Source organism: Xenopus tropicalis, chromosome 4, assembly GCF_000004195.4.
Source record: "Xenopus tropicalis strain Nigerian chromosome 4, UCB_Xtro_10.0, whole genome shotgun sequence".
In the NCBI taxonomy this organism is placed as follows: Eukaryota; Metazoa; Chordata; class Amphibia; order Anura; family Pipidae; genus Xenopus; species Xenopus tropicalis.
Window position 1 is genome coordinate 60614634 of NC_030680.2, and position 144179 is coordinate 60758812.

The 144179-nt window shown below is 37.4% G+C and overlaps 1 long non-coding RNA gene across 2 annotated transcripts; it reads right to left on the bottom strand.

Moving 5' to 3' along the window:
* Window positions 1–37821: 37821 nt before the first annotated feature.
* LOC105947250 lies at window positions 37822–84602 on the bottom strand. Of its 2 annotated transcripts, none has more exons than XR_001170680.3 (3): window positions 42498–43224; window positions 40408–40560; window positions 37822–38344 (listed from the first exon to the last, which is right to left on the bottom strand). It is a non-coding gene; the product is annotated as an uncharacterized LOC105947250 (long non-coding RNA). The 2 variants fall into 2 exon arrangements; XR_004222365.1 differs by lacking the exon at window positions 42498–43224 and adding an exon at window positions 84358–84602 and having other exon boundaries at window positions 38100–38344.
* Between the last annotated feature and the right edge of the window lie 59577 nt (window positions 84603–144179).

A 144179-nucleotide genomic window follows, 5' to 3' on the forward strand; every position in this document is an offset into this window, starting at 1 on the left:
CAAGGGCAAAAATTTCTCTGAAAAATACGTTGTTGACACAGCGTTGCGTTTTGTGCTGTAAAGGGCAGAAATCACACTACATTTCTAAACTTGTGTAATAAACTGCTTTTACAAGGACTATTGGGTTACAGCAGATGAGATCAGCAGGACAGCTGCCCACAGCAGCTACATACAGAGCAGTAGAAAGTAGATTACTAGTCAGCAAAGCTACCTAAACTCTCCCTCAAATCCCTGCACAGCTCTCTCCCTATGCTAACTCAACAAGCACACACAGGCAGAATGTAAAATGACTGCTGGGCTTCGGTTTATATATGGAAGGGAGTGGTTCGGGGGTGGTCCAGGAGGGAGAGCTGCCTGATTGGCTGCCATGTATCTGCTGGCTCTGGGGTGAGAGGTCAAAATTTGGCTCCAGCTAAGGCGAACCCAAAATTGCGAACATCGATAAAAGTTCGCGAACTTGCGAACACCCGATTTTCATGTGAATTAGTTCGCCGGCGAACAGTTCGCTACATCTCTATTTACTAAACCCACTATTTGTAAAAGAACCCTAATGTGTCTTTAGTAACAACCTACCACAAAAATCACCTGAAGGATTATTACTGGAAGGAGTAACTTCTTAATATTTATATAATATACATAATTCTTTTAGAAACATATAAGCATGGTTTGATATCTGCAAAAATATTACAACTTTATTATAGGTGTTGATACTTGTGTTACCATTTCTTATGTATTGAATATACACATTATCTGCACCGCGCCATTGTCTTTATATATTTTCAACAGACAATTATTGACTGAATTCAGGGACTTCCTAACATGACAATGCTGAACAGTGTTTAATATAAAAAGGTTAACAAGATCAGGGCTAATAATATTTTTTTACCCAGTAGTTTGTGATTTAGCAGATTAATTTATTCTTCCTTTGGTGAATAGGAAAAAAAGAGACAAAAGATTCTAGTGGCTTTTCTGTGAAATTTCAGGCCCTGTTGCAAGTGCCTTGACAGAGAAAATAATGCAAAGAAACTGAACGTAGCTTCAAATTTTCTAAGCTATAATAAAGTATAATTTGTACTGAAGGCATGTTTAACCATTCGGTCTGCAGGGAAAGACAAAGGAATCACACAAAGCAGCAGAAGACAATACTAAAGAAAACATTTGCTCTGTGTTTTTTTTATATATAACATCCAGGGCCCTGTATTACATTTACAAGAATAATTAGATATTACATATTCAGAAGTCTGTGACCTTCTCTGTTCTGTTCCGTCTAATCAGGAACACTGTTCTTTGCCTTTCAGACTCAGGAAGTAGCACATGTGTAGCTCATCCATAGCTTTCATTTACAGCACTGTCCCTCACTTCATAAGCAAATATATGATGAATCATTTTATTCTTCTAAACCGAACATTTGATCACATTTCACTTCCTTTTCTTGTACTCTTCGCAATGAAATGCACAGAAATGTAACTTAATGGCACTTAACAAAGCAATAATGTAAAGATTTTTAATCAGTCACCTATTTTAACATGAAAACACAAAAGTGAGTGAGTTTTCCTTGACTTCATAGAGTGCGGCACAAGGGATTTCTAAGTACCTAATAAAGGTCTGTTATAGCTTGTGTACATAATTAAATCTAAATCTGAGCTTTCAGAAGGAGCCAGCACTACACAACTGCTTTCAGATTGTTTCTCCTACTCCCACGTAAGTGGAGGAGTCCAACGCCGGACTTTAATTTCTTACAATTGAGTGCTATTCTGATATCTACTGGGAGCTGATGTCTTGCTACTTTCCCATTGTTCTGCTGATCCGCTGCTGGGATGGGGGTGATATCGCTCCAACTTGCAGCTCAGCAGTAAAGTGCAACTGAAGTTTATCAGAATACAGGTCACATGGCTGTGGCACCCTGGGAAATGAAGCCTATGGTTAGCCCCATGTGAAATTTCAAAATGAAATATTAAAAAATCTGTTTGCACTTTTAAAAAACAGATTTCAATGCAGGATTCTGCTGGAAAAGCTCTATTAACTGATCCATTTTGACAGTATTCCTTTTATTCACAGGACTAAGAATTACCATGAAACTATAAAACTTGTATTGGATCTGGCCTTTTTAGTTTAGTTTGGCATTATTTTTTTAAGGTAAAATATATCTATGATAAAACCTCTTGCATTAAATTGGCTCACACCCAGAATAGAAATGTATACATACTATATATTAGGGATGCACCAAATCCACTATTTGGCCGAACCCCAAATCCTTCATGAAAGATTTGGCAGAATACTTAACCGAATCCAAATCCAATTATTCCAAAAAAAGAACCACGCACGCAGCAAAAAATTTTTAACTGCCACGTATATGAGAAAAGTCACATGATTTCAACGATTCGGATTCGAGTCCTAATTTGCACATGCAAACTATGGCACAGAAGGCATAAACATAAACAAAAATCTTCAGCACACCACTTACATACATGTTCTCAAAGGGTGCTTAACTTCCACAGCCGCTCCCAAGCCTTTTTTCAGAAGGCATAAAGCAGAACCACAAGTTCAAAGAACATGATTTTAAGGGTTCGGATTAGAGATGTAGCGAACTGTTCACCGGAGAACTAATTCGCACGAAAATCGGGTGTTCGCAAGTTCGCAAGTTCGCGAACTTTTAGCGAAGTTCGCAATTTTGGGTTCGCCTTAGCTGGAGCCAAATTTTGACCTCTCACCCCAGAGCCAGCAGATACATGGCAGCCAATCAGGCAGCTCTCCCTCCTGGACCACCCCCGGACCACTCCCTTCCATATATAAACCGAAGCCCAGCAGCCATTTTACATTCTGCCTGTGTGTGCTTGATGAGTTAGTATAGGGAGAGAGCTGTGCAGGGGTTTGAGGGGCAGTTTAGGTAGCTTTGCTGACTAGTAATCTACTTTCTACTGCTCTGTATGTAGCTGCTGTGGGCAGCTGTCCTGCTGATCTCATCTGCTGTAACCCAATAGTCCTTGTAAGGACTGCTTTTATTTTCTGATTACTGTTACTCTTCTTTTCATTGTGTACTGCAGCTCCGTCTGTGTGTGTTGGAGACAGGTGTGCTGCTCATAGTAGTGCACTAAGCACCAACCACACATTCACATCATTTTTTTTTATTTGTGTTTTTTTTACTTTGCTACTGTAATTTATAGAGCCCAGTGCTATTAGTCTAGCTGTGTTGGGGACTGGTGTGCTGCTCCTAGTAGTTCACCCCCAGCACCAACCAGAGATCACTTTTATTTTTATTAATTTTTTTTTTTTTAATTTAAGTTACTGTTCTTTAACGTGTCCAGTGCTGTTTGCTGTTATTCATAGTAGTGCACCAAACACGTTACACATAGTAGTGACATTGCATTGCAATAAAATCACCTGAGCGATTCCACCAGCAAAAATATATTCCGTATCCACTACTGCGTTTTGTCTTTGCGTGTGAACCGGCTGTAACCTTTACACGACTTGATTGGCATGTAGACACCGGACGTTTTAAAGCAGTTTATTACACAAGTTTAGAAATGTAGTGTGATTTCTGCCTTTTACAGCACAAAACGCAACGCTGTGTCAACAACGTATTTTTCAGATAAATTTTTGCCCTTGATCCCCCTCCTGCATGCCACTGTCCAGGTCGTGGCACCCTTTAAACAACTTTAAAATCAGTTTTCTGGCCAGAAATGGCTTTTCTAGGTTTTAAAGTTCGCCTTCCCATTGAAGTCTATGGGGTTCGCAAAGTTCGCAAAAGTTCGCACTTTTTGGCGAAGCACATTGTTTATCTTTTATTTATTCTTTTCCCGTACTGAAAACTCCTGAGAACAGGATCATTTAATTTTTCTCATGTCTTCTTAGATGTTTTTAGTCTACAAAGCATAATGTTAAATTGGGATTCAGCGAAAATAATTTGTGTTAATCGCTTTGTGCTTATTCTCAGTATGTTCTGAATACTGACCATCATCACGAGGTCTGATTTTACAAGGTAATGGTCAGTCACTGCCTGTTTACAAGCAATAAGCACAGGTGGTTTAACAATGCCAACAGCAGTTAGTTTGCACTTCCTAAACCCAAATTATGTTTCATAGACATGATGGCTAAAACAACAATTTGCATAGCAACTGATCCTAATATCGTGCATGTATTATATAATAATTGAAAGGATATCAGAAGAAGCCAAGGCAGCAGAACATCTCACACTGTGTGAAGAGCAGCATTAAGATTGGAAGGATTGGGATAAGTGAAAGTTAATTGCATTTCCAGATGACAAACCTCTCCCATCTGAACTGAATGACTCTTTATAAAAGCTATCAGTGATAAACTGTAAATCTCACCAATGATTGCAAATAAAGGTCAGGTTTAGATTCTCTGCCTTTTAGAATTTTGCTTTTAAAATGGTCTGGCGACTCAATTCAAGCTAATACAAAAAATAACTAGCTTGCACCTCCCTACTAACACAAAGGCAGTGGAATTTTCACACAAATCATATGTATGTTTATAGTGACAAGTATGCATCAGCATTAGGGCTCTGTTTATAGGGTGTCAGAGAAATTGCATATTTATTTAGCTTTAATTGGGAATGAAAGCCCCATTCATTGCCCTCCGTAAGCGCACCTCCCTGATCCCTATTACATGTCTATTACATGGAAAACCATCTCTGTTTGTAAACCTGACATATAAATACAGAGTAGAACAACAGAGTGTAAAGGCACCGTCTTCTGTATCTTCGCATCAGTTCTCCAACACTAAGCTTTCTGGTCCAGTCACAGTTGCAGCTAGTCTGGGATTAGCTCCAATTTTGCATATGCCAGAAAACACCATCCATCAACAAAGTGACAGAAAAGGATGCAAAGATACAAAAGATGGCATCTGTGAACTCTGCTGCATCTATGGGGCACATTTACTAATCCACGAATGCTCCAAATGCATCCGAATGCGTTTTTTTTGTAATGAGCGTATTTTTTGCGACAATTTCGTACCTTGCGCGATGTTTTCTTATTTTGCATAACTTTTTTGTACTTTGCGACAAAATTTGCGTGACAAAATCGTATTCTCGCGCAGAGTACGAAAGTTTCGGATTCATTCAAGCTTCGGTATCGTGACTTTCCTTGGGCCAGGTTGGAGCTGCAGAGTGCCACTGATTCCTATGGGAGGCTTCCAAAATCATGCAGAAGGATCAAAGTCAGAAAGGTTTTCCTGCATTTTACAATCATTCAATACGAAAATTTTGTGATTTTCGGATCGACAATACAATATTTTCGTGACTAATACAATTTTTTCGTAAGCATATTCGTGATATTTGCGATCTTCAGAAATTTTCGTATCCAATCCGAATTTATCCCATTCGGGATTCCAACTAACGTTTTCATGAATGTGCCCCTATATGTCAGGTTTACAAACATGGACACTTTTCCATATAATGGACTCTATGGGGAGGGGGGCCAATGGAAGGCAAGGGATGGTTTTGTATGTTGGGGGGGGGGTTGGTCACCTTAAAAATAACAGCTGAAATAGAAATGTGCTGGAAATGAAACATTGTACTAGAAATGATAAATCAAAAGAAATAGCAAAAATTAAACAATAATGTGTTTAAGTTTCACTTGAAGCTGGGAGAAATAAAAAACCAATAAAACTTCCCCTTGAAAGTGTGTGAAATAGAAAACAATGATAGGATTAATTTCTCGTTGAAAGTGTGTAGCAAAAGGACAGAATGACAATGAATATTCACTTTTTTTAACTATTTTAGAGTTTAACTCAAACATTTCTAGTATTTGAAGCCTACCATAGGACTGAATGGTACTCTACAGATCAAACCTGACAAAAAGGTAACCTAAGCATTAATAAATCTTGAATTATATGAGTTATTTTCAACAAAATACACATTTTTGGGGAGAAATTTAGAAGTAAAAAAAATCAACCTTTTCTCAAAATTGCTTAGTAAATATGCCACTTAATGCAGAGAGGGTGTGAACACTGTCACATTCTCTGTGTTGATCTTGTGCAGGGATGGGGAGGAGTCCCCACCCCTGTGTGCTTACAGAAAGGAAGTCCTGGAGAGGAAGTGCTGGAAGAGAAGCAGACAAAAAGGAAGTCCTGGAAAGGAAGAGCTAGAATAGAAGCAGGCAGGAAAGAAGGCCTGCAGAGAAAGTGGTGGGAGAGAAGCAGACAGGAAGGAAGGCCTGCAGTGGAAGTAGGGTCACCATCTCTCCTGCTCAGGACCTCACCTGCCCAAGCGTGATTTCACAGGGATGAGCCGTGCCATCATGGGGGCGGGTCGATGATGCAGCGGTTGGCAATTGGCCATTTGCTGCATCAATGCTACAGAATCCTGCCTGGTTTTCAAAATTGGGAAAACAGGGCATTGGGAAACTGGAGAGGTGGCAACCCTATGTGGAAGTGCTGAGAGAGAAGCTGACAGGAAGGAAGGTACACAGAGGAAGTGTTGGAAGAAAAGCAGCATTGTGAGAGAAGGGTGCTGTAAGGTGCAAGATATTATTGTATGTGAAAAGTCAGAAGGGAACCACAGTGGCAGAAATGAATGCTCTGTTTTGGTTGAGGAAGAAAAGGTAGTCCTTGTCAGGGCTCCAAGGAGCAAGGCATACTCTTCTCAGTGCACAGAAAGGAGTCCTCATGAGTCTGAAGAAACTGCCACATTAGTAGGTCAGAGACCAAACTATCTGCAATATTATGTGAAATTACCCCTGGCTGGCAAGTTGTATGTATGTAAGTCATTTTAAGGTACAGTGCCCTGCAAGTAAACTATCAATTTTATATCTGTGTGTGATTGTGGATCAGAAAAGTTCCCAGTGAGGGGTTTTACAGCCCAGTCTGTCCAGGCCCTGGGTGGAGGAGCACCAAATGATAGTATACCTGCTCTCCTATATAACAGAGGCACAGAACTATATATACTATCTATAGTGCCAAAAGGAATTAAATTAACACAGGGTTAATGTAGAGTCAATGTAGCCATACCTTTTACCAATCAGCAGAAAGAGCTCTGTACTTTACCTCTGTTCTGTTCCAGGTGTAAAGTATAATATTCGTATGGCTTTTTGGAAAGTATAGTGTTTTTGCTCCTGGTGTTTTTGTTCACTTACCCTTAAAAGAATGCCCCAGACTGATATTTTATTAGCAAAAAAATAGTTCACATTTGTAAAATCCAGGCCTAAATTTGTATATTCTTTGCCAACAAAGTACCATTTTTCCTGCAAGAAGGTGGAAGTGCTAACCTCTAAGTAACTGAGCCCTTTTATCTGTTTTATATCAACTTGCATTTTACCATGACTTTTCTATACTGACAGTTTAGTCAATAACTTATCAAGCTAGTCAATAAAATGAACACCAGTCTTTAACAATTGTACAATTTATATAGCAACTCTCTGACAATAGCATACATTGATAATTCTTAATGAAGGTTTATTATGTTGTAAATTCCACTGGTATTTCAGAGTATTACACATTCAAATGATGGATAGATTGTCAGATTAGAAATCCTCCTGGGATGACTTTATCATATGGGTCTCCCTCAACGCCCCTCTGGTCATCTGCAATAAATTATATTTGCTTTTAACAATGCAGTCCTCCAGGTGATACTGACAGAACTGGTACTGCACATTCATTACATGATTGGTTTCATGGAATTTAATTCATAGACTGTATGAAAGAGAACCAAAATCATGTTATTACATTGTATGGGGGTTATGTAATAAAAGACAGAAAGTTTGCCCAGGTACAGTAATCTATAGCACCAATCAACACATGCCATTTACTACTTACCTGCTTAAAAGCAAACATCTTATTAGTTGCTATGGGTTACAGCACCTGGCCCTTAATATATATATATATGGGGGTAAAAATTCCAAAATGGTCACTGCACCTGGGCAAACTTTGTGTCTTTATTACATATAGGGGCACATTTACTTACCCACGAACGGGCCGAATGCGTCCGATTGCGTTTTTTTCGTAATGATCAGTATTTTGCGATTTTTCGGAAAATTGTCGCGACTTATTCGTTGCCATTCCGAATGTTCCGCAAAATCTGGCGATTTTTTCGTAGCATTAAAACTTGTACGAAAGATTCGGATTCATTAAAGCTTCAGTATGGTGACTTTTCTTGGGCCAGGTTGGAGCTGCAGAGTGCCATTGAGCCCTATGGGAGGCTTTCCTTGGGCCGGGTTGGAGCTGCAGAGTGCCATTGAGCCCTATGGGAGACTTTCCTTGGGCCAGGTTGGAGCTGCAGGCTGCCATTGAGTCTTATGGGAGGCTTCCAAAATCATGCTAAGTCTGAAAGTTTCGCCCGCCGCTTACGAGCGCTCAATACGAAAAAGTCGCGACAAGATACGAGCGCATTGTAATGGCTACGAAAAACTCGCGTTTTTTGCACAAATCGTATTGGTAACGAAAAAGTCGCGACAATTTCCGAAAAGTCGTAAAGGCGACGAAAAAATCTCCAAAAATACGAAAAAGACGCAAAATCTTCGTTTTCCAATCTGAATTTTTCCAATTCGGTTCGGATTCGTGGGTTAGTAAATGTGCCCCATAGAGTATAGTATTATTAGAGTGTAATAATACTAATATAAAAGGTAATTTCATTTTATTAAATGTGTAAAACACATTAAATGATATATAATCCCATGCATTTAGACATACAGTTTGATATGCGGTGAAATTTTTTTACACGCAACCAAATTTCACAGAAGTTTCACAAAACAATTCTCCAATGGCGAAATGCAGAAATTCTCTCATCACTAGTTAAGTGTCATGACCATGTCCAGCAGGGCAATTCTAATGAAAACAGATCAACCTGTTAAAGTGCAGTTGGTTTTTTCAGCCAAGCTCTTACTAAAATGGTAATAACCGTTCTAATAATCCTTGACTAAATGAAATCAAAGTTCAGTGTGGAACCTAAGATAGAACCCTTTGCACAGGAAAATGAATAGTCAGATATAAAAACAGGCAGGTCAAGGGAGGGCAGGTGGTTAAGTATCTCTGTCAAGCAACACACCAGTCTTCAAGGCAGAAAGAACATTTAATGGTAAGAGGTCAGATTACAAGACTCAGCATATCAGCAGAAGAAAAGGCCAGAGTTCAGAACAAGTGAGTCTCCATCTCAGTTAAGACGAATGGCAAATGTCAGACTGGGTGTCCTTGTGTGGCTGAAATAAGGTAGATATGATGGGCACCATCAACTCTTTACCCTTTATTGCAAAAGGTTTTACTTTGGTCAGCTACCAAAGCAACAATAGATGCCATCAAAAAAGCCAGCAAACCAAAACAGAAGAGAGAGGAAAAGTAATCACAGAAGGTAATCCATTGCAGAACTGCCATCAAAGCCTGATTCTGGTACCTATGGCTAGCTCCTTATATTACACTTGGAAAATAGGATTTAAACAATATTAAGCTAGTAATCAAATGCTTAATGACCCACTGCCAATAGGAGCCACCACCTTTGTTAGGTGTTCATTTCTCAGTCTCCCTGCCTACTGATGGGTCTCTGGTGCTTTATTCTGCTCTTGACATTACACTTGGTGGTGGTGGAGCCATCACTATCATTCCTGTCATTATTCATTATTTGAAGACAAAAAAAAAAGGAAAAACAAAGCCTTCCTACAATTCCATAGATGGGGGGGGGGGGTGATACTAACTCATAGTAGGTATAGGATCCATTACCAGAAACTCATGCTCTGAATTACAGGAATGGATCTCCTATAGAGACAATTTTAAGCAAATAATTGTTTTTTTTTTAATGATTTCCTTTTTGTCTGTAATAATAAAACAGTGCCTTGTACAAATTTTTTAGGGATTATTTAATGCTTAAATTATTATTATTATTATTATTATTATTATTTTTTAGCAGACTTACCCCTACATGTAATAAAAGGCACTAGTTTTGTCCAGTAGGAGTAACTTATAGCAACCAATTAGATGTTGGCTTTTAAACAGATGATCAGATGATTCGCTTCTGGGCGAATTTAGTGTCTTTAATAACATAATCCCCAAATCATAGAAAGATCCTTATCTGGAAACCACCAAGTCCTAAGCATTCGAGATAAAAGATCCTATACTTCTATTATAAAAGTGCTTTGACTAGTTCTGCTCAGTATGATTGGGAAAAAAATCCCCTTTCTTTACATTGATATAAAAAATTAACACCTGCTACAAGACACATCAAAACCAGTAGGTGATATTGGATATATGCCAAAAGTTTGCTTCCAATCTGTATTTATTTTGTCAGAAAAGGTACATAAAATGCAAAATCCATCTCATACGTTGAAGCATGACATCTATCTTTGTAAGAAAATGAAGGAAAAGCCTAGGGCAAAATAAGCATTGCGCTTTCTTATTTAAACTATATCCTAAAAGTAATGGCTTTCCATCGTTTCAGTTAGTCATGAGATAGAGAGAAAGAGAGAGAAAGAAAGAGGCCAATGATCACTTTTTTGACATTTTCAAATACACAAAGTAGACGGGAAAAGGTTTTGGTGCAATTTAAGCACACACAGATTGGATAACTAGCAACAAGCTTCCAAAAATGCAACAATTAAAAGTAAAAATCAAGATAGATGGGATCTTTTGCACTGAGCATCCATTTATCTTTATATGGAAAACCTAGTGACACTGCAAGATGGATTGGTATTTTAATTTGTTACTCTTGAGACGGAAGAAAGCAGGATTTAGGGCATCGGCTATGCTAAATGGTAATGAAATTGGCAAAATTGGGTGGAAGATAAAAAAAAAGTCATTTGCTGAAAGAAATTATTCTTTTACACTTTACATTTTTACATTCACTATAAATGTTTAAAAATAATAAGTTAAATATAGATAGCATATGGATGTTTATGTAGCACTTTTGTGAAAAATACAAGAATGCTAGCCTGAAGACACCTCTGTGCTGTATGTCCTGTATAAAAGCACTCCGCTTTTCTAAGGTCTCGGAAATTCTCAAGTGAATGCTAATATCATTATAATACCCAGGGGCACACAGGATAAAAAAAACAAAATAACCTGTAAAAGACAATGTATTGTTATATTTTAGAAACTGACTACTTTTACCTGCATGCTCCTGTTCATCACTCCAGCAGCACAATGGTCTTATGTTCTGAATAGCTGACCTATCACACTTAAATTCAATGAAAGTGTACAAAAGTATCATATGCTTTACTTGTTTATTAAAAGCAATGTATGGGGGTTTGGGATTTCATCCTTGCATAAAGAAAGCAATGTGCTGCATCTGAGTTGTATAGAGTTGTATAGAGCTGAAAGGAAGGAGGATTTCCTAAACCTTGGGCATGGCATGGTGGAGTCTGGGAGGTTTCTATAAGCCAGTGGTGCCACGTGGGTTTCCTAGTCCATAAAGGGGAGGAGATCAGAAGGGTTTTTATTTTGTTTAGTTTGCAATAGCATGAGGATTGTTAGTACAGCAGTCAAAGACTACATTGAAAAGTTAAGAAAAGGCTAGTACCCTATGTGTGAGTACTTTGGAAAATAAATCATTGTGTTAACTCTTCTTCCAGTGCTACAGCAAAGGCCAAAATTGGAGATTGTAAAAAAAATGTACTTGTTTTCTAATGGCCAGGGTTGGCATGAATGACTTATGTAGTTACATAGTTAATTTGGGTTGAAAATAGATAACTATCCATCAAATTAATTTCCTCCATGGGGTCCAATGAAATTACTGACCCTTATTAGAAAAGAATAAAAAAAAATAGCTGCCCCAATCTCCTTAAATATATACAACATAAAGATAGAATCTTGTCCTTCTGTGTAACAAAAAAAATCCCCTGCAATCTGGCTATAGCAGGGTTCTTAACCTTTCTCTCTCGAGACCTAAATTAAATCTGAGTCAGTTTGGTGACCCGAGAATGGGTTTAGAATAAATAATTAATCATCTTATTGAATCTCATTTAAGTTACTACTGTCTGTTTTGGGATGACATTTCATATTTAAATAGCTTGGGTTCCACGTATGGGCCCTGACCCATAGGTTAAGATCCATAGGTTAAGAATCCCTGGTATATAGTGTTTTCTTGCTTGATCCTATCTAATGTTACATAGTTAGTCAGAATAAGGAGACTGGTAGCAGGCAATGAGATACAGTATGAGATATGGGAATGTGCACAACAGCTTCCAAATTATTACCGTGCCATCTATTGCTCATTTTAGCTAATTCTCCAGTGCTAGACTATGGTAAACTCAGTTTTTTCCTTGTGGTGTGCAGTTCTCAGCTAGCAGCCCAAAGAATTCATTCTTAAGCAATCCTTGTGACTTTTGCACAAATATTCACTGCAGTTATTGAATTTTCTTATGCTAAACATGTTTCAATGGTATCAATTAGGCAACAATAAGATATTAAACTAAATGAAAGGAGAATATTGCTGCTCTTTAGTACAAAGATAATATTAGGATAAAATGGACAGCTTTAAATATAGCTAGGCAAAAAAGCAGTATTTTATTCATTTCTAATATGCTTTCTTCTGCCTTTAAGCATTTAATCTAACTGGTTCCAGATGTTTAACTGTCTTATACAGGCCAACAGGAGTGGTCACATGTGAGATGTCTATTTTACAAATAATTATTACTTGTTAAAATTTGCCTGTGGAATTCTGTTGTTAGATCTGTATATTTACCAGAACTAAAATGTACATGTTGAGTTGTCACTGAACAAACTAAGTGACTGGATAGCAGCTCATATGTAGGCCCATCCATTCAGTCTTACAGAATGCATGGAGTAGTATTCTCTCTTTGTTTGCACTCTACCATCTTGCCCCTTGCTCATTCTGTCAGTGGGGAACTGTGGGCACTGTCAGACTTCTCCAAAACCATATATGAATTCCAGAAATACACTAACAAATCTAGTAGCACTGCTCAATTTGCTCATAATTCATAATCCTTTAAATTGCATACCCAAAAAAGAGCACAACAAATATGGGGATGCCTTATAATGTATTATTGAGATAAATCCAATGTTATCAAGCCCCAGATATTGTACATACTGACATAAGTAAGCTTAGTTACTGCCTTCCATCCATTTCAGTCAGTCATTGTTATTGCTGCTTGCAGTGTTCAGCATATCCTTGCCTAAGTAATCTGCCTGCATTATGCTTGTTTTCTTGACAACGGAAAGAGAAAAACAGAGGTTTCCACACTCTAAGGCTTTGGTTAAAACACAGTTCTTTATTATAACAAAAAAGTATAATAAAGAGCTCTGTTTTAACTGAAGTATTGGAGTACGGAGACCTCCTTTTCTGTCTTTCCGATGTTGGCACACTTTGGAAGGCCCTCAAAGAAACTGCACCCTGTGGGTCTACTGGGATGCCTTTTGTACTTGATAGATCTGTCAATTTTACGATACTGCTCTGTTTTTGCACCACTCCTATTTATTTCATTCACCACATATAAAAGGCAAATTGTCTACTTGACAAACAGTTACAAATAACTCCCTGTTGACTGGTGGTTAAATTCAGCAGGAAAAATAAATACTAGCCAAGTGAAGGGGTAAGGGGCCTAAGTGAAAGCCTGTTAAACTTTACAAACATTAATCTACTTGGGTACCATTCTTGTATTCATCTGAAGACTTCAGTCCAAAAAGCAGCCACAAAGAACCTGGGATTCTGGGAAACATCACTGCCTTGTGGGGAAAATCATGACAATGTACATGTGCAAATACCCCTTTAAATGTCCTTTTTACTGAAAAGACAAGATGACCTTTCAGCTGTTTTGTATGAAAGAATGTCAGCTATGGCAAGTAATATGGCAGCTTCCACACCTATGTGCAAAGACAAACATGCTGGGCTGTTGTTTGCACAAATAAAGCAGTACCCTCATCCATAACTTCATGAGCATAAAGCAAAATCTCATAAAGTGAAATCTCACTATTACTTATAGTGATATAGTATATATAGTAATACAGTAATTCTAATAGTTTTTATAAAATTGTGTAAAAAAGTGTAATAAATGTATGAAGGAAACAGTTGCGGCAATCACCGACAACAGCAAATAAATCTTTGGACATTTTTAAATGTTTATCTTTTTATATTAAAAATCTAGACTCTTTTTTTGAGTAAGAGAGGCTGAAAACCTGTATAATGCCTCAAACTCTAGTACAGATCATTATCAGCAGTGATGCAATGGTGGATCTGAAAAGCAGTGTGTTAAAAGTGAAAACAGGAAACTTTTGTTCTCGAGACCACAGTTCTCTGAAGTGGCTATTGAAGATAATGGAATATGACATGAAGCTTGCCCCTTAACCACTCAGCCCAGTTACCCTGTGTGCAAAGCCGAAACAGATGTTCTTACTTCCCTGTACTTGGCTTGTGATGACGGTAACATAAAACAGGTCAAAAACCAGAGACACAGAATGTCAGCTTTTCACACTCTCTGCATTACCTAACAGGGATGTGCCCTAATGCTCTGGTCTTTATCTAAGTGTCTACAGAGACACATTTTTAATTTCATTTTCCTATTAATAATACATTCATTTCAATTTCTCACTTCTATTTGCACTAATACAACCCCACAACATGGTATTTGTTGAATTTGGGTCTAAACACTCTTTTTTGAGGGGGGACAGGGTTGTTTTTTTCAGTTTCAGAACCAAACGGAAAACATATTATGTATATTCTGAGGTGCTCAATATTTAAAAATCCACGATAAACCAAACAGGAGAACCAAACCAGGTCTGCTTATCACAGATGTAACAAATGTGTTTTTCTTATATTAAGCCTTGCAAAATAAGTTCTTCGAAAAACCATAGATTAGAAGAGCTCTGAAAATTGATAGCCAGTTTCGAATGTTATTTATCATTTGCAGAAGAGAAACTGGCATGCGCCTTTTGAAAGAGGATACTGCTTACTGTACCTTTAACCTTGACTCTGAACACATTCTTAATTTGGCATGCAAGCAGAGGTTAAAAAATGGATGACCTCTCGCTGAAGGTTGGGGGTGGGCTGTGACTGGATTTATTTATGAGGAGGCTGAGAAATTCTGACATAAAATGCTAGCCCCATTATTCATGTGCTACATGACAGAAGATTGGTCTTTGTAATGCATCAGCACACCAGACGCACATTTTTTTTTAAAATTGTACTGACATCTTTGTGGTCTTTGGGTCATCCTTTCTTTCCAAAATAAAAAAAAGATACCCACATAAATGATTTCAATGTACATGAGCATAGATTGCACTTCATTTTCATTAGAAGAGCATGAAAAAAAAATATTCAATAATATTAAAGGATTGCTCTCCAATGAAATGATTTCATTTTAGTTATGGGCACATTTAGTAAAGCCAAGACAACCTTTAAGGTCAGTTATTCCATAGTTTTTTAAAGCTCTGGCTTATTTCTATACCAATTGATGGCATGTCTCCTCCGCATGGAGGTAGGGTGGGTTACATACACAATACTGGGGTACCAAAAAACTGCAATTTTATAGTGTTTGGCCCCTGAAATTTGCATTTATTAAAGTTCATGTATCATGCATGCCGCCTTCAGCTAATTTTAAAGAGGTGGTGTCACTGGGTTAACATGGCAGACATGCACTGAAGTCAGCTTTAAGCTTTCACAACTAAGGTGTTTCAAACATGGGGCACTTCACCAGGAAAGACAAAAAGTTGCCTCTGAGAAACTGCACTCTCTCCACTTGTGAACACATTCCCCTGCCTCTGAGAGCAGATGGGATTGGCGCAGAGAAAGGGCTAGTGGCTCTGCTGGGTGGCAAATACCCTACAAACACTTCAGTTTAGAACTGCCATGGGATTTGGAACAGGTCTGTATATATATATATATATATATATATATAGAGCAGGGCCGCCATCAGGGGGGCACAGGGGGTACAATCGTCCCGGGCCCGGATGATTTTAACTTTAAAAGGGGGCCCGGCCATGCTAAAGTTTTCTTATTAGCTCGGGCCCCCTTTAATCAGTTCCCGGGCCCTGTCATTGGTGGTCAGCGGGTGATCCTATTGGTTGCGCCCCGTGCGTACATGCACGTCAGAACACACGGGGCGCAACCTTATAAAAGGGCCTGTCTTCTTTCGGCACTCAGAAGTGCGGAGGTGTAGTCCAGGGAGGACCTCGCTGGGGGAGTCCGAATCCGCCGCTGAAGAAGAAGACGCCGCTGCTGCTGCAGAAGAAGAAGATGCTGCCGCTGAAGAAGACGCCGCGCTGAAGAAGAAGACGCCGGAGGAGCCGTGCTGTGCTGGCTAACAATGTGGGGGGGCCCTGCTGGCTACCAATGCATTATGGGGGCACTGTTGGCTACCAATGAACTAGGGGGACACTGCTGGCTACCAATGAACTAGGGGGGCACTGCTGGCTACCAATGAACTAGGGGGGGGCACTGCTGGCTACCTATGTACTAGGGGGGACACTAGGGGCCCCGTGATTTCTGATGGCGGCCCTGATATAGAGAGAGAGAGAGAGAGACAGAGAGAGAGAAGAGGGGGGGATTGTAAGGAGGGTCATAGCACACAGTATAAATACGCTGTAAGATTTGTAATATACATTTTCATTGTCTTTGCATATAAATAGTGCTCCCCCAATACCAGTGTAAAGTAAACATACTGAAAAATATTTTCTATCTGGTTTGTTGGAGAAAACCATGTACACAAAATGGAGTCAGAAAATTCTGAATGCATTCCTCTCTGCATCTACTTGATATGTATGTAAAACTTGCCTGCAAATAGTTATTACATTTATATTGCTATTTATGCAGTCTCAGAGTATACACAAATTTATTTGATTCCTTCTCTTGTAGGGGTTTATGTAGGAGTGTTTCCCTTTTGCTGCTGAAAGTGGTACATCCCACATCATAGTGGCTGCATGGCAAAGCTTTGTAAACATGCCTTATTTCATATAAAGAATCTATAGCTATAGATGGGGTGTAAACAGTTGTAACTAAATACTGAGGGCCATTTCTCAATTAACTCAATCCTAAAAGGCCCCTATGGAGTGTAAACATGTTGCTGTGATTCATTAAAACAATTTCCATTTACTGGTGTCAAGTAGCACGACAGTCATTATCACAAAATGAAATGTTTACATAAATGTATAAGTGTCCAATAGCATCTTACTTGAAATTGATCGTAGCAATGTTTGGGCAACATAGTAATTTGGAGCAAGTTGTGAATGCAGGTTTGCAAGCGCTAATCTGCATGGGTATGAATAATTTCCCATTTTTCTCAAGTTATCGCTTACAAACCTGTATTTGCAATTTGCTCTAAATTAGTAGATTGTGTGCGGCCAATTTAATTTGTTTAAAGGCTTGTAGCTCTATAATACACAAACGCGTAAAAGTCACTGTATGAGCAGAACATCACAAGTAATTTCAGCAAAGCCTCAAAAGACCCAATTAAAGTGCATATTGTTAACACCAGTGCTATTTTAGATTTTCTCTGCGGATGCAGATAAGGCAGGTGTGCTAGGAAAAAATAGTAGAACGCAATCAACCAGAGCCTGTGCTACTTACTTGCAATGATAAAGATTTATTAACTGTTTAACTGCCTGGCAACTACCTATGCATTGATTGGGGAGTTTAGATCTTATTATTTAGCATAGATTGCCCATATAGTAATGCACTTTTACAGGATATGAGCATGTACACTAGATGAGTAGGACTGCATTAGGACTAAATTAGGTGACTTTTCAGGGCACCATGTTATTTTGCCTTGGTATTAAAAATCACATAAATAAATCTTCATATCATTTGTTTTTGGCGTGCAGCAGAAACTGATCTGGGGAATTTTTGAATTAAAATGCAGTTTTGGTGTTTTTATAAATCCCTTCAAATCGACATACAAAGTGACATGTTGGGTCCGATGGAGCTTGTTTTTTTAGTATATAGTTGTCAATAGTTTACTATGCTTGATTATTAGCATTTCACTATACCACATTGTAACATTTTATTATCCAAAGAACCGGGTAAAATAATGGTTTTTCTGCAATAGAAGACCTAATGTAATAAGTACCACAAATAGCATAGAAAGGAATCTCAAATCATGCTAACTCTTAGCAGCTCTGGCCAAGACCCCCAAATGCCAAATAAAGCAGAGAAGGTTGAGGAAGCCAGTGATTGAAGTGTTTGAAGATCCAAAAAGGGGCTACAGCAGTAACCGAGAGTTCAACCCTGGATCATTTTAGAAAGCCAACCAGCAAATACCTGTCTACATAGCAAACAAACCCAAACTCTGCCAGTTGTCTCAGTGGGCATGCAACTACAGCTAGTTTAGCTAGTTCAGTTTTTCTTTTTACCGTCAGAATGAAGACTTCTGAAAAATGCAGTTTTAAGCAATTATTAGAAATCTTTCCTGATTCCTGCAGGACAATGGCTCAGTGATTAGAACAGCTGATCTTCAGCATTGGAGGGGGAGTCAAGTTCAGACCTGGGCTCTACCTTCAATACCCTCTCTTACTCTCTTTCTCTGCCTCTGGATACTCTGTTTTCCTCCCACATACCAAAAACATACAAACAGGTTATTTGGCTCCTCGTGAAATTGTCCATAATGTGTTTTTTGAGTGTAATGGATACTTAGACTGTAAGCTCCACAGGGGCAGGGACTGATGTGTATGATGTGTATGATGTAAAGCACTGATTGACAGTGACATGTGTCAGCAATACATAAATAAAGAGTAATAATAATTTGCCATTTTGAAGCCAGGAAAGATTTACTTTTCTATGTCCTTGTGGCAAAGTGGAGATCATTTTATGTAGTTATTTGCCTTCCTTGGAAGGATAAGGAGTAAGTAAGTTAGTAAGGGAAGGCTTGATGTTGACTGACATTTTATTTTTACTACTTCAGCTACTATGTTAGAAGGTATAAAAGGTGGCAATATTTACTAGAGTAAATCCAAAAGCCCGAGATCAGCAATCCTCTATTCTCAAGAGAGAGTACATAATGGTGACTGATCAATATTTTATGGCCAGACAGGACATCTCTCCTGAAATTTGGGAACATTTTGTTTAAAACAGGGGCAATTTGGCTACACTTATGGTAGCCTTCTCAAAAACCTCACTTAAAATTCCTTTTAGACCCTGTCATTGGCTGTTGTCTTGTAACTTAATTCTTAATGGTTTTTATATATCAGACTGATGTATAAACATGAGGAAATTTGTTCCGGTGTAGTTAATAGTGGCAGCTGGTAAGCCATCAGTACTTATTTGTGTTCAGCCTAGTACACTTTGAATAATGGGTTAGAATAAAGAAAGCAAGATTGTTATGAGTTATTCCATTTGTGCTAAATATGGGGAAAAAAGCTAAAATAGAACCTTTAAAATGGAAAGGAAATGTAGTGGTGTTGGCTGTTGAACATAAAGGATGCCAATACTCACCTTGTAGGTTTTCCTTATACGTCAGTTATTTACAATAAGTGGAATTCAAGTAGCCTTAGCTATGGGGGTGATTTATCAATGTTCATTGCCATTTTTTCAATTCAAGTTTCTCCAGCTTTTTTATTTGCTTGTAATCGCACAAATTTGAGCTATTTGAGGTTTTTTTTTAATAATTTATTAGATCAAGTTTTTCATATTCAGATTTTTTGGTCGCATTTACTAACATCCATATTTAATTTTTTCACAATTTGTGTTTTTTTTTAGCTAAAACTCAATTTTTTCGTGACAAAAAAACTTGATTTTTTAGCCATTTATTAAGAGTCAAAATTGCAACAAATCCAAAAGTAAAAATACACCATCTTAAAGCTGTCACGGTCATGTAGAAGTCAATGGCAACTGTCCTTGATTCCAAATGAAAGATTTTGGTGGTATTAGATGTATTAGTGGCATTAGAGGTTTTTGGATTTTTCATACACCCCATTTGTTAAAAAAAAATAAAAAAATATGCGTTTTTCATGGGGTTTTTTTGTTCATGCCTTTTCATTTCAAATTTTTTAATAAATTACTGGTTTTAGTGGAAATACTTTTTTAGTCATGGTTTAAAAAATCTCTAAAACCACAAAAATGAAAATGGTGATAAACGGGCCTCTAAATTTCATAAAAATTGTGAAAATTGATTTAAAAATGTTAGAGGCGGGCACCTGGCAATGCGTACCCATACTGAATGGATTACATTTTTTGCCCTTTGTACCTTCATATTAAGATGAACCAGTCTTTTTTGGTGCATCGGGCAAACATGGCCAAGTTCTCCAAGCGAATAGACAACTGCTTCATGTGTCTTATAAGATAATGGATCAGTAGTAGCGATGAGCAAATTTTTTTTGCCAGGCATGGATTCACAGCGAATTTCTGAATTTCACTATTGGTGAAATGTGACAAACGTATTTCGTATATTTTTTGCCGTTTTACAAATTTTCCTATCGTTTCACGAATTTTTTCGCCAAAGTGAAACGGGACAGATTCGCTCATCACTGATCAGTAGGTACTGATCAGTAGGTACTGTAACAATCTTTTATTTTGATAAAGTCTTACGAAATATACCAGCCTACCCTAAAACCAACCTTTACTGTACTTTTTGATAAAGACACATTTCCTACACTAATACACAAACACACATAAAAATTAATGATTACCAAGTGAAATTCTTATTTCCAGCACTGCCTCTGCACGGATTATTTAGTATCCAATTCAGGTACTCAAACGCTGCAGCACATTTATTGTTCTCTTGCACGTAGGTAGCAAATTAGAACTTATCTGAATTCATGCCATAATTAGGACTTAGTGGGATGTTGAAAATGGCACATAAGAGATTAGAAGAGTTTGGATATGGTAAAATGACTTAGATCATGTTTCTATTTACAGCCACAGTAGTCCTAAAAAGGAACAAATATGCTTTGAATTTCGAGTCATTCAATAGTTTAAATAAACAATATGCCACTTAGAGGCTGTCATTAAAACTATAATGCATCATAAATATTCAGAAACAGTTGAAGAAATGAGATACATGTGTCAAACAGATGAAAGGTATATGTTACATTATGCTGTCTAATGCATGCCAATAAAGTTCACCTGACACCCACAAGTGGGAATCACATTATCGGCAGGTATGTTAGAGCAAAAATAAACATGTACAAATTGTGGAAGCGGTTACCTTTCTTGTGTTTGCTAGTCCATGGTAGCAGGACACCGACAGCTTCAAAAATAATCTTCCTGTGTTTGAAATTACAGCTCTTGGATAGAGATGCTTTCAAATCTTGCACTCTAGTGTGTTCCACCAAAGCTTTTTAAAGGTTTAAATATTTTTGGACTATGAAACTTTTTTTTTTTTATCAATAGTTTGTTACATTTACAAGCTGATAAGGAATCGGGTTGCCTTTGGGGTATCAGCTGCTCCCCCACAGAGGCAGGAATTCAGATCTCTGAAACATTTATTTCGACATCAGTATTTTGTTTATGTGTATGCAGAAACAGCGACGTACAATAGCAGCACTACTGCTCTCTTTTGTTGTCTAAACAGCTGTATTTTTTTACAGCTTTATATGTAATTTCCACTGTAGCCCCTTCATGGCCACTCTTTCAAATTTGGAGTTAAAATGGTTGAAACAATATTTGATTTGAAAAAAAAGCTTTTCAGAACTGATATAGGAAAGGGCTCATTTATGATCTCATAAAATGGACGCTATTTATTAAAGGCAATTGTATCCAAACATGCTTTTGCACTTTGGTAATTTTGTGTCATGGGCCATTGTGTCTCTCCCACCCCTTTTACTGAATCTCATGCATATATAACGTCAATATAATGAGCATTTTAATCTCTACTATAAGTAGTAGCAATAGAATAGAAATACACTTGTATCATTGCCCTTAGACCACTGTATTGGAAGAATTTAAAAATTCCGGGTTACCAGGCTAAAACTATAAATACAAATGTTTGCCATGTAAGCCCTTGAGCCCCAAAAAGGGTTACTTTATTAGAATGTAGAGTGTTATAGAATTACATTTTCTATAGAACTCCTGGGTATAGTGCATATGTAGGGCCCCACACATAACCCTGTGATAGACAACCCTGTGATAGACATTAGATATGACTATAAAGTCCTTTTGTAAACCTATCATATCAATGAAAGGCTGCAAGTGTCTTTTGAATTACAAGCTTAGACATAGGACCAAACTTAGACTGCTATTAGCTCTTTAATAAATTTAAACGTAAGTATAATGTTTAACCAACAAGTGCAATAAATTGATGTCATGGTAGGCAGAAAGGTACCTTACCAGACTGGTGAGATTCCCTAATGAATGTTATATACTGTATATATGATTCAAAATACATTTGGTTTACCAAGTACAATGAACACTCTACCTATATAAACCTACAAACTTGCCTTTATAGTACTTAAAGTAGAACCCTAAAAACAATTATGGGTAGAAATGCTGTATGTTAAATACTGAACTTACTGCACCAGCCTAAAGTTTCAAAATCTCTGAAACAGTAATGATCCAGGCCTTCAGAGTAGTGCACAGGGGGTCACCATCTTGGAATCAAGCAGAAAATTAGGTTGGCCTGTAATATAAACTGATGCTACAGGGCTGATTATTAAATTCTGATAATGATCACACTGGTTTCTGAGCTGGCATCTAATGAGAATCTGAATAATTACCAAAGCTTTATATTGTGACATGTAACTGGTACCTATGAAAGAAGCAGCCTGTAATAGACAGACTGCAAAGTAGTATAAAGGCAGGCATTTGCTCACGTCCTAATGTGAGAGACTGAGATGTTTCTTTTCACACATGTTCACCAGCTTGACCTTTTAGGGATTTAGGGCTGGGCGCAGAACCTCTCCTCCTATCAGAAGGAGTCATGTGACTGCTGGCCTCCCGTTGCAGGCCTTCAAATAAACTTGCTTAGACTAAAAATGCTCGGAAGGGAGTTGAAAAAAAATGAGTCCACTAAACAGTGTTTATTATAATATCACATGCATTTTAAAAAGAGGCCAAGTACCACTGAAGCACTTACTGTAGAATTTTTCCCTTGGAAAAGACAATAGCCTTCCACACTTGAAAGGGAATTAGAGGGAACCTGATATTGCCATCTGCTGTACTTTGATTTAATGAACAGAATACCAGAACTGAAAGAAAATATAAAGAGCTAATGGCACAATGAACATGGACTTCTAATGTACAAATAAATAAACACTTCAATGGCATGTAAATGCCCCAAGGCAGAAAGGACATCTAAGAAGGGAAAGCAGTCAGAAGGCCAACATTAAACATGTGTGGCTGGTAAAAGAGCATATTTATCATTACACCATGACAACATATAACAAAAGACTCTGTAATGTGCCAATTAGATAAACAAGAGTTTCCCCTTAAAAATGATCCCCAGTGATTGACATATAATAGGGATCCTGCTACCAGCAAAATTGTAAAAAGATCCAATAAAACGTAAGTAGAAAAGAAGAACTCCATTTGTTGTTTAACTGCCATGGATTATATACGGTAAGATGTCCAGTCAGTTATTGCTGGACACTGGATCTCAACAACTGGAGTGCCGAGTTTTATACCATAGATTGAAAAATAGTCTCTACAGTTGCTAACATGCTTTTGTCTCTCAGTAGTAATGTATTTAAGGCTTAGCGCAGCAACCTAGAATATCGTAAGTGCTAATTGCACAGGCTTACAACAATACTGGACCGATGTCCTATACGCCATAAATCAAATCACAGATTCCAAATTCTCCATTGACGAACCTGCCCCAATTTTACTCAATATATACCCAGACAAAAATGTCACAGTATCAGACCCCCTCACTCTCCACCTAATGCAATCAGCTAAAACCCTCATACCCAGAAAGTGGAAAACCACAGAAACTCCTACATTTACAGAATGGCTAAATAACACAAACGACATCAGGCAACTGGAAGAAATTACATTTATGATCCACAACAAAAGCCGGTATTATTGGAATATTTGGACACCCTGGCTAAACTACATAAAAACGTTATAAGTCTAATTCAATTCTCGGCCATTCAGATTAGCGCTCCTATAGGTTGAATACTCTTTATATGGTTAATAACACACCAGATGAAACCTAGATATGACTTGTTGAATGTTGCTACCTAAAATTGTACTATGCTATTTGTAAAAATACGACGTAACTGCAATGTTTCCCCCCCCCCTTACCCTACCCTTTCCTTTCTGTACCCCCTCCCCATATAAACAAAATGAAAAATAAAGAATTATAAAAAAAAAAAAAAAAGAATATCGTAAGTGCTTCTTCCCTGTTGTAAATCTCAGTATTCACTTAAATTCCAACCTCAACTATAGATACAACTTTTGTACATTGTACTGTATTGTGCATCCATATTATGGCATAAGAACATTTCATTTCCTTTTGTTCTGGTCACTAGGAGCACAATTTCATTAATGTCTGTTAATAAAATGTAATAAGGCAGGGTTAGCAGTTAGGCAGCTCCATATCCTTTTGGATTGTAGTAAGCTGTCATAATAATCCCAGGAGTGCATTTACCATATAGGTCACAGAGGCCCCCAGGCCTAGGGCAACAGCCTTAAGAACGAGCAATTGGAAATACTTTACATTTCAAAACATTTATTTTTGAAGTTCAAACAAACTTAATTATTGTTTAATTAACTAGCAAGAACCATGTGGTTAGAGTTAAAATAGTAGACATCTCCAAGGCTAAAATTGGTAGGTAGAATTTCAATAGCATATTTTTGAAAGGCTTGGAGGTGCCATGTTTTATAAGAGCATTTCAAGCTATAAATACAACCCTGATAATGACTAAGAAGAGACTCTCACACAAATTGGTGCACTATAATATCATTGAATCCATAAGTCAGTTTTTTCATATTTATCTACTGACACATTCTGAGGAATATTACATTCATCTTTTGTATTGTTCTAGGGCAGCAAGCAATAGATACACCCAAGAATAAACCCTGAATCGGATTTATCAAAATTCAAGTGTTTTTTTCATGATTCGAGTGCCAAAAAAATATACTCAAGAATATTTTTAAGAACCACAAATAGTTGGCAGATTCATTAAACAGAAATCTTCTATTCATTCCTATGGGACTTTTAAAAGTGTATTTATCAATGGGTGAAGTAAGTACATACCATTAAATGGTCATCTGTTTTAAAGCAAATATCTTATTTGTTGCACCTGGACCTCAATATATCTATGGGGATAAAACTATGTCTAATGTCTTAATTCAGGTATCATGGCAGTGTTTAGAATAAGAGCTGAAACTCTTTAGGGATAATGTAATACAAGCTGCAAACTTAGCTATAGTTACAGCCACTTATAGCAACCAGTCAGCAAATAACATTTCTTCATAGAAAAAAATCATACTGTTTAAATGCCCAGGTGCTCATAAATTCTCCAAATCAGGTTGACCAAACGCCCCTTTTAATTTTCCATTCATTTTGCACTGTAGTGAATGCAGATGTCTCTCTAGACTGCAAAGAAGCAGCAGATGTAGAAGGCAAGGGGCAGCAATTGCATTTATTTGCTGTGAAACAGACCAGGTGCACAAAACTGTAACAAAAAAGTTTGGTCACTATACCCTGGAAAACCATGCACATTTTATTCTATGTCGCCATTGGGGTTACACCTTTGTCATATTTGATAATTTCTTTGTTTCATGAGAAGATTATTAAGGTTAAGTGTTATGGACCTGAGGGCCAGGCAGATTTGGGCTGTAAACAAATTCTGCTAGTGCAGGTAACGGTGGGTGGCAGAAACTGACTGCACTTAGGGCTCTGGCACACGGGGGAGATTAGTCGCCCGCGACAAAACTCCCTGTTCGCGGGCGACTAATCTCCCCGAGTTGCCTACCCCTGCCATCCCGCCAGCGAACATGTAAGTCGCCGGTGGGATGGCAGACGAACAGGGAGTTTTGTCGCGGGCGACTAATCTCCCCCGTGTGCCAGAGCCCTTAAAGCATATAAAACACATTATAATATAAATCTTTTAGCATTTCTGCAGTCCCATTTTGCATCACAATAATAGCTATAAGAAAACAATATAGGATGGTGCCCCCACACTCCCTTTGGGGCCCCTGCCAGCATAGCAGGGACTATGAGTGCTGGGACCCACTGGGTTTTTTCCCTGTGTCCCCATTTGTTGAGATGCAGTAACACATTGCAACCAATCAGCAGGTAGCATTTACTAATCACCTGTCTAAAAGAAAACGTCTTATCTGTTGCAATGGGTTACTGGCCCTGGACAAACTTATTGCCTTTTATAACATATAAGGGTTTATGGAATTAAAGCTGAGAAATCAAATAATGTATTGGAACTATAGTTTGTTGAGGCATGAAAACCTCCCTTTATTCTGCTTTATCTATTGATAAATGTTTAAATTGCAGCATAGCTGGTATATTTTTTCTGTGTTGCCATGAAATGTGATCTGTTCTGCAGGTGCCATTTATTAATATAAGTAAAGCCAAAGGGGTCTTTAAAGCTTGAAACAGAGCCCAGCTTAGTTAGCCAATTGTATTTCTGATTTACAGTACAAGACAATAACAATTTGTATATCGGAGGCACTAAAGTATACTTAAACAGCAGCCCCATTCCCAGCTTTATTCAGCCTGCCTGACTTTTATGTAATCCATATGATATCCTCCTGGAAAACATTAGGCATGCCGTTGGAAGCCCAGTACCCAGCTGCTCATTAGACCTACATTAGGCCATACTTTCCAAAAGCAAAATGGCTAGTTCAGGTTGCGCTTTTTGATGTACTTGAAAGCTTGGTGAATTTATTGCAGGATAACGCAGAGTGCAGCTCTTTTTTATGAGTTGATCATTTGTCCCAAACCCCCTCAAAGGGTCTTAGGTTACACAGTGATCAAGCGTTCCCCTTTTGCTGTGGAGAGGGCAGCAATGCTGAGCGTAAGAAAGTTGAAAGCATTAATGAAAGTATGACTTATAAATTACTTCATCTTAGTCACCTTTTTCTAAAAAGGGGTGAGAGAGGCCAGAGTAAATTTATTTTTTAAGTGGTTTCTGAGATTTGATAGGGTCAGGTTTGAAACATTGCACTCTATAAATCATTTGCTGTGCGCCTGATTGATGTTACTGCATTGTAACAGTACCACATTGTTTCACCCGCAACTGTGTTTATTTGTTTGATAAAAAAAACAAAGTTTCGCCATGTAAGCACCACAAATCTGTCCTTTGCTGCTCGGCTTTCATAAATTCATTATTATATAAATTGCTTTCTACCAGCCAATGTCTCTTAAAGCCAAAGTAACACAGATATGGACTGCACAACTTTAAAGCAATAGTGTTGATTTTATGCAACCTGTTGCAGGTCGGTGCACTGAATATTAGCATTAATATATATTAACCTGACACAAACTATAATATATTAAAAAAGTTGCCAAACCTTATTTCCTGAATAGGATTCATAATTCATATACAACTTAGGTTACCAGTATTTTTGTGCTCTTAGCTGCTAAAATGTATCATTTCACTAGAAACATTTCATTTCCCTTTTCCCCTGCTCCCAGTTAACAGATAGAGACTGACACAAACACCTACTTTGCAGCCTTCAGGAGCAGTCAGCTCTCTCTAGACACTGCACCTTATACTGTATATATAGAGGGAGACACAGAGAGCAACTTCAATGACAGTAAAGCTGCCAGTACATGTACAGATATTGTCAGGAGACACAAAGTCTAGTACTATAATCTGTCTGTTTGTATGTGTAAAGCATAAGCTCTAGACTGATATTTTTAAAGCATGGATACCTGTTCTTACTGTGATTGGGCAAGTTTCATCATTTATGTTGTATCTATCTGCTAGTTGAATGATATCTCTACCTATAGGGCAGTATAGTGCAGGTATAGGACCCGTTAGTCAGAACCAAGGGTATTTCGGATAAGGGGTCTTTCCGTAATTTGGATCTCCATACCTTAAGTCTACTAAAAAATCAATTAAACATTAATTAAACCCAATAGGATTGTTTTGCATTCAATAAGGATTATTTATATCTTAGTTGGGATCAATTACAAGGTACTGTTTTATTACTACAGAGAAAAGGAAAGCAGTTTTAAAATTCTGAATTATTTGATTAAAATGGAGTCTATGGGAGACAGGCTTTCTGTAATTCAGAGCTTTCTGGATAACGGGTTTCCGGATAAGGGATCCCATACCTGTACCGTATTTCCAGAACAATAAATGGCTGTATACACCGAACATACTGATTACATACAAGTATGTGACTGATATATGTTAAAAAGGCCCTGCTCAAGAGAGCTTACATATTAAAAATAGAAGGGCTGATTCACTAAAGGTTGATAAGTTTTATTGCACGCTTTCTTGCGTTAAAATTGACGCAGAAAAAACGCACAATACGCTAAAGTATTAACGCATGTGTTAAGTCGCATATTGCGTGCATTAATTTCCTCGCTACCGCATGCGTTAATTTTAACACTAACGCATGATTCACAAACACTTAGACGCGCTAAATATCGCATTTGTCTGTGCGAAAATTAACATCTACTTGAGGCAGGTGGTAATTATAGAAAAGTACAGTAAATGAGCTTTTGGCAACACAATATGGACTTTGCAGTGTTATTTATTCAAGTCTGTGTTGGCCCTAGAGTGATGTAGCCTCCAGTTTGCAGGGAAATGGTCATTTTCAGTACAGTAATTTTCCGAAAGTAATGGCATGTATGGCTAACATGGCGTGCGTTTTTTCGCACGCGGCGATTATTTGTACGTGGTGTGTTCCATTAAATACCACACAAAAATAGTCTTCGCGACTAATGCAACTAATGCATAGTATATAATTTAATTATTACATATATAATGTATTTTATATTATGCCCTTTATCCTTCTTATTATTATTATTACATACAGCTTAATAAAGTATTTTAGTCCTTGTCCTGATCAGTAGAAATCTTCCTGGGCTTTGCCTAGCTGTTGTCATGGCTGTGCAACACATCGGGGAGTTGGGATCACAGGTAATTGGGACCAGACGTGGCCCGATTCAGCACAGCCCACGGCCCGGCACCGGTGGTTGGGGACCCCTGCTATAAATAACGCACGTTTTAACGCACTTTAGTGAATCGGCCCTAGTAAGCGGTATGAAACACAAGGCAAGAATCAGCAAGGTGAGATACGTAGTATTAAGCATTGCAGTTAGTAGCATGCAGTTTATACTGAAGCTATGTTAGGCTAGATATGAGGGTAAGCTTCTCTAAAGAAATGTGTTTAAGATAACATTTAAAGACAGAGAGTTTTGGAGAAAGCCAGATGGAATGTAGGAGGGAATTCCATAAAAGCAGTGCAGTCCTAGCAAAGACGAATGCAAGTATGTAAAGCAGGGGCAGGCCAAGCCAACTTGTCTTTACGTGGTGGGGGCAATGACCCATCACGTCGCGACCCTTGAAAAGAGGTATGGCAGAGCAGGAATGATGGCTGAGGTGCCCTAGTCTGGCAGCAGCATCAGTTATAGGCTGAGGAGGTGACAGTCTCTGGAGGGGAAGTCCAATTTACAATGAGTTACAGTCATTAATATGTGATATTGTGAGAGAGTGAATCAAAATTTTGGTGGCATCATGGGTCATAAATGAGTGAATTCTGAAAATATTCCTTAGCTGAAAGTGACATGATTTAGTTAATGATGGGATACAAGGATTGACGCAACACAGAATCAAGGATAACCCTAAGGCATTGAGAGATTCTCTTTTTTGCAAGATTTCAAGCAATTTTCATGTATCTTTAATCTGTATATACACTTAACAACTCATCTTGAAACCAATTGTCTGTACTAAAATATATGCAAGTGTATGGCCAGCTCTAGGCTTATAGTATGCTATCTTTTAAAAATGTACGTTAAACAATAAATATTATAATTATTGCATAGCAAAGTAGTGGCTTGCTTACCCTTGGCACAGTGTACAGTATGCAACTATAATGGCTGCCAATAAGCTATACAGCCTGTGGGGCTATTTATGAAGACAACTAAAGGTACTTTACTTGTTGCACTTCCAGCCCAGAGCAAAATATATCCTATAACGAGTGGCATATTACCCAGAATACATTGGCATTTCTCACTCATGTGCTACCCTAAACTACTGCACAGTGTGCCTAGCTTTGAAGATATAATCTGGTGACTCTACATGAAATAAAGATTACTTCATTTTATCCTTAGAATGGATTTTATCACACAATTTTACTCTATTATATGATTCATTGGTCATATTACCTTCTCAGTATTAAACATAAAGTAAAGAATTGGAGTGTAAAATTTACAATGGGGACATGAAATTCATAGATGATTCACAATATATTTATAATATACAGATGAGGCTTACTGTATCTCCTGTATAAGGCATGATTCATTACAGACAAATGCATCAGTTGCACTAATGAGGCCATGGTGTTAAATAGCAAAAAGGTAATACTGAGTTGTGGTTGGAAAACATTTCGCAATACAAACAAGTGAAGAAACAAAACTAAGAAAAACATCTGGGTTTCAAGGGAAAGAATTGGTGCATGAATTGTAGGATTCTAATGAGCCACATACTTTCCCCAATAACATTCATCCTTCTTTATAAAAAAAAATTCTCATTAGACATGAAGACCCTAACAAAGTCCAGGTAGCCAGTCCACCTCCCTGCTAAAGGCCATTTATCTCCCATAGCCAAGTCCAGATATTGCAAAATTGAACTCCTAACATCCTCTCTATTAGATAAACTGATAGGTAGCATTTGTTAGTCCCCAGCATTCTGGGTGATACAGGTAGCATTTGTCTGGTGCTATCTTGATATCACTGTGTGTGTGATAAGAATCTATATATTTGATATCAAAAGTCTATGCCATTAAAAACACACAAATATGTAAAAAAAAAACAACTGATGTTTACACACATGAAATACTATGCTACTGTATGTGCAATAGTTCAGAACTCTTTCTGAAACAAAAGAATAAACGTACTGTATGAGGGGTCATTTAGTTTACAAAAGGCAGCATGAAAAGTGTAAAAAAAAGTGCACAATACACAATAAATTTGAGTTAGAATTGCCACAGTACTAGAAGTTTGCCCCTTGAATACAATGCTGCTTGTGTTTAACAGTGCTGATTGCTCGAGGGGTGGGTGGGGTGAGGCATATCGGGTTTCCCCTACTCATCCCCTAACTTGCATGCCATGCATAGGTATCTGAGGGATGCCCCCCAAAGTGAAAGTTAGAGAGCAGCAGATGCTTTACTGCCTGCTAAAGGGCCACAGACAGGACTAGCCTGCACCCCCAAATGCCACAGTCTGCCTAATATAGGATTTGTTTTATCTGCTAGGTGCAAGGCAGCTAGCATGAGCATGGGTCATGGGTCATGAGAAGAAGTGCTGGCTGAATTAGCATTTAGGAATGTGTTCTAGTACCCCTTACCCTTGCACTTCTTCCCCAGTTGAAGCCATAGGAATTTACAAAGGGGTACCTGAAATCCACTGTCCCAGGCCCATGCACATTGCAATCCATCACACTTTAGAACTTTACTTGTTTTAATTCTTAATTTTTAAACAGGCCTTTTCAGCTTGTAAATGTAAAGTTCACAATTATTTTAGTTTCATTCCTGTAACTAGCAACTGATACTGACAAATAAAATTTCACTTGTTTTATATGACTGTAAATCAGCATGACCCATAGCTCCCAGCACTCCATGATAGCCACTCCATGATAGCCTTCCATGTGTAGGATGCTAAATGGTGCAGTTCTATAAGATATTTAGTGCCTCCATTTGCCCATGCCTACTCTCTAAGCAATGTCTTTTTTTAATACACTTGTAATTTCAATCAATAAACTACAGTCCATTTTAACAGAATAGCCCCGGTATTGTATGCTAATTGCATGCATGTAATTGCCAGTAAATGCACAGGGTGCCTTGGAACACTGGGTAAAATAAAAAATTCTATCTAGTCTCAAACGAAAATAGCGTAAATGAAGTGGATTTGCAAGCGGTGTTAGGAAAATAGGCACACTTGAGTCTTTAATTTTATCAGTGTAAATTATGTAGAAGAAAATCATGTTTTATGTATGCCAAAGTGCCCTGATAACATATTATAAGGAAAAACTATGCTGGGAAATTCAGAAACAGAGTTCTATCAACAGATCTGCTTGCATTCCATGTTAATATTTTATTCAGACACATTTTCTAATGCCTTCCAAAGGGCTATTCCAAAAGATGTGGCGTTACCATGCCTGATAAAATATGCAACAGACAGTTAATAAATCAGATGGTTATCTCTGACTAAGCACAAATGCTGACATAATAACAAAATAAAGAAGCAATTAAAATCTGCATTCACACAGGAAAGCAAAACTGTTTAAAAATACTGCAAATTAGGAAACTATGGCATTATGTTGCACATAATGGTAGGCGACTTTTGGCAAGTGAGCTGGTGAGATGATGATGGGAACTGTAGTTTGGCAGCAGGTAGAGTACTAAACATTGTCTCTTCCTGTCTTTAAAAGGGTGAAAAATAGAGGTGTTGCTTGTTTTGTCCTTCAGCATACATTGAAGTACATCTTCCAGCACCCAACACAGCCTGCATTTTTCTCCAGGTTGCCTTGAATATATGATTTGTGCATCTTTTTTATGTACTCCCTGTAGCAGGAGGGAGCTGCTCTCGGCATATATATATATATATATATATACAATATATATATATATATATATATACACTATATATATACGATACGTAGATTCAGCACTCCTAAGCGTAGTCCATAGACCCGGGTGCTACCAATTAAGCATTAAAAATAGAAATCTAGTGATATTGGTGCACACTGGGAATCATTTAAAACATAACTTTTATTATAATAAATACATTACGCGACAGGCCAACGTTTCGGTCTGTATCTGAGACCTTTATCAAGACCATAGTCACCTTAAAACCAATTGAAATATAAATAGTAAAAACAAGACAGACACACCCCCCAGAGACAGGGTTCCACCCAATCCTGTGACTGAAACAGGCACCAAAGAGACAGAAACCCTGTACCGAGGAGAAACCATATTAAAACACATAAGGAGGAAAATTAGGAGAGTTAACCCTCAGGTGTGGAGTGCAAGTTAAAGTGAACTGACAATATAGCATAGAACATTACGAAGAAATACAATGTAGATTTGCCACAACATGGAAACAAACTTGCATATGTATTGCTAAACACTGTAAAATAACATTATCAGAAACACATTAAACAAAAAATGTATACCACAAGCCACTTGGAGCAAACTTTAACGTTGCTTCAAAAAACACGTGTAGGAACAATACTCGTTCAGTCCAAAGGGGGGTAAATGTATTGAGCGTTTTGATCCAAAAAACTTCCCTCTGCATAAGCAATTGAGACCTATCGCCCCCCCTCCTAATGGGGGGAACATGGTCTATCGCAATAAACCTGAACGTGGGTAACCTGTGCCCTCTCTCAAGAAAGTGCTTGGCAACTGGTTTATTTGTAGTGCCATCCCTGAATGCTGTACTGATGGCTGAACGATGGCCATCCATCCGTAACCTAAGGGTCTGATCGGTTTTGCCAACATATGACATACCATCACTGTGTACTAGCAAGTTACGCAAACTCGTGCCTCTCCTGTAGCTCACCAAGGGGGACCGGGGCAATACTCGCTTAAATTCATCATCAGCCTGGAGAATATTCCAATTCTTATTAAATTCACGGCCGAAATACATAGGGAGCGTTTACATTTTTTAGATATCGAATTGTGGGTGTCCGATAATCGGATTGGCTATTCTCTGTTCCGCAAGCCTACAGATAAAAATGTGCTCCTCCACTTCAGTAGTGGTCACCCTCCATCTTTAAAGAGATCTTTACCTATTTCTCAGTTCTGTAGGGTATTGCGGAATAATTCTGATGAACAGATTGCTGAACTACAAATTAGGGAGATGTGGGCGCGTTTTGAGGCTAGGGGTTACCCAGCCGCAGTATTGTCGGCTGCGTTATCTAGTGCTCGTACCCGGAGTATTGTAACTGATAGGGCTTCTAAGCCCCATCCCAGTATTGTGTTTAGTACAGCTTTCAATGACAGATCAGACCATGTTAGGAAAGTCATAAATAAGAATTGGAATATTCTCCAGGCTGATGATGAATTTAAGCGAGTATTGCCCCGGTCCCCCTTGGTGAGCTACAGGAGAGGCACGAGTTTGCGTAACTTGCTAGTACACAGTGATCCTATTGCATGCTATCAGAAAAAAACGGGGTCCTGGTTACGGGGAGACAAAAAGGGATGTTTCAAGTGCCCTAGTTGTACATCTTGCAGATATATGACTCCGGGTGAATCCTTTCTACACCCACAGACTGGCAAACGCCTGCTTATTAGACATCACATCACTTGCACTACTACGCACGTTATTTATCTTATAACTTGTCCTTGTGGTATGTCATATGTTGGCAAAACCGATCAGACCCTTAGGTTACGGATGGATGGCCATCGTTCAGCCATCAGTACAGCATTCAGGGATGGCACTACAAATAAACCAGTTGCCAAGCAATTTCTTGAGAGAGGGCACAGGTTACCCACGTTCAGGTTTATTGCGATAGACCATGTTCCCCCCATTAGGAGGGGGGGCGATAGGTCTCAATTGCTTATGCAGAGGGAAGTTTTTTGGATCAAAACGCTCAATACATTATCCCCCTTTGGACTGAACGAGTATTGTTCCTACACGTGTTTTTTGAAGCAACGTTAAAGTATGCTCCAAGTGGCTTGTGGTATACATTTTTTGTTTAATGTGTTTCTGATAATGTTATTTTACAGTGTTTAGCAATACATATGCAAGTTTGTTTGCATGTTGTGGCAAATCTACATTGTATTTCTTCGTAATGTTCTATGCTATATTGTCAGTTCACTTTAACTTGCACTCCACACCTGAGGGTTAACTCTCCTAATTTTCCTCCTTATGTGTTTTAATATGGTTTCTCCTCGGTACAGGGTTTCTGTCTCTTTGGTGCCTGTTTCAGTCACAGGATTGGGTGGAACCCTGTCTCTGGGGGGTGTGTCTGTCTTGTTTTTACTATTTATATTTCAATTGGTTTTAAGGTGACTATGGTCTTGATAAAGGTCTCAGATACAGACCGAAACGTTGGCCTGTCGCGTAATGTATTTATTATAATAAAAGTTATGTTTTAAATGATTCCCGGTGTGCACCAATATCACTAGATTTCTATATATATATATATTATATATATATATATATATATATACAGTATATATATATATATATAAATAAATATATATATATATACTGTATATATATATAAAACTTCATTTAGAGCCTGCCTTGTTATATGTATGGGATTCATATTGATTTCCTGAGTTTAATACAGGTATGGGACCCATTACACACAATGCTTGAGGCCTAGGGTTTTCTGGACAAGGGGTCTTTCCATAATTCGGATCTCCTACCTTAAGTCTGCTAAAAATAATTATTTAAACAGTAATTAAACCCAATAGGATTGTTTTGGCTACAATAAGGATTACTTATAAGGTTCAGTTTTATTATTACAGAGAAAAAGGAAATAATTTTTAAAAATGTGCATTATTTGATTAAAATGGAGTCTATTAGAGATGGACTTTCTGTAATTCGGAACTTTCTGGATAATGGGTTTCCAGATAAGGGGCTGATACCTGTACCTGTCATAAGCAGTTTGCTCATTTTTCCTGGGTTAGGATGGTGCCTTGAAGATTCATTGTAATATAAGCTATATAGGCTCCAAAGTGCCCAAAGCCCACAGCAGATCACCAAAACAAAATATTTAGAGGGGACTGTAATAAAAGTTGACAACGTAAAAAATTATTCGCAATTCTGTGCAACAAACTTGCCTTTGTGGAATATATTATGGGCTTTGTGAATACGGTGTATGTAATAAAACTTCTTAAAGAAAAAGTTGTTGCTGTGTTTGCTCCAAAAGATTCCTCTATCTTCGAGCATGCCTTAAAAAGTTTGCAATGCACAATTAAAATTCGCTATGCAGTAACAGCTTAACAATACTACATTGCGAAATGCTAATTTTTATTCTTTTTTTGTGCACATTTTTTTCCGTTTAAGACTTTTATTACATTCCCCATTAAGGTTGTAACAAGTGATAGGTCAGGTCCTTTATGTTGGTCAGCTGTCCCTCCCTGGCCAGCCAAGGTTGCCACCTGTATGTGTTCTCCACCTTTTCACATCCTCTAAAAGGAGTGCAGCTCCAGTGTCATTCCAATCAATTATGATTACAAATAGTATGGGTGGGTCTATCATTGAGGTGAGAGGTGAGCGGCACCCCAGGCTTGGGAAGGGGAGTGGCCAACCCTTCAGAACTTCCTAAAATCTAAGGTGCCATAAATCTGCCATACTTGACTTTTATTTCCGAAAACTGGGGCTCTGTATGTTCATTTAATCACATTTTATTGCTAACAATAGTATCATATCTGTACATATAATAAACTGCATCAGCTATATTGTATGGTATTGAACTGAATATGCTCTTTTCTACATAACATTCTTCTGTTCTTATTTTAAAAGCCCTATTAAAGATTACAAAAAAAAAAAAATTTATTTACTTATATATAAGTACTTAGAAAATCCCCTCCTAGTAGCACAAAGAACATACATCAAGCTGAAACTTTACCATTTGGCCCTTATTAGAGTTCATTGACATTACAAAGGCAATATTTTTCTCTATTAGTTTATGACCACAAAAGCACCGACCTAACATTTTAAATGCAAAAACAAAAGAACCCCCATTTTACATTTTTAGGGGACCAGAAAAAAATCTGGGAAAATGTAAAATCAGGGGAATGCATGAAAAATTGAGGTTTCACTGTATTAGTTTATGGAACAGAAGTTGCAGTATTGGTATTAGGTATCTATGTTATAGTGTTCCTACTGATTGTTTACTAAGCCACATTAGTTTTCTTTAGGAGCAGTAATAACAGTTCCCACTTAACGAAAGCACACATCTACTAATCATTTCCCCCTTTAGTAATAAGTTGTAGTAACATAGAAAATTATTTCAACCAAATCGTTAAACCTTCATTAAATTGCATTGTTGTAATTGCTGTGATTCATTGGGGTGTTAGAGCTCAGCGGGAGCGAACCATAATACAAAATGGAGTATGACAAAAAAGTTGAGCATATTCTAAACCAATCATTCCTATCCAGTGGCTTATGAGCAACATGTTGCTCACCACCCCCTTTGATGTTGCTCCCAGTGGCCTCAAGTTATGTGCCCATGTTTAAATATCTGGCTTGGAGGCTATTTTGGAAGCACAGAGACTTTTACTCCAAGCACTCCTGCAGGCCAGCAGTCCACATGCGGCTACCAAATAGCCAATCACAGTCCTTATTTGGCATCCCCAAAGAACTTTTTTCATGCTTGTGTGACTTACCAACACTTTTTTGGGTGGCTCACAAGTAAAAAAAAGTTGGGGTTCCCTGTTCTAAACGATGTTGGCACTGATCAAAACACTAAATGCTGTGATAAATGTCTCACTTTCATAGAAACATAAAAATCGGACATTCCCTCTGCTATTTACTAAACCTGTCTTTTAGTATGACAGTTGAATTTAAATATGTTTTCATGGATACTGTCTACTGCATTTTAGTCATGAGTCAAGGTGTTGTTGTGCCAAAATCCAATCAGGGACTGCACACCCACCCTTCCCAAAGCTTATCAACATCAGAGGAAATTAAGCACAACATCTGGAAAGCATTTACAATGTGGTTATATACACCAGCTATTGAAGTTACGAAAAAAACGAATGTCATGACAACACTGGTTTTATATTAATATGGTTGCACATGCAAACTAGGGTCCCCTTTTAAAGAATTGCTGTACGTAATGTAAAAGAGATGGAAAAAGTTATATGAGGCTTTTGCTGTCTTGGATAGATGGGGGCCCCCAAGTCATTACCCTGACTTGAGCTACATTTAAGACATTTGGTCTTAATCTATCTCTGAAGGCTTAGGAGAATTAAATAGAGGGAGCAGGACCCCATAAGGGGTTAATTAGAATGAGAAGAGAGAAAGGACGTACAATTAGTGGTGGGACTACACCCCTCTACAACACTAATGTTTTTATCACAGCTGCTTAATTATTTGACACTATTGCAGACTACCCCAGAACTCTCTGATGTCAAAAATGTAACATTTAAACAATCATAGTTAAAATGGTAAATAAAGAGAAGCGAGGCTCTGTTCTGTATTAATATAATTTAGTTATATTGATTAGTGGTACCAGTAAGGTATGAGATACAGTACACAAAGCACATTTTTAAGAAAGAATCAGAGACCTATGTTGAGGAGAATTAGTCAAAATAAATTTGTGTAAGAATGTCTTTTGTTTCTCATAATTTCTTAGGCTGAACTCTGAGAAAAGCTTCATCTTCAGCTGGGTGTGATTTCCTGGAATTGGTCAGGTTCTGCTCCTCAGGTTGGTCCTAAATAGATATGAGAGATAAATGAAGAGGTAATAGAACATAGATAAATAGATAGATAGATATACAGACAGGGCTGCTTAAAAACAGGGTTGCTGTAAAACAAAAGCTCCCAAGATGTGGGGCAGGCCCCTTGGAAGTTTCATGACAGTGAATAGAGAGTCAAATCTAAAAATTAGTTTTGGGTGCATGCTGTTTTTGATAGTTCTTAAACTATTTAAGGGTATCTATTACTAAATTGTTTTAGTTTATCATTAACATGGTTATGAGTCCATGGCCACATGTTGCAGGCTGGACTGTACCCAAAATGTCTCAATGCAGTTTCCTCAATTAATATTCATGAAATGTCATTTGCTTTTTTTATCTTCAGTTCATGCTTCATAGAATGCTTCTTCTTTGCTTAGTAACATTGTTTATATGGGCTGCATCTCCACTGTCTATAGATTTTTAAATAGTGGAGATAAGTTTCATTTAACGTGCAGGCAGGTGTACTATGAACCCAGAAACTTCCTCCTCCTCCTTCTAAATACAGTAAAATAACCTATTCTATGGTGCACTTTTGATCACACACAACATTTAACAAATAATAAATTTCTAAAGAACAGCATATTAGTCTACTAGTTCTAGAATTGGTTTATTGCTAAATGCAAGAACTATAGCAACAAACAATTTTGGAAAGATATTTTAGTGTGTAATGGTACACACAATATGAGGCTGATTTTTAAATGTGATTAATTTGCCTAGCCTCTAACATGAAACACTAAGGCACCTGCTTACAGATGCACAATATAAGCAGTTAGAGATGAGGACAGTTCTACTGCAAGGCCTGCTGTATTGGTAGTTACCCCACCACTGCTGTTTAGGCATGCAGTAAACTGAATAGATTCTACTTAAGACGTACCTATAACTTTCTGAATAAAAATACTAGGATGAAGAAAATTCAGTACAGAAGTTGTGAAAGACAAAGGATCCATAACTAAAATGAACAGACTCTGAAATTAATTTTGTTAATTAAAATGGTGACATGCCTCTTGCAGACAGGACATAGCAGAGGTATTAAATACAGAGGTAAACTATATTTAAGACTTTTTGTAAAACACTACTTTTGGTATACATCTATGACCCAGCTTTAAATGCTAACAATAAATAGGGCTAAATATGCCTTTGTCTGCAACACTCACTTGCTCAGTTCACTCTGGGCAGTTGTTAAGAAGCTAAGCTTAGGGGTCATCACAAATTATCCAACAGGTTTGCACTGGTTTCTGAGCTGCTATGTAGTAAAAATCTGTATTAATTTTAATCAGCCTTATATTGTGACATTTATATTCTATATATACAGTATATTGTGAGTCTGTCCCTAAGCTCAGTAACTGACAGCAGCACAGAGCATGTGCATCAGCATAACAGAAGATAGGGAGCTACTGGGGCATATTTGGAGGCAAAGATCTTCCCCGCTAAAGGGCTGTGGAAGCCTTGGGCTGGTACAGAGGTCAAAAACATAAGGTACAACATTTCCCTAATGCTTTAGTTAGGCTTAGTTCTCCTTTAATAAGACAATACAGCTCCAGTTTAACAGAACACATTTTTATGTGAGAGCTTTTAACCATGATCACTATTAAAAAAGTGCATTGGTTGGTGTATTGTGCCAGATATCTTACCGATTTGTGAAAAATTGACAGGTTATTGCTTGGATTCTCCAAAGGAAAAGCCAGAGGAAGCCTTTGCCCAAAACTGTTAACAATCAAGATGCAACTATAAGAAATTCTTTCAGAAGAAGTGATGAGCAAATTTTTCGACAGGCATTGATTCACAGCAAAATGTCGGCAAATTTTTTCACGAACCGGCTGCTAAATTTTGCTGTGAAAAATTTGCGGTCATGTCAAAAAAAGTTGCAGTCACGTAAGAAGAGTCAAAGTAGTGTGCCATTTTGCAAATTTTTCCAAAGTTTCGCAAATTTTTCGGTACAGCAAAACGGGACAGATTCACTCATCACTACTATATATTTGTATATACTATACAAATATTGCTTATTCAAAACATTTCCATATTATGTGACAATGTCTTACCTGCAGACTAGTGAAAAGATTCAAAAGTGGCTCCAAAGAAGGTAGCAGAAAGCCAAAAGACTTTTTGAGTCCACAGGAAGAGTTTCCTCCATGGGATCTTCTATGCAGAGAAACCAAATGAAAACTGCAAAGGCCTTGCCTAAAGGAGATCACCTAGGGGGGGAAACAGAATAGTGAGCAGATAAGGTTCACCAACCTCTTACAGTAAACTGTGGATGCAAGTTCCCACCAAGGTCTATTCAATGAAAACTTTAATCAAAACCATCAAGATGTAAAAACAACAAGACAGAAATTTAGGGAAATATAATTCCCTATCAGAGTAAATCAGATATATATATTTTACCATACATACTGTGTATTGAAAGTTCTTAGCTCTTAAGCATTGATTTATCTATTGTTACCCTATACTCAAACATTGCAAAATTCCTTCAGTCTGATAGATTTGGAGGACAGGTATAAAAAGACCTTTAAAGATATGCCCTGCATCAGGGTTTCTGTGCATTCATGTCTTACTATTTCTGTTATAGGACCCAATAATAATAATAATACATGTTACTGTCCTTTTAAAATGTAATTATCAGTTAATAATCAGTTAAAAAAATCCATAAAATTAACATTAACATACCATTAGACTAAATACTAATTGAACAAATTGGCTGATATTTTATAATTATAGCAGCATTCCAAATTGCATGCAATGCAGTTCACTGACGTTTTATGGCAAGAGTCTGCACTGTTGAAAAAGTTACAAGCAAAAGGTCTCATTTATGCAGGGCTGTTTTATTAAATAGGCAAAAAGGGCATTTGCCCAGGGCCCACCAAGATAGGGGGCCCACTAGCACATTTTCATCTTGGATAACTTTTGGCAGAAGCATCCTGCAGTGATGATAGACCACTCAATTTAATCAACTGAAAGAGCTCTACCAAATGGTTATTTTAATGGATTTGCCTTTTTTTCTTGTGGCATCACCATTTTGTAATTTTCTGCTCCTAGGGCTGTTGGTCCAGGGTGGCAACCTGGGGATCATGCCTACTTCAGTAAGCACAGGTTAATTCTTCACTACCTGCCCTACTATCAGTAACGCAACTAGTACTGATGAGACCAGCATGCAGGCCATGCTGCCAAGCCCCTCCACATGCAATTTTCTCACTGGATTTGCGTCGGCATGACTGACTGGTGGGCCTCAAGGAAGTGGGGGGCCCAGGTGAAATCATGCCACCCACATCCCCGGTAGTCCCGCCACTGCTTATCATATTAAAATGTATCTGCTTAAAAGAGAAGGAAAGGTAAAAACTAAGTAAGAAACACAGGATATCTTATATTTTTTCGATGTATACAAGTACTTCAGTTTTAGATCTCCTCTCTCAGAAAAATCTTTCATTCCTACCCAGCTCTCTCCCTTCTCCTGCTCCCCCCTCCCATCAGAATGCATACAAATTTACTCCCTGTCCCATCAGAAAGTGTGACCTATGCTACCAGCAGCAGGAAGCTACAGAGACCAAGCTAACATGGCAGCTGCTATCTTAAACAAACAGAGCAAGCTTCTAGGGCTGTTAACTCAGGTATGGTAAAGCTTTCTGCAGAATAATGGTTAACCTATTATTACTTTCCTTCTCCTTTAAGGGTATTTTTATCACACATTTCTTTTGGCAGTGGGGGCCCACTAATTAAATTTTGCCCAGGGCCTGCTAGTACCTTAAAGTGGCCCTGCATTTATGTATGCATAGGTGAATAAGGGGTTTGCTACCCAAAGTGCAGTACAAGCTGCACACTATACCTTGCACTAGATAACAAATACAGAATACATAAAATGCAGTTCTCAGTGGCCCAAGAGTGCCATGTACTTAATGCCTGCTATATGAACAGGGAGGGAGGGGTCAAGTGCACTGTTGGCTTAAACAAATGGCAGGTTGTGACAAATTTTGGTATTTTCAACCCCTTTCTTTGTAAATAAGTCCTATAATCAAACACCAACTTCATTAGAGAACCATGTTGTCTTACCCTTAGCCTGTGTCCAGAACATGGTTGATTTAGAACATTTAGAAATAAATCAACTAAGTATGTCAGGGCACCTACTTTGGGGTCTCACCTGTATCTACTACTGTGACCACTAAGCTTTTCTTCATTTCCTTTACGGCGTTTCCATATTGGGCCACGTAGTTCTCTTGCTGTTCCCATCCAGTTTGTGCAATGGTTTGAGTCATTTTTCTTCCTGGATGCAAAGAGCTGCAAGTAATTTAAAATACCTGAGACCAGATTATCCCAGATAAAAAAAAGCTCAAGTCTGGAGCTGTTCATACCCAAATCCTACTCCTGCACCAGGCAAGACACGCACTCAAGGAGCCAAAGATGACAGAAAGAGACAATTACTAGCCATCAAACTAAGGATAGTTCTAGTAATTTCCTAGAACTCAGAGCAGGTGCTTATTGCTATGTATTTCATACATTTATATCTGCTATGAGTGTAATATGAAATGTTTTCCCAAGCCATTGACATATGTGATAATGACTCCCAACTGTAAATTATAAGAATATTAGAAGTCATGTTCCACAAAAGTATAAAGACTCAAAGCCGCAGGCCAAGTGCTTTTATTAGAGATATAGAACTCCAAGGTCACTCTTAATATCCTTTATACAGTAATTTAAAGAAGGAGCATATTATCTATTATTATATGTGTGACAGTTCTGGAAGAAAAAAGCTTTTTACTGATACAGTATTTGCTCTATGTTCCATGGTCTGAAGTAAACTATAGTGTTGCCTTTGAATTGGAGTTTGATTGCATTATTGTTTCAAACAAGATAGTTTTTCCACCCAAAATACCAAGATATAGTCAAAGCCCTGTGCCAGAATAATGACCTAATTAGCTGTGTAAAGTATATAAATATATATATATATATATATATATATATTTATATATATACTGTATATATACAGATATGCTGCATTGATTCTGTAACACTCTGAAACAAAACATTTCTACAACTGTACAGTATTTACAACTTTGTGGATATTTACTGCTAAATAATTTTGTCACCTAGATAAATACCCCACAATGCTGACTCTCTTTTTCCCATTTGCTTTTTTAGTGTCTTTAGTTCAAGGATCTAGAGGCAACTTAATGTCTTATTATTGTTCCTGTTGCTTTTTAAGATCCAGCTATTGCATTTGCAGTCAGCAAGTCACCTCAGGCTGCTCCTAGTATAATTTATTATCAGAAGGTAATATTTTCCTATATCAAAGAGAAAAATATAAGCAGCTCAACATAGTGTGGACACATTAAAACCTCCACAGGGAAATAAAATTAAAACCATGCATAATGGCATATAATGTCTGTGGTAAAGGCTTTATCATTGTTCCAGAAGAAAATACTTTGTAAGGTTCCAATAAAAGAGACATAAAGAAATATCACAGTGCTACAAGGACTGTTTATAAGAGAATGATACGAATAAAAGAGCATTACAGAGTCACAAGAAATGTACATGAGCATATATAGCTTAATATCACAAAGGCAATGCTTCTGCATCAATTTCTTTTTACAGGACTAAGTAATCTTTTTTACAGTTCTTTACAAAGGAGTTTCTAACAAGCATTTGCTGATGAGAAGTGGTGGGAAGGAGGGCATGATGGTACTAGGAGGGTAGTCCCTCCCCCCATTTTGTTCCCCTCCCTAGAGAGCCCATAGGCCAAAGGTTCTTGGGGGTTTGGGTTTCTTATGGGTGGACCCAGAAGAAAACTCAACAGTTTTTTTCAAGAACACAGCGATCCTCCCACCCTCCCTGTAGGATGTGATGGTGCAGTTGACAGGGATGGCAGGATGACATTAAAATAGGGAGTTGCTAAGTTGAGGGGGTAACTGGGTAGGCCTGGGTTCCTGGTTAGAACCTTGGATGGGGAATTTATTCAAATTTTTAAAAAGAAAAAAATCCTAGCTCCAAGTCTGGACTCAGGGACAGTTTTCTTGGAGGACTGGTAGAGTTGTTTACTGCTGTTTAATGTAATGTAGGTTATGTTACAATAAGTTATGATGTTATATATGTAAATGCTAATTTATGTTATATTTTATGATAATAAACACTGCAGCCTTTCGTCTGAACCAAAGGGGCAGATTTTCTAAAACTCTAACAGTTCTCTTTTTTCCCCCTTTTTAAAAATTTAAATAAACTTATTTAAATATATTTCTATATATCTAACATTTACTAAAATGTCTGAACTGAGAAAGTATGTGCGGGAAAAAAGTTGCAGAAAAGTCACAAAATTTTCAACTTGTTGCTCCAAAACCTCGACTTTTTTGAATTGTTGCACAAAATACCAGCATCAAAAATCCGAAAACCTCTAAAATTTTGATGCAAAGAAGGATCCTCCAGGGAAGAAAGGACCACAGAGTATATGTATGTATGTATAACTTTATTTATAAAGCGCAACAAGGATACGTAGCGCTGTACAATCTTACAGAATACAAAATTACACACAGGGAGGACAAGTGATATAATAAATAAATACAATAAATATATATATAAGTGCCATGTGGTATGAGACACAGTAGGAAGGAGGTCCCTGCCCCGTAGAGCTTACAATCTAAGTTGTCTCAGCATATTTGATTATCCATGAATTTGCTAAATTATAATGTGCGCAAACTTGTAAATGCAAACAAGCTCACAATATACACGAGTCACAATTAATAATTCATTTTTTTGGAAAAATATGATTTTTCCATGGAAATGCGTTTTTTTGCCATTTATAATGCGTAAAAACTGTGAGAAATCCAAAAGTTAAAATACATACAATCTAAAAGCTGCCACGGTCATGTAGAAGGCGATGGAATCTGTCATAGGCAAATTGAAACACTCTTTCTTTGCTTTGTGGATTTCAGGGTTTTCAGGGGGTTTTGATGCTTTGTTTGTGCAAAAAAAATCCAGTTTTCTGCCTTTTTCTTAAAAAAGGGTGTTTTAATAAATTATTTGTTATTCGAATTTTTAGAGAAAATGAGTTTTTATTCAGTTTTAAAAACCTCTAAAACCACTAAAATGAGAATATTGATACATGGGTCTCACTGTGGGGAGTCCTTTAAACACTGCTCAAATGCACAAGAGCTCACTATCTTTGATTTTGTAAGGAGTGTCAGTGACATGCACATATCAATACATAATAAATAAATAAATAAATAAAATAAATATTTAGCATCCCTCTTTTCCTCTTAGGCCTGGGAACCCTTGTGGAATGCTATATCTTCCCTGCCCTAAGATCAGTTTTGGTAATGACTATTTGATGATAAAATTTACTTTCAAATGTTCACTGGAGCTGTCATTTTACCTTTTTCAATTGAAATGATATGAAAATATGTATTAGTGCTCTTGTACTAACTAAAGGAATTGATACTATTAGCATGCAGTTAGAATAATTTGTGCCAGACTCTTCACTTTACCACTTAAGGTAAATATCTGCAAATTGTTTGAGAGGATCAAGTTCAAATCTGATTTTATTACATTCATTTTAAATGATAGCTATTCGTTTTTATTTTTTTTAATGTATTTTTTTAAATGTTTAACTTTATCGTGAATCCCTAGTTAAATGTAAAGTTTGCGAGTTTGTGTTAGAGGATTAGAAAAGCTGGAGAATAATGACATTCTTGTTTGCACATGAGAAAGTCTGCAGAAAGAAGTTTGGGACGAAAATGTCGCATTTGGGGTGCATTTTTTACACCGCAGGTGGGATATATTATAACTAGAGTACTTGAAATGTTAAAGAAGAAGCAAAGTCTTGATTACTGAGGGGGGGTGCCAAAATGTTAGGCACCCCCAGTAAGTTGCCATTACTTACCGGATACCTGGGCTGGTGCTCCTGTTACCAGAAAAACATCACCTGCTCGGAGTACCTGCAATCAAGCGATCCTCTTCCTTTTTATGCCTTTGTACAGCTTGTGTAGTGGAGCTAAAAGTCAAACTTAAACAAGAAAGTAACTCTACTGCGCATGCACCAGCCCTGGGATTCTGAAGGTAGGCGAGGAAAGAAAGAGGATCGCTCAGTTACATGAACCCTGGGCTATTCTTCCTGAGTCTAAAGTATCTGAAAGCTGAAATGTGTGCTTTCACCATTCTTACACCCATTTGCTTTGAAAATGATTAATGATTAGCCAATCTGTCCCGTTTCGCTTCGCTTGAAAACTCACAAACTCATAAAATGCACAAAATGCGGGTAATGCATGATTGAAATAGACTGCAACTATTTTGATGCGCTTGCAATTTTTTTTGCACCAAATTTTTCCACCAGTTTTGCCAATGGCGAAATGTAGAATTTTACCGCGAATCCATGTCTGCTGAAAAAAATTGCACTTCATTAAAAATGACCCATTTCAATTCTGTGCTACAGAGGGTGCATGGCCTATGGCAGTAGTGTAAAAATAGTCCCGCCTTCCCTGCCCTCCTTCCAGCCTGCTCATGCCACGCCAGGTAGGGGGCATTACGATACAGTAGGTCTCCTGTATATGTAGTTATCCCACTAAATGAACTAGGGGCAGATTTACTTAAACTAACATTTCTCATTTTTTTCTCTTTAAAAATTTGAATAAACTTATTTCCATGAAAGTCTGACATTTACTAAAAAGTCTGAACTGAAAATAATTGCAGAAAATTAATGAAGTTCAACTTGTCGCACTGAAACTTCTATATTTTAAAAATTGTGGACAAAAAACGGCTTAAAAAATCCAAAAACCTCTAAAGTTTCAAACTTTAGAAGGATCCTCTGGGGAAGGGAAGGGACATCTGCTCTTGACTTCTACATAATTATAGCTGCCGAATTGTCAGATTTGGATTTTTAGTTGTTTTGTCACAAAGTACATTTTGAAAAATTTGTGACTATTTTTTGCATCAGCCAGAGCAGAATAGTTAGTTAGTATTCCAAGTCATGAAAATTAGACATTTTTTCTGGGATTAAGCTTCTTTTAAATATTTGCTTTCATGATAGTTACCCTTTAAATGAAAATAAATAATGTAAACTAATTGGAAATATTTTTTATTTGACTTCGGAATGTATTGATGTAAAAGTTCTCTCTGATGGAAATTCCTTATAAAGGCAGAAGTATAGCAGCTGGGGCTTCTGTTCAGACTTATAAGCTAAAGCAGGTTTTAAAATATTGCTGTTTGATACAGTGCTCAAGCTTCAGAGAGAAGCCAAAAATGCAAAATGTAAACAAAATCTGCCATTAGATGAATCTTTAGAAATCAGTTACATATAGCTGTTTTGTAAAGCAAATAGTGGCTGATCTGCAGAGAACAATATTCTTTTATAAATGTCGTTGCTGGTACCTGCTTCATATGCAGCAACCTGATTCCATTATATCTTTTAATACATTGTTTAAAACCTGGTAGGAAGCGTAATCTCTGTATCTTTTAATGCTATACACCAGAGAAGTAAGTTGCAGTTATCACTTTAGCTGCCTCCCTATCTTAATTTGAATCCATTTTTACAAACAGCAGAACATTTGTTTTGAAAGTTTAAGGATAAAATCAATTTGTGGGTCTTTGGGATAACAATGTCGATTCTAGCTGAACATGTTAGATAAGGCTAATTTTTCCACTAAAATTTGTGTGGGGTATTTTTAAATAATTGTTATAATTAGAGTTTCTATAAAGGTAGACTGTATTAGATAATGGATTTCATGCTACTTTTACTTTAACTTACTTCCCTTGTTGTTTTATGGAGCTATAACTCAAATGCCTTGACTGACTCCATTTTAATGTATAATATTCATTGCTTAGTGATGTAAGGGTTAACCCGAAACCCATGGGTCAGACAGTGTAGAAATTAGGGCAGCCGTTCAGGTTGGGTGTGAGTTAGACTGTGTAAGCAGGGCCAGACTGGGCTGCCGGGACACCGGGAAAATATCTGACGGGCCCCAGCCCTGGTGGGCCCCAGTGGCTCTGACCCGACCCTGTTGCCGCTTCCCCTGGCTGCCAATGTCTTGCACATACGCGCATTCAGGGTAGGACGTCGGGAGGGGGCCACTGCGGGGGGGGGGTTAGGGGTGCCCCAGTGGGCCTTGCACCCTATAGTCCGACCCTGTGTGTAAGTATACTGTACTCCTGTTTCTCCTGAGTATTCTCTGTATTGCAACTGTTTGCAGAAGTAGTGTACAAAGCTGAGAGACAAGTTTACTAGTAAGGTGTGGATCAATACAATCACAAAGTTTTTAGGTGCAGGTTGAGCTTTTCCTGATCCACACATCATTACTTGTATGTATTGCCACCAAGATGATGATGATGATGATGATGATGAAGGTGATGGTGAAAGTGCTATGTTTAGTGGAGTATTGGCAAGCTTTGTTGAAAGCAGCCATTTTAAAGGAAAACTATACCCCCCCCAAAACAATATATTGCATAAACCAGCTCATATGTAAAACTCTGCTTCATCTAAATAAACCATTTTCATAAAAATATACTTTTTTAGTAGTATGTGTCATTGGAAACTCCAAGGCACACATACACGCTAGGCCACATCAGACACTTGATGGATAGAGTTCTGTCTTTTGCTTCCACATTACTTCCTGTTACTGCTAGAGCTGCATCACTTCCTGTCAGGTGGTCTCTGAGAGAGAACACAGCCCATCACTAAATGGTGGATCAAGGGAAAGGATGTAAAAGGGAAATATTTACTGATATGAATAATCCAGTTTGGTGAGATTCTTTAACAGGTCACTTAACATAATATAAACGATTTGTTGATTAATTATAATTAGTAATGAAAATTCATGAAACACATTTGTCGTGCGTTTTTTACAAATAACATTTAAAGCACTAAACATTTAAACATAAATAAATGTATTTCTTTTATTAGGCAAAAAAGTATTTTTTGGTTTGACATGTCCTTTAATATTAAGTGCAGGAAGTCACACGGTGAACAGGAAATTTGACAGCTGTCTAAACAAACTAATCATGCATACCTCCTTTACTTGTCAGGTAAATGGGCAAGTTATTCTGCAAACAATGCTCAATAAAATTGTTGGTTCTCAGATCATTCTAGGTAAAAGATTATTCATCTGCTTGGTCCAAAGAGGTTAAATGAAGAAATTCTTCCTTTGAGTGCAAAATATAGGGAAAGCGAGTCCACCAAAAACCAAAACAGTCCATTGCTACATATGATATGAGCATCTATAGGTCCAGACTCGAGATGAAAAATATATTGTCTTTTTTTTACCTTTTCATGTTTTGGGTTCTACTTCATGGGTCCATTGGATGTATTGCCTGGACTGCGTGGTTCATCATCAACACTGACATCAACATCAACAGAATGAGGAAATGTAACCCTTACTAAGAAAATATGGGCATAAGTCAAATATGCACCCAAAGCTGCTGTTTAATAGCACAGATACAGCTCTAAAAGTCAAATTTACTTAGTCAAAAAAACAAATTTACAGACAGGTCCAACTGGGGTGATTTTTTCATCAGCTGCAAGCCCACTGCCAGAGATTAGTTGTACCTCAATGGTGATGGTGCAGCTGTTTTAGGAAAGAGGATGGCTAGAAAACTAGAGGCAATTTTAAACTAGGTTGGGGGGAGGGAGTGGTGAGAAATTCTGCAGAGGATGGGGTAGATCAGGATCTGGGCATAATAAGTGAAAATGGGGATAGAGTGGCGGGTTGGCATAGCATATGTGGCACAGAGGAAAAGAAGTTATATATCCAACATATAAAAACTGTGACCAGTATTAAATGTATGTTTAGCTACTAAAATTGAACAGCTGGAGTTAATGGCACTGAAAGAGAATTGGCAATCATTGGCATTGATGAGTCTTAAAAATTCCACGTCTAAAGGGACAGACCCTTCTATATAATACAACATATAAATATTACAATATACTGTACTACAATATCAGTGTTATTAATCAAATCAATCAAAAAAAGAAAAATATATCAGGAACTGACTGCTTCATGCACAAAGTGTAATCCCAAAAGTATTTTAATGTATAAAGTATTTTATCAGCTGTAATAAAATGCAGGCTAAGAGTGTTCTCATTAAGGGATGGACATTTGTATAGGGGACTTTCAAAAAGCAAATGTGCATAATCTATTATTTTCCTCTCTGTATGAAATAGAGATGCCCGAGTTTCAGGACTCACTCCCAGAAGTTGTTTATCAGTTCAAACAAGTTTTTCATTGGTTTACAGAGAATATGGCATTTAAATGTAATATGAACAAGGGCCCAGGGCCAGATAAGACACACCATCGAGTACTTTATAAGCTTACTTCAGTAAACTTTTATCAGACTTCCTTTCATCTGGTATGATACCTATGGATTGGAGGAAAGCTCATTCAATTTAAAAAGGGATTATGTTCTTAACATGAAAATTATGGGGCCACCTGTGGTGGGTGAGTTATTTGAAATTATGTTAAGGGATCACATTCAAGATAATATTCTGAAGAATGGCATTATAAGTACTAATCAGCATCACTTTATGAGGGACAGATAATGTCAAACAAATGTAATTGCTTTTAGTTATGAAGTAAGTTGGACAGTGGGGATTGCAGTAGATGTGATCTACTTGGATTTGGCCACAGCTTTTTATACAGTGTTGCATTAAATTTTGCTTTCTAAACTTAAAGCAAACAAAAGGAATTCTGGGAATGAATTCCAAAACTCTTAAAAAAATCCCATTTACATGGGTTTATCCTATAGGCTACAGCTCACCCACTGGGTTTAAAGCTGTCTCCTCAACCTTATTTATTTGTTTGTAGAACCACATGGTGACTCTACCTAAGCTGGTCAGAAAACCCTGCACTACACTGATGAGCCTCAAGAAAGGCGAAACCGGTCCGTAGTTGGGAATCTGTTCAGCTATTATCCTGGCTTCAGCTTTAAACCCAGTGGGTGAACTGTAGCCTATAGGATAAACCCATGTAAATGGGATTTTTTAAGAGTTTTGGAATTCATTCCCAGAATTCCTTTTGTTTGCTTTTGTCTGTATAAGGCAGTCTCCTCAACTTATTTATTTGTTTGCTTTCTAAACTTAAAACTGATGGTCTTGGTAATGTTGTGTGTCCTGGCAAAAGGATCATGTACAAAGAGGCATGTTGTTAATGGTGCTTTTTCTACTTTATGCAGAGTTTTCAATGGGGTGCTGATTAGATAACTGGGGTACTAAGTTTATTGTAAAGTTAAGCATTTAGTATTTAGAAATAAGCAAGAAAAATCAAGCCAAGTCAACTATTCTCTAAATGGCAGTAAGTAAGGAAGGGGTAGTTGTGGATAATAAACTTACTGTAGAAAGCAATTTCAGTAAGCAGCAACAAGATAGCCAACAAGATATTGCCCTGTACGTCCTGTATAGATTCACAGGGGGAGAGGGTTAATTCTTCCCCTTACAGAGTCCTAGTAAGGCCCATGTAGAATATTCAGTCTAGTTTCATCTTTAGTACTATTAGTTAAAGTTCGCAGTTATGAAGAAAGGCTGGCCTAGTTCTGGATGTTTACACTAGAGAACAAACATTTAAGGTGAATTTTGCTCACTATACAAAAAGTCTCTGATACTTTATTTAATAGCAGATATCCAATTGACGCAATGACATTCATTGAGTTTAGAGTAAAGGGGATTTCAATTTAAGACACAAAAATAATTTTTTTACAGTGAGAGCTAGTGATGAACTAACCTGTCCTGTTTTGCTTTGCAAAAATTCTGAAAAATTAATGAAATGACAAAAAATCAGCAAAACACATTTATATGACACACATGACATTTTTTGACGCAACTGCGAAATTTTTTGACACAACCTCGAATTTTCTGCGGCAAAATTTTCTGGGCGCTTCGTGAAAAAATTAGCTGATGGAGAAAAGCAGAATTTTGCTTCAAATCCCAAAAATCTGATCATCACTATTGAGAGCTTTGATGTCTCTTCATGAAGTGGTTGTACCAGCAGAAACATTAGAAAGTTCCAAGAAATGGTAGGATGATTTTGTTAAGAATAAAAAATCCACCTTTCTTTGATTAAACTAGCAGTAAGATATCTAGTATATGGACTTACTAAGTCCAGTTGCTTTAGATCTACTTATACAAGGTATACCATGACCTTGATGAATGAAAATCTTTATAGTCATATAACAGTTAGATAGGCTCACTTAGACAAAAGGATTGAACTTGATGGGCATGGGTCTGTTTATTAACCTAATCTGCTATGTTTTTACGTTTGGGAATAAGTGTAAATGTATATAATTATGTTTTGCTTTGTTGTATTTTAATTGTATTTGTTTTTAATATGCATTTAGTTTGTGCTAAGAGCACTGAAGATGCATGACTTAAGTATACTGTATATGGCCCCTGATATACAATTCTTATTTGAATCATTTTTGTGTCAATTTTATTTGATTCCAAATTTAGCTTCCAAAAATTCCTACAGACACTAAATGCAAGCCCAGCCATTTGTCACAGTATCTGAGGTTTAAAGGGTGGTTTGCCTTCGTGTGAAAGATCCTTTTAATAACTTCCATGCAAGGAGTTGATTTTCTCCTGTAGTAAAAAGCATATACTTACTGTTTAACCAGTGCATATATATTTAAAGAACATCTGAAGATGTGTCATATTTCCTTCTCTCTCTCCTTCTGTCCTTGAAAAACACCTAGCTGTACCTCATCTCAGCAAACCATAAAACCACGTTTTTCTGCCAAGCGATTTTCTTTAAAAATGAAATTTGAAATTTCCCCTGATTTGTTTTTCTTCAGTAAATTACTGATATATACAGTATTTCTTAGTAACTGTTCATGATATTTAGTTTTACATGACTGCTTGCTGAAAAAGGACAGCAGCATTTGGTATAAAAATTAAGGTCTAAAATATTGTAATTTCAAGTATATGCAACATAACTTCATAAATGCATTTTGGGCTCTATGAATCATCTTAAATGTGTTAAAGCCTTTGCTTGGATTATTACTGGAACCAAACCTGTATGCTACAGTAATGTTTGTGTCATGCCAACTTCCCTTTGTTTTATAACCAAAATCATGAATTATCATTATTCTTTGGATATAGGTGATGTGTGTTTCTAGGGGCAGACCTTTAAAATGTATGGAAGATTGTTTTAATATTAAAATCCCACATTTATCCTACTTACTATTCTATTGGAATGATAATCGAAGACTGATTCGTTGAAGCTCTTATTACTAAAACAATAAAGCAGTTCTTTTGTAAAGATTTGAGTTTCACGTAGATCAACGTAGTTCATGGCTGTCTAGTCAATTTGTGGGAACATGTGTGATTTCTTGGCCTTTTCAATTACAATTTCATCAGAAGCACTGATCTCTAACCATTAGAAAATAAACTTCACCACAACACATGATGCATAGCGTTTCATTATGCTCTTTAGAATTTAAAAAAATGGCAAATCTTATGTGTGCTAAAGGAAAAAAAATTTTTTGAATAAAGTTCAAACCCCTTTTCTTGATCAGTTTATTCAAACCATAGTTGTGGTTGTGGAAGCGTCAGCTTTTGAACTTGCTGAAAAATGCTCACTGGGGCTCAAAGTACCTCTTCTTTATGTCGAATATAACCCACTCCTTAAATAATATAGTGGTCTGGATCAGATTGCATTTCACGTTAAGCCATCTACTCTTGACCACCATTAATTTTTACTAGGATCCATGGATCATATCACATTAGAGTCTATAAGGACCCATCAAGAGAAGCTTGGCAAAGCCATTGATTTTGCTTTATACTCAGGCCAATAACCTACTGTATTGGTCAGGTGGGGGTTTTGGACTAAAGGTGGCCACAGAAGCTAAGAGGGGAAAAGCAGACATGACTAGCCAGATGGTAGTACACTTTGGATGCACATGTGAAAGGCCAAATTGCATTGATCTAACTAACCAACCAATGGCAAGTAACTCCGATCATTTAGAGCAGGGAAAATGGGCCTGTGCTGATAGAATTGGACCATGAACCTATACATAAGGGGCACTGGTCAGTCCAGTTTGTTTTCGGCAATTAGTTCTGGTGAGATTACACTAGATAATTATCAGCTACATCATAAAAATTGAAGGGGTCACACATGCATAAACAAACCTGAAGATTTGTCAGAATTGTTCATGAACGGTGCTGTTCTCATATTGTTTCACATATGTCATACAGAAGATTGTTTGTTTTCTACAATCAAAACAGGATTCTAAAGAGGGTGGAGACAGCTGTTTTCTGTTTTCTGGTAGCAAAACAGCTGTTTCAGAAATTAAACAGTAGTTCCTTTTTACTTCTATTGCTGAGTCCCAAGAATGTATGTATGTATGTGTAACTTTATTTATAAAGCGCCACAAGGGTACTCAGCGCTGTACAATCTTACAGAATACAAAATTACACACAGGGAGAACAAGTGATATAATAAATAAATAAATGTATATATATAAGTGCCATGTGGTATGAGACACAGTACGAAGAGGTCCCTGCCCCATAGAGCTTACAATCTAAGTGGTTGGGTAACATACAGGCACAAACTGGAAGGTAAGAGTGCACCAGGTATGGGCATTTGCCCTTAAGCGCAGGACTGGGCAAAATAATGTTTTAGTGCTCCAGAAGGTAACAGCTGAGCTTTTTCTTAATCCCTACGGAGGGATTCAGGAATAGAGTTCCAGAGGTAATGAGCAGCAAGATAGAAAGGTTTAAGACGAGAGAGCGCAGTGGGTGTGGATGGTTTAAAAAGACGGAGGCTCTGAGAGGAGCGGAGGAGACGACCAGGAACATGCAGGGAGACCAGTGAAGAAATGTAGTGAGGAGCAGAGGAGTGAAGGGCTTTGAATGTTAGCAGAAGGATTCTGTAAGCTATCCTTTGCTTAACAGGTAACCATGCAAGAGAGCTTAAGTGAGGCTGAACAGGTTCCCTCTTCGGAGAGAGCAGGAGGATCCTGGCAGCATGCTGGATCGTTCCCTTATCTCTGCTTACCAGTTTCTATTCTATGGCACGTGGGTCAAGCAAGTACCAGGCAGCTCATGCCAAAGGTTTGAGAGATGTGCAAAAGTGTAACTATTTATTGGTTGAATACTACACCCTTTCTTAAATGTCTTATAGAACTCCATCACTATACAAACTAGCAATATAGCAGGTAGCCTTAGAGAAAAATCCAAAATACCCCCATTTTAATGATGAATATTGCTTGAAAAATTCTACTACCAGAATGACCATGGATTTGTAATCCTACCCAAGTCTAATTATAAGAAACAGGTCATGTTATCATACACCAAACAGATTAGTTGATTTTTTTTTTACTTTGGCCAGGGTAGCTTCAAGGTATCTAATTGATCCTTAAGAACTTAAAATCACCGCAGTTCAGGATGAGTGTCGCAATAGCTTTTTTTTTTTGTTTGTTTTAAACTGCAACCTTTTTTAGGTTTACTTAAACAGTGTAATAAAGTAACAACTGATAACCATGCTTGGCATCTAAAACTCCACAGGAGTTAATGGGACACTAGGCACAGTGTGGCTCTGATGGGCAAGTCTTAATCCACACCAATGTGATTTTTGTTGGTATACAACTGTTCGGTTCTAGTTTTTTTGTAAATGAACTAGTGCTCAAGGAAAAAAAACGGATTGCGTTAAAAAAACATACCCTTCAATTGTAGAACTATTTAACTATATTTGTATCCTAGCACCTGATTCTAACAAGTAGCTTCGTAATCCAGAGAATGTAGAATTTGCTGGAAGAAGCCTCTTTAATGATTCCCTTCATCCCTCTAAGGAAAACCTCTTATCCCAGAGGAAAGGCACAAAAGAATGACCATTCAAAATGTAAAAATACATGGAAACTCTTCATCCCAAACCTCACTCAGTATAACAGAATGGGGAAATCCTCTACTAATTTTAAAATGATTAAAAGACACCTAAAAGCATTATTTTTGGAAATGGTTTTTATGGACATATGTGCTGCTAAAGCGAGAGAAGCCAACCTTGTCTGGTCTGCTCAATTCAATCAAAGGAAAACTGAGCGAGATTTTTAGGGACAATTTCAACATAAAACCTGTAACAGTATTATAAAAATTGGTTGTCTAACATCTCACACAGGAGACGCAAATGACTGTAAGTGATGGAATATTCACTTGTCATTTTAAAAACAAATGCATCTCTTTGAATTACATATGCTGCTCTATATTACATTGCAGCTGAACATTGCATAAACCTTGTTTGTACACAAAATCTGACGTTCGTACTTCAGCGTTTCTGGTTCTATTTACTCTAAAACTATCCCTTTAGTACTCAGACTTTGATGGTTTGTGAAAATATGACAATGTGTAGGTAACCACATCATCCTGCACCAAAGGAAGGACTGTAATGCCTTGCGACCACATTTAATGGTCACTGTTGCCCCTAATAAAATTATATATTGAAAATGATACCCAGAAATGTTCAGCTCACTGCCAGTAATAGAGAATCCTGTTGGGAAAAGCTGGTTTGTATTGAGCCAGATACTTAATAACCACTACAAATAACTGATGTTTAGAAACAGGATTTATTAAAAACAAAAAACACATAACTCTGTATATGGAGTAGACAATGTATAAAGCAGGGCCTGGACAGGTGGCAATCAAAAACACAGTTCTTCTTGACAGGTTGATGGTCAGGGCAGGCAGACAATTTGCAGGGTCAAATATCAGGCCAGGGGTCAAAGGGAAGGGACAGGACTTATAGGATACAGGCACCAGAACAGGAACTAGAGCAAGAACATGGCCAGGAAACAGATTCAAGAATTGGATCCAAGCCAAGAAACTGGAAATTTGGTCACTACAAAGATCCAGCACAGGTTCCCTGGGATAGGAGGCTTAAATAGCCCTCTAATTAGGCCATTGGCTGCAGCTGGATTGAGTATGAGTCCCAGGGAATCCAGACAGGTCTGCCACATTGTCTCTTGTGGCTCAACCCAGAGGAACAGCGGCCTGTATACACTGGATACACTGATTCCTAAACCAGGGAGTTCCTGGCAATCCAGTTCAAACTGGATGTTTTGTTTTTTTATATACATGGAGTATATTTTATTAATACATAGCTGAGATCTGGTCAACAAGGTTTCTGCACATGAATACTGTATTGCAAGAAGGTGGGAGCTATAGTCAATCGACATTCATGAGCAAATGACTAGCAAAATGGACAACTTCTGAAATGGAAAAAGTGGGACAATCATCATAATATTTGTTTTATTTATACAGTTAGTTTATTTTTTATAACATAAGAACTGAAAATGCGGCAGATATTTCCACATTTCCTTATTTTCAAATATACATATGAGCAACCTGCAAATATAAATGTATATTTTTAAAAAGTGTCCCATTTATGTGTAAACTCTTTACAGTAACATGATTTTAGTAATTCAGATACATTTCGGCAAAGCCCTAAATACTAGATATAGTGCATTTTTCTAATATTAATTCAATTGTAATTTCCTCTGGGTTTCTAATATATTTCAAGCTGTATCTTTTGACCTCCCTCAGCCTGGCAGGTCAACCAACTCAGTCAGATAAAAAAAAACACTGTGCTTATTTTGTATTTGAAAAATGTGTGACTTTCAGAAGATATAAGATGTCTGCTTGACAGTTTGATAAAAATATCACTTCCTCAGAAATGTCTTTTTCTTGTAAGACTTACTCATTTATATGAACTCTTATACTCTTTACGCAAAGTTATGCGGATACTGCATGTTTACAGCATCTAGCAACAGAGTGAAAGTGAAGTCTTCAAACCTCAATGTAGGTAAATGTAACCTTCTAAATATTATCTATATTGGGGTTTAAATTAATATGAAGTTGTTGGTACAAGGGAAATTTTGATTGCTTGCTCAGACTGCCATTGTCCAGCCCATACTTGTGACTTTCTGTGGGTCTTTTCAAGATCAGGTAATTTATTGAAAGCATTCACCCTGATCAGTGTATCCTCCTTCTACCATCTTCAATCAGATGCACCACCATTGTAACCATTTAATGCACATTGAAATGAATGTCATACAATGGATGTAGCCGCAAAGCACATCATTTACATTTGCACACTCCTTACATACCACACAATTAAGTGCACACAGTAGCCAGGCCCCTGGGACAGCATAGCAAGCTTTGGAGGATTAAACAACCAGGCACTGGAGCTTTACACCAGCTGCACCACCAGTAATTACTCCTTTAATAATGAATGATTATACTTAAGGTTGTAGTAAGTCTGTATTTTGCAAGACTTGATAAGTACAGAGAAAGCCATAATGCAGTTGTTGCCCTAGTTCACATCAGAAAGCTTCAATTTCAACACTACTTTATGCTCAGATTATTTTACTGTTGGTTTTCAACCTTGACTTTAATCTGAATTTTTTTTAGAAAACAGAAAATTTCCTCATACCTTATGGCAAATAATGTTTAATACTAGACTTGAGGTAAACAAATGTAGACAGGCTGTAGACAGAGGTTACAGCCCACTGTTGACTTCTGTTAATGTATTATTGAACATAAATACATCTTTTGTTAATACTGTGTTTGTGTGCACTAGAGAGTAAGTATACCCAGTCTACCAGCCATTGCTAGCACTTGATAAGATGGAAGAAAACATTTCTTAATGTGAAAGACATTGCACTATAGGGGGCTTATTGGGTTGTCTGTTTTTCCCACATCTCTACATAGTCCATGTAACTATGTACATGTTTCCTGCATTTAAGAAAATATTATCAACTGTATTTATAGATCAACATTTTTTTTCAACTTTCTAAGTCCCATTTGTGACTGCCCAGTAGATGTATTTTACAAAGTCCATGATCTGAAGTATAACAAAATGCATCAATTATCTGTTTGTTAAACAGATAAACAGGAAAATATCAAAGATCAAGTTGGGGAATCCAGAGTGATTTTTAGCAGTTTGATATTTTCTCCATTTATTAACTGTCAGGAAAATAATCCTGACAGTTAGTAAAGTGTTCTAATGAACTGACACACAAATCATATAGATACACGTCAGCTTGGCAGAATGTGTTCGACTGCCTTGAGTCGGGATTAAGGATTTGGACAAGGTTTTCCGTTCTGGAAAGAATATTTTTTAGCACGAAAAAGAGATTGTTAAATATGAAAAGTATTTTTAACTAAAAAAAACTGAACATTGACAAAATGGCATCCATTTTTTAAAACAGGAAATATACACTTTCTAGTGAAAAAAATCATTTTAAAGGAAAGGCAAAGTCACTTGGGGGTGCCAAAATGTTAGGCACCCCCAAGTGACTTTAATCGCTTACCTTGTACCCCGGGCTGGTGCCCCTGTTAGGAGAAAACAGCACCAGCCCGGGGTAGCTGCAGCGCTTCCCCCTTCTTGCTTTGCAAGTGCATGCGCAGTAGAGTGAAAAAGCCGAACTTAAACAGAGAAGTCGGCTTTTCACTCTACTGCGCATGCGCCTATTGTGTTAGTCTTAGCGAAACGAACCAGGAAGGAGGAAGGCTCGCTACAGGTACCCCGGGCTGGTGCTGTTTTCTCCTAACAGGGGCACCAGCCCGGGGTACGAGGTAAGCGATTACAGTCACTTGGGGGTGCTTAACATTTTAGCACCCCCAAGTAACTTAGCCTTTCCTTCTCCTTTAATGTGAATTTGTACATATTGCTTCCATTCTACGGTAAGCAAATAAAGATGAAGACATTTTTTTTTTCTTTTTTTCGAATAAGGGGATATTTCCATAATTTGGATCTCCATACCTTAAGTCTACTAAATAATCATTTAAACAATAAATTAATTTTGCATCCAATGATGAAATATGATATCTTAGTTTGAATAAAGTGCAAGGTACTGTTTTATTATTAAAGAGAAAAAGGAAATCATATTTAAAAATTGGAATTATTTGCATATATGGAGTCTATGAGAGATGGCCCTCCCATAATTAGGAACCTTCTGCATAACAGGTTTTCAGATAACGGATCCCATACATGTAGTATGCTTAGATATTTGCAATTCTGAAGGGTTCTGTAATAAAAGGTGCAAAGTTTGCTACAGGTTTAATCACAATTGCAACCAATCAGTAGGTAGCATTTACTGGTCACTTTAAAAACATCACCTGCTATGAGCAAATGTGACTTGTATTGCAGCTGGAATAACAGCGATCAGCTAGAATAAAACCAGATACAACCAAAATAATAATGGAAGCATTTTGCTGTAGGTAGATATTAGATGACAGAAATATAAGAGTTAGATGACATGTGGCACCTTTGTTGTTGTATAATGAAAATACTAGGTGAGAAATTTAAAATCTTGCAAAAAATAATGTGAGAAAAAAGGTTTGTATGGAAGTCTCTATGGGTTATCTTTAGATAGTTTTGTATACTGCATGTTGTTAAAAGGTGAAAATACTGGAAAAAAACAGTATATCTATCAGACATCAGTGGAATATATATTACCCTATTTTATCTGTCAGCACTAGCAATGTACTACGGAGGGTAAGGCTCAAATAATTCGTGCTGAACAGTGACAGGTATTTTACACAAGTATGGCACTTCCTGATATCATGTTTTAGCCATCATGTCACTGTCTAACTCAACTAGAAAAATAAAAGTCTGCAAATTTCTAGCTCAGAAATGAACAGCCTATTAAGAACTGAAAAGCTGTCATTCCTAATGAAAAATCTTGCGTCAACCTTTGAGCATATATTTTAAACGCTCTGTCCACAAGAAAACTTTAATAATGCTGCTTCACTCTAATGTCTTGTAAAAGGAGAGGCAATTTTACTTCTTCTATTAACCCAACATGATTACAATGGCTTATTTAATGGAAAACGGCATTGAAATTCTACTCCCTGGGAGGAGGATGAAGGGAAAAAAAATGCTATGCTTATGACTTTACCAAAATGGCCATAAGGATCACAAGTCCTTGATGCTTGCAATGCAGTCAGAAGTAATCAACCTTAATTTGTTTATTCTTATGTACATTAATTGAGTTCAAACCTATGAAGTGGGGGGAAAACATTTATAGGCCTTATAACGGTTTTTCCTGATGTGATGGTGATTATTTCTGAAATAACAAGAAAGAATGCCTGGAAGATTTAAATAGCCATTTTAAATGAAAGTGAGAGTTAAAATCATCCCTACAGACTATACCCATTTGGCAAGGTGGAATATTCTATGCTTGGATCATTTTTTACAAAACCCATAAGTCAAAAGAAGCTTCAGTATGTATATTGAAAATTATCTTGGAATCTAAAATTCAAAAGATGATAATAATAATAATAATAATAAGTAATTTAGCTTCTGATGCTATGAGATCCACCACTCACAGAACAGAACAGCATATTTTTAATTAACCCTTTACAGCATGATTCAAAACAAGTATAGGTGCACTCAGGGCAGTTTATGAAAGCAGCAGTCAGTCTATATACTCATAACACATTCATGTTCCCTACAGCATACCAACATAAAACTATAAATTGCCTTGTGTTGTGCTAGTGTTAATCCACAACACCACATCTGAATTCTTATTGTCAACTTAGAAATACCCCAAATTATACAAATGCAGTTAAATAATATTCCCAATTGATGTCCTTTAGTTCAAGGGTTTGTAAAATGTCATTCAAAATGTCTCTCTTTTCTCCCTGTCTCTCTCTCTTTCTATATATATTTTATATTCTTCTGATAAGAATGTTAGTAGAGTGCAAGAGAAATGGTTAAGGGCTCTGGCACACGAGGGAGATTAGTTGGGCGCGACAAATCTCCCTTGTGGCAGGCGACTAATCTCCCCGATATGACATCCCACTGGCGAAAATGTAAATTGGCAGTGGGATTGCATATGCGGCGGCGCGATTGCCGAAGTCGCCTCTCGAGCCAACTTTGGCAATTTCCGCAAATCGCGGCACCGCGTATGCCATCCCACCGGCGATTTACAATTTAGCCGGTGGGATGTCATATCAGGGAGATTAGTCGCCCGCAACAAGGGAGATTTGTTACGGGCGACTAATCTCCCTCGTGTGCCAGAGCACTAACATGCTTTAGGCAAACAAAGTGTGTTAACTGCGTGCAGCTTTCCCAAAAAAGACCCGAAACTGCCCACTGGGGGCAACTCCCAGCAATTATGTCACCAAGTTACCTTTAACATTGCTCTCCGGGTGGGAATCTTACAGGTTGTTGGAGTCCTGAACTTTTAGTAACTTTTTGTCCAGAACCACTGGACCTTTTATGTAATAAACAACACACACTAATCGCACATGAATGATCAGGGTCAACATCCAGTATCATATAACACACCTCTCTTGAGGTCACAGCTGCCCAGAAGGTGGTTTTATCCCCAGTATAGATGATCCAGTAGTGGAGTCTTGCTTCCTGGCACACTACCTGCTCCTGAGCTCACCCACTCGCATCCCTACACTAGCAGTCTAACCACCACAGGGTGCTAACCCCTCTGACCTCCTCCGACTATCTTCCCCTGAACCTAACTTTCACTCCTAAAGCAACTACTTTAGAAGCTAACCTTCTCTTTAGCTCAAACTCACTATTACGCAGACCTGTAACTACCTCCTAATGCGGTGAGGTCCCAGGAAAGACCTCAAGCACCTGTGTGCCTTCCCTTTTATAATGAGGTCCCCTGCCACGTACTGGGCATTCACTACAGGGAAGTAAACCAGAGATGGAAATAATGTTCACACAAACCAGGACCACCTTTAGGTGTGCAGTCTAGGGAAAACTGCCTGAACCAAATTCTTTGAGCTGCTACATCATATGCATTCCATAAGGTAGTTATTGGCTTAAATACTGACATTATTAAGAGGCCTATCACCAAAAGTAGTGCCCATTAATACCAGACAAGTTTGATTCTAGTAAGAATGAGCCTTACTCATGTGTCCTTCTGATGTGACTTTCCAATACATTTAATAGTGCAATAATGTCAGCCTGTTTGACCTTGATTTAAAAGCTTATCCATGAGTTAAGGGAATCATAGCAATTCAGGTAGAAATAAATTAATGAAAGTGCTACATAATGTATGTTCAAGAAAATTAGAGTGTAAGCTTGGAGAGCTAGGAATTCACTGGACCTGAGTAGACTCGTGTACAGTACAGTACTGTGTACAAAAAGTAATTGTAATTAAGAATAAACATAATAATTATTGGCAACTGAACAAGTATATGGTATGAGACTTATTGAGAAGCATTTCCACAAGATTCCTATTTACCAGAAGCCAGACTACTGACATCATTAGGTGTGCACCAGCATCAACTCCCGTCCTTTGGATGACAAACTGTTTCTTCATTAAATACAGACACATCAGGCTTGTGTAATTAAAATAAGTGATAGCACCCTAGGTGAGATGCAGCTAAAATAACAGACCAAATACTTATATGCATATACACTATCATAGAAAGTAAAAGGTCTTTCTGCTCTTGGAGTGTAAGTTCAAGGTCATTGGCTTTACACAGAAACATATATGTCATTCTTGACAAATGTACACAGGCTAAAGTTAATAACCAAAGAAAATGAGGTATATATATATATATATATATAGATATCTCTCTAAAAGGTCAAGATTATTTTTATAAACTTTTGCATTATAAAATGGCAGTAAAAACTATATGGAAAAATGTATGAAAGACGAATTGCATAGGCCAAGATGCTTGCCTGCTATGGGAGCTTGAAGTAGTGTCTGTGGGGTAGTCTGGTTTGTGGGGTCAGGTCTTGAGTAGAGCAATGACTCTAGTGTGCTGTCCTAGATGCTCGAGGAAAACAACTGCCCAACTATATTTATGTTCTCATTATATGTACATGTCTATCCATGGTATATTAATAACAAAATATAAAAACTATTTACATCCATATTTATTGAAGTGCCCCAGTAGAAACTGGCTATAAATGAGCGGAGTATATAAATCTTGTAATATTATCTCTGTCATTTACACATTCGGAATTAGATACATGCTATTTTAGGCTTTATTACATTTATCAGGTGATAGGTGGGTACATGAAGTACATTTTACTTAGAGCTAAAGTAAAACTCTTTAATATTGAGCAGAATCTTATTTACACCAAACAACAGAGCTCAAGTAAGTGATCGTAGTTGAAATTCAGTATGTGATTTCATGCCAGATTCAGTGCCCTCCAACTCCAGACATGTAATATCACCCTCTTTGTTTTCAACACTAGTGCAGCGAGTGCATACAGCACAGACCAAAGCCTTTTTCTTAAAGCTCACACGTGGCAGAACAGTATATCCTTCTAAATAAAATATTCCTATTCTTTATTATGTGTCCCTATTGTAAAATTGCAGTGTTTGACGTTATATAGTCCATAAAGGTCTGATATACTTTAAAGAGGTTTCTTGTTATATGTTCAGCCCATAAATATTGTATATTTTATGCCTTTTTTTTTTTTGGTCCTGCTCGGGATGATGATAGTTAAAAAAAATCGTTAAAAAAGACCATATTATAATGCAGAGTGGCTAGTGTTCTGGGGAGCCCTCTGGAGCAAACTCAAACTGAGTCTGAAAGCTTTGTAGTGGTGTCTGCCCTGCACTCTTTAAATGACCCCCAGGAGTGTAATGTTTTATTGATTAGTGGTTACCAAGAGTCATGAATATGATATTATAGTTTTAATCGGTTCATGGAACATGTAATGGAAGCTGGGCTTACTTCATAGCACTAGTTTGAGAAAAGGTACCAGCAGAATATGTTCAAGCACAGATAAAGGCCTGTGTTTATGCCTGTGTCTGCATACATTTTTATTAAACAAATGGCTGTGTCGCTTTAACAAATGAAATGTATTTTTTAGGAGCAGTTAAGCAATTTATCACACAAATTATTTATATTCAGATAACTTTGCACATATATGTTAAACATATACATGAGATGCTTTTGTTACACATGAATATGCATCACAAAAACCATTAAAAGGGGGGACAAGAGGGAATAAAAGACTGATCATGCCCCAGTGTCCTTATTTTGAACCACTTATTAGGACCCTGCTGCATAGTGATCAGATAAAGTAGAGGGTGGAAAATGGGCAGCAGATATCTGCCTTGGATTTAAGTGTGCACACCCATCATATACACAACAAATATGTTACATGCAAGATGAAAATAGGACATGCATGCAAGAGCACATGTAAATAATATCATCATATTCCGTGAAATTTTTTTAAAAAATATGTTGAAAATCATAGCAGTCAAATCTTAGCCTGGCAAAAGAATTCTTTGATGTCTGGATTCCAATTTACCCACCAACTGAGTTCTAAGAATGGAATGAATAAGGTCTATCTTATAGCCTAGCTATGCCTGTCATCACCAGGCATCAATTTTTATTCTATCCTTCAGAGTGATATGCATGCAGCTAACCCACTTCTGAAATTCCTGTCATATGTGTAACAGAATTGCAATAGGAATAAATATATGTTCTTATGTGCATTCATTTTTATTGCAAAAAATATATGTGTGTGTATATATATATATATATATATATATATATACACACATTAATAATTACAAATAATCATTACTAATACTAATTGAAGAAGGTCATAAATAAGGGACTTTTAATCAAATAGTAGTGGTGACAAAAATACACATAAGTGAATAATATTTTAAAATCAATTTTGTAATGAAATTATTTCCTAATGTAATATATATATATATATATACTGTATATAAATCATTTTTTCACTTGATCTATTTTGAGTTGCACAGTTAAGTGAGTAGGCTCAGCTGAGAAGTATATTGGTATTGTTCTCCCCTTGCTCCCTTTTTTCAATATTTATGTCCCAGCTATAGCTGAATATAAATGATGTATCATAATTTTCCATATTGCAGAACATTTATACAATATAGTGCATAATCCAGTGACTTAAGGGCATAGGGTGAGCAGTTAGACGAACAAGGTTTTGATGATTAGTGAAATAAATCTTCTGTTCACCAAGATATTAATGTTTATGCTATTTAATGCAACCCATTTACTAAATGCTACCAATGTAGGAACTTACCAACAGTACTTTATATTCTGATGCTGTAAGCACATGAGTTTAAATTTGGAATATATATATATATATATATATATATATATATATATATATATATATTTATTATAAAGAATAATACACTGTGCCTCTCTAACCTGCCAATTATGACTTGCCATCCTGATAATTAATTTCAGTGTTAATTTAAGAATTATAGACTATAGTGCCAGTGCATACCAAAATAACCCTAAATACATAAATCAGCAAATACACAATGTTATCAAATGCACAGTAAAAAATCATGCAGGAAATGGTCATAGTATTTCCATGTTCAACCCTTGCTATAACCTTTATACTGTGCTGTAAACATCACGGCCATGGACATTTATATAGCAGAGGTGCAGAGAAAAGGCGACCTGAAAACACAGCATTTGACTTCAAATAAAATGAAGGAGAAAATAAAAACAGTCATTGCTGCTATCGACTGGCCATTACCACAGAGTATGTGTACAGTTTATGTTCACCACATACTCTAAGAGAAAAGACATAGAAGGACTGGCTGACTGTTTGACTGCTTTAAGAAGCGTTATTATTTGTTTGATTTTTTTTTTTTCTTTTTTTTTTAAAGGGATGAAGCCACATCATCTGAAATGTAAAAGAGGCAGAGAACTGAGCTCTGCAGGGGATTGAGTCTGCCACCCATTAGTAAAAAAGAGCTGTAGGCTGCAGCTGCTTATCAAATCATTTTCTGTTTGTGATATAAGACTCTGCCAGTGTTGAGCCTCAATCTCTAAAGACAATATGTAGTGGAGAAAAATTAAATTGCTCTGCTAGCCAGACCTAAAGCAAAATGCAGTAAATCACTGTTATCTATGAAATATTTTGCATTATAGGGTTATCGGGGAAAGTGCAATGTTTCATCGAAAATGCATAGCTAAATTGCTTAAATACGTCTCCTTGATTTTGAGCTATGAGAATGCTTTTTAGAATGGAATGTAAATCAGCACACCCAAGGAACAATATTATGTTGTATTTTTGAGGCACCAATCAATGCGCACATTTTATAATTTTTCTGTAGCATTTACAAAGTTCTTCAGCGAGTACAGTGCCGATCACAAGTAATACCTTGGAGATACAATTCCTAGCCTTAATAAGGCTGAATCTCTTTTTGTGATTTTTATCTTGATAATGAGCGAAAACCAAATAGTTGTTTTATATTTTTAACCCTCTCTCGCTTCATATATTAGTGCATCTAAATGTTTTGATTCTTTTGAAAAATGTATGTTTTATGATAGCAGAAAAGTAAAAAGGGTTTTCGAGACCCTTCAAGGTACAGATATAGTGTCTGTGAGAAAGTAGGATGCAATTATTGATGAACACACAGAGAGCCATGGGCCCTGGTTCAGAGCCGAGAGATTTGTATGTATAAACATGCCATATAAGAGTGAGCAGAGAAATAGCAGATGAAATACAGAGGGTGTTGGTTGATTGTAAAACTGTTAATCTTAAATTTCCACAAAGCCCAAGTGTCATAGCAATCGCGTTTGGTGCACCAAGCAGAAAAAGATGAGAACGAGGAGGTGTTTGTGAGGACGGAGGGGGTCCCAGTCACTTGGTTTTCTTGAGTCCTTCTGAATATATTTCACAATTCATCAGTTTTGTCTTTCCTGCCACGAGTGAGGACAATCAGACCAGACACCCATTAGATTTCTCATGCAGGTTTTTTTTTTTTCTGTTCATGACATGTTGGCAGGGAGGATGGCAATTCTGAAATCTTACCAAATGAGAAAAATGTCAAAAACTGAACTGACAGCTCGCGGTTGCTATGGAGATTGGTGATATTGAGAAAAATAAAATATGATTCAGTTAATTCAAAAGGAATCGGTGCTGGGTATTTCAATGCTAAGTAATACAGATGAAAAATGAATCTTGATATCCAGATTTTTATTTCCCTGAGTTCACAGGCACGTCTGTCTCACAAGCAATAATGAGAATGGCTACTAATAAAATAACATAGATAGTAAAAGAGAAACATATAGCAAAAAAGAAGACAGATGATAAATAATAATAATAAATACATTACTTTTAACTCTTTGCTGCTAGTGACCTGCATATGCCTTCAGGGCGATGTGTTGTGTGTTCCTGTGGCAGTTAATGGATTAATGCATACATCAAATGCAGAGTTAAATTATTGCACTACAGAGGTCATACCGTAATAACCTTGCCCTCTTGATTTTTATATTGCATTTGACTCTGAGCATGACTATTTCTTGTGACTGAATGGCAGTGTCACCCAAAATATATAATATGCAACTGACTTCCAAAATAAGGGAAACAGAAATGCAAATTTTCCCTGCCAATGTATACCTCAGTGGGTTCTGTCCGATGGCACTGCCTGTTTACTGTCTGTTTACAAAGCATGCAATAGGTTTATATTTACAGCGAACTGATTCAGCGTTGGTTATCTTTTTCCCTTACATGTCACAACCCTTGAAAAGCATACACTTTCACCTACAGTCGCCCCTAGCTGATGGTGCCATTCCCTTGAACCTCTACGTCAACATCACTGTAATGCCAGCAGTCATTTATTTTACAGTAGCTCCAAACATGCCCAATATTTAGTCACATGGATGTCCATTCAAACCGTGCCGTATGTTGCAACATTTCCACGGGTACATCACAAACAGACCACTGCCGAGATAAACATTTCAGCAAATAGTTATCACACCCCCAACTGTTATTAAAAAAACATATAGCTTTTATTTTCACATAGTTGGTGTAAGATTTTACAGCTTTAAACTTTACAGACTATCATTCCTAAAGGGCTAAATAAGAAATAGGATGGGAATATTTTTTTGTAAGCCAGTTGGATTTATGGATGTTTAAAACTGTGATTTAGTGTGTATACCACTTAGGCTTGTTTTGGGGATCAAGACCAGAATGGTCTAAAATGTGTCAGGAGCTGTCTTTTGCCTTAAGTCCGTCTATCTATCTATCTGTCTGTCTGTCTGTCTGTCTGTCTCTCTCTCTCTCTATCTGTCTGTCTGTCTATCTATCTCTCTGTCTGTCTATACATTTATCTATGTATTTATTTAGCTTTATATCTGTCTATTATCTATCTATCATGTATTGATATATTTTTATGTATGTGAATTTACAGGCTACAATCAGATTTGCGACTGCTATTTACAGATTCATGCCAAATATTTAGCCTGTCAAAACCGGTTATGCCATTTTGTGGTAACCATTTGGGCCTGTCCAGCATTTTTTATATACACCAAGCAAGATGCTATATTTGTTGACTCAGGTACTGCACAAAGGCTTATGCATCTGATTGGATCCATTAAGTATATGGCATATGAACATGTATGGACACAGAACTGTGCTGCATTCATTTAGGGGCTTATACAGTTAGCCAAAAATAAATAATAATAAGGTAAATTAAAATTGTATACTGATGTGGTTTCCTAAGCCACAACATTTTAGACAAGAGCTAATATATTATTTTATACAAAAATGCAATTATATTATTTTATACAAAAAAGTGTTTTTAACACCTTTTTTTATACAAGAATGTGTGGGGCATCTGCAAACGGACAAGCTGACATATGTACCTTGTGATGTGGGGCTCTTTGTATTAATTAGTATTTAGATTTGTATTACTACATGTTAAGTTGTATAGAATTTTATGAACAGTACTGTATTTAAAAACACATTTTACAAAAATGTTCATGATTCTAATATTAACAGAATAACGAATGCATTTAAGACTGAAATAGACATGAATATTGTTTTAATTTTTGGTGGTCACAAAGAACAAATTAGGTTTTAAAAAGGGAGCCTTTGGATAGTAATGGGTAGTTAGGGAACATTACAAGATTCATATTTAATACCCCCAAGACAGTAGTTAATGTAGTACAGAGCAAATTATCAAGGGAAGGAATCTTTAAGGAAAATGAGTCTTAAAATGATATAGGTTCTTGCAGTCAGTACCAGGATAGACTACAACGCCACCTACTGGGGACCATGTGCTAGTGACTAGACCACATAAAGGTAACCTGATTTCCCCAGCTGTTTAAAGGGACAACACATTTCTTAATAAAAATATTTATTCAATATGAAGCAAATATTAATTTGCCATATTAATTTCTAATATAATTAAGTTGATGGTATTTGGTGATATCTTTTAATGGACCAGCCAACTAGTACTTCATATTACATACCATTTTGTCGTGATCTTTACTCTCATAATCCCGTCAATTAATCCCCAGTCTAAGGGGTGCATGACCAAAAGTCTCTAATGTCAGGGGAATGTTATTCAATTACAAAATTGCCTAGACCTTATGCAATGTTGTAAAAATGAACAATATGCAAAATACAAGAGAGGTCATTAATGTATGCATTAGGGGCTTAAATGCACAAATCATGTTATGTAAATAATAGAACTGGGTGATGTTTAGTAAATCAGGTATAACTTGAAAAAAATACATGATTAGAGGCAATGAAATTGTTTTGGGGTTGATTAATTCAGGTATTCAGATTTCATATTTGCATAAAGAAACATATAGACAATATTTTCCTAAACAAATGAATAGGTCAGAAAATAAATCTAAAACAGTAAATTGTGCATATTTCATTTGTGCTTATTAGTTCTTAGTGAGGGTAACTTTATCAATTCACAGAATAAATATTCAGAATAAGTTAACAGATTTTTTTAAAATACAAATATCATTAGACAAATATATTTATAATATTTTTTGTGAATTAATATGTAAAGATAAAATTATGAGGGAAGAGGAAAAAGGTGCCAGATTTTTTTCCCCATCGCTGTGGCTTTTTTCGCACAGGACCCATTTTTGAGAATATGTAATATAAGGCAGGAGTTGCAGTAAAGAGACAGTCAATGTCCAACAAATAAGTTGCCTCGGATCCACTGTTCAGTAAAAGTAGCTTGTAAAACTGTATTATACAGAAATAAGTGGTATATACAACATAAGCTATTATTTATCATCTCAAATGCAAATCCAAATCACACGTGAATGGCGTTAATTTAGATATGTGGAGACATTTCATCATATCTGCTGATAAATTGCATGTGGATGTTATATAAATAAGTGAATAGGAATAATGCAGCTTCTCCTGTTCAGTTTACTGTAAATAGGCCCCATTCTTTCAATCCCCCCTATGAACAGACATATACCTTGTTCAGTAATCAGAGGTACAGCTATGTAGCTATGAAGGCATTCTCATATGTGAAAAGGTGCTCATTTTTTACCACTTACAGCAAGTATGCATAAAAATGATATTGTAAAAAAGGCAGAGTTTCACTTAATATAATACAAAAATACATAAATGCATATTTGTGTAAGCTTCTGTATATATGTTAATGGTAAAGGGCAAACAATTGTTAGAGACTGGGATTCAGACAAATTAATTTGTGTCAATGCCGTAATTGCCGTAAAATGTCAGTGAGAAAAATTAAATCTACTTTTCACACAGCAACACACCACAAAGGGTACGGAAACTGGTCCTTTAGCAACAGGGAACTACAACTTCCAGCATCCATAAACTACTAGCCTGACATCACTCCATAAATATTTGACCTTAATAACAGTTATATTCCGAAATGTTTTGTGGCCAGCGACCTTGATAAATATCATATAACTGATACATTTGCCTACATTACCTTATTTTACAAAAAAATGTTTTTAGACTACAGACAAGGCAACAATTCAATATATGGCTAGTACAGGACTAGTTTGTTAATTGTGGTTTTAAAGCAGCTTTTTATTTTAACAATTAAAGATCAGAAACGGATAACCTTTTTGCAACTTCCTATAAATATAAGCCCTAAAAATAGCCCTTTCTCTTACATTCAGTCCACATAATTAACAGTGAGGATAATATTCTAAAAGAGTAACCTATAGCCTGTGCCCAGCAATAGCCTAGGTCCAGAACAATTTACCCCTAAATAGGGATTTAAAAAATTGTTGCATGTTCAACAGTATAGCTGCACTGAAGGCAAGCAGCTTTTATGTGTCTTTCTTTAGAAATAGAAGCTGGACCACACATGCTTGCTCATTCAAAGGCCTCTGCACACACGTTTCTCCACAATATTTTCAGCATGGCCAGCTTGTGCGGTCTGCTGATACCTCAGAGAAAACGGGTAATATTTCTTCCACTCATTCGTGCAACCAGTACAAAATAGACTGACTAGATATAGTAAAATAAATTATTGAGAACAAAGGGATCTCATTTTTATTTAAAAAAAAGGATTTCCGATTTCTAGAAGATTGACACAATTCATGTGTATATAAATTCAGTTTTAAATGCTGCATTTTAAAACACATTATTTAACTATTTTTTTTTTTACCTGCAAAGAGGACTGCTGGTAGCCAATGAAAAGCATTAGTCAATCATCCACAACCATTTGCCACAGTCATTTAGATGACCATAATCACTCTATTATAGTAAGAGGGTTAAAACAAAAATATTGGTATTTTCCTAATTTAATCAATTCTTGTATTTTACTAATTAAATAAATCTCAATCAGCGAAATGAGAAATTATATCCCACTCCTGCCCATCAAACTAAAAAAATAATTACAATTTGTAAAGGTTACTGATTATATATTATAAGAAGATACAACGTGGTGGCCAAAACCTGCATCTAAATAGAACTTTATTCTAACAGAGCAAATAGAATGTATTTGTTTCACGTGTTACTCGGGAATGCTTGACACTACCCCCATATTATTTATCTTCAAACAATGAGAAAGAATAAAGAGGATGCAATGATAGGTTTAATAGATGGATCCATAGAAATTTATAATGTAATCAAATGTCGTTTCCTAAAAATCAAACACCGTACATGAGTCGGAGCCTTGTAGCAAGAAGAAATCCAGTAGGTAAGGATCATCCATAAAAACATTCAATAGTGACCAGTGGAATAATTGACTGAACATCATGCATTGCCAATACCCTGGCTTCACAACATGAGTGAGTGCACAAGCAGCAAGCCCAGATGTTGGCCTGCAGTCCTGAACGGGATCATATATGCAGGCAGAGGGGCGGACTACATTGTGAAATAAGAACCAGGCAGAAGATGTTCTGTGAACACATGTGCATCCTTGGCAAGGATATTTATATCATGCTATGCATGGAGAAAAGCTATCAAATAGCCCAATTTATTCACAGTCTGTATATACAAAGCATGTAAAACAGACAAAACTCTGATTTATTTGAAAGTCTCCCAGGAATTCAGTAGCTCTAACACAGAGAGCTCAAGGCACAGACAGATTTAGCACAGTAGGAATAAGAAACCATCAGGCGCTGCACATATCGGCCTAATCTAAAGACATCTGAAAAACTGGTAAAGCAAATGTTACAATCATTAGTGCTAATCCTCCAACATGGCACACCCTTTAAAGCAAATTGCCAAATGTGGCCCAAGATATTTATTCCAAATATAGAGTTGTTTGGAGGGATACTTTTATATGTTTAGCATCAGTATATGAAACTAAACATTTGAATGAACCTTTGATGCAATTTTGCTTCCATGACTGTACCTGGGGTTTCAGGTGCAGCACACAGGGCTGGGTTCCCAGCATGCAACGTGCCTATTGCAGGTGTGGGTAGATAAAAGTACAAAAGGCATATTTCAAAAAGGAATCTTTTTTGGATATTTAGATAATCCGTTCTCAGATTGATAGTTGCCTTTCTGCAATGCCATGGCCCCCGGCGTTCTTACATATACACATTTTCAATAAATGCTTGCAGACATCACTGAAAATCGATACTACACCACCAAAACCTAAAAAAGCCAGAATTTATATGCCCTTCCCAGGAAACTCTGATTCCTTGGTCAGGATTTTAAAAATAATTACATGCCAGCATCACTTGGAATGAAAGTGTGGTTAAAAGAGAATAAAAATTGTTTGCTTCTCCTACTTTTTTGATTTCTTCTGCACTAAAGCAAACAAAATATATAATGATACCTGTGTGTGCAAGATATAAAAATCAGATGGTAATAAAGAAACCTGAAATTGTATTAGAGCACAAATACATTTTGAAATAAAAAAATAAAACTATAGTCTAAGGACAGGAGGCACAAACAACAAAGTCAGATCTGTTCCCCTAACACAAAAGCCAGACTGCTGCTGCTGCACTCACACTTTAAGTTGAAAAACATTTGACAGGTTTTTCTAATCACCCAGACTTTGTCGAATTAAAGATCGTATTGTAGCTTTTTGTTTTAATGTGTTTCATTCTAATTGAACAAGTGTTAAACTGGATTAAGCTGTTCCAGCTGTTCCCATATACACAGTAACAGCTTTCGTTACACATTTTTGTGGAGCAGTTTCCATAGCGCTATGATCAGCGTTTGCATATTTTTATGACACGTCCATATTGAGGATAAACTCTGTCATTTAGATTCCTTCTTTTAACAGTACATCTGGTGTAGTCAGCTAGAACAGAGATCAGCAAAGAAGGAGCCAATGTTCAGAGCAGAAGACCTCATTTCAATGCTGAAACTTGATTTCCCTCTGTACAAACAGACCAAAATGACACCTTAGTTGCTATGATCTTTACTTTATGAAAGTGTCAGTTTGTTTCATGGTAAAGTACTGAATAACAAAAAAATTGATTCATTGATGATTCATTATTTATATTAGGATAATAGAAGTCATGTAGTCATGTAGGCCCCTATTAAAGACCACAGGCTGAGTGCTTTTATCAGGTCATGGAACTTATAGGTAATCTATAATAAAATAGTTCTTATAATACACAAGTTTAAGTATGTCATGCAGCCATCACCTGACAATGTTCCTTGATATGTTTTGGCAACATATTAATGGCCTTTCTATTTTATAAAGATCATAAAGTGTCTAGTTTTCTTGTAAGGCAGAACATGACATGGAACCCTTAGGGTGATAAAAAGTAAAACAATCCTTAGATATTTTCCTCCAGTTGAAATGGTTTATTCTGGGAGTTGTAGTTCAGCCGCAGCTGTAGGGTTGCAGATTGTACATCTCTGGTTTATATAATCTCCCCCACCCCAGATAGGGCTCCAGCCTTTCTGCATTACCCCCTGTTCACTAACTCCAGCCCTGTGACCATCAGTGTGACAGCTTGTGATCTAACAATATTTAATGAGTCTCTGTTCATTCTCCAAGCTTTTCCCCAAAGATTATACTGATCTTTTTAGACCAGAGAGGTCACTTCTAGACTATTATTATTAGAATGGCTTGGCATAGATTCTGTAATTATATTATCAGGAACCACATTACTATATATAAATAAATATGACGCCAGCTTTTTGTGCTCGATAAAACAGAATTTAGGTCTATGCCATTGTATTATTAATTATAATGAACCGATAGGGTGCACATATTTCATGTCATTTTTAATAAATATAAGTTAATGCAACTGGGGATTGTAATAAATGTATTTTTTTTTATTTAAAAAAAAGAATACAAATTCTCATTAAGAGACCAAATTTGCCCCTTTGGAGGTGGCCTTTTTCCTTTTTCCAAAAGCAATCCATTTCATTACATACTGTGTCCTGCACATTATTATATTGCAAAGTGCAAAAGCAAGGAAGACCACAGATCCTTTAAGAAGTTGCTATGTAGCAGCATGGGATACAACAGAGAAAATATGTTAGCATGTCAGAAGAGAAAATAAAATCTAGCTCCATAGATTACAAAATTGGAGTCCTTATGTAAACAGAAGCTTGCTTTTTGGCTACAATCCCCCCCATATAGTAAATGGCATAGAATGTCCACACTACAAACAGTTTTTCGCCAGAAAAAGCAATTACTTTGGGCTAAAAAAATTATGCGTCCTTCAAGCTGGTCTTAAGGGTGTGCAACATTTGCAATGTAATAAACTGCGCAATAACATTAATACATGAATGCAGAATGCTGATTCTTATTTTGCAATTTTTTAAATCACATTTCATTACATAACACCCAATATCTTGAACCAAGGCAAGGTTATGACAGTTTTACTAATACATACAGCAATATATTTTTCTGAAATTCAGCTTTCTTGCGTTCTTTCATTGCAACGTGATTCCAAAATGCTGATGAGGGAAGCTTTGGAATTCATTATTCTTTCTTATATATCTACAGTACATTGTATCCCCTATGATTTTCTACTAGGGCACTGTCATTGAAATTGCCATATATATATATATATATGTAAAGAGGGAGAATCGCAAACATAGAGCTTAATTAGCATTTCATGGTCAAATACATCAATGGCTGTTAACACTGATTAACTGTTATCATAGTTTTGTAAATTTCCCATGAGAATAGAGAATATTAATTAAGTACTTGGTATCAATGAAGAACATATACTCAGAGGCCTGAAATAATTGCAGAGAGATTCACAGGGTTGAGTGAAATACGTAATGTATATGAGGAAAGGGTCAAGTGAGACAATGCAAAGTATCTGTGCCGTAATCTATATCACAGCAGTAACGTGTTATTTATCATTTAAAGTGGCACCAAAATATCTCATTGATGAACATGGTCATACCGCCCCTTTAATAAGGAATTAAATTATAACTGTATATTAATAATACTTTCAGATACACCCTCTATGAAAAAAGTAGTTATGGCTAACCTGTGTGTGATCAGAAGGTTCTAAATCACACCTTGGTCTTCAGAATTTTAGCATGAAATTGATCAGGCTAGTTTTATATGGGTGGCACCCTTCATAAATACAATTACATCTGATTGAGTATCTGATAGTTCGGCAAATTTCCCATGAGAGGAAACAATATTAATCAAGTATTAATTAAGCCTAGTATCATTTTAACTCCACATATGATTTAGAAAGAGTGTCAAGTGGGGAGTTTGACTACCCAGGGATTTATGATGATGCCCAGAACAAGCCTGCAAGTTATCTCTGGAGGCTTCTTTTTGTGCATCATGCAGCAATTTGCAATTTCCATGATTACAGTATCATTTAGGAGGCAGCTATAGTTCTCAATGTTGGCATGCTTTGTACATTGTAATTACATGGTAATTATGTTGTTCCAACAGCAACACGCCTAATGTAATCTTTAAATAAGACACAAATTAAAACACCTGGGCAAATATAAAGACACATCAGGGGAAGGAGCTGCAGCTCCAGGGTGCTTTGATAAAATAGGCCTCATGTGCCCCTTTCCCTACATGTATGCCTAAAGTGAGAATTGGCACATGGAAAGCAGCAGTTGGCTCCAGAGTATCATTATTAGTGAGGAATGGGCTTGTTATAATTAGCAGCTCCAGATCCTTAATCCAGCTCTGAACATTATCTGCTCACCTGTGCACACACATAATGGAAAGGTATAATTTATTGCAGCTAACTATGTGCTTAGAATGCTGATGGGGTGGATTAAGGATATTTAAATCCACAATCTAACGAAGGTGTTTTGACAAAGCTAACCAAATTTTAACTCAGAAGCACCCCTTAGATATGACAGAAATCAGCTGTAAATGAACTTAGCAAATGTAGTTCCCATAAGTTTTCTTTATGTAAAGCCTGAGTGGGGATCAATGTTTGCACAAGAGCATAGGAACCAATCAGTAGGCAGAATTTGCTGGTTGCCTGTTTGAAATTAACATTTCATTGGTTGCTATGGGTTACTAGACCTGTTGCAAACGTTGAGCCTATTATTATATTACCTTTATACAGTAACCATTGCCACTAGTGGACACAAGCAAAACAGAGGCAATGAAAATATTTTTATTAAATACACCTCAGTTCAGAAAAATCGTCTTATACCAAACTGCATAGTGTAATGTCAAATAGTAAATGGTAAAAATAGAAATATAAATTGTAAAAATCCCTTTTGTTTCTTCAACTAGAGACTTTGAAATGTTTTAGATTTGTCCACTAAATGAAAAATAACCCAAATTAAAATTATTTTAAATAGCTTGCTTTTTGGTGATAATATTATGGACTAACTGCAAGCTCTGCAGCGGCAAAATGTCTGCCTTAGTAACTGAATGGTTTACTATGTAGCACATCAGCTTGTGGCTTTCACCTTAACCATAGGGTGTGCATTGAGTCAGGTGTCCCTAGGGGATCTGCTGATCATCAAATAGCAGCTAAAGTGGCACCTCCTAAAAAAAACTGCCAAATGGCTTAGATAAATGTACAAATTTATTAAAACACTTTTCTCTGACACTAAGGAACATTTTTACTGACAGACAGGAAAGTGTTAACAACTGTGATAAAATTTTACCGCCTGGGAATCCATCAGCTTGAATTTTAATACATCTGCCCCATAGTTTTTAATCTCTATCTCCATAAAAGTTTTATTTATTTATTTATGTTACTTACACGTTCTGCATGTTATAGCTGAAGTAATCAGTAGCAAGGCACGCAAAACTATAAGGAAAAGCATGAATTTCCTTTTTGCCTAATCCTCTGCAGCTCTATATTTATGTTTAGCCATGTAAATAAAGGCCTTGCCAAGGAATGCTAACATATTTCGATGTTAAGTAAGCATTACATTTTTACAGCTGCCTTCCAGTTAAATTGGGTGAATATCTTGTATTCTGTTCAGTTCTTAGTCATTTACATCAACCTTATTTTTCCATCAGATAACAGAAATAGGTTGATCAGTTATATTCATTACCTCCAGTTACAGAAATCAGCATGTAATGAACCCTTACAGTATATGTTAAAAGTGTTTAACTAAAAAAAGTGTGTCATTCTTAAGCACTAAATGGCACATATATTGGCTTGTTCCTGGTTCTCAATTTTATGATCTGAATACATGGCATTGATTTTATAATATTAATTAAACATGGAGGTAATCTGTGTAACCTGTGTTAGATTGTAAGTTACCTCCTGTATTGGCATTTCTCTTGTACAGGACTGTGGCACATGTTGGTACTTTCTAAATATGTTATCACGATAAAGATAATAATCTAGATGAGAATGAGATTTTGGAGATCCAGAATGGGGTTGGTATTTGGGAATTCATTCTTACTCTTCTGCAACATTTGCTGAGTGGCAGGGGAGGTTGCTACCTGCTTTAAAATGGTTTAAAGAGAGATGATATAGAGATGAAATACAGTGTGAAAGTGAGGGTGGGATCGAGCAACAGAAGAAAGAGGTACACTTGGTTTTGTATTTTATGCTTAGAAACTGTAAATGGCACCAATTTCCAATTGGCTAATATAAAGTGTAAAAAAATATTTTCCCATTTCGCCATTTGTTGATGATCTTTAGGTTCCTATAATACAAGAACATCTTTCATGGTGCTCATCAAAACTCATAGGTTTTTGGAGTCTAACAAGAATTTCAAAGGCCCTTCCAGCTCATTTTTAAGACTTTAGAGGCAAATCAACATTGAAAGCAACATTTTAAATGTTCACTTGTAAAACAATGGCAAACCAGGAGATGTTTTAACATCAAATGTCATTCAATTCAGAACTTGATGTGTCTGTGAAATATACTGCAAGTTGTCCCTTGATCACTAAACACCAATAGTAAGCCTAGCCTACCCCTCTGTTTTCCTTACCTTGGATTTTTCCACATTATGGTCAGGCAGCCTGCTATTACCCCTCCAAGTCATCTGACTGTGTCATGCCAATTATTATTAAGTCTTTGCAGTGCTCCCTATAGCAAAGCCACCAAGCTTTATGGACATAAAGTAAGTGCCCTATAGTATGACGGCAACAGCCTTGGCAATCAAAAACCCAAAATATATTATATATTTGGTATAAATATATTATTTAGACCACAGTACATATTTATAAAGGCAAGCAACACAAAGTGGCTATACTGTCAGTGTATCTTAGCATGCTGTCTCTCTAAATGACCTTTTCAAGGGGATCCAAACAGTATACATTTTATTATTAACTATGAATGCATCTTCTTATTTATTTTTAAAATGAAAAAAATAGTGTAATTGTATATATAGACTGGGGAGAGCACTATTGTCACTTGTCACAAATGTATTCTCTTTAAATCATCATCCTATGTCCAACAAAAAACATTAGGGAGCTGCACAACAGGGCAGGGGAGACAATATTATAAAATTCAGTCATATATCAGCTCTGCCAATGGTCATGCAGCACGAAGATCTGAGAAAAGGGTTTTTTTATAATCAACAAACCAGTTTAAATTCTTCCTTATAATTTATTTTTGTATTTTTTTATGATATTGCTTTTTCCTTTACCACCACATGTACTGTGTTTGATAAGAACAGATGTAATGTCCTGGGAATAACCAGACAGTGTTGTAGACCCACCCAACATTACCATTTATTATATAAAACACTCTTTAGCCTAAACCAGACAAAACTAGTCTTTTTGGCTAAGACAGAAATATAGGACAAATCAATAGAACACTAGCTCATAATTCTGCCAGTGCATTTAATATTAGAAGTATAAATAACAGAATCTTTGGCAGCCATTGCTTATCTCTCATCTATAATTTATATAGAAAAAAGCAATGTGGGGGGGGGGGGGGTCTTGGCCAGGTATTCCTAACTGCCCTAAAGCATAAGAGCAATGGTATTATTACTCATTATTATGCATTTATTTCTATAAAGAATATTTATTTTAAAGCTTAATAAACTCTATATATAAAAATGTATATATTTATTTCTATAAAGAATTTTTATTTTAAAACTTAATAAACTGTACATTTAAAAATGTATGAAATTAAAATATATTTACATTAAAATGAGCATGTAGACTTAGATAGATTATTTAGCTCATCAAGGAATCAAGAATGCAACAGTCAAGAAATATATATCTAAATATCATGGTGCACATGATTATTTATTCCATCCGATATAGTAATAGCTTACTAATACCTATGAAATATATATTTAAAAACAAAAGATTCAGATACATGAAAATATAGGGTAACATTTGTGTTCAAGCACAGTGCCCTTAAATAACATGTTTGCCCTGCGAATATTCAAAATGATTTATGTTTTTTTTCATGTTACCCTCTGCATGCAGTCAGAGTGAAGGGAGCAGTCCTTCCTGCCTTAGCAATTAGAATTGTGTGAAGCACCAGTTCTCAATAAAAAAGCCAGAAGAATAAAAGTTGCTTAAGTTTCAAACCACAAGGTGCCCCATTCAGGATTTTCGTTACAAAGTGAAAAAACACGAAGGAGGGCCCCGATTGTGCTTTAACAATGCACATGCTCTAATAATGAGAGCAAGCAGACATTTTTTTTCCCTTTTTGAACCAAGTGTTTCATACATCGGAATCACTAAAAAGCACAGCTTCTTTCCAGCAGTATCTGATAAGCAGAGCTTCCACAATTTGTTTCCTCAATGCTTTTGTGAACAAGGAAAATAACAGGTTTAAAAGCTCTAACAACACTTTATTCAGAATTGAAGCTGGATGGGGGGAGACAATAGTTCTACTTGGATAACAATTTACAGCTGTTTATAGATCAATTTATAAATAAAATTATTATTTTTTTAAATGCACTTATAAAAAAGTAGGCTCTTTGCAAAGTCACAAAATGTAATACAAAATAAAAACAAGTTTATGACTACATGGGAGAATTTAGGGCCTTTTTTAGTGGTGTGATGCAGGTTAAACATAAAAACATAAACAGATCTTCAGATTGTAAGCACTGCAGCCAAGGCTTTGATCTGTTGTTGTTTTATGTAATAATTCTCACTGTTGTCTGTCTCAGCTACCTGTGATTGAATTAGAAATCAAATGTTTATTTTTTGCATTAAGGAGGATACATATGGGTGAACGCATGCTGCTTATATTCAAAAGAACTATGGATTTTGATGTTCAGTTGTCTATATACACAGAGAGTTTCCACCCAGAGCTGTCGGCATTTTAGAAAATGTAAAGCTCAAATTTTGACTTTGTCTGTAACACTGGACTATCATTTAAGAAACGCTGAGACATCAGAAAAATTTATTTTATTTTTAGCAGAATAAAATAAGCTATAGTATTTGCTAGTTGGTTTTCTGAATGTATATGACTGTGCTGTGAATAGAAACCAAAAGATGGTGTGTGCATTTGTGCAAATATAATGAAGGATGGAATGCTTTTGGGAAATAACATTTTCGAGGTATTCAAGGCTCCTTTTTTGTTAAGGAAAATAGGGGACAACTAAAAAGCCCATGCACCCTGGGAAATTGGGTGCTCTTTCAAATGATTCTGTCAGGCTGCGGCAGAAATATTTTTGTATGATGTGTCTATTTGATAATTGGTTTTTGTGTGGTAACACACAATTACACATACTGATGCACATACACACACAAACATGCAGACACACACCCATAGAATGGATTGAATGGGGGAAAACTACCTTACACATTTTAGTAATAAAGGCTGTATTCTCAGTTTTGCTGAGCTTAAGACCAGATCTGCTCATCAAACACCTCCGGGCTCAGCTATGTAATAGGAACAAATTGGCAATGACTGCCCAAGCAAGTAACACAGGCCTACTGATTTGTAGATTGATAGTGATGCCTAATGATTCCCTTGGGCAGATCAATAGTACCAATCCTCATTGCTGCCTTTCTTCTTTATTGGCACAGTACTTTGCAAAGAGAACAGTATAACATCCCTTCAGGTAACTGAAGTAAAAATCAGGTGAAGGCTGCTGAGAATCAAGGCCGACACTTATATTTCCAACCTTTGGCCTGTTAGATGTACAACCGAGAGTCAATTAAGCAAAGCAGTTACACATCAAAAGCCCAAATGCTTTCAGATATATCCTTGATTCTTGAATTACACCTAACAGTGGTTGGTAATATAAGGCTTAAATTACTGTTTTTCCAGAAGTGAGTATGTTAAAAACAAAAGACAAGAAAAGTATTTGGCCAACAGCATTATTATATTTACTAAAATATACACACAGGATCATTATAGGATCATAAATCCTATAACAAAATGACCTAGAGTGTCCATAATAAACCTCTATGCTTACTTGGAAGATATTAAAATAAGCAGATGCCATAAAGCCTCGATAATAATTTTGTCATTGTCAGGATATCCTGTTTTCCACAGGATTCTGTGCAATAGCATATAGTAAACCAGCACCTTCCACATTCCACAGATTCATATATGAACACGTACTGCAGATCAGTCGGGCATAATCTATCTCCTCGTAAACACCAGAGTGTTAGATGTGCTTAAAGCAAAAGCAGTGTAACACTGACTGCTTAGTAGTAAGCGTAACATCCAATGAGAATAAATATATTTCACGATCTATAATAATATTAAATAACTTAAAGGCCACAGACTGAGTAGTAGGTTCTAAGCACTTCAAGCTTTTTTCTTATTAAATAGCAAATGCAGATCCTATACCACACAATAGAAAAAATGAAAAGAGCCAATGGATTTTGTTACCGGTCGATATCAAGATCATATAGAAATGGTTTTTTTTATTTTCAATGTCTATATAAGATCACTTTTGAAGGTAGGTTGCAGTTCCCCTAGTCACTGAAATATAAATACAGAAATGCATTCTGATGTTTCTGACATCAATCAAAGAAAGCCTCCCGTTCCTCGCAGAGCTTTCTCTCCCTGCCTCCCCATCCACACCAGCCTCTCAGCTTGCTCACATAAGTCATCACATTTTAATCATTACATCATTATGTCATTTCAATACTAATCTCTGGTTTCACACCTTCACTACTTTGACATGCAAATGAGCTAGAAAAAAGCCGCACATTAATATTAGAAAGTCACAGCAATCATGTCAAGAAACTATGCCCTGCAGCCCCATAATATTCCCTTACACCCCCCCTGCTCCACATTTTGCTTTTCAGCACGAAGTGCTGGTTATCACAAGAAACAACAGCAATCTGTTGAAGATCAGACACTAAGACAGGGAGGAGGGGAGAGGCATACAACACATACACGTGTCAACAACGCAACCCAGCCGCCCCTATTTGCATATTTACATGAGTACCACCCTCGTATGACTTAAGCACGGAAGAAGTTAGGTGCTTTCCCCACCCATCAATCTTCAGTCCTCTGAGAGAGCCACAATTAGACAACAAAGTAGGTGGAAGAAATAAAATGCAATGAAGATAGAAGCCAAAAACAACCTTACCGCAGATGGCTTGCTTTCTGCTGATCTTAAAAGGAATTCCCTGTGGTTTCTTTAGATATTTAGAGACCCGTCCTTCAGGGTTTTTAGTTTTCGCCTCTCTTTCTCCTCCTCCTCCTCTTCTTTCTCTGTTGTGACTGGGTTTATAAAAAAAAAATAAATAAAAGACAACTCCATGTTAAGCGAGCAGTCAAGGCATCATGAAGTCTAGAGCTCCAGGGGGAGGAAAGGAGGTGGGGTGGGTCACAGCTTAATGCTTTACAAATAATGGCTGAAATATTGTTGGAAGAATTTCACTAAGAAATATTTAAAGAAAAAAAAAAAAAGCAAATAAAAACAAAATGGGACATGTGTGGAAGTTGCACATGGTGGTATCAATTGCAAATGTTATCTTTATGAGTTGATTAATGAGCGTGTGTGTTTGTATTGTTCTAGAATACGCTCATCATTCAAGATTTCATAGAAGAATAGAAATTGTAGAAAAGTGAATGCATCAGAAAAGGCATGACATGAGTTAAACAGATGCTGAGTTTCATGCTAATGACACAGAGAGGAGGGGCGGATAGGGGGTAGATGTTAACCAAGGGTTACACAAATGCCAAAATAAAAATTCTTTCTTTTATTTGAAACAGAACTCTTGGCTCACATCTTTGGATACATTATTTTCTCTCTCCTTCCCTCTTTCATTTTCCCTCTCTCTTTCTGCTGTGTTAGGTAGAACGTGGAAAGAAATGTTTTGTATTCATCTCTTGTCTCTTTGGAAAAACAGGTAATTTCAATAATCTGACCACAGGAGAGAGAGGAGGACTGCATTTTAGCCAAACCAACAGAAAAATGAAATCCTCTTTTTTTTTTCCTGCTGAATACTTCCCCAGTAGTTGCAAATATAAAATGAAAAGAATGAAAGCGAATATGCTCAACAATAAAGTTAGGAACATCTCCTTTAATGCACATGACGATATAAAATATAATCTTTTAAGAAAAAAGGTCTGGAAGGCCGTAGGAAAGGTTGTTTGCTCCCTTTTTATTTAATAGAGGTCACCCACACTGGAAAGCATAACTTAAATGAAAAGCTTCTTCAGCATGGTTCTTACATGAGCTGTGCGGGGTCAGCCAGTGTCTTGTATGGGCTCATCAAAAATACATAACCAGACAGCCTAATAGTATTTCGCTGCATTCATTTTTGGACAGGAACATGGGGGAGGGAGAGCCGAGACAGAGAAGCAATGAATTATATGCATTTCAATAAAATCAGGATTTTGCTCATTTATGCCTTCCCGCTGCTGAAGAAGACCAAGGAATTTTATTACTAGAACAATCCACTGTTAGCTGGCCTCCTGTCTCACTGTTTCTTTCGTTAGAACTAATGAGCTATAGAAATGTAGACCATGGTAGCCGTCCTAGTCACTTGAAAACTGCAAAATAAATGATGGTGCTCTGGCTTAAAGACAGGCAGAATATGCACTGAATTATACAGCATTGCAGTCTGTATATAAAGGACTGTTTCAAATATCCGTGTTCATAAACATGTACAATTGCTACAAGCAACACAACAATACATTGATTATACTAGGAGCCCATGTATAGATTGTTGGATTTCCTTGATTTATTATTCACTTTACATGGGTGCTAATTGAGGTCATTGCACCCTGTAATTTGGTTTAACACATATATATATCTCTGGATATGTGTCTTTGTTGAATCACATGTGTATATTTGTGTTACTGTGTGGGATATGTGTATATTTGAATATGTACATATGTGTATATATACACACACAATACAATAGATATATGACACATATACGTTTTATAGATACTGTATATGACTTGGTAGATGGGATTCTTTGTACAGATTATGAAGCAGGGTGTTTAAGTTAACATGTATTTACATAGCCGAAAATGTTATTATTAATAGATTATTCACAGCTGTATACAGTCTGCTATTTTATTATTATTTTGAAGAACAGTTATTACAGTATCTATGTATCTATCATCATCATTTATCTAGCTAACTAACTAGCTAGCTATCTTATTACCTGCATATAACCACACTGGAAGGCCAGCTTTGTACTGAATACAGTCATTTGCCCAAGTGAAGAAATTGCACACAGAAATGAGAATGGGATATTTTTTGCTGATGAATATAAAGCACACCAAGATAATAAATTAGGCAACTGATAGAAGCACAAGTGCAAAATAATGTTAGGCAACAAAGAAGATAAGTGGACAAGCCAGGGGAGCTAGCAGTAGCATTAGGGTATAATAGAGGAAAATATTGGGCGCTAGAGGGTTAATGTTTCAAATCTTGTGTCAGGCACGCACAGGAAGATATGAGAGGGGACAAACAAAATAATAAGAGCAAGAGAAGCAAATGAGATGAGAGACTGTGCAAGCCCTCCTCCTAAATGTAGCCTGGAGATGAGTGACCCTGCTGAGGGAAGACAGAGGTGCAGAGGTGACCCAGTGCTAACCAGCGTGTTAGAACTAATAAGGTGAGCACACAGGCAACTGTCACAGGCAGCATGGGGATATCTTCCTCTCCTTGTTTAGACTGTCTCATTGTTCAAAAAAAATAAAAATTACCATTGATGAAAGGTTATTATTGAAAAGGAAAAAATTCAAATTAAATGTGACTTCAGTTACAGTGAAAAGCAGAATCCAGTTCCAGAGTCCCAGCAAGGCTTGGATTTGTCAAAATGTGTTCATTCAAGCCAAATCTGAGCCCTTAATGCCATGTCACTTCAATGCAATTAATACATTGTGGCGGCGCCCTTTCTCACAGATGATGCAGTTTTGTTTGTTTAGTTAATATTTTTAAAATGCCAGTTATGGTTTGGATTCAGTTCAGTATTCTGCAACTTATATTAAGGAGGAATTTGTATTTAATTGAAAACATAAATGATGGATCGAGTGCATCCCTAAAATGTGTATGTTTTTAATAGTCCAGAATGCTCGGTACCTGCAGATTTCCAAATAACAGGTTCTTCTGTGCTTTAGAGCCAATCTACTATAAGCCATTTAAACAATACACTGTAACAGAATCAGACAGAAATGATTAATTGCTTACAGCATTGCTGGCTTTCAGAGTATTCTGGGTAACTGGTTTTTGAAAACAGGTCCCTTATAGTCACTGCCTTTCTTTTCTTTATGCTATTTAGTCTATTCTGCATATGTAGCGTGCCAGTAGGTCTCACACTTTCCTAGTATGATTTTATAAGTATTAAGCCAGATAATAGTATATCTTTGTCATTGTATGATAAGCTGTTTAGCACTGTATTATATAGTGGCTTACATCTCTTCATGTGATCAGTGTTATAACCAATTGAAGAAGAAATATTAGGTCAGAGGCTTCATGAAAAAAGCACAACATATTTAAATCCTATGCAAATAAAGATGCCATGGAATGATATTGGTGGAAAAGCATTGCCCTCTAAGGGTCTGACAGAGAGTTGTTTTACTGCTCATTGCATTCCCTGTGCATTGCATTAAGGGATCCCTGGCCCATGGAAACTGGGAGAATTAGGCAGTAACATGAATCATACATAAGCCCTCTCTTTCATAGTAAGTGGTACATTTTAATTCCTGTCCCCCAAACAAATTATGTATTGCAATTAATGTGTGCTCTTCCTGACTGAACTTTTAAATATAAAGGAAGAGACCCAGTAATAAAAATCTTATATCAAAGTAAAAGCACAGAAGCTTCTTATTCTCCCTTCCTGCAGTTTTAAGTTATTTAAAAAAAGCCTGAAATTGTAGTTTGGGGACACGTAAAATGAAATAAAGCTAATGCAGAATTCAGAAGATTCTGTTAATTTTAGGAAACAGTTTGTGAGTTTTCTGTAAACAATGAATTACCGTTCTTGTCTTATACCTAATCAAGAATTTTAGTGTAAAAACAGCAGTTTTATGCTACACATAAACCACTCACAGGTAATATACTTATGGTATTAAATTATACAGGAATATTTTATCATGCGTGGCCTATATAATAGGAGCTGTATTGTACATCCTATTATAGAGCTAATATATAAAATTACAAAGCACATTACATGAACATGATGTTTTGATTTAAAGCTACAGAACTGTGTTTAATTTGCCTGTTTTGGGAATATGCATTTAAGGGAATATTGAAAATTAAATCCTAATTATATTTGTGGGCTCAACAAACATTGTTCTGTATCATTTGTGTATTTTGCTTTAGATGATTAGGGGGTACTAGGAGTTGCAGGTAAATAGAGACTGGAGGGTTGGATAGATAACTCTAACCACAATTTAAAAAAAAAATCATTTCAAAAATCATAAATTGTATTAAAACACATTTTGCAATTTTAACAAGGCTATTTTCTTGTCAGGGGCAGGCTCTGAGAGTAGGCGCCCCAGGCAAATGTGCTCTCTCTCTATCCCTAGTCTAAATCGCTCTGCTCTCAGATTCTTCTCTTTGTGAAGGTTATGCATTAGAATTGGAATATTCTGTATGGGGGTTATTGTATCGTACATGCACAATAATTAACGTTCATTCACCCAAGTGATCGCATATAAAAATAAATGAGTCTGTAAATGCTTATAGACAGTTTTTGATATATATGTTTGTAAATAGCTTTAACAAATTCTTTAAAAATCGAGTTCCAGAGTATATTACATTAACCCCTTGCCTGCTGGGGTACATTGATCTCGCTGTACCATCTGTTTTAGACAGCACCAAGCTTTGAATAGCTCAAAGAGCAACCTGAAACCGTAAATTCTACGGTGCCAGCAGTCAGGATCCTGACACCCAGCACCATAGAGTTTAATATTTACATGTGGAAAGCTGTTAACTAGTTAACCTGCCAATGCCCCTGTTGGATTGTGTGAAACAAGAATGTCAAATATTATATGAAAGGAGAATGTAAATGCAGAAACTCATTTTGCTGGTCAAAAAAAAGGGTTACATTAATAAGAAATACATTTCATCAACAATGCACCTCTCTGTATGACTAATGTATTTGTGCCTTCCAACTGATAGTGCTCTTCTACACTTCTGTTGGGGGACAACACCAGCCGCACCAAGACGTCAGAGGTGTTTACATTTTACTTTTATGGCTACTATGTATTTGGAGACTTTGTTTCAAGGGGCACACTTTGTTTCACAATTGCCTAAAGTTTAATCCTTTAGTAGAACATTTTACATTTTAAATATAATAAAAACGAGACAATCTTTAAAGAGAAAAATAAAAATGTGTGTTACATATAAGTGAATCTGTTTGATTATTGTCATATTGAGCACTATGGGTTTTTTAGGTTAAGATCATTGTTTTTAAAGCTATTCATTCCACAAACAGCTTCTAGAATGGCTAAAACTTCCCTGGGCCCAAAGCTGCTGCTAAATGTGGGCAGCACTGTGGATCAGTGGGTAGTACTTCTGCCTAGTTGCACTGGCATCCTGAGTTTTCAGCATCGGTGCTATCTGCAAATGAATCCCCCCCCCCCCCCGTGCACCAAATTCCAAAAACATAAAGGCAGGTTAACTATCTCCTGATAAGAGGTAATATGTATGATAGGGACCTTAGGCAGGAATGTAATAAAAGTTGGTAACTGAAAAATATTCACAATGAGAAAATGTATGCCTGTGTGCAAACAAATTAGCCTTTGGGCGAATTTAATATGGGCTTTGCGAACAGGGAAACTGTTTAATGACCACTTCCGACAGTGGAAGAAAGTTTGCAAATGTTATTGTTTAGGACAGTGCGCAGTGTATGCAGGGGCGCTTCTGCCATTAGGCGAGTTGAGAAACTCGCCTCAGGCGGCAGAAGTGCCCCAGTTACCAGGGGCGGCAAAAAGCCGCTCCTGGTAACTTTGAGAGCCGAATTTCCGGTTTTTAAACCGGAAATTCGGCTCTTCTAGTGCAGAGAGCACCATTGCGCTCTCTGCACTAGCGATCTCACCGCCCCCAGACCCGCTCCTGCACTCAGAAGGTAAGCGCTGGGGAGCGCGGGGGGGGGGGCGGCATCCAGGAGCCGCCTCAGGCGGCGATATGTCCAGAATCGCCCCTGAGTGTATGTAATAAAACTTCTTAATGAAAAAGTTGTTAAGTTTGCTCCTAAAGAATAAGCTACATTCAAGCATACCTTAAAATGTTTGCAATGAGCAATAAAAATTTGCTACTCAATAACAGTCCAATGAACAATATTACATTGCAAAATGTACATTTTTATTCCACATTTTTTTCCGTTGATGGCATTTATTACATTCCCCCATTAGACTGTAAGCTCCACTGATATGACTGATGTATAGTCACTTTGTAGGGGATCAGAGAACACTTCGCCCTTTCTGCCTACATTCATTTCATGCCAGCCAGCTCCTGTCCCTTAACTGCCTCTGCCTGTGACATCATCCAGCCGGGTTACAGGCAGGGAAGCAGTTGGATTGGCTGGGAGGTAGGAGACAGGTCTGAGGCCTGCTGGCAGCCCCAGAGGACATTTGGGAAAAGAGAAGGACCCAATGAAAGCCTTGCTTTGGCACCCAGCTTACAGAGTAGGCCAGGACAGCTAGAAAGGAGCCCTCTGCAGCAGCTCCTAGCCAAAATGAGAGAAATTCTCTTAGCTGTAGAGAGAGATCCCATCCTGTTCCCTGCCAAGCTGACTGTAAACCTCAGTGTACCAGCCCTGATGCACCAAAGGGTGAATGTTGGAAAGTGTGTGGCCCCTGTGTGAGGATAGATCTTGTGTGTTGAGGGGAGCAACTGCTACCTTTTCTTTGTATTCCTTATTCATTACTGACCAGGGTGGGGGGAAGTCCATGGCAGGGTGGGTCTGTGAATAAGGGGCATGGGCAGGGCCATGCCATCAGGATCACAATGGGCAAATACAAGAGCTGAGTGGGTAAGTAGGAGCTTAGATAGGGAATTGGGGGAAATAGAGAGGGGATTTGGGGCGGATCAGAGGCATGCTGGGGTCAGAAGACTAGTTATTACAAATTTACTAGCAAGTACATTGCTATCTGTATTAGATGCCATTGCCTTGTTTTATTTCTATACAAAGTTTGAATTTGCTGCAAATATCTGTCCCATGAGGTGTATTCCTCAGTGCCCACGAGTTGGAGGTACTGTGGTGTAAAATCCCAGTTTCCCAGTATCTTCCACAAGTGTAGAAGCCAATTTGCTGGATTGCAGCAAGTAATGTGCCAGATGTAAGTTAGCGTAATCCTGTTCTTCAACACTGTGCTGAACCACTGTATTGAGTGTGTACTGCAGTATATATTTACATTCTGCAGGAAAACATCTACAGATGGAAAAAACCATAAAAAGGCTTTTGGCTTCGATGTTCACTGTTCTTTCCCTCCATTTATCACACCTTTCCCACATGCAAATATAAGATTCCTGATTTCTGCAGAGGTATGGCATACCTTATCCAGAAACCTGTTATCCAGAAAGTTCCAAAATACAGGAAGGCCCTCTACTAAAGACAGTTTTAAGGTCAAGGTTAACGCAAAATATAATCATTTGCCTAATAAAAGAAAACAAAATTCTAAGCAGTTTTGCAATATACATTTATTATAAATTTGTAATGATTTTTGAGTTATTTGTATATATAATTGCTATTAAAAGCAGTGTTTGCCTGTTGAAACAATGTAACACAAGGCAGCAGATTGACAGACCTGACTTGCTGGAGGAGACTGACAGTTGCAACATTGTTTAAAATGTAACAACCAGGAGTTCAGCAAATGCTGCTTTCAATAGCGATTACATTTACATATAACTTTTAAAGCGCTACACATTTTTAATTATTTCATATTGGAAAATTGCTTAGAATTATGTTTTCTTTTATTATGCAAAAAAATATTTTTGGGGTTAACATGCCCTTTAAACAAATAATTATCATTTTTAAAAATGATTTCCTTTTTCTTTGTAATAATAAAACAGTAGCTTGTACTTTATCCTAAAATATAATTAATCCTTATTGGTGGCAAAACAATTGGGTATTGGGTTTATTTAATGCTAAAATTATTGTTATCAGACTTAAGGCATGGTGATCCAATTTACTTAAAGATCGCTTATCCAGAAAACCCCAGGTTCCAAGCATTCTGGATAATACACCCTAATACATCCTATATTTTTCTTATAGAAATGTCAGTTGTTTGTCAGGTTTTTACACATTAATATTGTACAATTCTATATATCTAAATGTATTTAGAAGCCACATATAATGTTTGGCATTTGTGGAAAGAGTTTATTTATATTCATATCCTTCAGTGATAGAAGAAGGCTTGAAGGCCACAGTGCAAAACAATAGTATGGACCCTCCCTTCCTAATCAGTTCAGCAAAAAAACACAAGCCTCCAGCATTCTGGGCTCCAGGGTCACTGCACCGCTCAACTATAGATAGACCCTCGCTAGAAGTGAAATTTCTTTCTGTTTTCATAATAGCAGCACAGATATTAACATGATAAAAACTTAAATCCTGCCTAGGATCAGTGTCTTGTGCTTATGGTAGAATAGCCTGTGTGTAGCCCCCAGTAGTATTGCCAACCTAATGGCCTATACTAACCCACAGCAGAGGAGAAATGCATCTGTGGGGAATAACTGCACTTGTTAAATTTCCCTCTGAAGCTGTTCCAGGTCCCCTAAAAGACTGGGGCCAAAGCAGTTACAACAGCTCACACCTGCCTTAAAGCAGGCCTGCCCTGCTATTTGATCAGGAATGACAACTATTTGCTCCAAGCATCTCATAGATTTATATCAATAAAATGCCACATAAAACCACATGTTCCTTTATATGCTAGCAACATTCAAGTCATATAGAAAAAATAAAAATTCCTCTTTTCAGATACAATGCCATGGTTCTACACATGTTTCCTTGAGAAGGCAAATCTCAAAGATGAGACACAGATAAGTTGTAATCCAGAAGGCTGCATGTGCTGTTCATTTCTTGGCTGCTTATTGAGTGAGTCCCAGAGGATTTGCAGGTGTCTCAGAGACAGCAGCCTGTGTATGTAGTTTTAATATACTGAAATTGCAACCTTCTGTCAGAGCCAAGGAGCCAAGCGACTTTGCTGCTGATTTTTTTATATTGGGGGCTGGGGGACGGAGGGAAGATTTTCTGGCAAGTGACTTTTCTATTGTGATCAGGGGCAGATTTCTCTGCAGCAACCCCTGTTAATATTAATGGCAAATAACAGCCAGTTTTCAGTCTTTTCTGAAGAAGAAAAATCTTGTGCAGTGGCACCAGTTTATAGATTTTACTTAAAGATAGTTCACAGATGCGTCTTAAAAAAGATCAAAACAAAAATATATTGTTGTTTGCTGCCTTTTTTTTGTTTCTCTGCCACATCAAAATTTGCAAACTTTTCTTTGCTGACTGTTCTGGCACATTTTTTTGCAACAAGCATTTGAAACCATTAAATATGTGTGAATATCGGAAGTTATCAGACAAGACAAAATTGACAAAGTTTCTGTGAAAGTTATCTCGGCTCTATTGCTCTTTGCTCTGGGGGCCACAATCGCATCCCTTAGAACCCATACCCAGAATACTTGCTCTTGTACCCATGTTTAATCGGACACAAGGAGAAGAGCACAACTAACAGAGGAGTAAGGGAGTCCTGTTCTTAAAGTCCTGAACGGCGCACAAGGTACAGGCATGCCAGGGGACTCCTGCATCCTGCCCCTGTTGTGTATCTTGTAATATGCAGTGCCAGCAGAGCATAAAGAGGCATGAACCTTTGTACCCTGCCAACACAAAGGGGCTGATTTACTAATCCACTAATCCACGGATTGGAAACTAACATTGTGCGACTTTTTCGTATTGTTTGCGATTTTTTCGTCGCTGTTGCGACTTTTTCATGAATTGTCACGACTTTTTCGTAGCCGTTGCGACTTGAGCGAATTGTCGCGACTTTTTCGTAGCCGTTACGACTTGCGGGAATTGTCGCAACTTTTTCGTAGCTGTTATGACTTGCGCGAATTGTCGTGACTCTTTCGTATTGAGCGCTAGTAAACGGCGGGCAAACCTTTCCGATTTTTTCACGACGGCTACGAAAAAGTCGCGACAATTAGCGCAAGTCGTAACGGCGACAAAAAAGTCACGGCAATTTACGAAAAAGTCGCGACGGCGACGAAAGAATCGCAAAATACTGATCATTACGAAAAAAAAATGCATTCGGACGCTTTCGATCCATTCGCGGATTAGTAAATCGGCCCCAAAGAGTTGTACCTGTGGCTCAAGGACACCTTCTGCAGCTGATTTTTACCAAGAAGAAAAAGGACACATTTTACTAACAGCAGTATCATATTTGGCTCTTTGTAGATGTGTCTTGCCCTGGCGCTAGCATCAATGCAAGTAGATTTTGGCAGACCTACTAAAGTATAGTCTAATAAGTGTATCCGTACCAGTATTTAAAATATAGCTCACATCCCTGGAGGTTAAATTCAGAGTCCCTGTGCTAAATGCTGTTTGTACAGTGCTTGCTGCTGCAAAGCGCACCTTGTACCATCTCTGTGCGCCAATAATTTATCCAAATTTTGAATGAAAGGTAGAAGCATATAAACATCTGTCTTGCAGTACTGAACTATGGCATTACTACAAGTCTTGGCACTGTACCATTCTACATAGAGTGGTGCATAGAATGTTAAATGAACATTTGAGAGTAAAAGCTTTACAGAACACACCAATTCTGTCTAAAATTACCATTCCTGGCATTTAGTTTGTTTAAGCTGGCACATGTAAAATCACAACAAAATAACAGAAATGATTGTATATTATATACAAGGATCAATTTGAAACAATGCAGGTTAATTACTGAATGTATACCTTCAAAAATGAAAACCTACAATTACTTCCAATTATAACAGCGCTAAACACACTTGTTAGGCTAATTACCGTAACGCTGTATCAAGGGTCTCTCACAGCTGATCTTAAGCTTACAGCTGGCGCAGGGATCAAACAGAAGTCACTCTGCTGATACAGGAAAATCCAATATAAAAAGCAAAAAAAATCCAAATAAGTTTTGGTTAATTAACTTTATAAATATCTGTTCTTTCCTGGCACTGTTCATTTTGAAGTCTGCTAAATGTGCCTATGGCTGTGTCTTCACAACATCAGTTTCTTTAGCAGTTAAAAGTGAAGCATTTTGTAAGCTAGACTGTATTACAGGTTTGGGATCCATTATCTGGAAACCTGTTATCCAGAAAGCTCCAAATTACAGGAAGGCCATCTCCTATAGACTCCATTATAATCATATAATTCAAATTTTTAAAAATTATATTCTTTTTCTCTGTAATAATAAATCAGTGCCTTGTACTAAATCCCAACTAAGATATAATTAATCTTTATTAGAGGCAAAACAATCCTATCAGGTTTATTTAATTGAATCCTGTCCCTGAGGAAGAGCGGTGTATAACCACGTGAATGACGATCTGAATTGAACCCATCTATTTTTCTATGTGCTATACCTATATTGGATGCTTTGTATGAACCCATTTTTAGTATTTTACTCACTTATTAAAATCTGCTACACTATTTACTAGCTTGTATATTCTATGTCCAATCTGTGGAGCATTGGAATAATTTGACATCGCTGGGGCTTTTGAAGATCTGCTGCAGGACCATATGCACCACCATTTCTTTCCATTTTCTATATCAGGTGAGTAGGCTGACTCACTGGGTGTGAGTGTGAGTGTGGGTAAAGGAGAGATCATACAAGTGTGCAAGTCACTATAAGTGGATTTTATCGGTCACTTTTCACTTATATTTATACAAACAAACAATTTGTATTAACTTACAACACTATATCGTTTTTATTTCATGTGCACTTCCTTGTAGTTTTGCTACTTTTGTATCAGATTTGGGGTTTATTTAATGTTTAAATGATTTTATTGTAGACTTAGAAGTATGAAGTATGGGGATCCAAATTACAAAGAAAACCCTTATCCAGAAAACCCCAGGTCCCAAGCATTCTGGATAACAGGTCAAATACCTGTATAATTGTCAGTAAGACTATTTAACACCAAAGTGCCTAAATGCAGCAGTTATTTTAGGGATTAGTACTAGTAGCCATTTCTAGTTGAATGGGAAAGTATGGTGAACATACAGTATGGAACTTGAAAATCCTTAGAGAAAACCGTTTCAATCTGGTTATAACACTTACATCCTCATAATTTTTAAATATAATATTTATTACTAAATGACACTATGTACATTGCAAATGATTCATTTGAATTTTTAAAATGTTATTCTTGAACCAATAAATGTATATTTTTAGCTATAATATTGGTGTGTAGGCAGCCATGTCAGGTCATTGTGCCTCAACCTGAGTATTCAGAAAGAGCCAGGACTTCACAATGCAACTGATTTCAGATAAGCTATAGTTTCTCCTATTTAGGGGCATATTTACTAGAGTATGTAGGCTGACATAACCGGTGATGTTGCCTATAGCAACCAATCAACAATTAGCATTGAACAGTCACCTACAAATTAGAAAACAAAAACTGATTTATTGCTATGGGGAATACACTATACACTATAAATGAAAAAAGAGGGGGGGTGACATTACACCAACATTCATTGCAGCAGAATTTCTGTTATCACAAGAGTAATAGTGTACCAATAGAATTTTAGACATTGGTTTTGACATAATGCCATGACTTTGCTTTCCCACTAAATATCCCACCAGTGCTTTAGAGCAGCGTTTTTCAACCGCTGTTCCTGATGATGTTGCCTGGTGTGCCGTAGGTGAAGACAAGACTCCCCCGGTCCCCTCTGGGACACCTTCCACTTCCTGGCTCCCTGATGCCCGGAAATCGTCACTGCCTGTGACGTCATCCGGCATCGGATCCAGGAGGGCGGAGCAACCAGAGAGGAGAGGCAGCACTATCCTGCCCTGGCACAACCCGACCGGGGGGAGCAACTGCCCAGGCCCTGCCCCGACAGACCAGATCCACCAGGGGCCAGGCCCATGCACAGCCGCCCTACTCCCCACCGGAGGACAATCCCGGGACACCCCTGGATGCCGCAGCCTGAAATGTAAGAAAACAATTAATAATAATATATATATATAATATAAAATTTTTGTGTGGGGGGGTGGGTTTGTGGAGAAAATGTCCCGGAAAATACTTTCTTTGTGTTTATTTGATTCCTATTCAAGAGAATTACTTTATATATAGTCAATATAGGCACAGAGTTAAATTTTTTAACATTTTCTAATGGTGGTGTGCCTCGTGATTTTTTTCATGAAACAAGTGTGCCTTTGCCCAAAAAAGGTTGAAAAACACTGCTTTAGAGACCTCATTCCTTTAAATAAAAATATTTGGTTGCATGATGGGCTACACAACTGCCCCTTGTTATCCACCCCTGCAGGTAGTATTGGCAGTACAATATGACCTACTGTCTTGGCATCATTATGGCAGGATGCTACCTTGGCACTGTACATATCGTATGGGCCCTCTGACCCCATGGAACACTAGTAAAGATAAAATACAATGCCATACCCCCACTAATCCATATTTCTCTGGTATCATTATGAGTACTGCCAGGCTATTTCACTTGGAATAATCTAGGATATTTCCAAAAATAGTTGTTCTGCTACTAGACTTACAGTGTATTTTTTGAGGGGGTGAATAAAATTAAAATTAAATTAAAATCGGCTAAATAAGATGTGTTAGTAATTAAGTGGCTTGTTTGGGTTATTGTTATCCTGATCCCCACTTTCTTTAATTAAAAAAGGTTTTCTCCTTTAATGGAGAAGTGTATAGCATTGTTCGAGTTCAGTAACCTTTTTAATTTGAGTTTTTTTAACTTTTTTGAAAAATGGTGAGTAGAATACAATTTTTCTGCATTTGAGCTTCTTATCACGCTTTCAATTAATCACGTTTTAATAAATAAGCAGACATTCAAGTTTGGTGAATTTATTTTTTTTCCAAAAAAAAAGACTTGAAATTCACAAACTTGATTTTTCATAAATATGCCTCTAAATGGTTCTTGCTAATGCTAAAACTGCCAAATTACTTTACTTCTTGTCATACAATAAAGCACTGACCAATACACCATGCCACTGGTGATTATAACATGGCTATGATGGCTGTGGGGCCAAGTATTTTTTGTCAGACCAGTAGCACCAGTAGCACCAGTAGCATTATTATTTAGTTGAAATAGCTGTACATTTGTAGTACCATCCCTGGCCATGACTGGTATTTAACAGCTAGGCAGGTGACAGCACAATATAAGTAAATATGTACATAGAACAAGGACAACAGTTATGCAATACATTTCAAAATTATAGTGACTTAAGGACATGGGCCTTATTTATATAGTCCCTGAATGCAAGTGCTAGAGTGCTAAGGGGTACAAAACCCTTTATTGCTCTATCAATAAGCATTTTTGTTTTTATTCAATAATCATTTTTGTACCTGTAAATCCAACATTAGCAGCAAAAAGGCAGTCCAGTCTTTATCACCTGTCATGAGGAAGGTGGGTAGTAGAGGGATTCTTTGCACCTTGAACTTGCCAGTGTTTCCAACATAGAGTGTCCATTGTCAGACTGGGGTGTCAAGGGCCCAACAGGACTGCTCTCTGGGCCCCCCTCCCCAGCTGTGAGTCCTGCTCCCCCTCCACCTCACACAGCTCCCAGCGGGGAGAACAGAGAAAGCAGGAGGGGCCCAGCAGGTTTTTTCCCAGTGTCCCACCAGCCCAGTCCAACCCTGAGTGACATGCAGGTTAGAAGGTGGGATAAGGGACACTAAAGTACCTCCCCTACCTGCACATCATTAATACAGTACAGCTCCATCCTGAAATGCAAATACCAAGGTGCCAAGTACAAAAAACATGGTGGTTTCTGCCTGTTATTGAATTTTGCGCTCTGTCCCATGGGACATAAATGAACCCTTAGGAGAGTGATCCTAGCTCCCAATGCAAAACAACCTCAAGACCAGCCCCATGTTCCATAGCGCATTCTGTGCTTCATAGTCCATTGCAAAGTTGCTGTTGATGATGCTAAATGGCTTTGGGTTTGTTTGTTTTTTCTAGATAAAACAGAATTATTTCTAGCTGAAACTAAGATTATAGGAAATCATGCTGTAAACAGTTGGAAACAGCTATGTGAATGCAGAGTGAGTTGAATTCAGAATTCTTGCCTTATTTCCCACAGGCAGCATGCATTCATGCATGAGGGTGACGTTAGTGCCCCCACCTTTCACAATACTTTGCAGCCCTCAACCTGAAGGAAGGAAAATGTGCTTTAGATGCTGAGCTGGAGGCATAAAACCTTACTAAAAGCATGTGAAGGCATGAAGATTAAAATGGGATAGGATCTGTAGGATGCACTAGAAACATTATTAGAAGCATTAGCTATTCAAGTATTTTAACAGAGCTAAATAAAGTGGGATTCATGTTAATGCTAGAAATAGAAAGTGGGAAAATTTTGGGATATAGGATAGAATGATTAGTATGATACTAATCATAGTTACTAGAATTATACTGCGCTGTTGTGTTGTGCTGTTTTAGAGATACTGGATATAATGCTCTTATAACACTCTCATAATAAAGAATAAGAAATCAGTTGTGAAATCTAAGCCAGCCTATTTTGGAGAATTAGGGCATTGCTTTAAACATTTAATGCTGGCACAGTGTAACTAAAGAAACAAATAGAAGTTGTAGTATTTTAAGGGCCAGCTAACCTTCTTAGAAGCTTTACAATAGTTTTAATATCAGCTGCATTCATCTTTCAAAAACTTCCTTTGTAGGCTTGTAACCCACTGATAAATAATGTAATATCCCCTTTTAACCAACCACACAGAACAGTTTTGATGAAAATGGGCTGGAAAAAGGGCCAAGGGCCACAAAGTAGAAGAGAGAACAAAAACTCTTGCTTCACCACTTGCTATCAGTTTGATACACCTATTTTACAGGCACACTTTCATTTGAATAAAGTTCATAATAGTGCCTGCAAGCAATGTGTAATATTAAATAGAACAGTACCAATAAAATGTGATTTCCTTCTCTTAAGCTTTTTGGCTAACATTCTACTTATTTTTATAACAGAGAATTGTGTCATTAAGGTCAGAGACCATATCTGAAACTCACTGTTTGCAACAATGCAGGATTTTAAAGTCCTTGACAAGACTAATTAACAATAATAAACAGGAAACCTATCTAAAGATATAACAGCTACACAGCAATTTTTAAATATGTAATTAAATGAAGATGTGTCATTTGCCCTTGCTTTAATTCCCCAAAAAAATCTATAATATTCTTCAAAGGTCTATTGAACTCTCTCTTAAATTGCCATGAATGTGCTCTCAACACAAAAGTTTAATGTAAGATATCAGTTCATTAATTTACTTTAATCAATGATCTCGAGTTCAAATTCTACCCTAAAGAAAGATAGCGGAAAGTCTAGGAAGGGCAGATTATGTTCTCAGCTGAGATATTTCCTACCTTCACAATGAATGTTGCATATTTAGTGAAAGCCTGCATCTCTACAGCTGTCTGTACATGTACTGGTTTAGTATCTGTTATCCAGAAACCTGCTACCCAGAAAGCTCTGAGAAGGCCATCTTCCGTAGACACAACACAGGGCCCCCCACCTCCCAAACATTCTGCTTCACACAGTAAACGACAAAGGCTTCCCTGTTGAATTTCTGTGATTCATGTTGTGTTACTGAGATTAAAGGGGTGTTGATCCCCTTCAAAGTTCTGCACCGGACAGAAGATAAGGACAAGCACTAAAGGTGTGCCTGTGTACATTAAGGGCTATAGTTATCATGCTGTGTAAAAAGTGGAGTGAAGCATTACCGGTGATGTTGGCCAGGGCAACCAATCAGCAATTAGATTTCAACAGTTAGAAAATCAAAGCAACGCATCTGATTGGCTGCTATGAGCAACATCACCGGTGATGTTTTACTCCACTTTTTACACAGCATGATAAATATACCCCAAAATCTTCCATAGACTCCATTTTAATCAAATAATTCAACATTTTAAAACAAATTTCTTTTCCTCTATAATAATAAGACAGTACCATGTACTTGATCCCAACTAAGATATAATGAATCCTTATTGGAAGCATAACAAGCCTATTGGGTTTATTTAATGTTTAAATGTTTTTTTTTAGTAGACAAAGTATGGAGATCCAAATTATGGAAAGATCCCCCACCTGGAAAACCCACCAGTATTCTGGATAACAGATCCCAGAGCGGATTAATTGTAAATGGGGACCTAGGCGGTGTAGTGCTTTTGGGTAGTGATGAGCAAATTTTTTTGCCAGACATGGATGAATTTCCACATTTCGCCATTGGCAAATTGTTTTGCGAAACTTCCACCAAATGTTCTGAAAATTTGCGGTTGCGTCAATAAAAGGCACAGGCACGTCAAAAAAGCGTATAGTTGCATCAAAATGCAGTTGCATCAAAAATGGCATGGTTACATCATAAAATTCATGCAGCACCCTCGTTTCACAAATCTTTTGCCGTTTTGCGAAATTTCTATAGTTTCAACAATTTTTTAGTGAAGCGTAACGGGACAGATTCGCTCATCACTACTTTTGGGACCTCTCACCTAAAACTACAGTTTGAAAAGTAGCACTCCTTGATAATCGCTCACAGTGCCCTGCCTCCCTGCCTCAGTGCCCTTAGATGCTTTTACCAGTATGTTTATACGTACTACTTAAAAATATAAATATATACAGTATATATGAAAAATCAAAGCACTTATATTTAGAATATCTCTTACGATATTCTTACCTTTCAACACTTTCATCTCCATTTACTACATTTTCCAGTCCCCATTTCTTTTAAAAATTAAATAAGTTACTAATTAATCTGTCTATTCTGTGCTATACTATTTATAACAAACAGGGGTAATTTGACAGGGAAACTCCATATAAACCCTGCACACCAGAAAAAACTTCCTTAGGGAGGTATTATAGTTAAAAAAGCATTTTATTCATCAAAAACATGATGTTAAAAAGTTTTTATACTTTAACAATATATTTCCATCAAGAAACAAGTACATACTGTGACATGCTGACTGCCTGTACACGCAATTTTGGGGGAATTAGCATTGGTAGGCAGGCATGCAGAGGATCTGGAGCATAGAGACAGGGACACCAAGTCTTCAGGCAAAACTCAGGTTTATTTAGGGCCAATTCTTCCCAACAGAAACATAAAGACATAAGTTCATAAATAGTTCAGGATTATTATTTTCCCTTCTTCAGGGTTCTCACCTTCCAGGGTTACTTCCACACTCTGGAACACTCAGGCTTCACCTCAAGCCTTGCTGAGCCCTCTCAGCACTCATCCGCCTGGTCCTAACTCCCTCTGCTCCCTGCAGTGGCAGGTGGCACCCCCAGCTCCTCTGGGAGTTCCTAACACAGGCAGCCCTCCTGCTCTGTGCCCTGCTCTGAGAGTGACCTTCACACAGTCAAGGTTCAATTCCAACTCCAACTACCCTGTAAATCACACAGCCCTTTTATTGGCTGCTCACCTGCAGCCTAATGAGGCAGCTCCCTACAGCTGGCCAAATCAATATCTTAAAGGGAGATTTACTCCAACACAGCATTACCTGCTGTAAAACCAGGCATTTTACCTGGTGCCATTTGTATTCCACCTTAAACACTGGTGGAAATACACCAAATAATGCTCTTTCCCATTGCATCTCTCACAATACATACCACCCCGCAATTTGATAGAAAAAAAGAGGATATGAAGGCAGATACTCTGGATGAGAGAATACCCCAACGTTTCGGCTCAAACGCCTTTGTCAAGGGAGTTTTACTGGTATAATATTCCTTTTATGGGGGGATTGCTAAAACCCTAGCACCTGGATATTATATACTTTGTATACATTTTGTATTTTTTTGTGGTTAAAGGGCAAGAATATTCTAGCCTGGAGTGTCCTCTATTACCCTAAATTCTGGGACAGGGATAAAGAATGAAAATAGGATGGGGCCCTGCTCCTAAGAGCTTACATGGGGCATAACATGTGTTAGGTTGCAAGAATTCACTGCTTTAATGAAATCATTTTCATGCACAAGTAACAAAACTAAATTAAAAACTGATTTCTATACATTTACATTTAGGGGCTGATTTACTAAAATTAATTTTTTCCTGACCTTGAAAGTTGTGTAAAGTCGACATGATATTACTTCAAATTAAACTCGATCATTGTTGTATTTATGAAATGTCACGATAATGCTATAATTGTTCGTATGAAAATGTCAGGTTTACAATTCAAACATCACAAAATTACCGAGCCAAAATTCAAGAATCCTCTTTATTTTTCCCAAACAGGAAGTGCTCCAGCAGCCATTTTAGGAGCGTTGGAAAGCAATAATGTGTTTAAGTTGCGCTCAAAACTGGGTGAAATAGACAACAATGTAATTAACTTCCCATGTAAAGTGTGTGAAATAGTAAACAGTGATGGGATTAACTTCCCCTTGAAAATGTGTGAAATAGAAAACAATGATGGGATTAATTTCCCCTTGAAAATGTGTCAAGGACAGTTAACTAAACGTTAATAAATAACAGATTATGGAAGCTTTTTTGAAAAATATGTTTTTTTTTCCTAAAATTTCCAGAAATCTTGAATTTTTAGAGAAAAAATACCGGGAAAATCTGCACTGGCACTGGCCAGTCATAAATTTTAAAAATATTTACACATAAAAAAAAAACGACATTTTCTCAAAATAGCTTAGTAAATGTGCCCCTTAAAGTATGTATAAGTTCATCTACACCTACAAATAAATTGTTTCTTAGCAGCAAAATCCTACTTTATACGAGAGCTTTCATTCTCTAGCCCTGTAGAAAACTATTAATGGCATTTGAATAGTGATGAGCAAAATATTTCAGCAGGCATGGATTCGCAGCGAATTTCCACATTTCACCATTGGTGCCAAATGTTGTCACATGACAATTTTTTTTAACACACTCAAAAAATTTTTGTAATGCGCTGCAGTTTCGCTGTTTTGCAAATCTTTTCAAAGAACGGGAAAGATTTGCTCATCAATACATTTGAACCATGTTTATTTCCCTGTGTAAGAAATTAAACCATTGTATTATACACAGCTTCTGTGTAACCTGTGCCTTTTTGTTCTGTTTAGCATGCCCCATGGATCCACAGCAGCTTATACAGTACAGGTATGGGACCCCTTATCCGGAAACCCATTATCCAGAAAGTTCCGAATTACAGAAAACCCATCTCCCATGGACTCCATTATAATCAAATTATTCAGAATTTTAAAACTGATTTTCTTTTTCTTTGTAGTAATAAAACAGTACCTTGTACTTGATCCCAACTAAGATATAATTAATCCTTATTGGATGCAAAACAATTCTATTGGGTTTAAATAATGTTTTATTGATTTTTTAGTAGACTTAGGGTTTGGAGATCCAAATTACGGAAAGACCCCTTATCCGGAATACCTTTGGTCCCGAGCATTTTGGATAATGGGTCCTATACCTGTATTTGTAAACTGTAGTTTTAATTGGTTCAGGATAACAGCACATTATATTTAAATACATATAAAGCACAATTATGTTTGGTGTTGCTGCTCCTGATCCTGACATTTTTTATTTTCATAGTTGTGGTGTTTCTACCCTGTTACTCTATTGTCCATGTAATCCATAGAGTAAATGTGCCAGTGACACTGGGCACACCTTTGTAATCTGCTAATAGTGTGAGATATTGATCAGGTTCATATAGTTGATGACCTATGACCCTAACCCCCACCAAACCACCTTTGTTACATCCCTTGTTCTCAATAAATACAGTATGTGTTAGGCTCCAAAGTATTTAGGCAAGATGGCTTTACCCCTATTTATTTGTAGGAAATGGAAAAGAGTCTCTGGAAGCCAATAGAAAAAAATAACATTTGACTGATAGGTTAACATTTAGTATGATGCAAACAATGGGAGCTTGCAATTGGTCTTCATTTTCTATTTGTGGGTTTTAATCATTTATCTTGTTCAGCAGCTCTCCATTTCTGGAATCTCAGCAGCTATCTGGTTGCTAGCGTTTCTATTTACCATTGGAACCAGGCTGTGGTTTTACTGAGAAAATTAAAGATGAATAGGGGAGGACCTGAATATAAAGATAAGTAATATAAAGTAACAATAACAACAGAACCGTATCCTACCAGAGCAATAGTTTTTTTCAGTAACCTCCAACAACCTGATTTTAAATTGCAAGCTGGAAAGAGGCATTAAAAGACAAAAGAAAAAAAATGACATTGAAGACCAACTGAAATGTTGCAAAAAATTGGACATTCAGGGGCACCTCCTGTGCAGCTTTTCCAATGACACCAAACCCATTAACACTATTCTTACACACTTTAAATCCTGTTGTTGACAAATAAAATCTGACAAGCCCACCTAAAGCTGTCACCTAGGCACAGGCACTTGGGCACATATATGGTAGATATGGTTCCACCAGAGGTAGAAAGGAAAAGAAGTAAACTAAGTAAGCTTTATCAGCAAAAGTCCTCTATCAAAAGAAACACAGGATTTCTTGTTTCTTTTTTTGTAAACATGTTCTTAGGGTATCTGACTTCCTCTCTCAGAAAAATCCTTCATTCCTGGGGCCAGAGTCTGTGCAATTCTCTCCTCTCTCCCCTCTTCTGCTCCCTCCTCCCATGAGAATTCATAAATCTCATTCCCCCCTTCCCTTTGGAATGTTTATTCTGAGCTCTAACGGCTAGAGATGTAGCAGGAAGCTATGAACACCAAGCTAAAATGGCAGCTGCAATCAGAGAAAGCTTCTAGGGCTGTTTACTCAGGTATGATAAAGTTTTCTGCACAAAATATAGTGTTCTAGGTGGCACAAATATGGCAAATCTATTGGCAGTAAAATGCCAAAATGATTTTCCTTCTCCTTTAAAACTCTCTGTCCACTTTTTTAGAGTTTTTATTGGACATAAGCAAAAGTGAGGGTTCACTCTTTGATAAATATTTCCTTAAAAATTTTATACAGGTGAAGAAAGAGCTGTTTCTCTCTGGCGAATTGAGATGAACTTTATTTTCACCCATTGATAAATATGTCCCTATATAAAACATACAAAGCCATATAGGAGCAGTTTTTACTCCCATGGGGCATCTCCTGGCCATGGCAAGCTGCCTTTCTGGGACCTGAGCACTCTGTTTTACTAAAAAAAATATCCCTTCCGGCCTTTAAAAATTGAACTGTATCTACTAACATGTCTTTCACCTGCTGAACCTTGCACTCAAGTCCTCAAAGTTCGGAATTCTTTTTCACAACTGAAGATGAGCCTTCTTCCTTACAGTCAAACAGAATATACCTATGTTCTCTGTAGGCTATTATTAGCAAGCAGATTTCCACAGTGGTTTTCTTTTTCATTAACCCTTTCCAGAATGTTATATTATACTTAGATGTATCTAACCCTGCTTGATAAGTCTTTTTCCTTTCAGCTTGTTAATCTCCCCTGTCTCTTTGGTTCTATAATGTCTTCTTTGTAAATTATATAGCATCCCCATGCCTTTCATACAGAGACAGAGATATAATTTTCTCCTTTGAGTCTATATAATTTTAATGCATAAAAATATCTTGCTGGCTTAAGTGGCATAGACTGACATACTATAGATGACTGTATTTATATATATTATTAACAAGCACACCTTCATCATTCTCCACCAGGGTCCAGGGATTCATTTAACTTAATCCCCTGTTTCTAAATATGTAAATCCCAGTTATATGCTTACATTTTTTCTGCATGAATCTTATCTGCCCAAACACATATAATCTGTCCCATACACCCTTAACAATAATGCTTCTTGCATGAACTCCATTGTTCTCCATAGTTTGAATACTATACGTGACTTGTGCTGCAGGCTTTATTCTGTCCCTACCTACTCTGAGATTAAAGAATACTGATTCATTGCAAGGGTCACATGTTAAAGCAGGGTTTTTAAAATTTAGGACTGTTAAAGTGTGGAAAACATCTTTCAGAGTTCCAGACACCTGGAAGTTTTAATTGTGGGATTAACATTCTGTATACAAGGGCAAACATTTTTTTTAAAAAAGCACAAAGAATTTTTAAACATTGCAAAGATGCCGAATTTTACTTTTTTTGTTTATCAAGTTTTTCTGTTAAAGTGGACCTTTTTCTTTGGTCAATATCAGAGCAGACTTTCATGCCATGTGAAAGGCAACACTAGGGGGCAGATTTATCAAAACACGAGTTATAATCCCGAATGGGAAAAATGCGGATTGGAAACGAAAATTTCTGAAGATCGCAACTATCACGAAAATGCTTACAGAAAAATAGTATTAGTCACGATAATATCGTATTGGCGATCTGAAAGTCACAAAATTTTCGTACCAAACGATTATCAACAGCAGCAAAAAATAGGAAAAAGTTGCGCAATCATCAAAAAAGTAATGAATGCGTCAAAAAAGTCACGCAAGGTACCAAAAAGTTGCGGAAAATATGATTGGACCGATCGAACGAACACTCGGAGCATTCATGGGTAAGTAAATGTGCCCCTAGGGCTTACTGCACAGCACTTTTCTTGCCAGCCCCCAAAGCCAGAAGCCAGTTCATATGTAGCTAGGGTACAGGTTTCATCAGATACAACCACTCTAGGAAACAGAAAGCAAACAATAATTTCTAAATGGCATTGGCTGGTAGCATTTGGTTTTAGCCAATGTCAAAGGATTTTTATGGATGGACAGGTGCAAGTGCTGGCAGAGGGGTATTTATTAACTCTTGTGCCTATTTTATGTGCAGAGCAATGTGCACTCTGCACCTTGTGGTAGTTGTGTTGGAACATGTGGTCCAAAACGCAGTTAATACTGTAAAGAAGCCTCCAAGGGGGCACCAACATCAGGCAGAGTGGGGGCCAGGTGCATTGTGGGAACAAATCTTTGCACCTGTTTTGCAGATTGCACTCTGCCTCTGGCAGTATCATAGCTTTGTCCTCTACTACTTCTATTCTGAAGCTAAGAATTCTCAACAATCCTTTTGAATTAATTTCTGACATCCTTTTTGGAAAGCTTCTTGACCAGGCTACTGCAGCTAATAATGGGAACTACAGCGGAAATAAAGTAGGAACAAATATTAATCTTTCCTCGGTTTGCAATCCTTTTTTCTTTATTGGGCCAATGTGAGTTTGTTACGAGGTAGAGAATGATGAAGATAATAAAATATCTAGTTTCTAAAATAAAAAAGCTAAAATGCGAAAGCAAGAAGTATGCAAGTTGCACAATTGTAAAATATTTTATTATTGATTACTCTGTTTCATTGTTCTATGAGTTCCTGCCTTTGTCCTTCACTTAAAGGCTCCTAGTTGTCCAGTTGCTGATTTTTTTTAATGCTCGGGGTGCTGAATATAAAAATGGTGCTGCGTGGAGGGGTAAAAGATAATAGAAGCCGTTCTGATTAGCATGGTAGAAAAGGAACTGAAAGATAGGCAAAGGCAGAAAGAATGTCAAAGCTCAAGTCTGGCATTTGCTTATTTAAATTCAATCATGCAGCCCCAGCCAAGCTGAGAAATAGATGGCCTGCATTATGAATTTCTGATCAGACGACTGATAGGTTATAAGAGGGGACATAATCCCATAGAGAAAGTCTTTTTCCAAGCAAGGGCAAGTGATAGCTGCCCTTCACACACAGCTTTTTCCGTGCCCTTTCTTTAATTCATTCCCTGTCTTTATAAAAGGGGGCAGAAAAATCGGAATAAGCATTTCCATGATGATAAATGCACAATAATGATTCCACCTCTGAAATGCGGATGTGCCCTATAAAACCAGACATTGCTCATTCAGACCATATATTCTGTCTTTTAAACCTAATTACATTTTCATCCCAAGCTCCTTTACAACAATCATAAAAATTAGGAAAATGAAAGTATACACACATTGCCTTTACTTGCTCGACATTTCTGTCTTGGCTATTTTATCCTGATTGCACTCTGACTGCAGCAATATAAAATGGATGGTGATGTCTTAATCTGCCTGTGTTCTGCTCATGTGTCCAAACTAATTACTTAATGGGCGTAATTAATTCATTTTGGAAAACATAAGAAACTGTTGGCTTTTAATAATGGGTTATTAGTGTTTTATTAAATGTTTTTTAAGGCTAAAGGGAAATGAAATTTAGAAAAGCTGCATTACTTAATAAAACACTACAGTGATATAAAATTTCTTCAAGGTTTATAGGCCAGTTGTTATTAACATTGCCCAGGCAGTTCCTCATAAAGCCGTTAGGCTTTATTATATATGGAATGCATATGTTAAAACATATGTTTTTGTGTACGGGTGCTAACGTCTTTAAAGTGAGCTGATGTACCGTTAACCTCCCAACCAAATTCTTTTTTGTTCCACATGAAAAAATCAGCAGTATTATCCCCAATGCACAGCACTGACCGACTCCAGGGCTCATTAATGAACCCAGTGTAATATGCAAAGTGAACTTTTCAGACACAAATCTCTATGTTTTTTTTTTATATCCACAATGGAGGATTTTTCCCAGAATTCCAGAGTAATACCTGGCACATTCTATGCATGCAAATTGCTATCAGTTTAAGAAAATCATGTGCAAGTGGTCCAGGCTTCCACTAATTTCAGGGTTCCCTTGTGCCTATGCACATAGCTCATTGGCTGGGCAGCTGCATTGGTGCTTATGGAGCATGTGTTGATTCAAGTACCTTTGTGAATATTGTCAATATGTGCTTACATTTCATATATTTTATATACAGTTGTAAATGAACCCTTCCGTCTTTTGTTTAGTCTCCTTAAGGGAACATGAGCTTTGTATAGCATTGTTGCTCCACTAGCATTCTCCAGCATAATATAAAGGTTTAAATTATGTTGGGAGCTGTACTCCTGCAACTGCAAAGATGGATACTTCTAGCAGCATGGAACAATAAAACTTTTTCCAAGTCCTCCTAGGCCAGCAGCTCAATTATTGCAGGATGATGTTCTAATGAAAATGCTAAATAAAAAAAGGGAGCATACAAAACAGCACCCCCAGTCCAGTGTCGACATCCAATGCTGCCTGCTCTTTTACAAATGCCTGATGTAGAGCTAGCTCAGGTGCCTACTTTGGAGAGCTACACCAGATGTTGGAAAAGTATCGCTTCCAGTGCTTTTTCAACGTACCACCTAAGTAAGGTAGTCTGAGAGGTACCATTGTGTCATATTCATTGCCTTTTCTCTTTTCTTTTTAAATAGTGCTATTAACCTCCTATGAAGAACATTTCATATAGCAAAGATTTCCAACCTACTTCTTTGCAGCTGTCAGTCTAAAGACTATTGCCATTGTAGGGCAACAGAAGCTTGAGGCCAACATCCCTGGCATAGATTACAGAATAAAACACTAAACTGATACATTTACAAGATATACAGATATGGTATTTAACAATAGACCCGCTACCATTTGCATTGAAGTAGTTAAATATACCATAGAAGTGATTAAATATCTGACATAATATGACCAAACTGACAAGATGACTTCCTTTCACATCAGACCATAATTGCATACAGTATTTCATAAAAAACATTTTGGTCTAGTCCTGAATGAGCTGAATAAGCATAAAACCTCATCTGCACTGTTGAACTGATAAACGCTGTTGCTACCCCTATACTGTACATTTAGTCATAATAAATTAGTCATAATCATTTTTTTTACTTCTGATGCACATTAAATTCAATTTAGTATATATAACTCAGCTATTTTTGAACTACAGCTCTCAGCATCCTATGAAATCTATCAGCTGTATAAGATATATATAAGATTAATTTTGTTGGCTTCAAATACAGACTCACAATAAAAAGGCATATTCTGTGTACTTTGTCCAAAACTATACTCATGCATTAAAAGAGATAATGAACCCCTACTTAAAATTCTTTCTGAAACTACATCACCTTGAAGCTTTTTCTAAAATAATACTTTAAATACTTGAAATAATACTGTTAACTAAATGTAATTTTAGTGATTACTAAAGTTATTTTAGGTTATACAACTATGTTCAGGCCTCTTAAATAAACCTTGTTCCTGCAGTTCCAAGTAACATTAGATTTGCTCAGGAACAAAAAACAGGTAAATGTTATGCAATAGACCTGTCACATGTCTCATTCCAACTGGGAAATAGTGGCACTATTTTGAAAACTGAAGTTCACAAGTATTTAAATGTAAGAGAGTAAATGTTTTTCTAATTTAAAATTCTTTTGTTTCCCCAGGAGGGTTCTTAGCCAGCTAAGTAAGGGCCTGTATTACAGTTGGGAAGGGGAGTGTTTCCCATTCTCAAAGTTTTAAAGTATTAGATTGAAGTATTTTCCTGGCTGTGCAGTAATTGGCCAGAGGGTATCAAGATTTCCAAGGAGAAAGTGGTGTGGTGCTGGAAGCCTGGGACAGAGGTAGCTTCTTGTAGGTGAAGTAAGTGCAGGACAGATTTGTAACAGCTTACTCTGGGAGTAAGAGGCAGGATCAGGGAAGTTAGTAGAGCAGCCTGAGGCTCCAACGAGGAGACTTGTAAGGTTTAGTACCCTGTGGTATAAAAGGTAGCCAATATAGGAAATGTAAGCAGTTAGGCTCAGGGATAGAGAGATACTTTGGACGTGGGACCTAGCTCTGGGCATTGTTTCACCAAAACAGACAAAGTTACCTCCGGGTGTTGTGAATGCTACTGCTGTTATTGTGTGTGTAACAACTGTTTAAGAAAGTACTTACTGAATTGATTTTGTACCAACAAAGCCAGCACCCACCATTTGCAAAGTGTATCATCTGTTCAAAAAAAATCTGATTTTGAAGAACAAATGTTGCCTAAGTTTATTTAAAGAATATATTCTATGGTTGGATACAGTGTGTTTAACCCTTTCCTCCAACAGTAAAGCAAGGGCCCATCTGAGTAAGAAAAGTCACATGTAATACATGCCCTACAAGGAGTTGAACCTGTAGGTATAACAGCTGGGGCAATAATGATCTTAAGAGCCCCCATGTTCTAAAACCTGTTACATGAACAATATGGAGAAAATCTGGCTGGAAGAATGGGCCACAAGTAACCCTTAAACGTGTGCAAAGCTGGTATGTACTATTATATACTTATGACAGAGGGGTGATTTAGGTGCAGCACATTACGTATCCCCCCTAAGGGATATAACTATGTTAGCATATTAATTGCTCCGTATACAAATTTATTACTTCTGGAAATTTACTATTACTGGGTGCAATGCATGTGTTAAGCATATGTTGTTTGCAAGAAAAATTACATATGCTAAATGTCATGTAAGTTAATTAGGAAAGCCTTGGCGCTGCTAATTGCCTACAACCTTGTTAAGTGAATCCTTAATACAGGGCAAATAGAAGAGACCTTATTAACAAATGTGCTGAAGCATTTAGAACTATACCAGCTGCTAGATAAAAATGATAAAAAAAACACATTCTAATATAAAATAAAAGATAAAGATACTTTAAGATAAAAAGATAAAGATCACTCATTTACTCTCCACTCTCAATGATTATTATATAGTACAGGTATGGGATCTGTTATGTGGAAACCCATTATCCAGAAAGCTCGGAATTACAGGAAGGCCATTTCCCATAGACTCCATTATACACAAATAATTGAAATTTTTACATTTTTTTTCCACTGTAGTAACAAAACAGTACTTTGTAATCCTAACAAAGATATAGACAAATATCTTTATTGGAGGAAATACTATCCTATTTAGTTGATTTTATGTTTAAATGATTTTTTTAGTAGACTTAAGGTATGATAACCCAAATTAAGGGAAGATCCCTTATCTGGTCTGGAAAACCCCAGCTTCTGAGCATTCTGGCTAACAGGTCCTATACCTATATCAGCTGAGCTATACAATTTTGTATTTGTCTAAGAAATGAAATTAATATTACACTTTATATTATATTATAAGTCAAACTTTGGAACTAGCCTAATGGTCTTCTTATTCATTTATTACTGATAGAGAGTTGTCATTGTATGCCTCTGTTGTACTCAGGGTCGGACTGGGCCGCCGGGACACCGGGAAAAATCCCGGTGGGCCCCGGCGGCCCAGTCCGACCTTTGCCGGTGCTCCCCCTACTAACTGTTCCTCCCCTGACGCGTTCAATTTGTACGCGCTCGGGGAGGACGTCGGGTGGGTGCCCTGCGGGGGGGACACTGGGGCGGGAGCCCTGGTGGGCCCTGCACCCCCCAGTCCGACCCTGGTTGAACTGCTAAGGCTGCTTAGACCAACACCTCTTATAATAGGAAAGAGTACAGGTTTTATAGATCAAAGAAGGCAGCACCAGAAGGACAGTGATAGGGCTAGGAAGTGGCAGGAAGTGATGTCAGAGGCAGGGGATTAGATACAGGGATAGCGTGAGGGAGAAGCGGCGCCATTTTAGCATCCGGAGCAGCGTCTCTCCCACCCGCCACTTTTTAGGTGAAATCTTGGTGGTTAACTGTGAGGACCCACATGGGTCCACAGTATTTGTCACAGCAGGTAGTGGAATGCTTGCCCTGGGGGCCTTATGGCCATGTATTGTTACAGCTGAATAGCTGACTGGTGCTGATGCAGGCTCTTGTCAGGCATGGGTCCCACAAGAGGGGTGACCTGGTTCTGCCCCCTATGGGGTTGGGTGGTCAGCATGCCAGGTAGCCCAGGAAGGAATATAGCAGCAGTTTTGGGCAAGCGTTCCTTGGATATGGTTCTTTTCTCAAAGTTGTAAAACATATTGGTTAATATATTGATAATGTTAATGTATATGTATCTTAATCTGTAAATAAAGCAGTGACCTTCTCTATCCCAAAACCTGGATGTCATTATTTGTGTGGCAAAAAAGGGTTCCAGAAAGGTGGACAGACGTCTAAGTTAAGCAAAGGGGTGAGAGTTGGTGGTTATCCTTCCTGGGGGGCTTGACGCTGCCCTTGTCAATGCCTGATTTACAGAAAAATATCATAAACATTTTAAAAAAGATAGGATGCTTTAGAGCATCACTATATCCATACAATATATGACATGATCTAGAGTTAGATTAATTGCTTTAAGTGAATACAACATCATTGTGTTACTCATTATTAATAGTCTGTTGTCCCTTTATGAGTTTTGATCTCTTGCTGGTCAAATGCTGAGAGCTTGTAAGTGAACACAATTAGACAGAAACGTATTCCAAGAAACAATGAGTCACCGAGAGAGAACACAAGAACTGTGGGAAGGGAAGTGAAAATGAAATAATTTGTTTAAGACAAAAAGTTCTAGAAGTTCTGTAAATGAGCATAATATGGAAAGAATGAAAATAAGTGAAGACTCACACTATGTCATTCATCTTATAGCCTCCATGGGCTGCAATTTTTCCTAGCTTTTAGAATGGAAAACATTAATGGTATCAATTGTAATACCACATAATGGCTTTTAAGAAAAATGGGTTTTTGATAAAAAGGGTATTTTTTTCTCTGGAATAATTGGTCAGGGATTTCTCTTTACAAGTCTGGGGTTTCATTTTTTATATATTCTTTATTTAGCACTACTTGCAGCCTGAATTTTTATTGTTATGACAATGTCCAAATGCAGTGTAACATAAATGGGTCCGTTAACTGTTTAGTAAGAATGAACTTGATTTGCAAGTGATCTTACACAATAAAAAGGCAGTTTATTTCCAACATTTCCTCGTATTCACATATAGTGGAACACAGAATTAATGCCTGATATAAATGGTGGCATATAACTGGTAACCATTTAATTATGGGAAGGAAGTCACATTATGCTTTAAAGTGTTCCATTTTTATTGAGAAGCCTTAAAGGAAAACTATACTTCCAAACAGTGTAGGTCTCTATAAAAATATATTGCATAAACAGCTTATATATAAAACCCTGCTTCATCTAAATAAACCATTTTTATGAAAATATACTTGTTTAGTAGTATGTGCCATTTGGGTAATCCTAAATAGAAAATGGCCATTTCTAGTACTAAGGGCTGTCACCGGGATCATACAATTCACAGTGCACACACACAAGCCAAGGGCAAACATACATGCTAAGTCACTATTTTGAAGCGGTCGTACCCAATTTGACATGACCGCAACTTTTTCTGACAAGCAACAAATTTTTCTGCTGCAAATTTTCACAGAAGTTTAATGAAGCAATTCCCCAATGGCAAAATGCACAAATCCTCTGCAAATCCATGCCTGGCAAAAAATTCGCTCATCCCTACTAATATATATATTTCAGTTTGGTAGGATTCTTTCTAATATGATATAAGCTATCTGCTGGTAAGTATTCATTTGGGGATATAGGTTTCCTTTAACTCTTTAACTGCCAGCCAATTCACTGTGGAACTTTTATTGCCAGACCGTTATTTTAACATTTTTCCACAATATAAACACATAAACTGCAGAAACATACAACTGATTTGGAAAGTCTCATGTCCCCTGAACGTGCCAATACCAAATATTTATAGTTTTATGGAGATTTCTCACTTGTATAGGTCAAAAACTCCCAGCAGTACACTACCAAATTCCCAAAGCACTGCTCCAGAAAGCTGCATACTTTAGATTCCAAGGCCAAATATTCCACTAACAGTAGATTTACCATTTTATGTAGGATGAAGCTACAAAAAACTAAGTTCACCCCAGAAAGCCATATATTTTTGCAAAGTGCTCATTGAATCTAAAATGCTGTGTCTTTCTACTCCAAAGTACCAAGTCGCAAAGCTTTTCTAAAACTGGAGATTTTGATGGCATTTCTCAAAAGTCACATGAAAGCTTCCACTTTGCAGCATCTTATCTCCCACATCTCATAAGGTACCAAGATAAAAGACCATAAATATGAACACCAGGGGTCCACTGAACAGTTTGATGCCCAATATGTATAGGTTTACCTACAGTGGTGTGAAAAACTATTTGCCCCCTTCCTGATTTCTTATTCTTTTGCATGTTTGTCACACTTAAATGTTTCTGATCATCAAAAACCGTTAACTATTAGTCAAAGATAACATAATTGATCACAAAATGCAGTTTTTAAATGAAGGTTTACGTTATTAAGGGAGAAAAAAAACTCCAAATCTACATGGCCCTGTGTGAAAAAGTGATTGCCCCCCTTGTTAAAAAATAACTTAACTGTGGTTTATCAATTTCAATTTTCAATTTCAATATCAATTTCTGTAGTCACCCCCAGGCCTGATTACTGCCACACCTGTTTCAATCAAGAAATCACTTAAATAGGAGCTACCTGACACAGAGAAGTAGACCAAAAGCACCTCAAAAGCTAGACATCATGCCAAGATCCAAAGAAATTCAGGAACAAATGAGAACAAAAGTAATTGAGATCTATCAGTCTGGTAAAGGTTATAAAGCCATTTCTAAAGCTTTGGGACTCCAGCGAACCACAGTGAGAGCCATTATCCACAAATGGCAAAAACATGGAACAGTGGTGAACCTTCCCAGGAGTGGCCGGCCGACCAAAATTACCCCAAGAGCGCAGAGACAACTCATCCGAGAGACCACAAAAGACCCCAGGACAACATCTAAAGAACTGCAGGCCTCACTTGCCTCAATTAAGGTCAGTGTTCACGACTCCACCATAAGAAAGAGACTGGGCAAAAACGGCCTGCATGGCAGATTTCCAAGGCGCAAACCACTTTTAAGCAAAAAGAACATTATGGCTCGTCTCAATTTTGCTAAAAAACATCTCAATGATTGCCAAGACTTTTGGGAAAATATCTTGTGGACCGACGAGACAAAAGTTGAACTTTTTAGAAGGTGCGTGTCCCGTTACATCTGGCGTAAAAGTAACACAGCATTTCAGAAAAAGAACATCATACCAACAGTAAAATATGGTGGCGGTAGTGTGATGGTCTGGGGTTGTTTTGCTGCTTCAGGACCTGGAAGGCTTGATGTGATAGATGGAACCATGAATTCTACTGTCTACCAAAAAATCCTGAAGGAGAATGTCCGGCCATCTGTTCGTCAACTCAAGCTGAAGCGATCTTGGGTGCTGCAGCAGGACAATGACCCAAAACACACCAGCAAATCCACCTCTGAATGGCTGAAGAAAAACAAAATGAAGACTTTGGAGTGGCCTAGTCAAAGTCCTGACCTGAATCCTATTGAGATGTTGTGGCATGACCTTAAAAAGGCGGTTCATGCTAGAAAACCCTCAAATAAAGCTGAATTACAACAATTCTGCAAAGATGAGTGGGCCAAAATTCCTCCAGAGCGCTGTAAAAGACTCGTTGCAAGTTATCGCAAACGCTTGATTGCAGTTATTGCTGCTAAGGGTGGCCCAACCAGTTATTAGGTTCAGGGGGCAATTACTTTTTCACACAGGGCCATGTAGGTTTGGATTTTTTTTCTCCCTAAATAATAAAAACCCTCATTTAAAAACTGCATTTTGTGTTTACTTGTGTTATCTTTGACTAATAGTTAAATGTGTTTGATGATCAGAAACATTTTGTGTGACAAACATGCAAAAGAATAAGAAATCAGGAAGGGGGCAAATAGTTTTTCACACCACTGTAAGTATGTGGCATGTAGGGGCCTCAAGGTGAATATACCCCAAATAATCATATTTAAATAGTCATTTCATCTGCAAAATCAACACATTTACATCATTTTATGTGGGGTCAAGCTACAAAAAAGTACGCTCACCCCAGAAAGCCATATATTTTTGGAAAGTACACATTCATCTGAATCTTAAATGGGTACCCATGTCTTTCTACTCCAAAGTACCAAGCCACAAAGCTTTCCTAAAATTGCCAATATTGATGACATTTCTCAAAAAATCTCCTCAAAGGTTTTACTTTGCAGCATCTCCCACATACCATTAGTTACCAAGGTAAAACATTCAAAATACTGTATGTACCTCAGGGGTCCACTGAACAGTTTGATAAAGACCCCAAAATATACCCTGTACACACAAATTTCATAAAACACACGGCCAGTTTTTTGTGGGGTAAAAGCTGCAGAAATGCGGGGTGACCCCTGAAAACTATATATATTTGGAAAGCACTCATTTAGACAAATCCAACATGAATAAAGATGCCTTTCTATACCAAAGAACCAATCTGCAAAACTTTCCTAAAATTGGTGATTTTTATGACATTTCTGAAAATCGCCTAAACATGTTGCAATTTGGCACATTTATCTTGCACAATTTCTTACATACAAAGGTAAATCACCACAAATATGAACAGCAGCGGTCTACTGTACAGTTTGATGCCCAATATGCATAGATATACCAAAGTCTGTGGTTATGTATTATGACTCCAAATGAAAATAGTGAATATGAATTTTCTCGCCTGCCAACTCAGTTGCGTATTATGTGCTTAAACACCCCCCTAACTCTACAGAGACCCCTAGAAAAATATATATTTTTGAAAACCTTGTGACATCTGAAACAGGTGAAGAGGTGTTTCTATACGAACAGCACATACAATAAAAAGGACACAATTAGTTAAACGTGCATATATAGTAGGGAAATCTTAAATGCTAACATTATACATAGTGGTATTACAATTAAAGTGTATTACAATTGACATAGAAATACATATCATATGATCTTCCAGTCACTGTGCTGCCAAAGCTCATAGATTGTTTAATATGGGCACAAGTCACACACCTGCGGGCACCACAACGGTAAGTTCCTTTAGTGTTCAGCCAAGTCGTTTTCAGAGTTTTTGAAGATTGGGATCTCCACAAAGTAGGGGAGAGTAAATTCCCACAGGTGTGTACAGACATTTGGCCTATATACTGTAGGCTTAGCATTTATGTGTATTCCTAAATAAATACTTTTTGATCTTACTTAATACTTGAGCTTCTGTTCTACCTTTTTGGATTTCCGGAGTGCCTGCCTATCTCATCAGTGTGGTTATTGGTCAGAATTGGTCAGGACCTGATTCAATAGTCACACTGTGAAATAAATAGCTTTAAGGGAAAAACAAAAGAAAACATTATGAAATAAAAAAACTAAAAAAAAAAGGTATATGTGTATCTGTTTGTGTATACTTGTGTGTACACCTCTAAAAAGTGTGTGAATGTGTGTATATGTGTATGTGAAATTGTAAATATGTGAAAAAGTGTGCAAGAAAAAAAAAACACAGGAACGCAATTAAAATTTAACTTTAGTAAAATGTGTATTCTGTATGTGTGTAAATGCATGAATGTGTGTGTATATGTGTGTATATATGTAAAGAATAGCCACTTACCATTTTTGTGTGCAGGAGAGTCCTTTCCAGCTATGGGTGTCCAGCAGGCAGGAAGTGCATGGGTGGGTGCAGGGGGGCTGCAGGAGGAAGCTCTAACAGTAGGCACTTGTGCAATCTTGCCGGCTGTTAGAAGTCGAGTCATGTGACAATCGCGTTGCAGGCCTGACAAGGCTGGCGCCCTTGGTTCGTTGCCTAGGGGGTTGGGGATGCATCTGACTGTCTGCTTCCTTGCAGTGCTGGGGTCCAGAGTTCAGTTGCCCAATTAGCCCCCATACTGCCCAGAGAAATAGAAATAAGAGTTGACTTATGAGTGTAAGTGCTGTGAGCAAAGTGCAATTTCAATCACAATTACTTCTTTTCTATTCTTTTATCAAAATGCATTTTTTCCCCAGAATTTCAGCACGTCTGCAGTCACAAGATGCCATTGTATCTGGTGTGATTGAGTCCAATGCATCTATATTAAAATAATTCCACCTTCACTTTACTGTAAATAGGATGCAATTGCTCTTAAAGTTTTCCAAGTCTGGTTAAATAATTTCTGGTGTTTGACACAAGAGTGATGCTTGTGCCCGATTCTTTAGACGCAAACGCAGTGTATACGCCTGAGGGAACCCTGTGGCTAATGCCTGGCTCTAAAAGGAAAACATAACTGTATGTAAGTCTTATATACTGGCAAGAAGGCCATCAGAGCCATCAGCAGTAACTATTGATAACATGGCTTGCATCTTTGTTCTTCCAGGTTCTATGCTGTCATTATTTCTGCACAAGAGCTTTAGCTCCCCCTTTTTGAAGAATATTTGCATTATCTTCCCCCTGTTCTATATTCTAGCCATACTCATTTCCTTAGTATTATTTGCATTTCATTAATGAACTATATATTGTGTTTGATTTAGATTTGAAACTGGGCCATTTAATGACCTGGAGCTGGCACCATAAATGAAAAACAATCTTTCTAGCTGATTATTACAGTAAGTGTATCTGTGTCCTTCATATGGAGGGGGTCAGCCCAGCAGTGTAGTATGATAATAGCTTGGAGTTTTAATACTATAATAGGGTTAAATAAATGAGTTGGCATTGACTATAATTTCCATGGAAGTTAAAGAATGGCAGGCAGAATGCAGCAGGTGTGAGTCCCATACAATGCAGGCTGTGGCTGCTATTCTCTTCCTAACCATTAACCCCAAAATGTCTCATTTAGACACACACCCATAGTTTACAATTCCAATATAAATAACAAAACTGACAATAATATCTATAATAACCAAATGCTGGGTCTATTTGATTAGCGGGGCTACAGCTCTCTCTCCCTATGTTAATCCTGCATTGCCTAAAGATGTAATATTTCTGACAATGCAAGCATTTTCCCTGTTGCTAATTTATTATTCCATGAAATGCAGGTGGGAACCATTTATGTAGACTAAGCTTTACTATATTCTTTACTATAGCCAATACATGCAGGCCTCTTTGAATATTTTGTTAACTATTTATACAAGTCTGCCTTTAGAGACTATGCCCTCTACTATTTACTGGTAGATGGTGTTTAGATTCTGCCCCTGTCTACAGGACAGGCAATGGGCAACATGTTTAATATGCATGCTAACAGCATGCACACCATCTGTAAAATTGTACAGCACTGCATATTTATGTAACGCTTTATACATACATATCATTTATTGGCTAAATAGCTGCTGTGTTCCATAGGCCACATTACAACTTCAAACAATAACAGTTACCTCAAACCATGGACCTTCGGGCAGCTCAACACCAGATTATCTTATGTTTTATCATTGTTTGTACGCTATACTTAGTTAATTTATAGAAGATGATGTCTAATTAAATTAAAAGCTGCTTTAAATAAGGCATCTATATGTTTTATACAATCCTTTATAAATCTGTTTTCGTCTTCCAGGATAAATGACAAAAGGAATTATAAACAGCACAGCACCTCACAGATATGGTACTGTTTTTGGGTGGAACCAAAACTTGATACAGTCACTAAAGTCTCCCCCATAAATGAATTAGTGGAGCTTTCTGGTCTAATAAGTACAGACAGCTGGAAACATGTCCTCTCCGTACTGCTTGCAAATGAATTATTCAGGTAGAAGCACTGGCACATGTTCAAACCAACACCTTCCCTTTGCCTTTCTCAGCACATTTAAATGCTAGATTGTGCCGTCTGTTAATAATATAAATATATACATTTAAACAATAGATTCTCTGAGTCAGTTTATCTATGTTGTTTCTCTTCTGTGTTTTTGTATTGGGAGTTTTATTTTATATATATAGCCAAGGGATCCTCCATCTTACAGGTACAGCACAGCCAGCAAGAAAAGAAGATTTGAGCACAAAATATATTTTCCTGGGATTAGTTACCAAATAATAAAATACTATACAACATCATGTAAATGCAGTTGGAACTAGTCATCTTCCTTTGTTCTTATATATATAATAAAGCTTATTTTTTTCCTATATTGCTCCCAAAATATTTTTATCTGAAGTTGCAGCAGTGCATTAGCTTTCATCTCAACAGAAGATTATCATTTTCTCCCACTGGATGCTATATTGTTTATTATCCCTGCTCCTTTACTATTTTATTCATTTTAATCTCTAAAGATTGGATTGAAAACCCCCAGTATGCACAGCATTCTTTTTTTTTTTCTCTTTTACGTCCACCGCTCTCACTCGTGGCTTGATGTGGTGCGTTCAGGTTTCCAGCGCCTTTATTTAATAATTATTATTATAAATGTGGTGGGGTTTTTTTCTTGCTTTGTTTTGGGCTGAAATATGCTTTAATGGGAAGATACTGCCCTCTAAAGGCAAAAACTAAAACACCCAGACAAAGAGCCAGACCTTTGATTCACAAACAAAACAGCTTTCTGTTCTTTATGTGATGACCTAGAAATATCAGACAATACAAAATGCTACATTAACTAATGAAAGGGAATGCAATTTTAATACATTTTGTCTTTTGTTAGTTGTAAAATCCCCCCTTCTTTTTTTTTCCTTTTATATTAAAGAAATCTCCTAGGTCAAATCACCTCTAATGGGAAATGAACTCACTGCACACCTCCAGATCTTCACACCCTAAAGCAAGAGGAAAATGTGCACAATGTATTTTTTTATGGTATATCCTGTTTCCACATCAGCTCAATGGAGAAATTACCACTACATTTGAATGTCTCATTTAAAGTGGGAAATATGTAACACATTGGTAAACCGCTCTGGTGAATTCTACATTTCCCAGCAGACCAAAGGGAAACGTATCCCTTCATTTCTCTCTTCCCCAGAATGGCAATGCTGAGAACAACAACAATGTAAATACAGAAAGAGTACAATACACACAGCATACTGTACACCAGTAAATGTTAAACACACACACACATACACATAATATGCATCTTTTTTTTTGTTTAATTTTTTAATTGTATTGGGATGGGAAGGATATATTCTCACACTAACTAGACCATATTAGCAGACTACCAAATGTCTAGACAGGAAGCACTATTAGAAAAAAATGAGGGGTGGGGGGCACAGTCGCATGGAGACCAGCATGGATGTGCTGCCACAGTGCTAAAAATCCTGCCCAATAACTGGGGCTTCACTAACTCCACGAAGCATACCAAGAAACAATAGATATTAGTGCAATGGGGAAAAACTGTCCCAACTAACAAAGAGAGCTTCCCCATCACATCGAGAGGCTTTCCAAAATGGTGACCACTCCTGTGAAACGTTGAACATGCCTGAGCAGAACCAAGTCCCAAGGAAGGACCTTAATATGGCACAGGCACATGGCTCAGGGAATGCTTCTCCTCCTACTCACTCTGCCACTTCTCAGACACCATATGTACCTCCTAACATGGTGCTAACTGGCTCCTGCTCCCACAGATCCCTTTCAGCCAACTACTGTATCTCTGAACTTATTGCCCTCATATAATCTAACCACGCCACAACTATTGTGAAAATAAATGAGCTCAAGGCTGATATCAATATAATGCAACATGATATACAAAAAATAAGGGAGGGCACCCAGGAAATGGAGAGAAGAGTCAGTGATACAAAGGACACTATTCAGCCCATGGCAAACTCACTTCAATCCTTGGCCAGCAAACTAGCTGACATGGAAGCTAAAACAGATGACCTAGAAAATAGGAAAATAGAAAAATCACTCAAAGATACATTTGATATACTTTCTCTGACATTCACCGTTGAAAGGGTTCAACTGGGTTACCTTCACCACCAGGGGCACCAACACATCCGCTGAAAGCCCACCTGATGCATTATAAATATAGAGATAAAATCCTACAAGAAACCCACTTAGAAAGGGGGAACTGGGTACTCTAAAAAAGCCATGGATTGCTGTAACATACCATGCTTCATACTCTGCCTGCTCACTCACGTGCGGTCTCCTCTTATTCCAAAATCCTGCCCATTCACCTAACATCATGTTATTTAAGATCCAGGGAGTAGATATCTGATTGTCCTGGGCCAAATCCAAGGCAAACTACTTGCCATTGTCAGTGTTTATATTCCCCTACCCTATTGTTATACCACTCTCTATGCCCTTATGTATAAGGATCCATCTCTAGCTAGATGGGTGAACACTTTTAGCCTAGTAGCACACACCTCTCTCTTGCATTGATTTGTCTCTGGGCTCTACTGAAATTGAGTTAGCCTTGAAGGTCCAGATACTTACCATTCTGACCATTCTTCCCCCTATTGGTTAAAATGCAACTAATCTCTATTGGGAATTACACAGAACATGGCATCTGAACCAATACGGGGTGAACCACTCAACTCGAAGAACCCATAGCAAACAGTATTCAAGAATTCTTTGAGCTGAATGATACCTTCACACCCCCCATAGTTTTGGATGCCCTTAAAGCCCAAACCTAACCCGATCCCACAAACTCTGTCTGCCTGGCAACACACACAAGCCAAACTATTAGTAGCTCAAACTGAGCAAATCAAGAAATCTACTTTGTACTACACCACCCTTCAGACTATGTAGGGGTACAAGGCAGGGGTGCACTTCTTGCCACTTTAACCCGACCCACTACTTACTATTGCAATGGGCAGAACAATTTAAATACTTAGGGGTAGGATACATGCAGATACCAGTAAATTTGTGAACCTGAATGTGGAACCTCTCATCCAACTACTAGAAGAGCTAAAAGTCAAATCATGGGCAAGGGTTTCCATATCATTAATGGGACATATTAACCTATTTAAGATGGTCCTCCTGCCAAAATTTGTATATGTGTCTCAGCAGACCCTAAGGAAAATCCCCTCTCGTACCTTCCTCAAAATTAGAACGTTACTGTGCCAGCTGTATTGGAACCTCTAGCAGTCTAGCAAAACTACAGCTGCCCACAGATGGGGGGTGGCAACCTAGCAACCAACAAGACAACAGCATGGTGGTAGGACTCCCCGTGTACTGACAAGCCAGCTAGATGGCTAGAAGCCAAGCTATAGGCTCTTATGAAGAACTTAAAAATCTATTTTACAGAGGCCCTAAATATACTAGTAAAGTCACCCCACTAAAGGAGATTGTATGAGCATGGAACTCGGCTTCAGATCTATTTTCCAGGGTGCAACCCCTATCTGAAAATAAATTGCAAAATGTGGGCATCCTTTAAGATAAAATATACAAAGCCATCACCTTTTATACCCTTCTAATAAGGGTTGATAATTGCAGATTGTCCAGACTCTAGAGCTCTGGAAAAGAGACATCCCCGCACTGTTCGAAGATTCCTGGAATACCTTATTCAACAATTTGGTGCAGGCCAGAAACAAGTTAATTCAATTCAATTCAATTTCTACACAGTGCATATATCAGACCACACAGGCTTCATACAATCTCTTCACAGTATCTAGATAAATGCCCCAAGTGCCACTACACTCTAGTCCACTTCTTACACATGGTTTTGGTCTGGGCTTGCTCTAAAATAAAACATTTTTGGTCAACCTGGTAGAGTATAACCTTATACAAACTAATGTAAATTAGGAGAGGCTTGGACACGCACGTAAAAGTCTGGTCCCCTTGGTTGGACCCAGCTACTTCCACTAGCCAGTAGCCCCAACCCCCTACCCTTTGCCAATACATGGAAAAACACAAAAGCCCAGCCCCTTGAACCTGATTATGGTATAAACACTCTGAGAAATGACATGGACTGCAAGGTTGATATTGGGAAACTTTATTTCACATTGCATGCATTTATTTTTCTTGTATGTTACAAATGTGTTGTTTTTTCTTTTTCTTTTTCAGTTATTGTTAAAAAACCATAAAATACCCACATTTCCTGTCTGTTTAATACGCACTTTCCTGTGCCACTACAATACTACTGAATATGCTGTAAAAAGTACTCTTTTGCTAAATTGAAAAGGCAATGTTATGTATTATGATAAACAAAAAGAAAAAATGGAAGGATGCTCCTGTCTTATTATTGCTCTTATATACGTGTTTTCCCCAAACTGTAAAACTGAACTTTTTCTGGGTTCCTTTAACAGCCTTTGGTTTGGTGTTTTTTTACACCATTATTATATTAATTGTATCCATGGAAACTCTGTTTTTGTCTATTAATGTGTGTCCTGCTTTCTTATGATATCCTTTGCAAACAATTTCTGTCTAAAGTAGATCCATAATAAATAAAGGAAACATGTCAGGATTGCACCTGACTTTCTTTGTGCACTGGTTTCTAACTCACAGCTTTTAACATGTATTTATGTTACACAGTACTGACAACATTGATAATCGGATATGTAGTAATGCATTAAAACATGTTTATTATAACAAGTTTACTCATAATTGCATTCTTAAATGACACCAGCACCCAAAAGAAAAAATAAGCATAGTCATTTCTCAGCCAAGAGCTCCTTAGCTTTATACATGCAAACATACAACCAACAGATATTAATTGAGGAGAGAATAACAATTTAGTTTATATAAACTGACATGTTACAAACTTATGATAGGATAAGTCTGATGGCACTTCACAGCCACCCAAAAACTGCCCCCTGATGCCTCCCAGTGACTGAAATAAGCAACGCCCCACATTAGTTATATGCAGGTCAACAAAAAGCCAACCTGCACCCCACCCTAACTCAACCTCTCTCATCCTGGACCTGACCCGGCGAGCCATAATTGTTTATATACCTGTGTCTGACCTGCTTACCTCTGATATAAACAGGGGGCATGGCAGCCAACAGCAGGTTGGGACATGCTTATGTTGCGGCCAGGCCTTTATCAAATGAACCTGAAAGTGAGAATTTCCCTAGATTCCAGACCCACCAAGCTGATTTTTTTTCACATGATCTGGTCATGCCCCCTTGTCCAATTACTCTGGTCTAAAGCTGGCCATACACGTGGCGATCTGACGATGTTTCGTGCGACCATCGGTCGCACAAAACATCGTCAGATCCGCCACACACCGTCAGGGCTGAAACAGCAGATAAGGAGGTAGAAACAATAGGATTTCTACCTCCTTCTGCCGATTCAGCCCTGACGGCAGATTTTGGTCAGGCGCTTTCTATGGCGCCCGATCAAAATTTTCTAACCTGGCCGTTCGGCGAGTCGTCCGATATCAGCAGCTTCCTGCGATATCGGTCGACTCGCCGACATGCCATACACGCACCGAATATCGTACGAAACGAGGTTTCGTACGATAGTATCGGTGCGTGTATGGCCAGCTTTAGGTTAAACAGCAAATTAAGGATGCACTGAATTTAAGATGGAGTTCAGGATTTGGCCAAGATTCAGCCTTTTTTAGCAGGATTCCATTCGGCCGAACTGAATCCAAATCCTTAAAATCACGCAACTTTTTGTCACATTTGAACATTTTTTTAACTTTTCTTATTTCGCATATGCAAATTAGGATTTGGATTGGGGTTTCGTTGCATCCCTACACCAGATACAATTTAAAACTAGCTGTCCCCCAGAAGGCTGAACAAACTTTGCTTTTTATGTACACAAAGAAGGTCATAGCTCTTTGGGAAGACCTTATTCACAAAACTATTCCACTGTATAAATTGATGTACTGTACATGAGGAGAGGGGTCGATAAATAGAATTTAAGGATATAGATTAAGTGTTCCCTCGGGACTTGGTCTACCCCTGGTTCCAGCCCTGCTTTATTACTCATAAAGTTATGTCAAAACCAATGCAAAAACTCCTTAGAAATCTATGTAGAGTAACTTGCCTAGAACTTAAGTAACATGTGTATGCAGCAAAAGGCAATGCAGAGAAGCATTGCAGGGAAAAACTCCACTGACCCCCAATGAATTAAAACATTTAAGGTAAATTCTACAGCCCCCAATGAAATAACTGACTTATTAGCAAATTAATTTTCCTTGTACAGGTGTGGGACCTGTTATCCAGCCAACTTTTGGTACTGCGCACTTGAGTTCATGGGGGCCCCAAAGTTTCTGATGGCTTTACATGGCCATGTCACTACCTTTACTGGTTCCTGTGGCCCTTACATTTAATTTACCACAACAGAGTTAGGTATTTTAGATATTTTTTTAGCTATATTACACAGTGCACCTCATATATCAACAGTGGTCAAATTGTACATTTTACAACATTTTATTGGCCACTATGCATAGTTCTTAAGAAGAATTCCAGCATCATTGTGCTCAGTGCAATTGCTTTTTCCTGCTTCCAGGTGTAATCTGAGTCTGCAAAGTTGATTTGTGTCAATGTTGACATCCAGGGGTGGGCTAAGGTATAGTTCCAGTGCTGCTGACATCAGGCAACCATGGCAAGGGCATTTGGCTACACAGTCCCTATTATCACACTTTTCAGCTAGTACAAAATATTTATGAAAGCTGGTACAGAGCACAAAAGGGGAACACTGAATTTAACAGATAGGCAAAAACAAATGTTAAGGGCTCCCTTTTACCTACAGCACCATGACTTTTTCTTGCTTCTAAACCACAGTAGCTGCTCTGGCTTTGGTGTACTTGGCCACTACAACATATACTTTCTATATGTCATTTTTACAGATGTAAACCTGGTCCCATTACTGCTTTTTCATTACAAGGTCCAAAATGTGTAACACTGTACTTTGTTGGAACTGGGTTACTCCCAGCTGCTGATTATGCATACCAAAATGTCTCAAGGAGCCAAGGCACTGGTCCCATAGATTGGCCCCAACATTTACCATGGTTTTTTCCTCACCAAAATACAGTGGTGTGAAAAACTATTTGCCCCCTTCCTGATTTCTTATTCTTTTGCATGTTTGTCACACTTAAATGTTTCTGCTCATCAAAAACCGTTAACTATTAGTCAAAGATAACATAATTGAACACAAAATGCAGTTTTTAAATGAAGGTTTACGTTATTAAGGGAGAAAAAAAACTCCAAATCTACATGGCCCTGTGTGAAAAAGTGTTAAAAAATAACTTAACTGTGGTTTATCAATTTCAATTTTCAATTTCAATATCAATTTCTGTAGTCACCCCCAGGCCTGATTACTGCCACACCTGTTTCAATCAAGACATCACTTAAATAGGAGCTACCTGACACAGAGAAGTAGACCAAAAGCACCTCAAAAGCTACACATCATGCCAAGATCCAAAGAAATTGAGGAACAAATGAGAACAAAAGTAATTGAGATCTATCAGTCTGGTAAAGGTTATAAAGCCATTTCTAAAGCTTTGGGACTCCAGCGAACCACAGTGAGAGCCATTATCCACAAATGGCAAAAACATGGAACAGTGGTGAACCTTCCCAGGAGTGGCCGGCCGACCAAAATTACCCCAAGAGCGCAGAGACAACTCATCCGAGAGGCCAAAAAAGACCCCAGGACAACATCTAAAGAACTGCAGGCCTCACTTGCCTCAATTAAGGTCAGTGTTCACGACTCCACCATAAGAAAGAGACTGGGCAAAAACGGCCTGCATGGCAGATTTCCAAGGCGCAAACCACTTTTAAGCAAAAAGAACATTATGGCTCGTCTCAATTTTGCTAAAAAACATCTCAATGATTGCCAAGACTTTTGGGTAAATACCTTGTGGACCGACGAGACAAAAGTTGAACTTTTTGGAAGGTGCGTGTCCCGTTACATCTGGCGTAAAAGTAACACAGCATTTCAGAAAAAGAACATCATACCAACAGTAAAATATGGTGGTGGTAGTGTGATGGTCTGGGGTTGTTTTGCTGCTTCAGGACCTGGAAGGCTTGCTGTGATAGATGGAACCATGAATTCTACTGTCTACCAAAAAATCCTGAAGGAGAATGTCCGGCCATCTGTTCGTCAACTCAAGCTGAAGCGATCTTGGGTGCTGCAGCAGGACAATGACCCAAAACACACCAGCAAATCCACCTCTGAATGGCTGAAGAAAAACAAAATGAAGACTTTGGAGTGGCCTAGTCAAAGTCCTGACCTGAATCCTATTGAGATGTTGTGGCATGACCTTAAAAAGGCGGTTCATGCTAGAAAACCCTCAAATAAAGCTGAATTACAACAATTCTGCAAAGATGAGTGGGCCAAAATTCCTCCAGAGCGCTGTAAAAGACTTGTTGCAAGTTATCGCAAACGCTTGATTGCAGTTATTGCTGCTAAGGGTGGCCCAACCAGTTATTAGGTTCAGGGGGCAATTACTTTTTCACACAGGGCCATGTAGGTTTGGATTTTTTTTCTCCCTAAATAATATAAAACCCTCATTTAAAAACTGCATTTTGTGTTTACTTGTGTTATCTTTGACTAATAGTTACATGTGTTTGATGATCAGAAACATTTTGTGTGACAAACATGCAAAAGAATAAGAAATCAGGAAGGGGGCAAATAGTTTTTCACACCACTGTATGTGGCTATATTGCCATATGTTGCTAAGTATACACACAACGGTAGGGCTGATTCACTAAAGTGCATTAAAACCTGCGCTATTCATAGCGTGCGTTAAAAATGTTATCGCGTCTAAATTTTATGGCGTCTAAATTTCGCGACAACGCACGATTCACAATATTGTGTTGCTAAAAGCTCATGAACTGTACTTTTCTATAATTATCGCCTGCCTCAAGTAGGTGTTAATTTTCGCATAGCCTAATGCAATATTTAGCGCATCTAAGTGTTTGTGAATCATGGGTTAGTATTCTTTTCAGCGCGCTAATTAACGCATGCAGTTGCGAGAAGATTAACGCATGCGATATGCGACTTAACGCACGCGGTAATACTGTAGTGAATGGTGTGCTAAATTTCGCGTCTATTTTAACGCAAAAAAATGTGCGATAAAAAATAACGCACTTTAGTGAATCAACCCTAATTTCTCTTATCCTGGAGAGATTATGATATACTAGGTGTAAAGATCCTAGGTGTGCCAAAGGCATTGAATGAATGACATTGTTCGGTTCAGTTAAGCCCATGGCACTTTCCCTGGTTTGTGCAGTGTTCATCTGGGTACTCCTCTTCCCATAGTACCATAGATTACTGGGAGGTTAATTGGAAATTGCTTCTAATATGTGGGATGCTGACAGGGAAATTAGATTGTAAATTACACAGAGATTGGTGCAGATGATATTCACTGGAAGGTTCTAGTACATGCTGGTACGGTAATAATAAAACAGTAGCTTGAACTTGATCCAAACTAAGCTGCAGGAATCCATATCGGTGGCAAAACAATCCCTTTGGGTTTTTTAATGTTTAAATTATTTGTAACAGATTTAAGGTGCAGCGATCCAAATTACAAAAAGATAACAGATTCTGTACTTATAATAGGACTAACAATGTATTAACAGCTTCCTGGTGTTAACTGCTTCCTAACTCTGGTCTTCAAGTGACGTATACTTATAGGTAAAGCAAAGTGACTCAGACAAGGGACTTGACTTCGATTGAAGCATGACTGTGCTCCTATAGTTACATACAATTCCTCACACTTCTTACCCAAAATACTAACCTCACACTTTTCTAAACCTCACTTGAAAGCATTACTTTTTATCAGCAATATTTATGTTTATTGGGGGCGGCATTTTTTTCTGTAATTTGAAGGGGCCCAGGAAACAATTTTTTTCGAGGGTTTATGGGCATATTCTGACACGCCTGCTTTAAAGTCTATTTATGTTTATCATACTAGTCCTTTCTGGGTCTATTGCTGGGTCCAAGGTGCTAATAAGATTCAATGTTCCATGCACAGTGCCATGCTTAATGTCACAATATCACATGTTACAATGCTCCATGCAGTGTCCAAAGTGCAAAAGTGTACTTTGTCCATATTGGGCAAACAAAACACAGGCCTCTGTGATCCATTTTTGGGTGCAAAAACCTGCAGACTGTCCTTAGAATCAAGTGTGATCTGCTTTAAGCCCCATTCTAAAGGGGCATTCAGGGAGGAAGAACATAGGCGTCCTCTCCTCCTGCCCCATACATCATGCAGTGCGTGTCTTAAGGCAATAAGGATAGGGCTAGCTGTGCTTCCTGGCGCTGCACTCCTCACTGATTTTTTTATCTGCTACTCAGTGCAAGTGCTCCATAAATGAGCATATCTTTTAATTAATCAATGGCTTTGCCCCATAAGGCTATACACAGAACACACCATTTCATTTATCATAGCTCCTATGAACTGATATAAATATTTATGAAATTTACCTTACACCCCTCTGATCAGTGCTGAGCCCCTTGGGGCATGGTCTACCCCTGGTTCCAGCCCTGCCTCTAATTATATGTAACACATATTTAAAGAATAATACCACCAAATATTTATGTTTGCTTCCTGCCCTGGTATTACAATTTGTCATCAAACATTATGAATACTGGGGCAAGCACAAGGTTAAGAATGTAAAATAACACCATTCTGTCAGAATGAGAAACTTTTCTCCATTAAGTTAGTTGTGAAGCCATTCATTCCAAAAAGTTCTAAATAAGAATTAAATAATTACACCCATCAAAAAATGCTATCAATTTATATGTAATTTTAATTTGACAATAAAATCGGATTAACTGGGTGGATATATTTAATTTTTGAAGGTCAGTGGTGTATTATAAATGTGAATTGCTATACCATAGAAAGTAGTAATTATTTCATTAACTGTGCTCAATAATTGATGTATTTGACTTGAAATTGCCATATTATTTTGCTTCCAGCAGCTGAAAATAAATTTGCCTCTTATAAATGCAATTTTATATAAATGTACAGTACTCTAAAATAAAACTTGCTAAACATCTGGCCACGAGTGCAATAAGCTAAAGATGGAACTTGACTCCTACCTTTAATTTGAAATTAATAATTGATTTGTAAATCCTAGGCATGTAATGGATTACTATCAATATTTTAATACTTTTGCTGCTAATTTCAATTCTATCTCATATTTTGTTTAAAAAAAAAAAGAAGCTTGCTGAAAGGATCCATGCATTTTAAATTAAGTAACCTGTCTAAGTAAACCCAATGTGTATTTTCTGAATTCTATATAAAGCACCAACCTTTTTACGGAATGGAGGAGTCAAACGACTGACCACATTCGTTAAGGGCAATGGGGGAGGGGCAGGTTTTTAAAGTGCAAAATAAAAACATATATAGTAAATATATATAGTATCGATTTTTTTCCAGGGTTCAGCAATCGCTCTTTTAGTATGAATGCAAATAATCCGAAAATTCCGCCTACAGTCACATCATCATTAGTGATGAGCAAATTTTTTCGCCATCAGTGAAAAAAGATGCGGGCGACAAAAAAGTTGCACGACAAATGCATTTCACACCAACATTCACATACCCCTGTGTACTTGAAATGTCGGGCCTAATTTGAACTCCAGTCCAGACCAGTTACAAACTAAACACTAACCCTACTTTTCAAATTTGATCCTCCACAAAAGCCTTCTGTTAAAAAAACTAAATTGTTTCCTTCAATTGTCCAGCGCTAGGCCTAAAGCGTAGAGGTGGGTCAGTCAATATATGATTGACAGCTCAGATTTTTACATACATTTTTAACAGTAGAATGTTTTAATAAAAAAAAAAAGAAATTGGAGTTTTATGTTTAATTTGCAAATTAATTGTATTATACAGCTTGTTATGTCTAGGTGACAGGTCCCCTTTAAAAGTCACAAAGGTTCAAGTTGGTTTGCCTAAGATCTAAAAATGTAGTTCCTCCGAGTCCCAAACCCTTGAGAAGAATAAATGTAATTTATGCTGGAATTTTTTTAATTTAAAAAGACTTCCTCCATCCCCCTTTGTCCTGACTGTTTTGGCATTTAATTATTATCCCAGGCAGTGTTGTTTATGCATCTGTAACTTTATAATTTTTTAAAAGAAAAATGTAGTCATACGTATGTTAATTTATGTTATCTGAACTTTCTACAGCCCATGCCTGGTAACACAGAATTGTAAATAGCTGCAAAGATGATTACTTGGAATAGCCCAAGATATCAATTATGGACTTCACATATCTATACAATTGCAAATAGAAATCTAAGGAGTGCAACCACAGAGATGTCAGGGCACATGTACACACACAAGTGCAGAGTGCAAAGTGCAATTTTAAGTGCAATCACCATGGCATAAAATCACCAAAACACAAAATCAGGAGGCTCTTCTAAGTGCTGTCTTTACTTTCCTGCCTTAGATGGTCCACATATTATATGCATCCCACTCCTCATCAATACAGCACTGACTAATGAAGGCAGCAATCTATTCTAGGGATAAGCAGCAGGTCCCTGTGGCAATTTACACAATGCACAAAGTGCAAAAAAAGCACTTTGTGCTTATTGTGTTGCATTATAAATAACCCCTTATGTCTTGAGTTTCAGGGGAGAGATGTGTAATTTGTGGCAGCTTTATATTTTTTGTCTTAAAGCTGCTCCATTATAATTCTGCCATATGATGACTTTCAGTTCAGGAATGAGAACAAGCATGCAAACATACAGCAGATTGGTAATTCAGTAGAAAAAGTTATGGGAGAGAATGATTTATATATTTTACAGCAGTTAAGAGTAGGATTATGTCCTAAAAATTGTTAGATAATGATAATGAACTCTATATAAACAGCCCCCTCCTTCCCTTCCTTTGGGACCATTTTAGCTTAGAGAGAAGAAGATACGCAGGGGGTTTATCTGTGAACTGGTTATCTGAACCAACTTGAAAGGAATTTATGAACCTGGAGTATATACAACTTAGTCAATATATTCAATAGGTTACTAGGTTCATTTTTTAAAGTTTTGAAAAATCCTCGACAGATTGGACTAGGAATCCTGCAAGATTTCCATTTGGATCTTCAAATCTTACACCTAAGAACTTGGTTCTTATAGCAGGGGAACCAAACAGAAAAATAATTGTCCAGTTCAACTGAAAGCAACTGATATCGCTCAGCATATATAACGCTTACAACATGCTAAAGAACCTTTAGTTTTGGATAACATGTCATATAGCAACCTTTGATGTAGCCCAGTGTAGCCGACAAATAAAAGTGACTAAATATATTGTGTATATTTATTTATATATGTATATATATACATATATAATGTGAAGCATGAAGTAATCTAAATGAACAATCTATGGTCCAGGCTAAGAGTAAATAGATACACTTTGGTGTTTCCTTTCACCTATAAAGCTCAGGTACAATACCAGCATGAACTCAGCAGTATAATACATGCTATCATGTATCATAATACTTAAAAAAAAACTACAAATATATTTTAACAAGTATTTTAACAGGCAATTAAACGTCAGCCTTACTTTCATTATTTTCCTGTGGTCTAATAAGGCGAGGTTTACAAGTTCTTGGATTAATAAAAACGAGGGCCACTTGGCATCTGTTAAATTTTAAACCGGTTACCTTGACACACTTTCTGAGCGTTTGGGTACATAATAAAATTCTAATTTATTTTTAATTAAAAGTAGGCATCTTTACACATAGAAAAAAAAAACAGGTGTGTGAGCAGACTTTTGCTTTTTGATGGTCTTTTGGACTGTAAAGTAACAAACAATAAGCAGGGCAACTCTTCGTTTATATCTTGTATCATTTAACTATAAGGGTAAAATCAATGCATTTTCCTTCTACGGTTCAGTCTTACCCTGTTAGAGCCACTTATAAAAGATGTTGCCACAACATATAATTTAACGTATTAAAATGATATGACAGTTGCTTTACCGTCACAACGAAGGCAGCTATGCATAATAGGCAGTTTAATTATTGTTCCCACAAAGATAAAAATGGAAACAGAGGAGTCTGCTGATTTCTTTTGTGAGATCTATCAACCTAGGCAGCATGGCCACAAGGTTTTGAGAAAACTAAAAAAAGAAAAAGCTGTATTAAAGCTAAATAAATGAACTTCTCTTACAGGCCTGAAATGCTGAGCTTGAATTGACAACAGAAATGGGATTTCTCTTTTTGCAAAATATCCATAGCAAATACCGTAACCCCTGTTGTAGGGTTGCTTAAACTGTAACTATCATAAAAACAAAATAAGTCTCATGGAAATAGGAAACTTCCTAAATATGATCAGTTATAAAATCTGTCCTGTATCTGAAATAATCAAGTTACCTCTCAGCAATCTGTCATTCTACATGCAGCTTTTTGTCTCAAACGTTTGGAAGCCTGCTAGCTCTAATACATCATCTGGGCACAGGGAACTCACACCAACCATGTATTAGAGTTAACTGTCCATCAAAAAGTGTCTGTGGCTCCTGCATGTAGAGAGGAAGAATGCTGAGAGGGTGATCATGAAGGGTAACTTGATTATTTCAGCAATGACATGGAATTTTTAATTGCTTAATTATCTATGTATGAGATGAAGTTTTAGTTTCCACAATACTTCCCCTTTAACCCTTTTTCTCAGGAGGCCTAAATGAAGTAATGGAATTCAGGAGGATCTTGATAATCCACCCTAAACAGGGACCCATTTTTCAATAATGATCCATAGGTTTAGATGCCACTTCTAATATCATAGCATGGAGTACATTATTCACTCATTACAAGTGTAAGTTTATGCCAGTTTTTTGTCAGGTTTTCTTGTTTCTGACAGTTATGTCAATGGTTTTGCTATAGCAGCTGTCACAGTTCTTGCAGCCTCTTTGTATGAGATGTGTGCATATGAGATGTGTGCATTAGATGCTTGTAGTATGTTTCTGTTACATCTCCTGGCAGCATATCCTGTTGCAACGTTGTTATGACAGTAATAATCATTGTGACAGGACATGCTTTTATTTTAAGACTGTTTGCCTGGCATAGGCCACAGGGAAACTACATTTTAAATGAATCAGTTTATACTTGTTTAATTTTATAATGGCAGAAGGTGGAGTCAGGTGGAATTTTATTTTTGCATTACTTTGGGGGAAAATACTTTGTAATTTGGATAAGTGCTATTTAGTAAATCCATGGTAAGATGTGTTTATAAAGTTTCTTGGCAGCTAAGTAGCTTGCTTTTAGTTTGCTTTTATTCTGATGTCAGAATGCGCCATTAGTAAGGCTATAAGGTACAGTATGGTGCATTATGAGATGCCTATACTGTAGATCAGTGATCTCCACACAGCGGCTCAAGGGCAGCATACCAAATAAAGCCCCCTGTAAGCTGATAGTGTGCATAGAGGCTACCTAATAGCCAATCTTAGCCCTTATTTGGCACCTCCATGAACTTTTATGATGCTTGTGTTGCTGTAGATTATACAGGGAATGAGACCTGTTGTAATTCATATGGATATTAGTTCCATTAGTTCCATGACCTTATTAAAGGCACAAGACTGCAGGTGACTCCTTGTAAGCTCAATTTTTTTAGCATACTGTATGGTATATTATTTTTATATTACTGGTATAAGATCTTTTATTCAGAATACTTGGGACCTAAGGTTTTACAGATTTTTTTTTTTACAGTATTTTTTTCTGTAATTTGGATCACCATATCTTTAGTCTACTAAAAACCATTTTAAATAAACCCAGTAGGACTGTGTTGCAACCAATATGGATTTCTGCATGCTTTTTATCTACCATCAAGTACAAGCTACTGATTATAACTACAGAGAAAAAGGAAATTCTTTTAAAAAATTAGAATGAATTGCTTAGTGAACTTTATGGGAGATGGGCTTTTAGTAATTTTGAGATTTCTGGATATCTGATATCTGATCTGGCTACACAAGCGCAGTAGAGTGAAAAGCCCAACTTTGCCAAAAAAGTCAGGTTTTTAACTCTACTGCATGTGTAGACCTGGGATTACAGCAAAGCAAGATGTAAGGAAAAGGATCACTCACCTGCATGTACCTCTGGCAGGGGTGATGCTCTGCTAATAGGAGCACAGTCTGGGGTATCACGTAAGTGATTACAATCACTGGGGGGGTTACCTAACATTTGGCACCCCCCAGTGATTTTGACTTTCTTTCTCCTTTAAATGAGCACTTCACTAAGGGGCACATTTACTAATCCACGAACGTCCGAAAAGCATCCGAATGCGTTTTTTTCGACTTTTTCGCGAATTGTCGCGACTTTTTCGAGCTCTCAATACGAAAGTTGCGACAATTCACGAAAGTCGTAATGGCTATGAAAAAGTCGCGACAATTCACGAAAGTTATAATGGCAATGAAAAAGTCGCGACAATTCTCGAAAGTCATAATGGCAATGAAAAAGTCGTGACAATTCACGCAAGTCGTACCGGTTACGAAAAAGTCGCGACAATTTACGGGAATGTCGTAACGGCGACGAAAAAATCGCAAAAAATACGAAAAAGTCGCAAAATGTTCGTTTTCCAATCCGAATTTTTCTCATTCGGATTTGGATTCGTGGATTAGTAAATCAGCCCCTAAGTGTTCTTTGTACTTGAACCTCAGCCTTTTCTAAGGCTACATCCCTAAACTTTCTGTCTGGTTCTATTTGGGTCTCAGTGAAAGAGATCAATAAAAGAATCCAGGATCGGACTGAGCCAATGGGACACTGGGAAAAAACCCTGCATGGGCCCTGCCGACCTAAGCCTGCTCCCCCATGGCACTTCAGACACTCCCACCCCTCTAGTCCTATCACAGTCAACAATTTAGGGAATTAAAACATATGTGGCGCAATGGCTACTGTGCTGGCACGGGAGGGAGTGGGGAGTACATTGGGGGGGGCCCTAGATGTTTCAAGGGGACCCTTGAAGTTGGAGCCCCAGTGGGCAGTTCCCCCTCAGTTCAATGCTGAAAAAGTCTCCTGAGGCAGGTAAAAAATATTTGGAGCAGAGGTAATTTCACCATTCTGGAAGTTATTCAAAGGATTATTGGAATGGACTGGGCATCCAAGGTGGCTGTATAGACAGAAGATGCAGTGTTAAAGGGAAACAGTACCAAAACTTTATAATAAGTGAAATACTTGTCATTGGACCTTTTTAGCCTTTAAGGAAATAATATGTCAAGCCAAGAACAACTTGCCATAACTTACTTGAGCAAGCCATCTTAGTAACTCATAGCAACTTAGCATCAAGTAGCTTTTATTGGTTATCTGTATGAGAATTATATTTTTTATGTAGAATAATATATTCACAAACGTTTTCATACACATTTATATATGCTGTAATTATGTAAATAATGTTTTGTATTTATACACATTTTTAGACACATTTCAAATTAATTAAAGTTACAGTACAATATAGTCAAGTGCCATAACTAGATGCTACTGGGTCCCACAACAAAAACTGCTCATTATTTATGGCCTTACTTTTCCCATTTTACTCCTGCAGCAGGCTCTGCCTCCTTTGTAGTTATGCCCCTGGTATAGTTTCTATAGGATCTAAATGTGTGTGCACTAAGGCTCATGGGACTTTTTAAAACCATTAAAAACTCCATGAAATTGTTTGTTAAAGAAATAGTAATAAATGCACTTTACTGAATATAGTGGGGGCGAGACCATAATTGGTCAGTATCATAGAAAAAATGTAAATATTAATTAGAGGCCATGAGGATAACACATATTACTTTGTGTGTTGTGTCAGCCAGATGAGAAAAAGAGTAGTCCATTCAGGCAGCGGAGACACCTACAGGGTTCAGAGTGGTAATACATTCTGAATGTACCAAAGGTACTTACAATGTGTCTTTGGGTCACTTGGATGTGGGATCTATTTGTTGCTGTAGCAAAATGATTATTGTCATTTTTTTTTATAAGTTTTTATTTAAAGATTTAACATTTTAAGGAAAGAAGAGAAGAAGAGTAGGAAGAAAGGAATATATGAAAGCTTATGAGAGCCTGGCATGTGTATTAGGTTTTCATATTCAACCATGAGCCCCACACTGCATTAACATTGGCCGGACAACCACTGGACAAGTAGACTCGTTTCTGTTTGTGTAGCACATCATTAGTGATGGGTGAAAAGTTTTGCCAGGCATGGATTCGTGGCGAATTTCCGCGTTTCGCCATTGGCGGATTGTTTTGCGAAACGGATGAAAAATTTCGCTGCGGAAAAATTCGCCACACGTCCAAACATTGTTGCCGGCGTAAAAAAAGAATAGTCGCGGGCGACAAAACAATAGCCGCGCGACAAAATAATAGCAGCAGGCGGCGAAACAATAGCCGTGCGACAAAATAATAGCCACGGGCGACAAAATAATAGCCGCGAGTGATGAAACAATTGCCTTGCGACAAAATAATAGCCGCCGGCGATGAAACAATAGACACGCAACAAAATAATAGCCGCGGGCAACGAAACAATAGGCGCGCGACAAAATAATAGCGGGCGACAAAATAATAGCCGCGCAACAAAATAATAGCCGCGGGCGACATTTTTTTGTCGCACAACATTTTCGCCGTTTCACGGATATTTTGAAAGATTTGCGAATTTTTTGGCGAAGCGAAACAGAACAGATTCGCTCATCATTACACATCATACTTAGTTTCTTCCAAAAGGTGAGGGATTGAGCTACAGTTGACTTCCATTTTAATAAGATGGCTTTCTTTACATAGAATAATAGTTGGAAGAACAGACATTGATACAATGATAACCCCGAGTCGTCCAGCACCCCCAGCAAACATTCTGAAAAAGAATATCAGGAATGGATAGTGTTTCATTTTTATATTTCAGTACTGCAGCTCATAGTTGTTGAATAATCGTGCACACCCATAAAATGTGTAAGAAACAACCCATTGCTAAGTTGCATTTGGGGTAAAGATCTGATGTTTGGGGGTACAGCTTTGCCAACCTGTGGGGTGTTAAGTAGGCATGATTTATACATTTAATTTGGATGAACCTATCTCTGACTGACATTGTTATATATGGGACTTGCTCTAAGCGTTATTCCACATTTCATCATCAACATCAGGCATGTCACTCTGCCATTTCTCTTTGATTTTAGCTATATGATCAGAACATGATTGCTATAATAAGATGTAAAACCATGCAAAAGCCTTTTCAGGCCTGATCTGTGCAGGTATTTTTGTAGGGTGGATCGTTTCAACTGTAAAAGTCTTATTAAAAAAACAGAAGTACATGATGGGGGGCAACTCAAACTCCTCTTTGAGGGTCACAAATTGTTTTATAGCCCCATCATTCACTATATCCTGTAATGTTTTTATACCTTTGTCTGCTCATAGACTGATCTCAGGCACTACAGAGAAGTGGCCACGTGAGGGATTTCTCAATAAAGGAGTTTGGGGGGACAATATTGTGGGCATCTTTGCGTAAGTTGTAGGGATTTTTGAAAAATCATAATCACTGTAAACATTGCGGTGGTAGTGTGGAGAGGGGCCTTGGTAAGGTATTCTGGCCCTAGACCAGTTGACTCGAGCAGAAATAAAGGATATGGTCTGGTCATACCAATCCTTTCTTAGTGCTGGGTGAATGCAGAATTTTCATACTAAGGCGAGGGTTTGCACCAGTCCAAAGAAACCCCTGTATTATTTTGTTGAGATAATTAAACCATTGGGCCCTGGGGATTACGGGAGAGTTGTGAAACATTATGAATCTGGAGTTGCTGTGGGGCACCGGGAAGGGGATCAATTGGGAAAATTATTGATTTGCTTTAATTAATTTGAATGCCCGAGAATGATTCAAAGGCGGAGACCATCCGCAATAATTCTATCAGGGCTGTATCGGAGTTTGCCAAATAAATGATTATGTCATCCACATATTGGGAAATCTTTTTTACAATGGGAATAGTCCATCAGTCATTGGTGATGCCTGAATTTGTATGGCCAATTGCTCACTTGCAAGTTCAAAGAGCATTGGAGATAAGTGGCAGCCTTCTGTATTACCTCGCTGAAGAGTTATTTCAGCAGGGAGCATCCCATTTACTAAGACTTTTGCCTGTGGAAAGTTATGCAAACAGTCAGGGGGAAAGGGAAAAGGGGGCTGGCCAACTGTGAAATCCGATGCTGGTTAGGGGTGTCGTATATATCATCATATGTAGCTTGAAGAATTAAAATAGTGGGTGGCAGAGGTACTCTATATTATGGTTACCATTGCTTGAAAAAGAGACTTACTGTAAGTACCCCTGAGAACATATTTATGAACAAATAAGATAAGGTCCTTACAAATATGTAAACACAAATAACATTAGGCAGGACCAGAAACTAAAACTTCAGCAAAGAACAGGCAGATAATGCTTTCAACAGTAATCATATTTACAGATAATGTTGAAATAATTTCAATAATATATAACTAGTATAAACAGGAAAAAATGTAAACCTTAATTTAACTATACAAAAGTTTATATTTGGGGTTATATCCCCCTGATATTTATAATTTTTAGTGCCAGAAGTACACAAGCACACACCCCTGGAAGTGTCGTCAAACGCTGAAGCCAAAAAATTGCTTAAGATGATGTCACTGCGGATGTTCTGCGCTCACCAATAAAAAAAAATCCAAAAACTGCTGCACTCTGAGGACTTCCTTAGCAGTGTTTGGACTCTTGCTGGGGTCTTTGCCAGTCAGCGTAAAAACGCTAATTTGGAATAAAAGGATTTTTTAATAGGACCCAAGAGTACAGCTTTTTTTTTACAGCTGTCATTTTAACTTGATCTTAGTAACTTCCGTACTGCAGCTCTGGCTGCTGGTAGCTCAGATTACACCAGAAAGAGAAGGGGGAGAGAGCAGAGATGGGAGGGGGAGAGAGTAGAGTAGAGGGGAAGAGAGGAGTAAACTGAGTAGACTCGTGCAGTGCCCTGAAGGATTTTTCTGAGAGCAGGAAGTCTGACACAGAAGATCATGTATAATGAATAAAATAAAATAAATGTGTTGTTTCTTTTTACTTAGCTCAGAGCTGCAATTCTGTACGTGCTTATGGCAGTATTTACATAGAGTTTTCTGATAAAACTTACTTAGTTGTTACCTTTCTTTCTCCTGTAATCCTTTATCCTTTAATTTAGGCAAAACAATCCTTTTTAGTTTATTTAATGTTAAAAAGTTTTTTACAAACATAAGGTATGGAGATCCAAATTATATAAAGATTCCTTATCTGGAAAACCCCAGGCATGCTGGATAACAGACCACATACTGTAGATGTATGAGATATATGAGAGTTTTTTTCTTTAAGTTCAGGTACACATTAAAGAAGAAGCAGAAAACAATATTAAGGGAACTTAAGGGAATCAATATGAATAACTCTCCCTAAAAAAGAATTTCCAGACAAATGAAAAATCAGCAATTTGTTGTCGTCTCTTAACTGATTTATTCAAGTTGTTCTGCTGCTAGCAACTTAGTAATAACCAAGTTCCAGGATAACAAATTCATTTTTTCACTGTGTCAAAAACATATTTTATTTCCAGTTTTATTTTAATGTTACAAAATCAGCAGGGGACAGCATAAGTTTTGCAACCTGCTGGGAGAACAGAGCAAGCTACAACAATATTGCATTCTTTTGCTATTTCAAAATGGGCACATTGCTGAATACAGAACAACATATGCGAGGAGAGAGGAGGTGAGGCACAGGGGAGAACAAAAGCAAGGCTAGTAAAATTCTACAATATAATAGGTGCAAGAGAATCTTTAGAATAAAAGTAGATACAAAAGGTTATTTAGAAAATATGTTTTTGCACAATGATAAATGTAGCAGGCTGTCTGTAGATATAAAATGAAGTATGAGTCTTTAGCTATTGGTGTGCTTAAAAAAGCAGCATACCAACTGTCAGCCTAGTCAATTACCTAAATGTAAAAGGTATAATAACATAAGTATGCAACCCCCCCAATGTAATTAAACTGTGACATTAAATGACATAATAGCAGCAATGGTTTCCTTTTCATTAAAAAAGATCTCTCCAACTAGAGAAAGAAAAAGGCTGCAGGAAGTTTATTGTAGTATCTGTTATCCTTGCTCATTTGTAATTACATTAACTCCTCAGTTTAATTAGACTGCAATTAGAAAATCTTCACTTGCACTTAAATTACCAAATTAGTTAGTTTGCCAAAGTGCTAATAGGCAAAATGCATATGTTTAACGAAGCATAATAAATCGGTCTTGCATGTTCTGCATGTACACAAAGCACCAATAATTAAGGGGGAGTTCATTATGCCTCTGTTATATGCCCCTCTGCTTGCTCCATTTTCATTTTTAAGCTCTCACAGCAGTAACAGTTGTTCTGTCACCATTGGGGAAAAATAGAAACTACTGCCCCAGACTTTCAAACATATTTCATTAGAGAAGATTACAGTACCTAGACTGAAGCATTCCCTTGCGATGGACTCTAAGCCACTATATTCATTTTAGTTTCCTGACTCCTGATCCTGCTTGTGCCCACACCCAAAGTCTTATACCCCCTCCTGCAAGTTTTTAAGCTGTAATGAGAAGGGCCCTTTTTTAACTCAGGCAGTACTTGTATGTTATTTGTATGATGCATATAGAA